This window comes from Camelus bactrianus, chromosome 13 (assembly GCF_048773025.1).
Source record: "Camelus bactrianus isolate YW-2024 breed Bactrian camel chromosome 13, ASM4877302v1, whole genome shotgun sequence".
NCBI lineage: Eukaryota > Metazoa > Chordata > Mammalia > Artiodactyla > Camelidae > Camelus > Camelus bactrianus.
Genome location: NC_133551.1, coordinates 30,753,319 through 30,869,026, shown reverse-complemented (window position 1 = coordinate 30,869,026; position 115,708 = coordinate 30,753,319). Strand labels below are relative to the sequence as shown.

Below are 115,708 nucleotides of genomic sequence, written 5' to 3'. Positions count from 1 at the left end.
GGCACATAGTAGGTCCTCAGTAAAAGTATATTACTAAATAAACAAACCAATGTGTAAACATTTTGACTGGAGAGCAAGAAAGTGCTTATTACTTTGGGGTTGGAATCAGACTGTTTAAGGACGGATTTTTTTTTTTCCTTACTATGTCAAATTCTATTGAATCCCAAGATTGAAAGAGAAGTGGTCATGTAGTTCAACCCCTCACTAGAAGCATGTGTGCACTCTTTAGGCTTCCTGACAAGCATAACTATGTTCAGCCGAAACAGTCTTGGTGACAGGAAACTCAATACCTCACTGCTTCTGGTCTTTTCCATTTCGCTCTCCTTTCCCGCTCGTCCTGGTTACTGGCGTCTTTATTGCAGCATTTCGCACACCTGATGCAGCGGAGGCTGGGAAGTCTGGAAGTGGGAGGGGCAGAGGAGCCCCAGCGCCCAGCCCAGGGTCTGAGACCCACCGGCTCAGGGTGGGCGCGCGGGAGCCGACACCTGCGTGAAGTAGCGGCGCCACCTTCCGCTGGCTTCGCCTGGACTCTCGGCCTCTCTGCGGGCAGGGGGGCCCTTCTTCCCAAACTCCTCACTTTTCCTCCCCGAGGCCGCGGCCACGCGCAGTCGCATTCTCACGGCCGTCCAAGTCACCTGCGCCGCCGCCCCCGGCGGCTCGGGGGGCCTCTTCTCCCCTCCCCGAGCGGCGGCGGAGGGCGCGGGGCGCGCGGGCGGGCAGCGGCCTCTCCCCTTCCTTCTCTCCCCGGCACCCCCTCCTCTCCCTCCTCTCCCCTCCTCTCCCCCGCGCTCCCCCTCAGCCCCTCCTCCCACACCCCGCTGCCTCCTCGCTCCGGAGAGTTGCCCGGTACCTTCGGCGACGAGTTTGGAGCCGCCCCACCGCAGAGCCCACGGCCGGCCCAGCGCGAGCGACGCAGGTGCCGGAGCCCCCGCGCCGCCGCCATCTCTGCCTCCGCCTGGGTTGGACCCCAGCCTCGAGGTGGGACCCAACTCTCTTTCCTTAAACCCGTTCTGCAGTCTCTTCCGGCTCCCGGCCGCTCGAGGAGCCGGGCGCTGGGACGCGCGTGGCCCTCCGGAGCCCGCGGGCCACCTGGGGGACCGGGAGGCCGGGGCCGATCCCGCGGTGCCACCCGACGGGCACGCGCCTGGCGGGCGGCGGGGCCCTCGCTCCCCCGGGGCAGGCGCTCGGGAGGCCCTCGGGGCGAGGAGGATCCCGGCGCGCGGCGGAGAGCCGACCGCCCAACCTGGGCGCGCACCTGCGGGCGCCCCCAAAGGTCATGCCACCCCTCCAACTCCTCCAGGTCTCCTTCCTACTTTGAAGACTGAAGGCACTGCGACAGAAACCAGTAAGCCCTGGGGTCCAGAGTAAGGATTTGTTGCTTTGGATGACAAAAGAAAAAAAAATTGTACTGTAGGGGTGGTTTAGCCCTGAGCTGCTTATCCTGCCCTCCCCAACCAAATTAATAAAACAACAAAACCCAATCCCAGTCAAAGCACTTATTGTAAGGGGCTTGTAGAGATGAGAAAAAGTGACCCAACCAGGAATCACTTTGGAAACCCCAGGTAGGATGAGGCCATCTGAGAAAGTGGTAATTTTGGGTGCTATTTCTAGGACTTGGGTTTGCAAGTGGAAGACAAGACTGGCTCTTGTAAGCCTGAGGGAGTTCCATATATTGAGGGGCTGCTTGGACGGTCCTCTGTTAACATTCATTTCCTTAAGTATTAAAGTATATTAAAAACAAATGCTCTTTCAGAGCTCTGGATTTATTCTGGAGTCAGAATATCTGGATTTTGATATGATTTGCGATTTACTGTGGCAGCTGTGGTTAGCTTAACCTTGCTGGGCCTCAGTTTCCTCATCTGTCAAGTTAGAGGGTTGGATTAAAATTCTGAGGGCCTTTTGATAATATCCAAGATGTTTCCCAACTTAAAAATTTATAATTCTTTAACTGTTTAACATGTTGCAAACATTGCTAGGTTCATACTTTCATGAAATTAAAAAAAAAAACCTATTTTGAGATCTTGGCATCTGTTTATATGTATTTATGACTTATGCTTTTAGGGTTTTCCAACCAAAAATTAAAGAGAAAAACACTTAAAAGAGCTCAGAAATATATAGCTTGTAGGTAAATATTTAGATCATCTCTCAGTCTAGCTTAAAGAATAGTGTTCAACTTGAAGTTAGTATTTGTACCACTGAAGCAAAAACATGTGGCTTTAGCATAGTACTTATTCTCTTTCTGTATTTTATATTTGGAGGAAACAGAAATTGCACCTTTCCCATCAATTACTGCTCGTGAACAGTGTTTGTTACTTTTTAGCATGAAGTTGTGTGCAGAATATTAAAAAAGTGGTTTCAGACCACTTTAGAACCTCTCTGAAATTAAGCTTAATAGCAGAGATGCCAATTTTAGTATTGCATTTTAGTTATTTTGGAATAAGTCCCAGAAAATAGCAGAGGTTAACTAAACAGATAAATCAGAAATTAGGAATTGACACACACACACAATGTTGTACAAGAAGTGTGTACTATAAAGTGTCAGTGAACCTTTTATTTCCTCTTGATAAAAAACAAACAACAAACAACTGTTGGTTTGTATTTGAGCAGAGAATGTTAGAATAGCTTCTGTTGTTCCTTGTAATCCAGAATTATTTGAGACTTAGTCATCAGTAGTTAGGATAGCTTTTAGAAGTGTCTCTGGCTCTTTTTGGCGGCTTTGATCTAAAATAAAAGAATGTGTCCCCACCCAGCATGTGCTTTGTATTCTGTTTGGGAGAATGGAATAGATCTGAAGTATTCTTTTATGGACACATTTAAATTTATTTTCATTGTTTTTCCACCTTTGTACTGGAAGTGTCATCAGTCATTCAGGCATTTGTCTCCCCTTATAATCTCTGGTGAAGCAGGTGATCATTTCCTTTGAAAGAGATGCTCAAAGAGTTAAGGAAATTGGTTGTTGAATGAACAGAGAGTAGTAGAACTCAGATACCCTGGCTTCTACTCACTTGTTGGAAAACAACTGAAAACAGTGGATGGCTCTGACTACTCCTGGGCCAACTCATTCATGACTTGGGAGAGTCATCATGGTTGGCAGAAGCTCTATTCCTCTTTGGTAATGAATTTACTAAGAAAAAACAATCTTGTCTTCACAGTTAGATCACTATTATGTAACTAAATGGTTTGTGTTTGTGAAGTGCAATATCCCAAGGGGATCTTGGAAATAAAACTTAAAAAATATCCAGAAAAAGAAAAGAATTTCCTTGGCAGATATTGTGCTGCATTTTTCACACTGAGAGCCAAACGCATACTGAAAAAAAATGCCCTGTGGAGTTAAAAATGAAGAAAGGGGCTTACGGTCTGCTCTAATTCTTAAGATTTTATGCGATTTACAAATTCCAGTTTTAATTAAATCAGAGAGGCACAGATGTTCACCTACTGACCAGACCTAGTACACATATAACCTTTTGGAGTTTCAGTTCAAATTAAGTCTACTGATAGTTTGAAATATGCCTTCTCAAATGCTTTTTAAAACTTTTACAATGCCATAGTCCTGTCACCTGTTGTCTTTTCACACACATGATCTTATTAATCGTAAACATTTTTTTAACACTTTAAACTATGACATATATAGGGAGAAGAGGTACATAACACAGATGTACTGGTTGACAAATGATACAGCTAATCATTAGAACAGATAATTTTAAGGCTAATACCCCATTATTCACCATGCAAGAAAGAGAACATGCCAATACCAAGAAACTTCTTGCCTGTTCCTTCCTAATCACATTTCATTTTGCTTTAAAAAAATGTATATGACTATAGGAAGCATTCTTTCATAAATTCTTTTGCTTAACGTTATGTTTGTGAGACTAAGCCATTTCTGCTCCATTTTCAAACATAAATTTTTAAAAAGAGTTGTCTATATCCCTACTATCAATTCATTTCTTCACATTTTCTCTTTTTTACATATATTTTTATTGAAGTATAGTCAGTTTACAATGTTGTGTCAATTTCTGGTGTACAGCACAATGCTTCAGTCATATAGGAACATACATATATTCGTTTTTATATTCCACATATGTTCTCTTAAACCCATTTCTACCACTCATTTGTTTTCAGTACTCTGTCAAAACTATTCCTGTCACAGTCACTGGTGACACCACCTTTCCTAAATCCAGTTGTCAGTTGTCACTCACATTTGATCTGACTTCACCAGTTGGTAGCAGTGTCACAGTTATCACTCTCTGCTCTTTGTAATATTTCTTTGTTGACTTCCCGGACACCATGTACTCTGGACTTTCCTCCTTCTTCACTAGCCGTTGCTTTCTGTTTCCCTTGCTAATCTCTCTTCTCTCAGAATTTTTAACCTAAATGCCTTAAGTGTTAGCCCTTGAGAGCTCTTTTTTCTCTATACTCTTTGGGGAGTTCATGCAATCTCTGAAATTGTACACTGATGACTTGAAAATGATAGCTCAGTGATTGACTTCTCCCTTTGAACTTCGTACCTCTATATCCAGCTGCCTATTCAGCATTTCCATTTGGATGACTGTACATCTCTGCCAAAATTTAGTATTATCAGAACTTTTAATTTTTGTGCAGCTGGTGGATATGTATTATTTCATTGCAGTTTATTTAATTACTGGTGAGATTGAGCTTAGTATCTGTAGAATAGGCTAGGTTATGCTGTGATAACAAATAATCCCCAAGTCTCATTGACTTAAGGCAATAAAGGCTTATTTTTCATTCACACAGTTTCCTATGGATTAAGGCAACTGTTCAGGGCAGCTATTCTCAGAAATTTAAAGGTCTAAATTCAAGGAACCCCCATCATTCTGTTGTACAATCTGGAGCACAGGACTTTCCCAGTTGGTGTAATATGGGAAAAGAAAGTGTGGATAATCATGAAATAGCTTTAAATGCCTCCATCTGGAAGCAACATGAATGATTTACACTTTAGAAGCAAAAGAAGTCATGTGATATACCTAACTTCAAGGAGATGGGGAAGGTTAATCTTTCTCTGTGCTGAAAAAAGAAATGCATCTGGGAATACTGGTGAGCAGCAGTGTATTAGTCATCTATTGCTGTGTAACAAATTACTTCCAAATTTAGTGGCTTAAAACAACAAATACTTACTATTTTCAAGTATCAAGAGTTGATATATGTGTGAGTCTGTTTCTAGGCACTGCATTTGTTCCTTTAGTCTCTGTCTGTAATTACTACAGATTCAAATTAAGTCTTGCTGTCTGGTAAGTAGGGGGAGGAATCCTCCTTTGTGCAGTTTTTTCAGCCATACTATAGCATTCCTTGGGCTTTTGCATTTTTCCATATATATTTTTTGAATCAACTTTTCAAGTTCTAAAAAATCCGTTAGGAATTTAATGGAGATTGTATTGGGATTGTTTTGAGTCTATAAACAATTATAAGGAAATTGATATCTTTTAAATATTCAATCCTAGAATCTATGACTGTCTCTTAATATATTTACATCATCTCTAATATAATAAATGTAAGCATAGTCTAAATTTTCTCTTAGGAGTTCTTGAACATCTTCTTGATAGATTTATTCACAGGAGCTGCATATTTAAAAAAATTATTATAGTCAGTTTACAATGTTATGTCAATTTCTCTTGTACAGCATAATGTTTCAGTTATATGTATGCATACATTATATTCCTTTTCATATTAGTTTTCATTATAGGTTACTGCAGATATTGTATAGTGTTCCCTGCGCTATACAGTTTACACTTACCTATTTTATATATAGTAGTTAGTATCTGCAAATCGTGAACTCCCAATTTATCCTTTCCCATCCCCTTTCCCTCCAGTCAGTATAAGTTTGTTTTCTATGTCTGTGTGTCTGTTTCTGTTTTGTAAATAAGTTCATTTGTGTCTTTTTTTTTAAGATTCCACATGTAAGTGATAGCATACGGTATTTTTCCTTCTCTTTCTGGCTTACTTCACTTAGAATGATGATTTTCAGGTCCATCCATGTTGATGCCAACAGCATCATTTTATTGTTTTTTAATGGCTGAGTAGTATTCCATTGTGTATATATGTGTGTATATGTGTGTGTATATATATATGTATATTTGCTTTATCCAATCATCTGTTGATGGACATTTAGGTTGTTTCCATGTGTTGGCTGCTGTAAATAGTGCTTCTATGAACATTGGGGTGCATGTATCTTTTCAAATTAGAGTTTTCTCTGGATATATGCTCAGGGGATTGCTGGATCATAGAGTAAGTCTATTTTTAGTTTTTTGAGGAATCTTCATACTGTTTTCCATAATGGCTGCACCAAACTACATTCCCACCAACAGTGTAGGAGAGTTCCCTTTTCTCCATACCCTCTCCAGCATTTATCATTTGTGGTCTTTTTAATGATAGCCATTCTGACTGATGTGAGGTGATACTTCATTGTAGTTTTTTTTTTTAAGAATATAACATTTTTTATTGATTTATAATCATTTTACAATGTGTCAAATTCCAGTGTAGAGAACGATTTTTCAGTTATACATGAACATATATATTCATTGTCACATTTTTTTCTCTGTGTGCTACCATAAGATCTTGTGTATATTTCCCTGTGCTATACAGTATAATCTTGTTTATCTTTAATACAATTTTGAAATCCCGTCTATCCCTTCGCACCTCCCACCCCCTTGGCAACCATAACATTGTATTCTATGTCTATGAGTCTGTTTCTGTTTTGTATTTATGCTTTTTTTTTTTTTTACTTCATTGTAGTTTTGGTGCATTTCTCTGATAATTAGCAATATTGAGCATTTTTTCATGTGCATATTGGCCATTTGTATGTCTTCATTGAATTGCTTGTTTAGGTCTTCTGCCCAGTTTTGTATTGGGTTGTTTGTTATTAAATTGTATGAAGTATTTGTATATTCTGGAAATTAAGCCCTTGTCAGTCTCATCATTTGCAAATATTTTCTCCCATTCCATAGATTGTCTGTTTGTTTTGTTTATGGTTTCCTTTGCTGTGCAAAAGCTTATAATTTTAATTAGGTCCTATTTGTTTGTTTTTGCTTTTATTTCTAATGCCTGGGTAGACTGCCCTAGGAGACCATTGCTGAGATGTACGTCAGAGAATGTTTTGCCTATGTTTTCTTCTAGAAGGTTTATAGTGTCTTGTCTTATGTTTCACTCTTTAAGCCATTTTGAGTTTATTTTTGCTTATGGTGTGAGGGAGTGTTCTAACTTCACTGATTTACAAGCAGCTGTCCAGTTTTCCCAGCACCACTTGCTGAGGAGACTGTCTTTTCTCCATTGTATATTCTTGCCTCCTTTGATTAATTGCCTGTAAGTGGGTGGGTTTATTTCTGGGCTCTCTGTTCTTTGCCATTGATCCATATGTATGTTTTTGTGCCAGTATCACAGTGTTTTGATTACTGTAGCTTCGTGGTATTGTTTGAAGTTTGGGAGGGTCATCCGTTTCCCTCAGGATTGCTTTGGCAATTCTGGGTCTTTTAAAGCCAACTTCACTCTTTTGCATGTGATTATCTGCTTGTCCTAGCACCATTTGTTGAAAAGGCCATTCTTTCCTCATGTCTATATGTCTTGTCAAAAATCAATTTGCTAAATATGTAAGGGTTTATTTCTGGAATCTCAATTCTACTCCATTGATCTATAATTCTACCTTATATAAGGTGCCACACTGTCTTGATTACTGGAGCTTTGAAGCAAGTTTTTTTCCTTTTTTACACTTTTTTATTGAGTAATAGTCATTGTACAATGTTGTGTCAAATTCTAGTGTAGAGCACAATTTTTCAGTCATACATGAACATATACACATTCATTGTCACATTTTTTTTTTCAGTATGAGCTACCAAGATCTTGTATATATTTCCCTGTGCTATAATCTTTTTTATCTATTCTGCATTTTAAAATCCCAGTCTGTCCCTTCCCACCCCCTTCCCCCTTGGCAACCACAAGTTTGTATTCTATGTCTTTGAGTCTGTTTCTATTTTGTGTTTATGTTTTTGTTTTTGTTTTTTTTTTTTTAGATTCCGCATATGAGTGATCTCATATGGTATTTTTCTTTCTCTTACTGGCTTACTTCACTTAGAGTGACATTCTCCAGGAACATCCATGTTGCTGCATATGGCATTATGTTGTCGGTTTTTGTGGCTGAATAGTATTCCATCATATAAATATACCACAGCTTCTTTATCCAGTCATCTGTTGATGGACATTTAGGCTGTTTCCATGTCTTGGCTATTGTAAATAGTGCTGCTATGAACATTGGGGTGCAGGTGTCATTTTGAAGTAGGGTTCCTTCTGGATAGATGCCCAGGAGCAGGATTCCTGGGTCATATGGTAAGTCTATTCCTAGTCTTTTGAGGAATCTCTATACTGTTTTCCACAGTGGCTTTCCTTGCTTCCCTCTCCCACTCTTAATGATTTAGATGTCTTCTCTTACAATTTTGTGTTTATGCTTTTTGTAATTCATGGCAGTTACCTCCTTTCCAGTTATGAGTTTCTCATTTTTGTAGCATCCTGCTTCTTTTCTATTTAGACTAGACCTGTCAATATTTCTTTTAGCATGAGTTTAGTGTTGCTAAACTCTTTTAGTTTTTGCTTGTCTGTGAAGTTCTTTATCTCTCCTTCTATTCTAAAGGATAGCCTTGCTGGATAGAGTATCCTAGGCTGCATCTTTTTTTCATTCAGGACTTTGAATATATCTTGCCACTCCCTTCTGGCCTGTAGTGTTTGTGTACAGAAATCAGCTGAGAGCTTTATGGGGGTTCCCTTGTAACTCACTCTTCGTTTTTCTCTTGCTGCCTTTAGAATCATTTCTTTATCCTTGTCTCTGGCCATCTTGATTATGATATGTCTTGGTGTGGGTCTGTTTGGGTTCTTCCTGTTTGGGACCCTCTAAGCCTCCTGTACTTGGATATATGATTCCTTTAGGTTTGGGAAGTTTTCAGTCATGATTTCTTCAAATACCTTTTCAATTCCCTTTGTTCTTTCTTCCCCTTCTGGAACCCCTATTATGCGTAGATTGGCACACTTTATATTATCCCATAGGTCCCTTATATTGTTTTCATTGTTTTTTATTTGGTTTTCTTTCAGCTGTTCTGATTGGGTGCTTTCTGTGGTCCTGTCTTCTAGGTCACTTATTCGTTCCTCTGCATTATCTGGCTTGCTTTGTACAGCCTTTAGGTCAGCTCTTATCTCCGCAAATGAGTTTACTAATTCTACTTGGTTCTTCTTTATAGCTTCTATTTCATTTTTGACATATTTTGTATCTCTAAACACTATTTCTTTTAGTTCCTTCAGTACTTTGATCAGTCTTTTTTTGAAATCTTGATCTAGTAGGCCATCAATGTCTATTTCCTTGATCATGGTTTCAGGGGATTTCTCTTGATCTTTTAATTTGGAGTGGTTCCTCTGCTTCTTCATATTGCTCATATCGCTCTGGCACTGTGGCTTAAGGAGTATCAGTTATCTAGTTCTCCTGGAGATGCTGTGCTCTTACTGATTTTATTGAGAGGTCTTTGTGTCTTCGCCCTGTTTCGTGAACTCAGCTTGCTGTTTCCAGAGGCCCTTTGTTGGCGCCCTCGTCTGTGCTGCTCCCAGTGGCTGTTGGCTAGCAGATCGTGCCCCCTCCCATCGCTGGGTCAGGTGCTGAGCTCTTACCTGGTGGGCGGGTGGGTCGCTCACCCTCCTGATGCTGCAGTCAGATGCTGCACTCCAGGTGAGGCAGGTGGGTGGATCACATCCCCTCCCAGCACTGTGGTCAGGTGCTGCGTTCCTGCCAGGAAGACGGTTGGCCACCCACCCTCTCCCAGCGCTGGTCACTCTGCTGCTCTGTGCAGCTGCCGGCTCTGCCTCGGTTCGGCGCTCTGAAGGCGGGCTCCGGGAAGACCAAGGAATGGCCCCGCCCCTGCTCCGTGCCAAATCTCAGCTCCTTGTTTGTCTTGGCAGTGCGAGTTCTCTGAGCTGCCAGGGCAGAAAGATTCTATCTGCCTCAGGTTGTAAATAAGTCTCAGTCCTGCCCAGAAGGTTGTGGAGCCCCTGGGTGTGGATTCAGGTCTCCGGCCCACCCGCCATCCGGGCGCTGCGCACAGGAGGAGATGGCAGCTGTGGCTGCGCCCTGCCTCTCTTCTCGAGAGAAGCACCAGTAATGGTGGCGCAGGTCTGAGGAGACAAAGCCTATGGCGCCCCTCCCCCCAGGGCACACCAGCCATGTTGCTTTGCTTTTATCGCAGTTTGCAGGGGACTGAGGTTGTTCTGCTCCGTATCCCCTCCCAGCCACAGCGCACAGCCCCCTGCAGTCCCCCAGGGCTGCCTCAGTGCAGCCGCCCCAGTCCTCCGCCCGGCTTGGGCGGCCTGTCCTGGCCCTCTGCTGCCGGCTCACGTCTCGGGCTGGGTGTCGCGGGGACCCTCTGTGCCCATTTAAGTTCTGTCAGTCAAGGGATGCTCAAGGCAGATCTGAGCCTCAGAGGCTCCCCCTCCGTCCTGCTGGCCTCTCTGTTGGAGAGGGGAGACCCAGCAAACGAGCGCTAGTCCTCCTTTGCCCCTCCCTCCCCACGGGATCGGTCCTGCGCTGTTTTGCTTTTTCTTCTTTCTTTTTTCCTTTTCTCCTACCAGATTTTTGGCGTCTGTGTCTTTCGAAGAGGGCGATGTTCTGTCGGAGTTTGGCAGGTGCTCTGGTTGGCTGAGTAGGTCCGTAGATGTGAGTTTTGGTGTATTTGTGGGAGAGGGTGAGCTATGAGCAGCCTTCTACTCCGCCATCTTGCTTCTTCCACTGAAGCAAGTTTTGAAAATCAGAAGTGACTACCCCAACTTAGTTCTTTTTCAGTATTGTTTTATCTATTCCCTTGCATATCCATATAAATTTTAGAATCAGCTTGTCAATTTCTGCACAAAATGTAGCTAGAATTTTGAAGGGTTTGCATTGAATGTGAGATTAATTTAAGAAGTATTATCATCTCAACAAAATTAAGTCTTTCAATTCATTAACATGGGATGTTTTTCCATTTATTTAGGTATTCTTTAATTTCTTTCAGTGATGTTTTATAGTGTTCAGCATACAAATAGTTGTACTTCTTTTGTTGAAAATGTCCCTAAGTGTTTTATTCTTTCTGATGTTATTGAAAATGGAATTATCTTTTAATTTTATTTCAGATTGTTCATTGCTAATGTATAGAAATATAAATGATTTTTACATTATTCTTGTATTTTGCAACCTTGCTGAACTTATTTATTAGGTGTAATGTACTTTTTGTGAATTCCTTAGCATTTTCTATGTACAAGATCATGTCATCTGAGAATAGAGATTGTTTTACTTCTCTCTTTCTAATATGGATGCCTTCTATTTCTTTTTCTTGCCCAGTTGCCCTGGTTAAAACCTCCAGTTGAATAGAAAGTGCAAGCAAGTAACTTTGTCTTATTCTTTAGCAGGGAAGCATCCAGTCTTTGACCATTAAGTATGATGTTAGCTATGGGTTTTCATATGTAGCTGTTATCAAGTTGGAGAAGTTCTCTTCTATTCCTAGTTGAATGTTTTTGTCATGAAATGGCATTGGGGTTTGTCAAATGCTTTTTCTGTTGAGATAATCATGTCTTTTATTCTGTTATTACAATTGATAGATACATTGATTTTCATATTTAAACCAAGCCTGCATTCCTGAGATAAATCTTACTGGTCACAGCGCATACATTGCTGGATTTGGCTTCCTATTGTTTTTGCACCTATATTCATAAGGGATGTTGGCCAGTAGTTTCCTTTTATTGTGATGTCTTTGGTTTTGGTATCAGAGTAATACTGGCCTCATAGACTAGGTTGGGAAGTATTTAAAATACTTGGTTTCATATAGTTAAACTTTTCATCAGCCACCTTGCTGAATTTTGTAATTCAGTTAAATAACCTACATACAGATCCTTTGGGATTTTCCACCTTTCTTGTAATTTATGAAATTCGACAGTTTTTTTCTTCTTTTATAATCCTTAAACTTTTCCCACTTCCCTTCCTACCTTGATTAGGACCTTAAATATGTTGATTTGAAGTGCTGACAGGGGAAATCATTTTATATTAAGAATGATGTTTGCTTTGGGTTTTGGTAGATACCCCTTTTCAGATTTAATACTTTCCTTCCATTTCTAGCTTGCAAACAGGTTTTTGTCATGAATGGTTTTTGACTTATCAAAGGCTTTTTAATATTTGCTTATATAATCAAATGCTTTTTCTCCTTCAATTTATTAGTGAGTGAATTATATTAATTGATTTTTAAAATATTAGATCATAGTAGTCCCCTCCCTCACTACCTTCACTGTGACAGTCCTACTCATGCTATATGAGCTTTTTATCCATTGCAGATTTCCATTCACTAATATTTTGCTAAGGATTTTAAAAAGTCTATATTCATGTATAAGATTGGGTGTAATCCTTTTTCAAATTGTTCACGTTATGTCTTTGTATGTGGTCAGGTTTTTGTAAATGCCCTATTAATGCTCAAAAGGAACATGAAATCTACAGTTTGGGAGAGCTGAGTTCAATGTATGTCAAACTTGTTAATGTTTTTGTTCCAGTGTCATTTGTTAGTGTTGTTTCAACCTCATATATCTTCATGTATTTTGTTTCTGCTGTTCTATTCATTCTTTAGGAGAGTATATTAAAATTTTCTACTGTGTATGTGGATTTCTGCTTTTTTGTTGTATTGCTCTGAACTTTCACCTTATATATTTTGAAGCTACATTATAATAAGCATATGTTATTTTGAGGTTGTACTATAATATATGTACACATTTAAAATTATTATATATTCCTGCTGAATGGTCATCAATTTGGAGTGATTCTCTTGAGTTATATTTCTGTTTCCATAGGGCTTTATTAAGGGGATATTTAAAAATACATATTTATATGTTTAGCAACCTTTTTCAATAGTTCCAACTCATGATTATCCTCATGCTTCCTATTGGCTTCAACATGAAAACCAAAAATATCCACTCTTGTAATCCTTGAATATACATTGCCGACATGCTGAGCTTAAAGATGTGATTAATGCCACTGTAATGTGTTTAAGTGAGTTTTAGTAAATGTTTATAAGAAAAACAGACACAAAAATTCTGGCTATGTAGTAAAAATCACCGTCTAATTCAAGTGCCATCAACTTGGAAGTTTAAAATCCTTTCCAGAATGTGAACACTCAATATGTTTAAGGTAGGCTATGTGAAGTTTTTGTGGATATTGATTCTCGCCGAAGGAAAGTCAGCAAGCCACTTATTCTTCTGTAAAATTGGTAGGCTAGATTCTTCCCACTTACATAATTTTGTGATACCAGTAACATGTCCCCCACAGTGAATGCAGTCCATCTTCAGTTTGTGTGGAAGAGTGTTTGCCTGGCCTGGGCATCTTTGATGATCCAGCTGGCTGAGTTATAGCTGTGGCTCTGCTTAGTGTAACATGGAGACTTGCAGAGGAGAGAATAGAGCTGCGGGATCCGTTGTCTGTGGACTGTGGGTGGTCTTCAAGGAGAGAGTCAGGCATTTGAGAACTGTTTTAACAAAGCTTTGTGGTACCCTTTATTTTTATTTATTTGTTTGTTTATCTATCTATCTATTTATTTAAATTAAAGTACAATCAGTTACAATAGATCAATTTCTCCTGTACAGCACAATGTCCCAGTCATGCATATACATACATATATTCGTTTTCATATTCCTATGGACCTCTTTAAATCAAACTAGAGTACTATGGACTAGCAAATAAAAATGACCCAACTGAAGACACTCTAAAGGGGTATTAATTGTAGCATGAATGTCAAATTTTAAAGTGTTTACCAATTAAAGGGGAAATTCCAGAAACAGTACAGACTTACAGATCTCTGTCTGCCTGCTTGTCTGTCTGTCTGTCTGTCTGTCTATCTATCTGTCTATAATAGTGAATGAGAAAGACAAGGAGAGAAGGAGGAAGGGCGGGAATGGGGGCAAAGAGGGGAGAGAGAGAGAGAAACTACTCTTGGACCAGAAATTTCTATAAAGTTTATGGGAACGTAGAAGTGTTTTATCTGTTCATACTAGATAATAGCTCAAGGTTTGAGCCAAGTAGAGATTCTCAGGAGCTTCTATAATGGTATTATAATAGGCTTTAAAAATGTGAACTCATGTTTAAGAACAGCTGTTACCAAATAGCTGTTTAGTGAAGGCGTGGGACAACTTAGTTTTTCTCAGAATTATATTTTCTCATTTTGCTTTAACTAGCAGCTGTTATCTGGGTGTCTAAACCTATGAGATAATCAAACAATTAGATTTCTGTATGCACCAACAGATTTTCTGAATCAACCTGGTCAGTGTAGGAGATGAAAGAGAAAATAAATCACACACACACACGTGTGCGTGTGTGTGTGTATGCATATATGTGCATATGCATAAACAGGGAGGGAAGACATGCTGGCACATACATAATAAGCATCTAGTAATTGTAGCTGCTGTTATATTATTAAGCTGTTATCTCTTAGAATTATGACATACTTATCATACTGGACCTACCCAGCAGGTACCCTACTATTTCTCTTAGTGATATGGATGTCTTACTATAACACTGCTGGTCACAGGTCTGATTTGGGAAAGGAAAAGGTTTTCGCACAGAACAAACAGGATGTAAAAATATCCTTTCTATAAAAAGCAGTCATCTGGCAAGTGGCTTCCTGGTCTTTTGACTAATACTGTTCTGAACTTGCAAATCAATTCTTACAGAGGAGGTCCTGTTGTCTTTTATTGATACCCCTTGATTGATCTTTGTTTTAACTGATCATAGGTTTTGCAGGAAAATCTTTTTTTATATTTATGAGATGCTTCATATTCCACCCCCTTCTTCAAGGGGCAGTTAAATGCTCACTCCTTTACCGAATCTGTTATGATTTATCCAAATTAGAGGTAACTAATTACTCTTTCCAGTAAGTTGTAGTCCTTTAAATGTAAGACATCGTGGATTTTTCAGATACACCACCATTTTTGTACTGCTAAAAAAGAAAAAAACTGCATATTTAACTATTTTACAGTGCTTTCTCATCATTTAGAATTTTTGTTTTATTTACCTACCTCTTTCAAGTGCTGCTTTAGAATTATTTAGATAAGGATTTTTGTTTAAATCATATCACTCTCATAAGGAAAGTAAAACTCAGAGAAATCTATTAAGGAATTCTTTTCATATCCAGAATCTGGTTTTCCTGAATCACTTTTCAACTTAGCACTGTTGATGGCAGTATTTTCCCAAACCATATCATACTCTGTGCTATCAAGAATATTTGTGATATAGCACTTGATAAAAGAATGGTTCACTGTCATTTCCGAGATTTTCTTTTAAGTTGGTCCATTTTGCAAAATTTATGCTCTATATTGATCTTAGCAAAAGATGTCCACAGAATATTTTTCAGACAACATTCAGGGCTCATATTTCTTCCTTAAATAGTCTTTAAACAGTTTGTTGACCGAAATATTGATGGCTTAAAATTATCCAGTCTGTCATTAGGAAAGCGCCCTTACTTGTACATATGCAGTTAATGACAGCTAAGTCACAGCTGCTACAAGGCCATCAGTAACTGTAAGATGACATCGATTTTAACAAAGATCTTGGTGTCAGAGGTGTTAAAATACTGTGAATCTTAAAATAGAAGACATACATTACTCTCTCCCTTTGTATTTCTTGAAGTTCAACTAAAATTTTACTTCTGTGAACCTTTAATTGGCTCCCACGACTTTGTTAGTATCTAATTTTTTGAAATCCCATAACACTTAATTTAATTAAAAGGATTATATAATACTTTTGCAAGAAAATAATCCACGCACATGGTTACAAAAACCTACTGTAATGAAACAAATAGTCCCTTGCCTCACTCCCTTCTCTTTTATTCTTGATCCTGAGAACAACTCACTTAAGCCATCTCTGGTTTTAGTTCTTCCATCGTCTACTCTGTAGGGCTAAAGAAGCTTATTCTGACTTTTTTCCTCTTTTTCTTTTCATTAACCACTTTGAACAGGTACCATGGTAGGAAATAGTTTAGCTTACTAATTTCACCTTCTTTCTCTCTCCCTCCTCCATGTATAATTGTATCAATTTTCCGACCTCTTTTTTTGGTTGCTTTTGTAATTCCACCACCATTTCTTGTTCCGTTCACTACAGATCGTTTCTCTTGACTCTCTGCTTCATGAGGTTGTGTTATTTCACCCTTTACCTTCCTACCATCTCTCCTTATATAATTACACCACCCAAATTTTGACAACTGTACAGTAAGAAGATTGATAATATTTTATGTTTGGTATTTGTAATCAAATCTTTCATTTTTGTCTATTGGTTAGGCCAAAAATTTGAAGTCGATAAATAGTAGCATTAATGTTATTATGACTTTGTAAATATTACTCACTGCAGAACCAAGAAGGGTTGTAGGATTACTTCATTCAGGATGACTCCTCAGCCACCCAAAGGGGAATGTTCCTAGAAATCAAGGTTAAGGTTAATTATTCCTTTTTTCAAATAGATTCTTTAATTCCAGCATTTGCTCAAGATTATGCCATATGTTATTTCAGCTCATATTTAGATCAGGACTTTCCATAAAGCTTTTTCCAGTTAACTTTATTTTTTCTTATTTGGAGAAGGTATGTGGGCCTTTATTATATCCTTAATTTCAGTTTTTTAATCATTTTATTTATTTATTTATTTAGGAATCCATTTCATTATTCTTTTTGAAGTCCATTGAACTCATATTCTTATTTGGACTACTGGCTTCAATTTTGAACCAAGACTTCTTTTTTCCCTTGTGTTATTCTGTTTTTGGTTTGTTTTGTTTTCAAGTTTTTGCAGCTTCAGAATCTTGTTATGCATGATAAATATGTAGTTGCCTTCCACCCTCACCTTCCTCCTGGCCATTTCCGTTCAGGGGTCATCTGTACTCCATCTGCTCTCTGGACAGATCTTTCTCAAGTCTGTGGAGCCATCAACTGGGTTGCAGTCAAGCTTCCCTGGATCCTGATCCCTGAATACCTCTTCCTTGGCTTACTCCTCATTTTGCTGGAATCTGTTGTAAAGTTAGTTCTGAGAAAGAGATTCAAAGGATATAAATTTTCTAAGTCACTGCATTATTGAAAATGTGTTTGTTTTGCTCTGATACTTGCTTGATTGGCTAATAGAAGTTTAAACTGTAAATGATTTTCCATCTGTCATTACAGGATTGTTTTCTAGAATTCAGTGTTTTAGATGAAACATTTGTTTTAATTCTGTTTTTCATTACCTAAATGATGTTTCTTCTTCTCTGGAAACTTCCTACCTCATTCTCTTCTTCAGTTTTCTGTAATTTCTTAATGATTAGGGATCGATTTTTTTTTCCATTCCTCCTCCTTGGAATTTGGCTTTTTTTCAGTTTAGAGACTTGGGTCTCTTACGAGCTCTGGAAAAATTTTTTGTATTATTTCACTGATCATTTTTCTCTTTATTCTTTTTTTTTTTCTGGAAATGCTATTGGTTGTGTAAGAATTACTTGACCTTGCCCTCCCCCACAAACACACTTTGGGGAGGAATAAATTATGCAAATATGTTTTCTAACCTTTCCATTGAAACTTTTTTTTTTTGTAACTATGTGTTTAAATTTTCCAAAGCTTTTTCTTCCTCTGATATTCCTTTGTTAGAACAGTCTTTGAATTTGTGGTTGCAAAGTCTTCTGACCAGTCTCTGAAAATACTCATTAACATTTGTTAAAGTTATTTTTTTTCCTCTGATTTATCTCTGTGTCCCCTGTGAAAGGCTTTCTTTTTTTTCTTTAAATCTTTCCGTTTACAAAAATTTTCCATTATGCTGAAGGCTTTCTTCATGTCTTAGCTCTTGTCTCCATTCAATGTGGCTATTAAGAGAAAAATAGGGAGAATGCGAATTCTTTGTATGTGGGCATTGTCTGTCACGGGAAGTGCTTCACTGTAGGCATTTGAATAAGGAGCTGCCATTTATGCTGAAGGCCTATGCCCTTAAGTGTCAGGATGTGTAAGGGCTCTACCATGGTGGTGCCAAGCCTATGCTAGAAGCCTGAGTTCTCCTCGAATAACTTCTATTTCCTCTAACCCCTTTATCATACAGGAGTATAAAGGAAAATGTTTAATTCTCTTTGGCCATTTGACACCTTTGAATACTTTGCTTGTGTTTGGGAAATTCCCCACATTATAAATCCATATTTTCCCAAGTTTCCTGGCTTGTCTGCATGTAGACTGTGAACTAGGTTTTACCACTTTGAGGCATTCATGCCAGATTTTAGATCAGAAGTGTGGGACATGAACGAGTAGAAGAGTTTAGAGGAACTCGGAGATGGTAGGCACTGTGGTTTCAGTTATAACAGTACAGTGTCCTGGTGTGCCGTCAGGGCTGTCTTTTTTTTTTTTTTTAATTGAAATATAGTTGGTTTACAATATGGTGTTAGTTTCAAGTATCTAGCAAAGTGATTTGATTATACATGTAAATATGTATATATCTATATTCTTTTAAAAATTCTTTTCCATTATAGTTTGTCACAAGATATTGAATATAGTTCCCTATTCTCTACAGTAAATCTTTGTTGTTTATCTATTTTGTATGTAGTAGTGCTTATCTGTTAATCCCATACTCCTAATTTATCCGTCCACAACTCTTCCCCTTTGGTAATCATAAGTTTGTTTTCTATGTCTGTGGGTCTGTTTTTGTTTTGTAAATAAATTCACTTGTATTATTTTTTTTGATTCCACATATTTGTCTTTCTCTGTCTGACTTACTTCACTTGGTATGGTAATCTCTAGCTTCATGCATGTTCCTGCAAATGGCATTATTTCGTTCTTTTTTAATGTCTGAGTAGTATCCCATTGTATATATCCCACCTCTTCTTTATCCAGTCATCTGTTGATGGACACTTAGTTTGCTTCCAGGTCTTGGCTATTGAAAGCAGTGCTGCTGTGATCATTGGGGTGCATGCATCTTTTTGAATTAGAGCTTTCATCTTTTCCAGATATATGCCCAGGAGTGGGATTGTTGGACTATATGGAAAGTCAGTTTTTAGTTTTTTTAAGGAACCTTCATAGTGTTCTCTATAGTGGCTGCACCAATTTACATTCCCACCAACAGTTAAGAGAGTTCCCTTTTCTCCACACCCTCTCCAGTATTTATTATTTGTAGACTGTTGGATGATGGCCATTCTGACTAGTGTGAGTTGATACTTCATTGTAGTTTTGATTTGCATTTCTGTAATAATTAGCAATGCTGAGCATCTTTTCACATGCCTGTTGGCCATCTGGATGTCTTTTTTGGAGAAATGTCTGTTTAGGCCTTCTGCCCATTTTCTGATTGGGTTGTTTGTTTGTTTGTTTGTTATTGAATTGTATGAGTTGTTTGTATATTCTGGAAATTAAAGCCTTGTTGTTCACATCATTTGTAAATCTTTTCTCTCATTCTGTATGTTGTCTTTTTATTTTGTTTATGGTTTCCTTTGCTGTGCAAAAGCTTATGTTTGATTAAGTCCTATTTGTTCATTTTTGCTTTCTTTCTTTTGCCTTGGGAGACTGACTTAAGAAAACATTGCTACAATTTATGTCAGAGAATGTTTCACCTATGTTCTAGGAGTTTTATGGTGTCATGTCTTTATATTTAAGTCTTTAAGCCATTTTGAGTTTATTTTTGTGTACAGAGTGAGGGAGTGCTCTAACTCCATTGATTGACATGCGGCTGTCCAGTTTGCCCAGCACCACTTGCTGAAGAGGTGGTCTTTTCTACATTGTATATTATTGCTTCCCTTATCGAAGATTATTTGACTCTAGGCGTGTGGGTTTATTTCTGGACTCTGTTCTGTTCCGTTGATCTGTATGTCTGTTTTTGTGCCAGTATCATGCTGTTTTGATTACTATAGCTCTGTAGTATTGCTTGAAGTCTGGGAGCATTATTCCTCCAGCTTAGTTCTTTTTCCTCAAGATTGCTTTGACAATTCTGGGTCTTCTGTGGTTTCATATACATTTTAGGATTATTTGTTCTGGCACTATGTAGGGCTGTCTTTTCTAGAGCAATTCTACATTGGATTTTGGGTGTGGTTCTTAGCTTTGTGCTGTATTGGCTCGATTCTCTGGTCCTCATGGAGGTTCTGTGAGGTACCCAATCATCTTTAATATATTCTGATTAATTTTTAATAAATTCATTTTCTACTTAAACTAGCCAGAGTTGGTTTTGGTTGTTTGTAAACCACAACCCTGACAGTTACAGGGAGATAGATTTGGCTGCCATGAATTGTTTATGAGGGGATAAAGAAGTCAAATATTACATATACAGACCAACCACCCAACATCCAGGGGTTCCCCAAGTAAGTTTGTTTCCTCATTGATGACTGCATCTTACCCAAATACCCTAGGTAGTTACTTCCTTCATTCTACCTTGTTAGTCTTTGCTTCATCTTCCAGAAATTTGTGCAAATCTCTTTTTTGCTGTGGGTCCCCTCATTCTCTCTGTTCTAACTTGTTTGACTTTACTATAATTCTAAAGGCATATCAGGTGGAAGAGAAGGTCAGTTTGTTCAGTTTGCCATCTTGAATCTGAAGTCCCATGGCACTTTTATTCATTCAGGTATTATAGTACTTTGACATTTTAAAAAAATCATAAAATAATGTTATTTCTTAAAGTAAATGAGGATTTCCTCTTAATTTTTTATATTTATAGCACCCTGTGTAGTAACTTACATTTTACCAAATATTCAATTATTTAAATGAGCTGATTTATGTACAGATTTTAAGTTACTTGGTATGTCAGTAAGATGCCTATTCTGATTCAACTGTGTTGACTTTGGTAACAAGGTCTATAAATCATAGCTTATTACTCTAATTTTAAGGAATTGATTTACAGCAAGAACACACAATTCGAGTCATATCAGGAATTAAAGTACTTGAAATGATCTTTTCAAAGGGACAAATGCTTATACCAGGATGATAGAAGTTTATTTTTTAATTAAAAAATAATTTAAGGCTATAACAGCTATTTGATGGAAATAATATGACCAATTTCCATCCTAAGTGAAGAAGTAAAAGTAAACATACTGAAAATGGTGAGGTTACTAGAAGTAGACCAGGCTATATTTGTTAAATTTTGACACTTTAAGAAATAGTGTTTTTCGTTTATATTTAAATAAAATACTTAAATGTTGTTGTCTAAGTGAAAGATACATGGCTGCTTCTCTAGCAGAAAGTAAAAGCAAAAATTAGTGGCAGATGGAGCTCACTGAGTTTGTTCATCAAAGCAATAGAATTGTCAGAATTGCTTTTCTTACTCGTAAACTTTTCCACAGATCTGGAGACTTTCTGAGATTATTGGAGCAAGTTGTAATTAATTTTTTTTCTGCGCAACCACTGATTCAAACACTAATTGAAACTCTTATGTCTGTATATAAGTAGAATTTGATCCATAAAAATAACTCAGAAAATTCTCTACAATAGATGTTAAACAATCTGATAACATGATAATTCTGTAGAATATGGATTTTGATTTTTCCTTTCATTTAAAGTTTAGTAACAGCTGAAGTATTATTGGCATTTTTAATATACTTACTGTGTTTGGTATATTATGCAAATTGAATTAGTGCCTGTACATCCAGATATCATGGGTGTGTCATTTAGATCCGACTATGAGTGAACCTTTGTATACTTTATTAAAGATTTCTTCAGATATTTCAGATAAGACACATTACTCCTTGTAACTATCAACATGGGATGATTACATTCCAGGAGAAACACTAGGCTATATTATCTCAAGCTCCTCAGAGCTTGTTGTCTGTAAGTGACTCAATTCATGGAGCTACAATTATAGAGGAATGTGCACTCCATTAATCTACACTAGGAATTCTTATTCTGAGTGCCTTGGATAAATTTCAGAGAGTTTAGTAACTCCTTGAAATTATAGCCCTAATTTTAGGTGTGTGTGCCTGTTCCTATCAATTGGGACGTGACTCTCACCAAATTCTCAACAAGGTGTGTGATCCAAAAATAGTTAAGAATCACCATTCTGAAGTTCTCTCTGGCATCAAGACAGATTCTCAAAGAACTGTAACTGAATGATATTAAAATGCCTCTTTTAAAGACTGCTTTTGTTCAATTTTGTCTTGCTGTGATGCCACAAGCCAATTTTGAAGAATATTTCAAGAGTCATATCTTGCCACTTATTTGCTCATTCATTTACCCACTTATTCAGTTAATATATATGGGCACCTTCTGTATGAGAGGCAGGCTTCTGTGTGGGAAGGATATATCATGATGAAAAGGAAACAGTCAAAAAATCCTTTGGTCTAGTGGAGTTTGCATTCTAACAAGAGTTAGAAAATGAACAAGAAAAATAACAAATCATATTCATGTTAGATAGTCGCAAGTAATAAGGAGAAAAAATTAAACAACAGCAGATATGACATGGCGAGGTGGGGAAGGTGTTGGAATTTTAGGTGGGCTGGTCAGGGAAGGCTTTTCTGAAAAGGTGACTTGAGCAATGGGGTGAGCAGCCGTTGATGACGTCAGAGAGGCAATAGAGACCCAGGACCTTGGAATTTTGCACAGGACTTGGACTTTCACTCTGAGTGAAAAGGTGAGCCCTGCAGTGTTTTGGAAAAGAGAGACATGATCTGACTCATACATTACCAAGACTGCTCTGGCTACTGCGTTGAGAACAGACTGAATTGGGGAGCCAGGGCTGCAACAGGAGGACCAGTTAGAAGGTTCTTCTGAAGAGATAATGGTGCTGGCGGTGGAAGGGGTGAGATATTATTGATTGCATTTTGAAATTCCCATGAGACTCTGGTACCGTTAAGATGTTTATGAGGATATTGTTATCCCGTGAAGTCACTCAGGCAAAACTTTCTATTCTTAGTGATAAGATTACTCCTACTTTCCCCCTAAGCTGTTGGTTTCATTTTATTTTAAGGACTCTGAATTTATAATTGAACAGTTTGGCCATAAAAAAGCTTAAAACAAATTAATAGCTCATCTTTAGGAAATGAATTCAAATTAATGACATTTTGTATATTACATTTATTTTGGTCACCTTACCATTAACTTTCCCTTTGCTTGCTTTTTTTTTTTTCTCATGGTTTAAAATTTCTGTCATTTTCTGTATTGCTTGTGTTTTTGTAAACCTCCTTATATTCCTTTCTGGTACAATTTAGGGAGCATATAAATATTTCTTTCTTTGTGTCTCAATAAGGTATCACCTTTCAAAGTCTCTTCAGTGTTATATCTATGCCCTCTTCACACTTGAGATTGTTTCTCTGTTACATAAGAGTGAAACCTGATTGCAAGATTTCATACCATAAGAATAGTTTGTGTTTTTCATAGAACATTAAATAAAAGAATGGTTGTCTTATGTAAGGAAAAACAATATGATTTATTTGGTAACTTAACTCAGAGGATCAGTTGGGTTAAAAGTGAGTCAAATCAATTGTTTGACTGAATTATTAGTCACTAGTCAGTTCAGTCGAAACACTTGGATATGCTGTATCTATGACACATCCTGATTATGAAATTGCCCTTGGGTTTATTTTATGAGAAAATGTTGTATCAGAAGCAGGTAGCATAAAAAGCTACCTAGAATTTGCACACATTTAAGTACCATAAGATAATGAAGATTCCAAACGGAACTGATTTCTAGAAATCCTAAAGAACCATTGTGATGTCAGGTGTGCGAGGAAATAAAATCCTGCTGGAAAAACTCATAGTTTGACAGACAAATTTACCAGACTACAAAATGGTCATACCCATCCATTTTCTTTCTAGGTGTCATGTAAGTTGTGAACTAAACAAACACATATTTTTATTTACTCATCTTGTGCTAAAAATTCTCAGGTATGACTTACGAGACATGTTTATCACTTAATATTTTATAATATTCTTTGTGGTCAAGCTGTGATTTCTGTTTTATACTAAAGTCTCTCAGCATCAAAGGCAGCTCTGAAAGGGATTGTAGAGGTCATCTCGTCCATCAGGGTGATTGGTAGGTGAGGAACCTGAGGCCGAGAGAGCTGACGTCCCAAGTCCTACAGCTGGTTAGTCAAAGTCTCGATGGGCACGCAAGACTCCTGACATCCAGTTCAGGGCTTTTTACCTCAGATTAATTTTCATGCAGAACTGAATCCCTAATATGAGATAATAAAAACGATCAGAATGTCGAAAGCCTTTAGTGTTTCATTACAATTTTAAGACCAATATATTAAAATTATACTACCATTTGATTTTATGACATAGTAGTATAAATAATCTTATTCATGATATATTTCAAATTGAGTAGAATTCATGGGAAAGCTTATCTCTGAAGTCATCCCCATCATTTGCATATATGAAGCCATCAGACTTTCCCTCAATTACTGTTAACTTTTCAATGTGAATATTACCTCATTTGCAAAAGAACAAGGGATTTCCAAAAGTGTACTGGAAAATTTTCTCCTCTTTCTTAAATAGATATGCAGTCATATCCTATGCTATAATCATTTGGCTTTATAGTAAGATAAAAAGATAAAGGCTTTAGGAAATAAGAGAAATTTAAGAACTGAGTACAAAAAAAAGAAAACTGCAATACAAATAATGTTAAATCAACTGTACATGCTTAATTAACATTCTGAGCACTTTTGTTTAGTTAAAAATTCAATCTTATCCTATCACACCTCTCCTGGGTTTTCATATCTTAAAAGAACGTTGACTTTTTTTGATTAAGCCATATATGAATATATGAACATGTGGCTTATATTTAACTAGGTAAAATAGCATGTGTATAGGAATTAATGTATAACTTACAGTTTTAGGTTCATTTGAGGCACCAATATTGATCCAAAGTATTATAGAGGATTAAAATTTAAAGAATTCTTATTTATGATCCTCTTTCTTTTATATTTTCCACAGGCAGCTTGTATGTATATCCGTTTTTGATGTATGTGTGTATTTGTTTTAGATTTACTGTTTTTCAGGTGTACGTCTCTGAAGTAAGATGATCTGTCAAAAATTCTATGTGGCTTTGTTACATTGGGGTAAGTTATTTGCTTTTTAACTGCCCATATGTAGGGGACATTTTGCTCTAGAGATGCTGTTTCCTTTAATGCCTAACTGACTGTCCCATTTCCAGTTAGGAATTTTTATGCTCATGATTAAAAATGCAAACAGAGCAAACATGTAAGTGTGAAAATGAAAACTCTTTCTAACCCTTTGGAAACAATGTGAGAAAGAAAGCCATTTCCAACCTCCTGGCAACAACCTGATGTGTATCCCTCCCGAACCATAAGACACGCACACATAGACACATACACATTCATATCTCTAGTTGCAAAAATAGAATTGATCTATACCTATTGCTCTGTGCTTTTCTTTTTTCCACTTAACAGCTTTTCAATCTATCATCACAACTTGTCAGTATTTACCAGTGTACTTATTTAATGGTTGCATGGCAATGAACTGTATGAATATATCTTAAATTATTAATTTATTTGGCCAATTCCTCGTTGATAGATACTTCTTTTTTCTGTGACAAATAATGCTGCATTGAAATTCATATACATATTTCTTTGTGTATTTGGGAGAGTATTTCTATAGATTAATTCCAAGAGGAATTTCTATATTGAGTAGTAAGCACATTTTTTAATTTGATAGATACTATGAAATCTTCTCCACAAAGCTCTTTGCAGTTTTCAGTCCCAACATGAGTATATGAGTGGTATTCCATTGCATTCCTGCTAAAGATGTATATTATCATTCTTTTACCTTTTTTGCCATTAGATAAGCAAAATATGGTATCTCATTTCAATTTATTTATTTGATTATTTGTGAGGTTGAGCACTATTTATTGATCATTTCTATTTTTGTGTGATTTTCTGATTCATATACTTTGACCATTTTATTGTTGGACTTTATTGGTCTTAGTTGATATTCAGAAATTTCTAAAATGTAGATATTTAGCTCTGTATTAGTCAGGGTTCTCCAGAGAAACAGAACCAATAGTATTTATATATATCTAGAATGAGTTTTATTATAAGGAATTGGCTCACTTGATTATGGAGGCTGAGAAGTCCCAAGATTTGCAGCTGGTACACCAAAGACCAGGAGAGCTGATGGTGTAAATTCCTATCTCAACACTGGCAGGTTTGAGACCCAAGAAGAGTGAAGTTTCAGTTTGAGTCCAAGGAAGAAAAAGACAGATGCCCCAGTTCGAGCTGATCAAACAGCAAGGGTTCCCTCTTACTCAGCCTTTTTGTTCTATTTAGGGTTTCAATTGATTGTATGGGGTCCCCCCCACCCCTGTCCCTATCGCCACATCATGGAGGGGAATCTGCTTTGCTCAGTCTACTGGTTCCAGTGTTAATCTCATCCAGGGACAGCCTCACAGACACACCTAGAATAATGTTTGACCAAATGTCTGAGCACCCTGTGGTCCCAGTGAGGTTGACACATAACATTAACCATCACAAGCCCTAAAAATTTGCTCTGTTTTGCAAATTTTTTTCTCCTTGCCCATAATTTGCTTTTTAACTTTGTTGTCTTTTATGGTACAGAAAATTTATATATACACATTAATACCCTTATACATAAAAATGAGATATAATGGCATTTAAATATTTTAATTTTATTTAACAATGTAGCATTATTAAATTCCAAATATATATAGCAGATGATATTCAAAACTTTAATTCTCTGTATCAAGGAACAGTTTACTTGGTGACAGTATTTTAAAATAAATGGCTATGGTACAGAATAACAGATTTATTCTCAAATGGAAGGAAAATGTCATTTAAATGATGTTGCCCATTATGACTCTGGTAAACAATGATGAGCATAATGTTATAAGGGGATATCATCAAGGGATGGTGTATATCTTAGAAGGTCCCACCTTGAGTACCATCAGAAGAAGGCTTTTGAAAATTAAGTGTGTACTAGTCTTACTCCTGCCTATCGCAGGAATATCTTCAAGAGAAAACTTACATTCTTTTAAAATCTTGTGCTTTTAATTTCTGTGAAGCATAGCAGGCATCTGTTTGAAAGCAGTCATGCAATGCTGTTGACCTTTAAGTATGTAGTAGACCCTTGAAGAGCTTGGGGTTGCACAGGTTCACCTATACTCAGATTTTTTTCAGTGGTAAATACTATGCACAAGGTTGGTTGAATCTGCAGATGCAGAGGAAGGGATGTAGGGAGGGCCAACTATAAATTATACGCAGATTTTCCACTGCTTAGAGAGTCAGTGCCCTTAACCCCCATATTGTACTATTCTCACTTGTTTCTTACAGTATTCTAGAGATATTCTGATTTAAAAAAAAAAAAACTCAAATCACCTAATTTAGGTTGTGTTCCAAGCTTTTGAAACTAAAGTCAAGTTATTTAACAAAGTCTGTTTTCCCTAGCAACCATACCTGTGTGTTCAACTAATTCTGAGCATCTCTTTGGCTACTCTAATCTTTAAAGGTGCTCTTGGGAGCTTTCCTATGACTCTTCCTTGTTGTGCATACTATTCTTTGTCATTGTAGCCATCTTTATATTTACAGAAAATGTTCAGGATAATTCTGCTGTTACAGATTTCAGAAAAACCATGTCACAAGGGACTATCAGAGTACTAACAGTCTCTCTTACATTCTCTAATTTTTATTAGGCTCCATGCTAATGTTTACATTGGCTTTCCAAAAGGTTTGTGATTTGGTCAAATTTTGTGAATCATAAGAGATCTGGGACCTTGATATATGACATATGATAGGATAATAACAGATATCATATGATAACATGATAACATATGTCTTTAGATGAAAATTCTGGACTTCTTGCTGTTTAGAGTTCATTTGGAGGGAAAGGTCAACAAAATACAATTCACTTTTAATTAAACTATTCAATAGTTACTATGTCTATGACACTCATTATTACATTTTAAATTTCAAATACTTCTTTGAGGATTTAGGTTAATTTCAGTTCAGCCAACTGAATCTTCCATATGCAGCTAGAAAATATAATGCTTTTAATTAGTACCAGTTCATATTCATGGTTTTGTAAAATGAAAGAAATACCCTATTCTCTTTTTAGTGAGATGTTCTGATTTCAGAAACACGTTAGAAGGATCGAAGTCCAAAGGAACACAGTTGCAATGAGGATTCACTTTTGGTGATGTTATGATACCTAACTGTTATCAGTGTGGGAAAAATAATATTAGTCATGTTAATCGTTTTTGCCTTAATTTTTACATCTGATACATATCTATATTTATTAATATTTGTAGAAAGTTCTAGAAACCAAGTTAACAGTCATTATATATTTGAATATTTTCACATGTATTACTTTTATAATTTAGAATAATAATTTTATAAATTGATTTTTAAAAATTTGTTTTCCTACATTTTTACATTTATCTTAATTCTTCAAAAGTCTCATTCCATACTAATCCATACAAAATTCTCAGAATTCTCCTCTGCATTACTTTGTATGTAAGGCAATACAGTTGTTGGATTATTAGGATAACTTGTAAAAGAAAGAAATATGGAGAGTTAATTATTATTTTATTTTCAAACAATTACTTATTAAAAAACAAGTATCACTTTTGAGGATTTTGGGAGAGCTACAGGATTATAAAGTTGTTCATAATTTTACTTGTCTAAAAAGTGATAATTATCTTTAATCAGTAGTGAAAGTTTCCAGGAAGAAATTGGTCACTGTACATGAATTCTTGGAGAATGCGTTAAGGACATGTCTTATATGATGTCATATATCTGGAGGATCCTGGGCAGATTCAGGAGTTCATCCAGCTGACCTGATATTGAGGACAAACCCTTTCTAAAACCACTCAGTGAAAGTAGTGTTAACATTTTGGTATTATTCTTATTAAAAAATATTAAAACATCGCTTTAATATTTGTTTATATAATTGCACATCCAGACAGTTATCATTTATGCTGGAAGTTAGGTAGAATAATTTATTTTTTAGAAAAGGAAGTTAAAGTATTTAGCTATAATTTCCTTTCATTAAAATGTGAATATGAGACTGTTAGATTAATGGGGAAAATGGAGTGTGAATTTCCAAAAAAGGAGTGCTAAAGAGTGAAGTTATCTCTACAAATAAATGCACCCTCTTAACTATAACACTGTACAATGGAAGCACAGAGCTATGCATTGGGCACTGATTGAGTGTTTAGAAAGTTAAGCACTACGTGATTTAATCTTAGATACTTCCTACTTCTGTTGTAGTCAAAATGATTAATTGCTTTTCTCTGTGTCCTTTAAATGTCCTAACAGAGTTTATTTATGGGATAACTGCATTTAACTTGGCATATCCAATTAGTCCCTGGAAATTTAAGTTGTCTTGCGTGCCACCGAATACAACATATGACTTCCTCTTGCCTGCTGGACTCTCAAAGAACACTTCAAATTTGAATGGACATTATGAGGCAGTTGTTGAAACTAAACTTAATTCAAGTGGTACCTACTTATCTAACTTACCATCCAAAACAACTTTTCACTGTTGCTTTTGGAGCAAGGAAGATAAAAACTGCTCTGTATGTGCAGACGACGTTGAAGGGAAAGCATTTGTTTCAACAGCAAATTCTTTAGTTTTTCAACAAATAGGTAAGTATTTTAATGTTCCAAGCATTAGCTGTTACATAACTGTATTCAAATGTTTTCATTCTCTGAAACCTGTGTGAAATAGGTGTTTTATAGATGTGATTCTGAGCACACATCATCTTTTTATATTAGCAATAAAATTAGGAAACATCATGTGGCCAAACCAAGTCCTAAATTATTTTATATCCCATAAAAATAAAATACTAATGTGATGAGAGAACGTTTTAACTTTATAATACATTTCTTGTAGTCGTCTAAATTTGCTTAAAAATAGAAAATGTAGTACCTTATTTTTGTTAAATAGATAAGATATCAAATGGCAAATAATCCTGTTGAATTAGTTACACTTTAGTGCAAGCAAGGAATCTCTAAGTAACCAATACATATATATTTTAAATCAAGGGTTTTTTTTATTGTTTAAGTATAATACATACTGAATGCAGCTTGTGTAGTTAATTATTCTGCATCTGGAAATCCAAACAACAAAATTATTTCCAAGCCTTCTGGAAAAGCTAAATAGAGTAGAGACAATTGACTTAGCACTATAAAGAGACTTATAGTATAAAATAACAGTGTACATAATATGACTCTCCTGTGGAGGGTTAATTAGAATTTCTCAACCTCAAAACTATTGACATTTTGGGCCAGATAATTCTTGGTTATGGGGACTGTTCTGTGCATTGTAGGATGTTTAGAAGCATCCCTGGCTTCTACCCACTCGATTCCTATAACACTCGCTCCCCATCTGTAACAATCGGAACGTTATCTCCAGACATTGCCAGACTATCCCTTGGAGGGCCAAATCTCCCATGGTTGAGCACCACTGATTAAAAGAAAGAAACACTCAGTTTGTTGAAAAAACAGTTTAGGAGTAAGGATAAAGTATAAATGTGCGATAAAATCAGAGTTTTAAGACAAATTAGCAGTAATGACTCCCACTGTTTCCAACTGAGTCTGTAGGCATTTAATTTAATTTTAAATGAAGCACTTTTTTAGTTTGTAAGGGAACTTAGCTATTCCAGTGATTATTAAGTATTTTAAGAATTAAGTTATTAGGGTCCTTGTGGTGAGCCTTGAAATGAACCAGAATGTTAGCACTTTCTTCAGTTATCAAGTTGAATGATTATGATTATGCTGCAGATTTTAATTTTATACATGAAGACTAATAACTAGTACTTCTAAGTGAGTTTAAATTTTTGTATCTAAAATTACTAGATTAAGCCATGGTCACTGAGGATTTCCATTTAATATTCTGCCATGTGGGCTCTTTACTTCACAGGGCTCAGCTTATGCAAAAGTCCCTACTAGCTGCAAATCCCTCAAATGGAGGGAAGTGTTAGTGTTGCTGAAAGATAGTTTTAGTGTTGTCTTAGGTTAGTCGTGATTTTCAACTGTTGCTTTCCTTGCTTTCTTAATTACAGATTACCAACAGTTTATCATTATCAGATGAGGTTTTCAGGGTGCACGGAAATTTTCTTGCATCAGTTGTATGTGGGACCCATGATATTACAGTAACAAGAATTTAAGACGTGCATCTTTGTTCTACTGTGAATCGCCTGCCTTTATTACTAGAGCAGGCACGTAAATACTGCCCTCAATTTGCTTGTACCTTGATATTTCATGTTCTCTTGTCTCTTGGAAAGTGAGGATGAACTGAGCTGGGTGAGTTTTGGGGTCTTTTGTCCTACTCAAGTGGTTCAGGGTTAAAAAAATTTGAGAAACAATAACTGAATTTAATTCTTTTACTTTATGAAAAAGGAAACTGGAGGCCGAAGGGACTAAATGACTTGGGCAAACACATACTACTGGTTAGAGCCTGTTCTTTTTCTCTCAGAATGGGCAGTGAAAGTTGTATCAGAACACTGGTAAATTTAATTTTGCTCTTCTCTTCCATTGAGTTGTTCAGAATGTTTTTTCAGATTTAATTTAATTTATTTTTAATTCAGGTGCAAACTGGAACATACAGTGCTGGATGAAAGAGGACTTGAAATTATTGATCTGTTATATGGAGCCATTATTTAAGAATCCTTTAAAGAATTATGACCTTAAGGTCCATCTTTTATATGTTCTGTAAGTACCAAATAAATAAATTTAGACATTTCCATGACATGATTCTTTTGAAATGTAAGGGCTTCCATGTACAGAGATGGATTATGAAAGCTCTCCTACCCCATTTCCTCTCATATCTGTGTACTTTTCTAGGGGGGCAGTGTACATACGTTTTGTACAACTTTCTTCTCCATTAGGTTTCCTCTTTTCCTGTCTTGTTGATTCAGGCAGCAAGACACAGTGGACATACATGGGCATATATTCTGAAAGAAGTGTGAACTCAATTCAGGGGTCTTAGATATTTGAGTGGAAGAGGGGAAAAACATATTTTTTTTTCAGGTGGATTTTCCCCTCATATTTGATATTTTTATTATCTTAAAAATATAAGTTCTTAGTATTTATTTGTGTTAGGTAGTGAGCCATAATGGTGGTTTCAAGCAGCCACACGCATAATTCTAACAGCTAATATGTCACTCAAGTATTCTAATAATTCCAGTGAGACTATATACCATTTCTGTGTGAATTTTAACTCTTTAAAATTCTTTCTCTTTTGTTCTTTCATACGATGCTTGAAGAGAATGTGACTCACTTTCTTCAGTGCTGCAGTTGTTCAGGTCATACAGTTAAAGGGTAATGTGCTAGGGACGGTCCATATAAAGAAGACCAGAGACAGAGAGTAGAATGATGGTTACCAAGGACTAGGGGCACGGGTAGTGGGGAGTTCCTGTTTTACATGTGTGCAAAATTTCAGTTTGGAAAGATGAAAAAAGTTCTGAGGTTGGATGGTGGGGACGATTACCCAACAGTGTGGATGTACTTAATGTCACTGAACTGTACATTTGAAATGGTAAATTTTATGTACATTTTACCACAATTAAAAAATTAAAGAAATTTAAAGATGTTAAAAAAAAAGAATAGTTATGATCTCTGCCCTTGAGGCACTCACAAGCTAGTGGTTGGGACAGGTATGTACACATATGTATAAAAGTAGGGTTTCAGTTTTCGTGGTTACTGATGTGTATTTAATAGGCACACAAAGGCGAGGGAGCACAAGATTGGTATAAGAGCCTTAGATGCAACTAAGTTGAGTCTCCAGGGACGTATAAGAGCTGATACCAAAAATATGTGGTCAGGTAGTATTGAAAAGCATATCAGTATCACCTGGAAACTTTTTAGAAATTTAAATTTGATATCTCCGTCCCAGAACTAAAATCAGAAATTCTATGGGTGAGGTTCCTCAGTCTTATATTTTAGCAAGCCCTTTAGGTGATTCTGATGAAGCTAGAGTTTGAAAATTTCTAATGTAAAGTAAATAAGACAAATTTTAGAGTCAGACCACCTGGCTCTACCTCTTACTAAATGTGTACACATAGTACTTCCTATGCTTAACAGCACTGCTAACTAGAAATTAACTCACTGGAACTACTCACGTAAATGCTTAAAAATTACTTTTTGAATGAATATTGCTAAAATGTTTTCTAAAATATGTTGCCAGTTAACCCTCCAGAAATGTAGTAATGAGGCCAAAAGTTATTGATAAAGAAATGATATTGTCTAAGGTGGGGCTAGTGAGCAGTCAGCTGTGTCAGATATAACAGAAAGGTATGATAAGGTCTGAATGATACCTGTTGATTGGGCAACGTGGAAGCAATGGGAATTTTAGCCAGGATGGTTTTGGGGAGTGGAAAGGGAAGTAGCCCCAACAAAGGGACACTTGGAGGAAGGACTTTGAAGAGCCAACCCCTAGGAGTTGCGACTGGTTCCTCAGGCACTTGACAGAGGGACCCTACAGAGCTGGAATGCATACCTCTGAGGAAGGGATGCCAGAAGGCTGGTGTTGAGGGGTCTCTGAAGAGGCATACTGTGGTAGGTTCTGAGAATGTGGGGAAAAAAAGAAAACCTGGTTACTGGAATCAGCTGCAATAACTCAGATGAAGAGCCTTTGCTGAGGTGATGCTTTCATAAATGGGAAGCAAAACAGGTAGGATCTCTATGACAAAGGAGGCAAGAATATACAGTGGAGAAAAGGCAGTTTCTTCAGTAAGGGGTGCTGGGAAAACTGGGCAGCTACCTGTAGAAGAATGAGATTAGAACATTTCCTCACACCATATACAAAAATAAACTCAGAGTGGATTAAAGACCTAAATGTAAGAGTGGAAACCGTAAAATGTTTAGAAGAGAACATAGGCAGGACACTTTGACATAAATCATAGCAATATTTCTTTTGATCTGTCTCCTAAGGCAAAAGAAATAAAAATAAAAATAAATGGGACTTAATTAAACTTTGAAGCTTTTGCACAGCAAAAGAAACTATCGACAAAATGAAAAGACAGCCTACTGAATGGGAGAGAATATTTGCAAATGATATGACCAATAAGGGGATAATATCCAAAATTTATAAACAGCTTATACAACAATGTCAAAAAACAAAGAACCCAACTGAAAGTAAGCAGAAGACCCGAACAGATATTTCTCTAAAGAAGACATACAAATGGTCAATGGTCACATGAAAAAATGCTCAGCGTCACTAATCATCAGAGAAATACAAATCAAGACCACAATGATGTAACACCTCATACCTGTCAAAATGGCTGTCATCAGAAAATCTACAAATAACAAATGCTGGCCAGGATATCAAGAAAAGAGAACCCTCGTACACTGTTGGTGGGATTGTAAATTGGTGTAGCCATTGTGGAAAACTAAAAATAGAACTACCATATGATCCAGCAGTTTCAATCCTGCGTATAATCCAAAGAAAATGAAGGCACTAATTCGAAAAGATCCCTGCACCCCAATGTTCATAGCAGCATTATTTATAAAAACCAAGATAAGGAAACAACCAGATGAGTAGATAAAGTATATATATATATATACACACATACACATACATACAGTGGAGTATTACTCAGCCATAAGAAAGAATGAAATCTTGCCATTTGCAACAACATGGATGGCCCTAGAGAACATTGTGCTTAGTGAAATAAGTCAGACAGAGAAAGACAAATAATCTATGTTATCACTCATATGTGGAATCTAAAAAATAAAACGAATGTACATAACAAAACAGAAACAGACTCACAGATACAGAAAACAAACTAGTGGTTATGAATGGGGAGAGGGAGGGAGGAAGGAACCAGGTAGAGGTATGGGATTAAGAGACACAAACAACTATGTGTAAAATAAATAAGCAACAAGGATATATGGTGCAGCACAGGGAGATATAGCCATTATTTTGCAATAACTTTAAATTGAGTATAATCTATAAAATATTGAATCACTTTGCTGTACACCTGAAACTAATGTAATATTGTAAATCAACTATACTTCAATTAAAAAAACAAAACAAAACAAACCCAGGATGTTATCAACACCCTTTTTTATTCATCTTCTAATCTTCTAGCACCCCCTATAGGTAGAATTTAACAAGAATCCTGGAGGTTTGCAGAATTCCAGCTCCAGCATGAGAAAACAAGAGTATAGAAGGGTGGGTTTGAAGCTGAGAGACTAGAATTTAATGATCAACATAATTCACCCTATTGGCTACTTAGCGCCCACAAACACTTTCCTACACATACTTGAAGCAAAACTTCCTATAACTTCATACTTTCACTAAATAAGATGCTACTACACTTTGAACAAAAGGAGATACTCTTACCCTCTCCCCCAAAAGGGGAGATGCTGTGTTCTAATTGTCATCGTATCCATTTCTGAGCAACGTTTACAGTACTGATCTCTGGGCAATATTAATTGCTCCTCATGTTCAGTCACAGTCCCACCTGAATGAATATTCTGTAAACTAAATACTAAATTGTAGAGTTAACCACCACCAAGGGTCCTTATGTAAAATAATAAGGGGAAGGGGGAGATTGAAAAGAAATTAGTTGATATATAGAAATATACACACACATACACAGTAACACTAGAAGGAAGAAAATATACAAGCTGCCGCCATCGTTTTTGTACTGTTTATGAGGCTGTAGTTAACATTTATAGCTTACGTTAGATTACTGGACTAATTCTTAAAGTCACCCCATGGAGTAGCAGATCGGGTGCCTCTGCTGTCACACCCGGACACTGAGTGTCTCTGTGGTCGTAATTTCTACCTCTAATACCGGTCACTAGATGCTGCCATTGATGGGTCTAGACGCCCCTGTGAGCCCTGCTTCTTTAATGAGTGCAGTTCTCATTAGGGCCAGTGTCCTGAATGTGAGTATCTGACTGGCGAGAATGTGCCTGAGCTGCCGGTGTTTCAGCCTAACCGAAGAGTAGTTTTGCAAGCAAGTGCTGGGCAGCCAGGGAGGTAAATGTTCACAACAGGAATGACTGGGTGTTAAGTCTCTAGAGGCCCGAGAAGCCTAGCTGTGGAGGTAGAGTGGGGAAGGTAAGGGAATAGCGGGCAATGTACAGCCGAAGGTGTGCATTTAAAGGATGGGAAGGAAGGAGCTTGTTTCTAGCCTATAGAAAATGACCCAGCAGGGAGAGAAGAGTGGAAGCGATGGTAGAAGGGGACCCACTGAAGATATATGACAGGGACTGAGGACTCAACTTCCGAGTACTGAGAGAAGACAGGAAGCACCATGGTGGATGAGGCTCTGTTTGAGGTCTGCACAGAAAATTTCCTGCTTTATTAAGCAAAGTAGATTTAACTCAGAGAAGAGAATTCCTGTGCAATGTAGTGCATTCTTTGGGTGGTGATCAAAATCTCACTGGGTACCTATTCTGAGAGTTTCAAATATTATCATCAGGCTAAGGCAACGTGCTCAGTTTTAAAGCTCGGTGACCATGTGTAAGGATTTATTATGTATAGGTCATAGTTATGTTTGGAGGTCTGCATTTTCTGAAAAAGACATATGTGAATATAACAGAGCATTATGAAATTGCATAGTAAATTAGCTACAGCTAAGAATTTGAACTTAACTTTAGTCAGCTAAGTAGTCATCGGTCTGTTCACCTAAATGATAGAACAGAAAAATGAGAAAATTATGATCAACTAAATAGATTTTTCAACTTGCTCCTGTGATGAACTTAGCAGATTCTTTTGACTTGCTTTTATTTTGAACTCAGGTTTCTAAAAATATTAACACGGGAAAACCTGTCATAATTGCATGCAATTTGAGAAACATTTTCTTGTTTTTTCTTACCACTTTAATTGTTCTCTCCATTGTATGATTTGGTTACTGTTTATTTTACCAATTGTCACATACCATTGCCGCCTTGAATTCTATTTTTACGTGCATCTTTGGACAGTATAGCGCCAAACAGTTTAAATAAGACTTTTCAGATCAGGAGGAAGACCTGGCCAATATAAAAAAAATGAAACCTCTGTGGAAGAGAAAAATCCATAATGGTGGTTACTAAAGAAAAGTTTTTAATCCAAATCACCTCCTCTAGACATTAGAGAATTCACAAGAGGAATATTTCAAATACTTCCATGTGAAAATAAGTACATTTTAAAAAGAAACTAAACTCTAATGTTTTAAGGGATTTAAAACCCTGTAAATATGTCCCTTAAGGGAAAGCATTGTTTGAGCTCAGATGCTAATGTTTGTCAGAGACTCCGAAGGAGAGAGAATGTACAAATATGCTACCAGAAATAGACTCACAGACATAGAAAGCAAAGTATGGTTACCAAAGGGGAAAGAGTGGGGAGGGATAAATTGGAAATTTGGGATTAACAGATACACATTACTATATATAAAAATAAACAACAAGGAACTATTATATAGCACAGGGAACTATATTCAATATCTTGTAATAGCCCATAATGGAAAAGAATCTGAAAAAGAATATATATATCTGGATCACTTTGCTGTACACCTGTAACTAACACAACATTGTAAGTCAACTATACTTCAATAAAATTTTTTAAGAAAAGAAAATACATCCTTGCTAATTTCAGTGTCCTGGATGATTTTCAATTTCTTGAAAGCTTTACTGCTGAATTCTCCATGGAAGGTCTAGGAATCTAATTTTAACCAGGCTCCAGGTTGTTCTTATGATGAGACTAGTCTGGGATACTACCTGGAATTAAAATCATTTGGGATTAGTAAAGTAGTTTTTTTTTTTGGGTAATGTTTGTATAGATTACCAGAAGCGTGAAAGTAAAGCTTTCTAGAAATTGAAAAACATCCAGGTGGATACTGAAATTAGCAAGGATGCTGGCAGGAATAATAGTGAAGAGACTAAATAAACCAGGTGTTAGCACTTACAAAAGTGCAGATTCCCTGAAGGAGCCTTACCTTATTCATCCACATTGATTTCCCATCATTCCCCGGCTTCCCAACCCAACCACACATAACTTTCAAGTCCTCAGATGTCTACATGTGACTCTGGGCCTTTGCAAACGCTGTTCACTCTATCTGGCCCATTCTTCTCTCTCCCTCGTAATCTAGGCAAATTTTTTTGGTATGTGTTTCCACTTGTCCCTGTATTTATTACACCACAGCATTTTCTTTCATTCTTATTGTTTTTTTCACCCCACCTAGTTCACCCATTCTCATGGACATACTCTAGGCCTTGTCATTACTGATAATCTTACTCTTTCTATGATCTCAGGCTCAAGGATCCCACTCTTTGACCATCTCTTCCCCTCCCCCTCATTGTGGGCTTATTCCCCCTATCACTTCAAACTCAGGAGTAAAATCTCTATGGGTCTTGGCCCTGCCCTCTGGGCACTTGGTTCTGCCCTCTGAGTCACCCTCCCTTTTTCATGAAAGGTTGCACATCTGTGCAGCTGAGTAGTGTTTTCAGCATGTTTCCATTCAGCACGAATGTTGTGAGTCCAGTGGCTTTGTTTTGTTTTGTACTTTCAGTCTAAGCTAGCAGTGTTTCTCCTACTATAATTCTCTTACAAGACCACACAGCTTCTTGGGAATCTTATTGGGGTTCACTTCATTAGGTAAAACCCCACAGACCTGATAGTCCATTCCTTTTCATTGCTGAGTAGCATTCCATTATATGGATACACCACACTTTTTTTTTTAGCCATTCATCTGTTGGTAGACATATTAATTGATTACAGTTTTTTGGCTCTTCCAAAGAAAGCTGTTACAAGTCTCTTTACTTGTTTCTGTACAGATCTTTGTGAGAACATATGCTTTCATTTCTCCTGAATGAAAACCTGGAATTGGAATGTGTAAATCATATAATAGATGTATGCTTAATAACTTAAGAAATTGCCAAACTGTTTTCCAAAGTTGTATCTTTTTTACATTCCTACCAGCAGTGCATTAGAGTTCCAGTTACTCCAAATATCTTCAGTATATGATATTTAAAATTTTTTGTTGATATATAGTTGATTTACAATGCTGTGTTAGTTTCAGTCATACAGCAAAGTGATTCAGTTATACACACACACATATATATTCTTTTTCAGATTCTTTTCCATTACAGGCTATTATAAGATGTTGAATATAGTTCCTTGTGCTATACAGTAGATCCTTATTGTTTATCCATTTTATGTATAGTAGTGTGTGTTAATCCCAAGCTTCTAGTTTATCCCTCCCTCCTCCCCCCTCCCCCTTTGGTAATCATAAGATTGTTTTCTATGTCTGTGAGTCTGTTTCTGTTTTGTAAATAAGTTCATTTGTATCATTGTTAAAGATTCCACATATAAGTGATATCATTAATATTTGTCTTTATCTGACTTACTTCACTTAATATAATAATCTCTAGGTCCATCCATGTTGCTGCAAATGTCATTATTTCATTCTTTTTATGGCTGAGTAATATTCCAAATATATATATATTTATCTATGAATATATCTCATCTTGTTTATCCATTAATCTATTGATGGACACTGAGGTTGCATCCATGTCTTGGCTGTTATGAATAGTGCTGCTATAAACATTGGGGTGCATATATATTTTCTAAAATAAAAATAGTATTTTCATCTTTTCTGGATGTATGCCCAGGAGTGGGATTGCTGGGTCATATGTTAACTCTATTTTTAGTTTTTTAAGTAACCTCCTTACTGTTTTATATAGTGGCTGAACCAATTTACATTCCCACCAACAGTACAGGAGGGTTCCCTTTTCTCCACACCCTCTCCAGCATTTATTATTTGTAGGATTTTGATCATGGCCATTCTGACTGGTGTGAGTTGATACCTCATAGTAGTTTTGATTTGCATTTCTCTAATGATTAACAATGTTGAACAGCTTTTTATGCACCTATTGGCTATCTGAGTATCTTCTTTGGAGAAATGTCTGTTTAGATCTTCTGCCCATTTTTCGATTGGATTGTTTGTTTTTTAGCTACTGAGTTCTATGAGCTGTTTGTATATTTTGGAAATTAAGCCCTTGTTGGCTGCATCATTTGCACATATTTTCTAGGTTGTCTTTTCATTTTGTTTATGATTTCCTTTGTTGTGCAAAAGCTCATAAGTTTGATTAGGTCCCATTTGTTTATTTTTGCTTTTATTTTCTATTGCCTTGGGAGACTGACCTAAGAAAATAACTATGATTTGTGTCATAGAGCATTTTACCTATGTTCTCTTCTAGGAATTTTATGGTGTTACAGCTTACATTTATGTCTTTAAGCCATTTTGAGTTTATTTTTGTATATGGTTTGAGGGAGTGTTCTAACTTCATTGATTTACATGTGGCTGTCCAGCTTTCCCAACACCACTTGCTGAAGAGATTGTCTTTTCTCCATTGTATATTCTTGCCTCCTTTGTAGAAGATTAATTGACCATAGTGTGTAAGTTTATTTCTGGGCTCTCTATTCTGTTCCATTGATCCACATGTCTGCTTCTGTGTCAATACCATGCTGTTTTGATTACTGTGGCTTTGTAGTACTGTCTGAAGTCTGGGAGGATTATGTCTGCAGCTTTGTTCTTTTTCCTCAGGATTGCGTTTGTAGTTCTGTGTAAATTTTAGGATTATTTGTTCTAGTTCTCTGAAAAATGTCATGGGTAATTTGATAGGGATTGTGTTAAATCTGTAGATTGCTTTGGGTAGTATGGCCATTTTAACAATATTAATTCTTCCAATCCAAGCGCATTGGATATCTTTCCATTTCTTTGAATTCAATACTTGATATAATGAGTCTTTTCAATTTTGACCACTCTAATATGTGGATATTAGTATCTCATTGCGGTTTTAATTTACATCCTGAATGACTAATGATGTTGAGCTTCTTTTCATTCATATGTCTTCTATAAGAAGTTCTATGGAGAAGTGACTATTGAAATTTTGGCCCATTTTTAATTGGATTTTTAAAATACTATTATTGAATTTTGAGAGTCCTTTATCAGCTGGATGATTGGCAAATATACTCTCTCAGTCTATGGCTTGTCTTTTATTATCTTTTATCTTTCATTGTTATCTTTTTATCTTTCATTTGAAGAATAGACATTTTCAATCTTGATAAAAGTCAGATTTATCAGTTTGTTCTTTTATAGATCATGCTTTTGGTGGTGCATCTAAGAAATTCTTACCAAACCCAGTGCCACAAAAATTTTTTTTCCATGTTCTCTTCTGAAAGTTTCGTAGCTTGAGGTTGGAATCTGGACTGATGATTCATTTTGAATTGACTTTTGAATCATGTGAGGTATGGATTAAAGTTGCTTTTTGAGGGAGGGGGGCATATCGATATCACATTGTTCCAGCACAGCTTACTGGAAAGATTACTCTTTCTCCACAGAACTGTTTTTGTACCTTTGTGAAAAATTGGTTGTCCATATGCGTGTTGATGTCTTCTGTTCCATTAGTCTATTTTTCTATCTTTTCACTAATACTCTATTGGCTTGATTATTGTAGCTGATTAGCTGTAACTTCTTTTATTATTTTTGTGGTGGCTTTAGGATTTAGAATATAGGTCTTTAATGTATTATAATAGAACTGATATTATACCTCTAACTGACAAATCACCATTTCACATGTAGTAGACGAATATTACAACTGTATCCTTACAAATCTCCCACTTCCCCAAATTGGTGCTAGTGTCACACATTTTATTTCTACCAATGTTATAAACCTCACACTACATGATGATTATTTTTACTCTAATCAGCCAATAAATATTTACCCTTTTAGTTAAACTTCATTTCCTTGTGTGGAACCAGATTTCAATCTACCGTCTTTTCTTTTTGCCTGAAGGACTTCCTTTAGCATTTTTTATAATGCAGATCTGATGGTGATGAATTCTTTCCATTTCAGTGTGTCTGAAAAAAGCCTTTATTGCACATTTATTTTGAAAGATATTTTTACTGGGTATAGGGGTTAGGACTACAATTTTCCTTTCCTTTCAGTACTCCTCTGTTGCCTCACTATCGTCTTGATCATATTATTTCTGATGGCGAACTTGCTTTAACCCTTATCTTTGTATCCCTGATATAATGTATCATTTTTTTTCTAGATGCTCCTTAAGCTAGGTGTCCAGAGTAGCTTACCTTTATTTGGATTTTGTGTTCTACATTTTAAGTATATCCAGTACGTTCACATCTGTGTTAACATTTAGCTCTTCTTTTTTCACATAGGCTTGAAGTGTTGGAAGAGTCACCTCGGCCCTCCCAGAAAGACAGTTTTCAGATTGTTCAGTGCAACTGCAGTGTTCACGAATGTTGTGAATGCCATGTGCCTGTGCCAACAGCCAAACTCAATTACACCCTTCTTATGTATTTGAAGATCACATCTGGTGGAGTAACTTTTCACTCACCTCCAATGTCAGTTCAGCCCATAAATGTCGGTAAGTTCTGCATAAGGAAGATAATCGATCCAAACACCAGTCTTACGAACAGGTTGAAAATTGCTTACAAAATTTTTCACTAGCTTATCTCTCTTTGACCAACACTGTAAACATGGTAAGTGTAGTTCTAGAGGATATTAAGTTATCTTCTGAAATGATTTGACAGCAGTAAGTAGATCTCTGCAATTATAACTTAGATTCTTTTTGAAAGCAGTTTGATTTCTTTAAATCCTGGATTGGTCTAATGGGATATGTACTGCTTGGTTATTACTTTTTCATATCTCAGATAACTATTTATGAAAATAATTAAAAGCTGGTTTTTACCTGAATTTATGCCCCTAATAAATATTTCTTAGAGGCTCATGTGAGTCAGCCACCCATCTAAGAGCTTGGGAAACAATGGTGAATGAGACAAAGGACCTGCGTCACGGAGCAGGGACAGACAGGAGCAGGGAGAGGGAAACAGTAAAAAAGTAAATGAACAAGGTGCTGTACAGATCTATATTAGGAGAAGAGTTCCAAGAATTGGTAAGGCCCATATTTTTAATGCAAAGATTTGCCAAAAGTTTCTTGGATCAACTCAAATATATAATTACAAATGTGAACAATCTAGGAGAATGTTAAATTAAAGGATGTAATTTATTAACTCAGTTTTGTGTATGCATGTTTAAATTATACATTACACATGATGTGTAATTTCACAGCGTTAATATTTTACATTTACATTTCTTGAAATGGTTATATGCAAACTCTTTTCATGCATCTTTGCCTCACAGTTTTTGACATCACTAGAGCCCCTTTTCACGTGTCTGACACGGTTTCCCACACCACTTCACCTTCAGTTCTTTCTAAGTTCCTGGGGGTATAGCACTTTTTGAATCTGTATATGACGTTATATTTAACATTAGGACTTTTAAATAACTTGTCTTCTGGGGATATATTTGTGACCTCCATAGTATAACTACAATGATATCCAAGCAAGTCAGTCATGACATTATACCACAGAGAAGAATTACAAGATCTATAAAATAGCATCATCTTCTCTTTTTAAAACCAGTCCAAAAGGTGGTTTTTAGAAGCATTTAGAGCCAGCATTGAATTGAATTGTTTTTAAAAATAAAGTTAAGAGAAGGTGCTATGATAGACTTTTATAAGAACCTTAAAAGGAATTTTGTCTTATTTCAGGGATAATCATAGGGAAAAGGATTTCCCTGTATTTGGTCATATATGATAATGTCTAAAAATTGTATGTGTCATGAAAAGAAATGACAGGTTGTGTGATGGAGAGTGTTAGGTGTAGGGGCTATTATTTCAGCTATGGTGGTCCATTTAAGCTGATAGCATTTAAGCTGAATAGAAAAGAGATAACTATGCAAAAATCCAGAGCAGAAGGTGCCCCAGGCAGGAAGAATAGTGCTCACAAAATTCCTGGGATGGAATGAGCTTGGAAGTTGAAAGAACCAAAGAGAAGGCCCTTGTGGTTGGAGTGAATGAGGTAGGTGCATATTCAGAGATGTGGTTAGACAGTTATCTGGGTCCAGGTCAAACCATGGGCCAGGGTTACAGAGTTTGGATTTTATTCTAATTGCAATGGAAGCTTTTAAACCAGGAGAGTGATATGATCAGGTGTGTGTGTGTGTGCACGCATGCATATTTAAAATTGGTGCTGCATGTGAAGAAGGAAATTGATGGGGAAGGGAGGAAGGATAGTTGCAAGAGTGGAAGCAGCGGAATCAGTAAGAGGCTGTTGGAGTTGTCCAGTTGGCTTAGGGTCATTGCAGTGGAGAAGTGAAGAAGTAATCAGACGTGGGATCTATCTGGGAGATGGTACTGGCTGAATGTTCTAATGATCTGGGTGTGGAGTGTGAAGGGCAGAGAGGAATCAAGGATACCACTTAGGCTTGGACCTAAGTGGTACCAGAATAGTGGCACCAGATCCTGAGAAGGGGAAATTGGAGAGGAATAGGTGTGTGACACATTACGTTTGAGATGCTTATTAGAAACCCAAGAGATACTGAGTTGGATATATGAGCCTAGAAGTCAGGGGAGACATGTTTGGGAGTCTCTAGTATATAGATGTTATGGGATTGTATGAAATCACACATTTGGAGTTCAGTGAGAGAAAGAGTGAGAGACGATCAGAGAGAAAAGAGGAGTTAAAAGCGTGGTGACCTGGAAGCCAAGTGGGAAAAGTAGTTCAGCTACTCACAGAATGAGCAGCTGTGCAGAGTGCTGCTGAGAGTTGGAGTAAAGTGAATCAGGCCATTGACATTGGTTTTGGCAAAGGGTAGTGACGTTGGTAAGAGTAGTTTCAGTGAACTGGCAAGAAGGAAGACCTGCTCAGAATAGGTTGGTTAGGAAAACGGGATGCAAAGTGGAGAAGGTGAGCAGTGCCAGCTCACCAGGAGGAATTTTGCTCTGAAAGCAGTAGGTAGATGGGATCTGGGACTGGATACATAGTGGGTCCAGGGAAAGAGTTATTTTTAGATTTCTGATATCAAGGCATATATGTATGGAAATAGGAAATGTGAAATAGTTTATAATTTTATGATTTCACTTTTGTTTGGTGTCTTTGTTTTGTGTTCTATCCTCTTGATTATAAGAACTCAGTGAATTTCACCTGTAGTTTCTGGACTTTAGTGTTTAGCTATCCCTGCCGTAAAGTAGCTAAAATTTGTCTTATGCCACATAAAGTAAAACCTTCATTAATTTTGACTCAAGGAAAAGAAAAACTGTGTCCAAATTCTTGAAAATATGGGATGTAAAAAATATGAATGTGCCATTTTATTTCTTGAAAATGGAATACAAATCAATAAATATTTCAGTGTAATGATGATTTCCATGTACACGAGTAGTTCCTGTTAATTGCAAAAATCTTGAAAATGTAGAGATGGACAAAGAAGAAAAATACATCATTTATTTTTGACTATTTTGGCTTTTTTCTATTTTAATACACATTTACACATATCCTTTCATTTGTTTATTTTAATAAATCAGGAATCCAAGGATAGATGTTTAATAAACTTTTAAAATTAACCATATTAAGCATGTTCAATATTCTTCTCCAATATGATTTTTTAATAGTTGTACAGATTTCCCTTAAAGGGATGAACCATTATTTATTCAATCAATTCTTTATTGTAAGATGTTTACATTGTTTCTACAAATAATTTAAAAGTTATGTTGTATATTTAAAACCACAGGCATACACATCTCCGCATATTTATACACACAAATGCATATGCGTGCATAAAAACACACATATACATATGAACTCAGAAATTATATACTGAGCTAAATGCCCCATTAAAATAAGACACTCCATCCCCACCCCTTTCGGGTGACAAGCCAGGGCCTGCTGATGCTATGTTCACTGCATGTAAACCATGCATGCTATGTGGATGTGTCTGGATTGTTCTATTTCAAAATTAATAAATTTACTGAATTTGCATGCACATTTACATAAAGTTCCATGCATATGTCATTGATTTTTGCATACAAAATCTGTATGCATTTTCCAAGTAGTTCTCTGCAAAATACTTTTTCTGCTTGGTACTCATGAAAACAGTGGGTGGGCTTCAAATAAGTCTGGGAAATGCTAGGTTGAATAAAGTTAAGCTGTCTTTTTTATAGCAGGAATTCATATTTATCGAAATAACATCATTTACTGATTTCTAGTTTTTACCACGTGGGGAGAAGGTGGTAATGATTCCTATGGTAAAGTACAGGAGTGGAACCAGTATTTTGCTTCTGTAATCAGCCTTTGAATAAGGACACTTTTTAGGCAGTTGAAAGAATAGGATATGCTAAAAATTCATTTTGACTTTATTTAGACTATCATGGAAGGGGGAGGATGGTATAGCTCAGTGGTAGAGTGCATGGTTAGCATGCAGGAGGTCCTGGGTTCAATCCCCAGTACTTCTATTGAAATAAGTCAATAAATAAACCTAACTACTTCTCCACAAAACAAAAATGAAAAAGCAGACAATAAATAAAGGCTATCATGAAAATCACTTGACTTAAAAGTGTTCTCTTTTTTTCTTAAGTGAAGCCTGATCCACCATCAGGTTTGCATATGGAAATCACGGACACTGGTGATTTAAAGATTTCTTGGTCCAGCCCAATATCAGTACCATTTCAACTTCGGTATCAAGTGAAATATTCAGAGAATTCTACAACAAATATGAGAAAAGTAAGTATACTTTGATAAATAAAATGAAAAGTTGAGAAGCAATTAAAGGGAAAGTGAGGACCCCCACCCCCCACCCCAGGTCCCATAGAAAATGCCCTGGGGACATCAAGTGTTCCTGCTACTTCTAGTGCTGAATCAGTCATAATTTAATATTATACCACTGGCTTTCATTTAAGATCAGCATAGGAAATGAGCATAATATAGCATTTCTGGATCTTCTGTAAAATGATTTTAGAAAAATTGTCTGATATTACTCACTGTCTCTTAAATGTGGATCCATGTTATATGTTGAGGAGCATGACAAATTCCTCCCAGAAGTTAGTGCCAGGAAAAGTTCCTCTTCCAAAGTTTATGTATATTAGGTTAAACTCTCTCTCTCTTTCTCTCTTTCTGCCTCCCTCCCTCTCTCCTTTCTCTTCCCCTCTCACTTTCAGACACACACACACACACACACACACACACCCCTAAATGGCTACTGGAAGTCCAGACACAGAATTGTGGAATTGATCATTATAAAGTTTTCACATAAAGACCTTCTCTGGTTTCTGATTTTACGTGCCATCCTTACTTTTTTCTTACTACTCAATATATTTGTTTACATGCAAGTGCATGCATTTGTACTGTATAGTGTGTCAAATCCTTTTTTCATTCTTTCAGTAAGTGCTGAGCACCTACTGGGTGCCAAGAACTCAGGATATATTGGGATAGTAGAACAGGATAAGGGGGTCCGGGAATGCGAGTGGGAGATGGTGGAATATAATATTAAATGGAGGCCGGGGAAGAGCTCATGGAGAAGGTGACATCTGAGCAAGGATTTGAAGGAGGTGGTGATGTAGATATCTGGGGGAATTGGGTTGTTAGTAGAGAAAACAGTGATTCAGAGGCCTTAAGCTGGATGAGCAGCTGGAGGCCAGGGCAGTGAGCGGTTGGTCAGAGAGGGGCGGGGGAAGGAGGCGCTCACAAAGAGCCCTGTGGGCCATGAAAAACTTTGGCACTTTAACTTGTGAAACTAACTGTTATGTAATTTAAGTGGGGAAAAAAAATAACCTGTTCTTTTGGATCTGGGCTAATTTTTGAAGACTTTATATTCGTAAAGAGCAGAATGGGAATCCGGTGTCATGTGTGGAATAAGCTGTTAAGGCTTCTCTGGGCTTCAGCTTTCTCATTGGTAAATGGAGATAGGAGGATTTGAAATCTAGGTGACCTGATAGTATATAATGCATTCCTAATGCTTTTCACTGCTTCTAGCCTATAGCGCCCCACAGTCAATGGGCCAGGAAGTTCAATAGCTTCGGGGCACATCACTGCTTGTTTTACGCAGATAGGTCTCTCAGATATCTTCCCTCTAGCTTATAAACTGTATTTTGATTCACTGTAGTTTATCATCAGACTTGGGTCCTTAAAATTATTCATGCCCTGCTTCGTGATGCTTTCCTCCAGGAACGTTTATGGTTCTCTGCACATTCTACCGTGTGTGTGATAGCTGTCAGCAGTGGCTTGAAGCTTCCCACTGACGTTGCTGTCCCTCTCAGATCCTGAAACGTCAATATTCGTTATCATTCAGTTAAAAATATTTGTTGATTATCATTGTGACTTTTTTCCTTGGACTCACAGGCAATTTAAACTTTTATTGACTGATGTCAATCAAACATTTGTCGTTGGGTTATTGAGCTCTGTGTAATTCCACGATGGGCCAGCTGGCTACTCTGTAAGATTTTAATTCTTTGTAATTAGTTGAGACCTGCTTGCGATCAATTTTGGTTAAGGTTTCACATTGATCTGATGTGCTGATGCTTTCAAATGGTATTTAACAGGCTGATGAGACTGTCTCAGCTACTTCTCTGCTAGTAGACAGTGCGCTCCCTGGGTCTTCCTATGAGGTTCAGGTGAGGGGCAAGAGACTGGATGGCCCAGGAATCTGGAGTGACTGGAGTACACCGCTTACCTTTACCACACAAGGTAGGTTTTGTAAGTCACTTCTGTTGACAGCAGAATATGGTTCCTGAATTTGCCTTTGGCACATTATAAGCATCTTAAATTTTGTGGCAGTAAACCAAAAGGAGCAACACCATATTACTTTTTAAGTGAAAGTCTGAAAACGTTAACCTGTTGGTGGCAGCCTGTGTAAGAGCGCCCACGTCTGTGTGCATCCGTGGGGGTATCACGCTGAATTATTCTTTCTTACCCAAAAGATAGAGTTAGTATAAAAGTTCCAAATTTACAAATTCAGGACACTACTTTTATTGATGGATGTTTCCTGAATTTGTACTTGAAAATCAGATATATTTATTTGGCATAGATTTTAACTATTAAAATTTATTTGAATATTACGTATTATATAATTAAACAATTCTTTTCACTCCAGTTGCTTGCTCTTGAGAGTTTTCACTTTCAGTTCTCATATTTTTAAAGTTATCTTTAAATATCAGAAAAACTGCAGTCTATTCACAACTTCCTTGTGAGCTGAGGCGCAGGGTTTTATATAGAGGCCCAGGAGTCCAGCAGTCCCATCCCTGGCACAAGCTAGGGAGGGACTGTAAGAAGACACCTCATGATCCTTTGACTAGTTGTCCGATCTGTCAAATGGGCAGAATTACTCTGCTCTGTCAAATGGGCAGACACACTCAGGTTGATTTTGGATGTATGGAGATAGCAAGTACCATGTAAAACACTAAGCAGATATGCAACACATTGAATGAAATAAATTTACTTGTTGATTACTTACTATTTAAAAAGCATTGATTATTAAAAAGTAAGTAGTAGAGTGGTTTAAGAGCATGGACTTTGGAGTCCCAGAAGTTTACAGGGATCCTGGCACCATTTGGAAAGTTGTCTTAATCTTTCTATGCCTCAATTTCCTCATCTGTAAAACAGGGGCTTTTTAATATGGGTAGAATGAAATAATGCACATAAAGGGCTTACTGCAGTGCCTGACCCTTAGTACGCACTCAGGAAATAGTAGATCATAGTTTATAACTATCATAGTTTATAAATCCACAATTTCAATATTAAAAATCTCAAAGTCTAATGAAGGCGAGAGATTGACAAGGTACGTAAATAATTGCTTAGCACAAGTAAGGTGGTGAGAAGAGCTGAACTAAGGGCTAAGCACCAGAAAGAATTAATGCTCACTGGCAAAGTCAGGGACCTTGTGTAAGCAGACTTAGAAGACAGGAATTTGTCATCTCTAGTCCTCAAATAATTAGAGTATCATGATATGTGTCGTATGATGCTGAAAATTCAAATTTTGTTCTATCTTCAATTATAGATCATTGATTAATAAGTGTTAATGACCAGCTGTGAAGTAGATAGAGAGGAATGAATTAACAGCATAAAATTTCAGTGAATGTCCTGTGAAGGTTTTTACATAGTGGGATGGGGTGAAATGGGTGGCAGAGGAGGGAAGTTTGACAAAGGGAGGAGAGGCAACAGCCCCTGCTCCCCGTCTGAGTGGCCTGTGCTTTGCACATTTATTTAACCATCTGGTGAAATGTTTCTCTTCCACACAAAAATGGCTTTATCCTTTACTGTTTTAGTTCTTAATTAGATCTGAGGCCCTACCCTCTCTGAAGAAAAAGGAAATTCTAAAGGAATCGTTGTTTTTAAGTTTGCTGACGTTCAGGTTATACATTTATACCGTTCTAGAATGTGATTCTTAGTAATGTTATATATTCATTGGATTAAGATGAAAATTTGATCCAGTATAATATAATAGCTACTTGTGTTATATAGTTCACATAAAATTTTGTTTTGGTTTGTTCAACTTAGGTTTTTAGACCTTTGGATGGACGTATTTTTAGCTCTATTCTACTTTATGCAAATCCTTTCATACTTCTATTACTTTCCTAGTTCATGTCAATATCTGTAGGATTAAATTTGCTTGGCTTCTTAATATGTTACACAAAAGTTTTATGCTTTCATGTAAAATATAATCAGACTTATTAATATATCTGATAAAGTACATATAGACATGTATATGCCCATCCATAGGCAAATATTTATTGTTTTGTGTACACAAAGTTTTAATACAGGCATGTTTTGTTGAAAAAGCTTTGCCAACTTATTTACTTGTACAATATCCAACAACGTTACCATTAACAGTTAGCCTTTTACTTGTTTGACACAGGTGTGTCTCTCTAGTGACTTGAGACATCCCAAACAGGAAAATCTGAAAATAAGTGAAAAGTAAATCCAGACAGTGAGTAAATAGCTGCCCCAAAGGGCAGAGTTTGTTCATTTAGCAATGTGTGTAAAGTTAAGCTTAGTAATTTAGCAAGCTTGGATAGCTTAGGTGCTGCTGAGTGGTACTAAGTGATTAGTAAGGGAAAGACAGAAACTTGCCAAATAGAAAGTAGACTAGGACACCAAGAGTGGGAGGAAAGCTTACACCCTTCAGTATCTCCCAGGCACGTTTCTCTATTACAGTATTGTCTGCTGTGATGGTGTAATGTGTACTGAATCACAGATAAAAGGTATAAGTAGGTTGATCATTCCCTGTTGAGTAATAATAATAATAATGACAATTATTGGGTGCTTCCTGTGTTTCAGACACTGTTCTAAGTGCTTTGCATATATTATCATTTTATCCTTTCAAAAACCCAGTGAAATAGGTACTGCTGTTCCTCTTTAATAGACAAAGAAGTGGAGAATTAGATAGGCTTAAGTAACTTGTAAAAGTTGACACAATTAGAAAGTAGCCTGATTCCAAAGTTCATGTTTGTAACCACTAATAAGGCAGTTAAGTACATAAATGTATAATTATGCAAGGTTTCTTTCTGGTGGCACTAAAAATTGGTACTCAAAGCTAGTAAGTAGTCAGCTTAATTACATAGAGCATTTTAGTGGAACACCTCATTTCCTTTATGATTTCTGGTAAATGATGTTTCAGTGTTGCTTAGATTTTTTATTTTTAGGTTTAGATTTGCTGATGTCGTTTGCGGGAACTTACACATTTTACAGTGCTTACCATACTTGAGGCTTATTCCCTGAAAGGTGTGCAACACCAAAGTGTCTCCAGACACAGGAAATTCCTATTCTTGTGTAAAGAAATTTAACTCCTTCTCCCTTAAATCTAGTTACTTAATGTTATTGGGTTCCCTTCTAGGTGCTGTAAAGGCATCCACCAAAGAGAAACATTCTGTAAGACTGAGGCATTAATTCATTTAGAATGAATTAGCATATCTGCCTTATCATTTCAAACACTTGGGGTTTTTTGTTTTGTTTTAATTTTTATTTTACATGCTTTTTTTTTTTTTCCTGGATAGATTTTGAAGAGTTTGATAGATCTCCTGATTGCAATGATTTTTTTTTTTAATTGAGGTACTGGGGATTGAACTAAGCTAAGCATGTGCTCTACCACTGAACTGTTTCCTTCCTCCCTGTTTTTTGTTTGTTTGTTTTTTTAAAAAGAGGTTACCGATATATTGCTGCAGACAGAATGCTAATTCTCAGTACCTTTGTAACTACTGCTTTTTCTTCATTAATATAATAAAGCTGTAACCTACCAAATGTACAATTAGTGGAGCATTGACTATTCCTAGTCCAGGAATTCTTATGGATTCTTTTGAAATGAATTGAATATGTTCCTTCTCTGTAGCCGTTGGGATATCCAGGACTTCTAGAGGAAAACCCAGGACCTTGCCAGAATTTATGATGTGCAAGAATATTGCAATTAGGTTATGCTACACAGTGAAAACAACTTTAGAAGTGCTGAATTCTTGTACTACCTTAGTTACCTGCATTCGTGTTGCTGGGAAAGAGGAGAAACAGATATTAGATAATTTTTACATTTCTTATACAGCTCTTTTACCAAGTTAGAGAAAATATTTTTTTCTTAAAGAAAAATCGGTAGTCTGCTTCAAGAATTAAAAAAAATATATTTTCTGGAGCTGTAATAAAGAAACATATTTAAAATTTTAGATAAAATAACTTTAAAGTGTTTTGATTTGTGATTTATGTTCTTTTGAGTAATTCACTAATATTTATCAATAGAATTTCCCTTTTAAATAAAATTCATTAATATAGATCTTGTAACGGTATTGATACTTGGTCATGAGAAGAAAATCATTGTCTTCTTATTTTACAAATTAAATATTGTGTAGTATCTCAGAATAAAAGATATATTTAGGTCAAGACTGCAAACTCGGACGGAGAAGATGGCGGAGTAGAAGGACGCTCGCAGGTCACCCTCTCCCACAAATACACCAAGACCCACATCTACAGACCCACTCAGCCGACCAGAGCACCTGTGGAACTCTGACAGAACATCACCCTCTTCAAAAGATAAAGACACCAAAAATCTGGTAGGAGAAAAGGAAAAAAGAAAGAACAGAAGGCAAAGCAGCGCGGGACGGGTCCCGCGGGGAGGGAGTGGCAAAGGAGGACTGGCGCTCGCTCTCTGGGTCTCCCCTCTCCAACTGAGAGGCCAGCGGGACGGAGGGGGAGCCTCCGAGGCTCGGATCTGTACAGAGCAGCCCTTCACTAACAGAACTAAGTTAAACGGGCACAGAGCGTCCCCCCGACACCCAGCCTGAGACGCGGGCCGGCAGCGGCGGGCAGGGCCAGGCTGCACAAGCCGGGCGGAGGACGGAAGTGGCTGCACGGAGGCAGCCCCGGGGGAACGCAAGGGGCTGCGTGCCGTGGCTGTGGGTGCACAGGGCAGAACAACCTGGACCCTCCATAAAAAGCAAGGTTGATGTGCTCTCGGGGGAAGGGTGCACACCCCCATCTCTGAAAACCCGCGGAAAGTTTTCGGGGGAAGAGAGGCGGGGCTCAGGCACAGCTGCCATATCCTCCGCGCTGAGCACTCAGGCGGGGGTGGGGGCGAAACCTGCATCTGCACCGAAGGGCTTAGCAGCCTCAAAGGCCAGACTGAGACTGGCCTGCAGCCCGGGGCAGATAGGATCCTTCCATCCTGGTCCCTCAGAGAACTTGCTCCACAAAGACAAACAAGGAGCTGGGTTCTGGCTCGGAGCAGGGACAGGGCTGTCCCTCGGTCTTCCCCGAGCCCACCTGCAGAGCGCCGACCAGGGCGGAGTGCGCAGCCGCACAGAGAGAGGAACTACCGGCGGCGCAGGTAGAGGGAGAGCGGCCCCCCCCCACCTTTCGGGCAGGAACACAGCCCCTGACCGAGGTGCTGGGAGGGGGGCACGACCCGCCCTCCTCCCCGGCCAGTCTGCAACATCTGACTGCGGCATCCGGCGGGGCAGCGACCCGCCCACCCACAGCAGAGAGCTGCACCTGACCCAGTGTTAGGAGGAGGCACGATCTGCTTGCCGACAGGTGCTGGGAGCAGCACAGAAGAGGGCGCCAACAGAGGGCCTCTGAAAACAGCAAGCTGAGCTTCCAAAACAGGACGAAGACAGAAAGACTTCACATTAAAAGCACACAGACTCCAGGAGAACACCGACAAATCCCCCCCCCCTTTTTTTTTTAAATCTGTTTTTACCTGTTCTATTTTCTATTACTCTCTTAATCTTTACTTCTTAATTCATTTCTATTTCTCTTGGGTTTTGATGTCCTGCTATTGATTAGACACAGGTTTCAAATACATCTATTCATCCCCCCCCCTTTTTTTGTAAAGTTTTTAAAAGGACGTCTCAACCCGATTAATACTCTGCTTCAACTCACTCTTCTATTATTCATTATACACTGTTTTCAAACCCTCTTTCTCCCTTCTTTTAAAATTCTTTCTCTCTCTCTCTTATTTTTTTTTCTTTTTTTCCTAAGTTCTATTCCTAAATAGGCATCAGATAGATAAAATCCTTAAGGACCAAAATAAACAACTGATACTCCATAAACCACAGTGCCAAAGAGGTATGAGCAAGATGAAGAAGCAGAAAAACCTTTCCCAATTAAAAGAACAAGAGAAATCCCCTGAAAGAAAGATCAACGAAATAGACATCGATAGCCTACTAGATCAAGATTTCAAAAAAGGAGTGATCGAATTGCTGAAGGAATTAAAAGAGATAGTGTTTAGAGATATAAAATATGTCAAAAATGAAATTTGAAGCTATAAAGAAGAGCCAAGTAGAATGGGTAAACTCATTGACAGAGATGAGGAATGATCTAATAGCTGTGCAAAGCCGACTAGATAATGCAGAGGAACGGATTAGTGATCTAGAAGACAGGGCAATAGAAAGCACCCATTCAGAAGAACTACAAGATAAGCAAATAAAAAATAATGAAAATAGCATAAGGGACCTATGGGATAATATAAAGCGTCCCAATCTTCACATAATAGGGGTCCCAGAAGGAGAAGAAAGATCAAAGGGGATTGAAAAGGTTTTTGAAGAAATCATGACCAAAAACTTCCCAAACTTAAAGAAGGAATCAGATATCCAAGTACAGGAAGCTCAGAGGGTCCCAAACAGGAAGAACCCAAATAGACCCACACCAAGACATATCATAATCAAGATGTCCAGAGTCAAGGATAAAGAAATGATTCTAAAGGCAGCAAGAGAAAAGCAAAGAGTAAGTTACAAGGGAACCCCCATAAGGCTCTCAGCTGATTTCTCTACACAAACACTACAGGCCAGAAGGGAGTGGCAAGATATATTCAAAGCCCTGAATGAAAAAAAGATGCAGCCTAGGATCCTTTATCCAGCAAGGCTATCCTTGAGGATAGAAGGAGAAATAAAGAGTTTCACAGACAAAAAAAAGCTGCAGGAGTTTAGCAACACTAAACCCATGCTAAAAGAAATATTGAAAGGGCTATTCTAAATAGAAAAGCAGCAGGATGCTACAGAAATGAGAAACACACAACTGGAAAGGTGATAACTCATGAATTACAAATAAAGTAAACATGAAATTATAAAAGAAGACATACAAATCACTGAGAGTGGGAGAGGGAGGCAGGGAAATATAGAATATTTTTTCTTTCTTTTTTAAATTTTTTTAACAGTAGGATAGGTTTGAGATCATGTTACTATCAGTTCAATAAAAACAGTTATAGTAATGGGTTGATAGATTTACAAAAAAGGGTAACCACAAGCCAAAAATTTACAAAGGAGTCACAAAAATTAAATAAAATCCATGATAATACAAAGGAAAATTACCAAACCACAAAAGGAAGAAGAAGGGAACAAAGAGGATATACCAATTCAACTGCAAAGATAAGTTCAAAATGGCAATAAACACACATCTATCATTAATTACTGTAAATGTTAATGGACTAAATGCTCCAGTCAAAAGACACAGAGTGGCAGACTGGATAATAAAGCAAGAACCTTCAATATGCTGCATACAAGAGACCCACTTTAGGGAGAAGGACACATATAGATTGAGAGTGAAAGGATGGAAAAGGATATTCCATGCAAATGGAAAAGCCAAAAAATCAGGTGTTGCAGTACTGATTTCAGACAAAATAGACTTTAAAACAAAGGCCATAAAGAAAGATAAAGAAGGACATTTTATAATGATTAAAGGAGTGATACATGATGAGGATATTACACTCGTTAATATATATGCACCCAATATAGGAGCACCTAAGTACATACAAGAATTACTAACAGAGATAAAGGGGGATATTGATGGGAATACAATCATAGTTGGAGATTTTAACACTGCATTAACATCACTAGACAGATCTTCCAGACAGAAAATAAACAAGGCAACAGAGAAATTAAATACTACAATAGAAAAACTAGATTTGGTGGATATTTTCAGAGCATTACACCCCCCAAAAATAGGATATACATTCTTTTCAAGTGCACATGGAACATTTTCCAGGATCGATCATGTACTTGGGCACAAAAGAAACCTCAACAATTTTAAGAAGATAGAAATTATCTCAAGCATCTTTACTGACCACAATGCCATGAAACTGGAAATCAACAACAGAGAAACAAAGGAGAAAAAAAGGAAAGCATGGAGATTAAACAATATGTTATTGAAAAAACAATGGATCAATGAGGAAATCAAAGCTGAAATTAAAAAATACCTTGAGACAAATGATAATGAAAGCACAACCACTCAAAACCTATGGGACACAGCAAAGGCAGTGCTAAGAGGGAAGTTTATAGCGATACAGGCCTTCCTCAAAAAAGAAGAACAATCTCAAATAAACAATTTAACCCACTACCTGAATGAATTAGAAAAAGAAGAACAAAAAGCCCCAAAAAGCAGCAGAAGGAAGGAAATAATAAAGATCAGAGAGGAATTAAATACAATAGAGATTAACAAGACCATAGAAAAAATCAACCAAACCAAAAGCTGGTTTTTTGAAAAAGTAAATAAAATCGACAAAACCTCTGGCCAAACTCACAAAGAAGAAAAAAGAGAGAGCACAAATTAGCAAAATAAGAAAGGAAAATGGAGAAACTACAACAAACAAAATAGAAATACAGAATATCATACGAGAATATTATGAAAAACTATATGGAACCAAACTGGATAACCTAGAGGAGATGGACAAGTTTCTGGAAACATATTGTCCACCAAAACTGAATCAAGAAGAATCTGAACACTTGAACAATCCGATCACTAGAAAGGAAATAGAAATAGCAATTAAAAACCTCCCTACAAATAAAAGTCCAGGACCGGACGGCTTCACCGGGGAATTCTACCAAATATACAAAGAAGAACTCATACCAGTCCTTCTCAAACTCTTCCAGACGATTGAAAAGGAGGGAATACTCCCAAACTCATTCTATGAAGCCACCATCACCCTGATACCAAAACCAGGCAAAGACACTACAAAAAAAAGAGAATTATAGGCCAATATCACTGATGAACATAGATGCCAAATTCCTCACCAAAATTTTAGCAAATAGAATCCAACAACACATAAAAAAAGATTATACATCATGACCAAGTGGGTTCATCCCAGGGACACAAGGCTGGTTCAACATATGCAAATCAATCAATGTAATACATCACATCAACAAGAGAAAGGACAAAAACCACATGATCATCTCAATCGATGCAGAAAAAGCATTTGATAAAATTCAACACCCATTTATGATAAAAACTTGCCAAAGTGGGTATAGAGGGAACATATCTCAACATAATAAAAGCTATATATGACAGACCTACAGCCAGCATAGTACTCAACGGTGAAAAACTCAAAAGCTTCCCACTAAAATCTGGGACAAGACAAGGATGCCCACTATCACCACTCCTATTCAACATAGTCCTGGAAGTCCTAGCCACAGCAGTCAGGCAAGAGAAAGAAATAAAAGGGATCCAAATTGGAAAAGAAGAGGTAAAAGTGTCATTATATGCTGATGACATGTTACCATGTATAGAAAACCCTAAAAGGTCCACACAAAAGCTACTAGAGCTGATTGAAGAATTCAGCAAGGTAGCAGGTTACAAAATTAACGTTCAAAAATCAGTTGCATTTCTTTACACTAACGATAAATCAACAGAAGAAGAAAGTAAAGAAACAATCCCCTTTAAAATAGCACCCAAAGTAATAAAATATCTGGGAATAAATCTAACCAAGGAGATGAAAGAATTATACACAGAAAACTATAAACCATTGAGGAAGGAAATTAAAGAAGACTTTAAAAAATGGAAAGATATTCCATGCTCTTGGATTGGAAAAATCAGTATTGTTAAAATGGTCACACTGCCCAAGGCAATCTACAGATTTAATGCAATCCCTATCAAATTACCCAGGACATATTTCACAGAACTGGAAAAAATCATAATAAAATTCATATGGAACCATCAAAGACCTAGAATTGCCAAAGCATTACTGAAGAGAAAAAAAGAGGCTGGAGGAATAACTCTCCCAGACTTCAGACAATACTATAGAGCTACAGTCATCAAGACAGCATGGTATTGGTACAAAAACAGACATATGGACCAATGGAACAGAACAGAGAGCCCAGAAATGAACCCACAAACTTTTGGTCAACTCATCTTCGACAAAGGAGGCAAGAATATACATTGGAATAAAGACAGTCTCTTCAGCAAATGGTGTTGGGAAAACTGGACAGCAGCATGTAAAACAATGAAGCTAGAACACTCCCTTACACCATATACAAAAATCAACTCAAAATGGATTAAAGACAAACATAAGACAAGATACAATAAACCTCCTAGAGGAAAACATAGGCAAAACATTATCTGACATACATTTAAAAAATTTTCTCCTAGAAGAAATAAAAGCAAGAATAAACAAATGGGACCTAATGAAACTTACAAGCTTCTGCACAGCAAAGGAAACCAGAAATAAAACAAGAAGAAAACCTACGGAATGGGAGAAAAGTTTTGCAAGTGAAACCGACAAGGGCTTGATCTTTAGAATATATAAGCAGCTCATACGACTCAATAAGAAAAAAATAAACAACCCAATCCAAAAATGGGCAGAAGACCTAAACAAGCAATTCTCCAAGGAAGACATACAAATGATCAAAAAGCACATGAAAAAATGCTCAATATCACTAATTATCAGAGAAATGTAAATCAAAACTACAATGAGGTACCACCTCACACCAGTCAGAATGGCCGTCATTCAAAAATCCACAAATGACAAATTCTGGAGAGGCTGTGGAGAAAGGGGAACCCTCCTACACTGCTGGTGGGAATGCAGTTTGGTGCAGCCACTATGGAAAACAGTGTGGAGATTCCTCAAAAGACTAGGAATAGACTTACCATATGACCCAGGAATCCCACTCCTGGGTTTGTATCCAGAAGGAAATCTACTTCAGGATGACACCTGCACCCCAATGTTCATAGCAGCACTATTTACAATAGCCAAGACATGGAAACAGCCTAAATGTCCATCAACAGGTGACTGGATGAAGAAGAGGTGGTATATTTATACAATGGAATACTACTCAGCCATAAAAACCGACAACATAATGCCATTTGCAGCAACATGGATGCTCCTGGAGAATGTCATTCTAAGTGAAGTAAGCCAGAAAGAGAAAGAAAAATACCATATGAGATCGCTCATATGTGGAATCTAAAAAACAAAAACAAACAAACAAAAACAAAGCGTAAATAAAGGACAGAAATAGACTCACAGACAGAGAATACAGACTTGTGGTTACCAGGGGGGTGGAGGGTGGGAAGGGATAGACTGGGATTTCAAAATTGTAGAATAGACTACACTGTATAGCACAGGGAAATATACACAAAATGTTATGATAACTCACAGAGAAAAAAATGTGACAATGAGTGTGTATATGTCCATGAATAACTGAAAAATTGTGCTGAACACTGGAATTTGACACAACATTGTAAAATGATTATAAATCAATAAAAAATGTTAAAAAAAGATATATTTATATAATTTTGAAAATTAAATATTCAAAATTTACCTCATATCTGTTTCAGTATATTTGTTCAATGTAAATTCTATAAATCATTGAACTTCTAATAATTTGTTTTCTTTTTAAGCTATTTTAGCATACAATTGTGCCAATGCACTGTAACTTTAATTCTGTTTCTCAATTAAATCTTACTTAGGCACGTAATTTTGAAGTGAAATGCTTTGAGTTTTTAAATTATCTTTCAAATTAAAAGCTTCAGCTTAATTTTTTGAAACCTCATGTATACTCTTTTTTAAAAAGTGGAATTATTCTGAGACTTTTGAGGCAGCTCACTAAGGAGCTGTGAGCATGCTGAAGGAAGGTTAACGATCTCTCGGGTCAGCGCTAGGTGCCTGTGTGCAGCGAGTAATGCACCAGTGAGGCCTGAGGGCTGCCCTGGGCCAGGGTTATAAATCTAATGGACTGGCTTCTCTCCAGTAATTTCCTGCTGTGAGGTTTTTTCCTATTTATGCTCCACTGTAGACATACAAAACGAAAATGTCTTATGTGGATTTTAAGTGTAAAGACAGTGGAGTTTAGCAGGCTGTTACAGAAAAGAGAAAACTTAAATAGTAAAAACTAATGAAGTATTTGTGGTTTTGTTTCAAAGGGAAGCCAAATGACATGTATGAATACAGATACTCATATTCTATCAGGAGAAAATAGCCTACCTTGAATTGTCCAACTGAAATACACTGTTCTTGTAATGTACTGTGGCAGAAATTCTTTCTTCCTATGTAAACATTCATTTACTTTTATTCTGTTTCTAATAAGAAATATAGGCGACTGAAAGAGTAGTAAGGAGTAGTGTATAAGCATTTAAAAATAGTATTTTAGAAAAATATTGATTCCCCTTGTCCTCAACCACAGGATACTGGCATTAAATAACTTAAAATGATATTACAGAGGGTGGGTGTAGCTCAGTGGTAGAGCATATGCTTAGCATGCACGAGGTCCTATGATCAATCCCCAGTACCTCCATTAGAAAAAAAAAATGATATTACCGAACAATATTTACAGTTTTGCCTGCTTTGCTTATCACTGTGTCATTAATTTCACATTTCCTAACTAGATTTCCTATGTAAAGCTTATGTCTCTACTTTACTTGCTTATTTGAAATTTTCATGTATCCGAACAAGACAATGGCAATCACTATTTATTCTTCAGGATTTGTTTTACAGGGATTGTTTTACAGGGATTTGTTTAAGAACTTGCCCTAAGGTTAACTGATTCCAGCAGAGTCTGATGGAAGACATATCATTGTGGAATTACTATATTTCATTTTCATTAATTTTCTGCCTATCAGCAAGTGACAACTGCTCACTAAAACATATTTTATAATGAGTAAGCCTCTGTGTTTAGAAAATACTGAAGACCTTTATGGAAGCTCAAGTCACTTGGGAATGTGAGTGCTTGGGGAACTTACTAATTGTACACGAGCAGGCAGCCACAGTTCTTCAAGTCTCTGGGCACACTCATTTTAGTTTTGTAATCCTGAATGCCTTGTGAATCTTTTTTTTTTTTAAATGATATCAATTGCTTATACGATGTTTTCTGTCTTCCTCTGATATCCTGCCTTCCTTCCCCCGTTACAGATGTCATATACTTCCCACCTAAAATTCTGACAAGTGTTGGGTCTAACGTTTCTTTTCACTGCGTCTATAAAAATGAAAACAAGATTGTTTCCTCAAAAAAGATTGTTTGGTGGATGAATTTAGCTGAGAAAATTCCTCAAAGCCAGTATGATGTTGTGGGTGACCATGTTAGCAAAGTTACTTTTCCCAATCTGAATGCAACCAGACCTCGAGGGAAGTTCACCTATGACGCAGTGTACTGCTGCAATGAGCACGAGTGCCACCATCGCTATGCTGAATTATATGTGATTGGTAAGAACCCCGAGCTTTTCTTCCTTTTGTTCCACCAGATACACTTCTATTATGGACTCTATGTTAGAGCCCCTTTGAAGATGTAAGGAAATTTTATTTTCATTAAAAATGTTTTGGTGTTTTTGCTTTATATTAATATTTTAATGTGTTTTAAATAGATGTCAATATCAATATATCATGTGAAACTGATGGGTACTTAACTAAAATGACTTGCAGATGGTCAACTAATGCAATCCAATCACTTGTGGGAAGTGCTTTGCAGCTGAGGTATCATAGGTATGTACCATTTTTGCTGTTTTATTTTTCTGTGGGTATGGTGACATAAACATTTCCTGTAAATATATCACTCTACCAGTAGTTTTGTAGATTTATTCCTCAAAGAGGAAGGTAGAATATACTTAAGGAATTTTTGAGGAATTAAATAAATCGTTGATTCTTGAAAAAAATTCACACACACAAGATTGTAGTTTGTTTTTACTTCAGATTATTTTTCCTGGTGATTAAGTTAATTCTCCACAATTGCATTTTAACTATTGAATGAAATCCCCCAAATTTTAATCTCTATGCATTTTAATTTGACCTGGAGAATTGACTAGAGGAGAATGTCTAGCCTTGTATCATTTGCTGAAGGTTAATGGTTAAGAAAAAAGTTGGAGGTTGTGGCACAGAGATTGTAGGAGATAATATGAATGGCCTTTAGAAGTAGGTAAGATTATTTAAGAAAGAAACAATAAGGAGTGAAATGTTCTAATAAAGACTAATTTATGCTTGTTTTCTTAATTCCTCCCTGTTTTAAAAAGAATTCAAGTCATTGTCTTCCTGTAGTATTCTTCTCTGCAAAGACTTTTTATCTGAAATAATAACATTCTTGGTTAGGAGAAGATGGATACGTTTTAATTTTTATAATACTCTCAGTAGTTTTCAAGGATGTGTAGTGCTCTTAAACGCCCAGTCTCAAGTTGTATTTGGACTTTTAGTTTGTATTTCTTGTGCTCATTTATTCTTAAAATCTAAAATTTCTACTTGAAAATCAGATCCCTTTCCTCAAATACTATGTTCTGAATTCTATTCCTAACGCTACCAGTCTGTTCTTACACAGTATTAGAAAAAGTGGGGCAATTTCTTCATTTTTCATGTTGGAATAATAGCTGTCTTCATCTTACTGGATAAGATTATTTTTAAATCAATAGAATGTTCATGGTGTATCATTTCACTTTTGTAATCTGTCTGTACTCTTTCCATGGTATTTTTACATTAAAAATGGTTATTTGTGGATGACTATTCCAAAAGCGCTTTGACTTATTTTAATCTTACTAGTATTTACAGAAGAACCATGAATCTAGCTGCATATATTTGGTCGAACTTTTTAATCTCTCTAAGCTTCAATTTCCTTGTCTGTAAAGTGGAGTAAATAGTAGGACTTACAGGGTTTCTGCAAGAATTAAGGACATATTTTATTTAATTATAGTAAGTGGTGTGATTTCTCCTGGTAAACATTCAGTAAATGGTTATTGCTGTTGTGATGATAATGGTGCTTTGGATTCCAAGTGCATTATTACTGTGCTTCTGTATAAGGTCATGGTTCTCATTTTTTATGCAGAGAACCCTTATCTCTCTTTCTCATTTAACTTCACTCACCACACTCATTCACACACACACACACACACACACATACATTCAATTGTAAGTTTAAGAAAACAGGAAGAAAAAGATATCACAAAAATGGAAAATGAGGGACAGAAGAATATAGATTTTCCATTTTCTTGTAACCTCCTTACTCTTGTTCCTGTGTAAACAGTAACTGCTACTTTGACCACTGAAATACCATGTTTAAAGCAAATAATGGCAGAAGGGCTATTTGAGAGAAAAGGAGAAAGGAGAAATGCTTTGTGTGCTCTGAGGTGTAGTGTTGATTGAGATGCAGTGATGAAAAAATGCTTTCTTAATTTTCTTCTCTGAGAAGATAGGTGATATACCTGATTATATGATTCATATGCAAATCAAGAATTGATATTCTTTTAATTATGTTACTTTGAACTAGAAAATATTAGAACAATGTCAGTTATGCTGTAATTTAACTATCAATTATGCTTTCAATTTGTTGTGTCATTTAATCCCTATTTAAAGTGTAAGGAATTTACCCTTTCTTTCCATCTCAGGAATGCCCCATTACTATCTATGATCTATACTTTTAAAATTCTATCACTTAGGTTTAATGTTAGGTTAGCTTTCAAAGTGTTATAAGTTCTATCTCTAGTTGGATCCTTATCTCTGTATTAGAACTATGTCATTTATTTCATTTGCATCTCTACTTAGTGTCTAATGAAGTATTTAATAAGGGTTATTATCTATTTTTATGGAAAGATTGTGATATAGCTGGAAATTCAGAAATGCCTTTCCAATAAGAACATCTTTTTTTCAGTTGGAGCAAAAACTGTCTCTTTTAAACAGCAAAGCAGAATTCTCAAATATCTTATTGCTTTCATCAATTTGTGTATTAATTTACTGTTTTTGTATCTTTTAAGGAGCAGCCTTTACTGTTCTGATGTTCCATCTATTCATCCCATATCTGAACCCAAAGACTGCCACTTGCAGAGAGATGGTTTTTATGAATGCATATTTCAGCCAATCTTTCTGTTATCCGGCTATACAATGTGGATTAGAATTAATCACCCGTTGGGTTCACTTGACTCGCCACCGACGTGTGTCGTTCCTGATTCCGTGGGTATGTCAGACTATGTTGTATGTCTTCATTTTTATTAGCAGATTTGGATTCAGATTGATTCAGGGTAACTCTTGAGTTTTACCATTTTCTGATCACATTATATTAAAAGATTTTTTTTTTCCTGTTTGTAGTGGAATAGAAAAGACAATCAGCCTTAGAAAGTGTTACAGTTTTGATTTTATTTTAAGTTATTTACAGCACAATTTTTTAGTAATAAGGATATTTTCAGCATACAATTTGATGAACTATATTAGTCACTGGGAATGAAACTTAGTAGTAGTATTCTAAATAATGAACTATTTTACGTTTTTCTCCAAATATACTTATGAAACAGTTTGATGGTTTTAATCTAAAGGTTTAATTTAGGTACTCTGACAGCTTTTGTAATCTGAGTACTCATTACCCAAGGCTTTAACTTGTAAAGCTACGTAGGAAGCAAAAGTATTCAAAACAACTAAAGTGAAATGAAGAGAAAATAGATAAGAATGATGACACCAACCATAATATTTTAGACATCTTTTTAAAAGATATTTTGATTTCAGAGGATTAATAGAGCCTTTCAAAATTTTGGCATATCCCTCTAGTGTCACTGTGAAATCTTTGACAAATGACCCAATTGTTATTGTACAGCAGCAGAGGTAAAAGTTTCTTTGATGCTATTTACTATTTTGTTGGGAAATGATACCAAAAATTAATATTTGATTTATTGTTTTTTCAAATAGTTAGTACACATCTGAATTCAAACCTACATTTTGTTAAATATAGAATAAAGTCATAATTAAAAGATTTTTTTTTCAATATAAAGTCCCGATTAATTGATCCAACACCTCACCATCCCTGCACTATTTAGTTTGGTTCCATTTTAAGGGATTTTACCATAAGCAGTACTTCTCTGGTACTTAATACCCTGGGATAGCAAAGAACCTTCCTACCGCCCCCCAAAACAGGCACAGATTCACCGTCACATGTAACGGATGACAACTGCAGCATGGATTCGGTTCTCTATCTGACAACCTTTGATGTTACTCTTTTCAGTACTGAAATAAGGAGTTTTAAAATTGGGCTTATATTGCCTACAGAGTACTAGAAAACAATGTGGAAATTCAGCTTGAGGATCCAAATGCCAGCTCCACCTGTTACGCGCTTTGTAAACTTGGCCTGGTCACACGAGCACTGTTACTGTTTTATCAATCATAAAATGCAGAAAGCTGCTCGCACCTCCCCAGTGTGGGTACTGTGGGAATCACGTAACTATTGTTACATGAGTGTCCCTTCTGCAAACTAGATATTCCTGGAATGTATCCTTGTGACATCTGTGTGATTCAGTCAAATGCAATCACAGATTTAATGGCTTAGGGTCCCTTGAACACTCATACTTCCTTTCCTGAGGAGGAGACATCTTTTTAAGGGACGAAATGTATGTCATCTTATTGGTTGGTGAAGAATGCCTTCTTGGCATATGAGCATGAGAAACTCTATAGTAATAAAAATATTTAGGTGTTTTGGTAATTAACAGTCTAAAGAATTATTGTTGATGAAGTTAGTTCCCAAATATGTTGAGTTTACATATTGTCTTTTACTCTTTTTTAAAAGCTCTTGCCATTATAGTCATCTTTGCCTTCATTTTTGCCCTTTAAAAAGCCCATTTTCCTTAGATTATGGAGAACCAAAGCTTCACTCTGCAAGACCACCTCTGACCGTGACCTAGAAATACTTAAGACGATAGAAGAGTTAGAAACTCACACATGTGAAAATGGATGCAGTGCATGTTTTTTGCCTTTAATTAAAGCTCTAATTAGAACAGAGTTTGCTATTGCTATTCATCATGTGCTCAGTATGGTATCTTTTGCATGTAGAGCCCATGGCTCAATTTCTAATCAGGTCTTACTGCTAACGTGCCGAGTGACATGGGCAATGTATTGATCTTTTTTCAGTTAACCTCTTTATTTGCGAAATAGATTTCCTTTCTTATGTATCACATAAAGTTGTGGGGAGTCGAGTAAGATAATGAATGAGAAAGTTTTGAGAAAGACTTTGCTTTATAAATAGAAGGTATGAAAGATTGTAACACAATGTTTTTAAAACAGTATTACTGTTTCAATTACTGTTACATAATACTTTTAAAAAAATTTCTAGTGAAACCACTGCCTCCATCCAGTGTGACAGCAGAAATTACTGTAAAAATTGGATTATTGAAAATATCTTGGGAAAAGCCAGTCTTTCCAGAGAATAATCTTCAGTTTCAGATTCGCTATGGTTTAAGTGGAAAAGAAGTACAATGGAAGGTACCTTTTACATGGAAATTTTTTCAGCTTGCCTCACCAAATGTTTTTTATAACTGTTTAAGAATTTCATTGCATAAGATTTATTTTGTTGGCATAAAAGTACACTCTCCTGTATTCTGTAGCTATTTTTGTTAAATAGATTGATCTAATTCTATCCCTTTTGGGTTGAAATTTCCTGCAATTTATTATTTCCCAGAATGAGTTTTGCAGAGCATTGATCCCATAACATGTTCCTTGAAAAAAAATCACATGACTAAATAAGTTTAGGAAACCTTGAATCACTGCATGTCCCTAGTGTAGAGTCACCATATATTACATAGTATAGGTTTGGAAAAGTCCTGTGTTAAAGAAACATTTGTGACTTTGTTTCATTTTATGTTTCTCAAACTCACTTTACTAACGAACCCTTTTCCTCTAACATGAATGCATCTTTAGTACATGCATGATCAGTGGGATGCGTTTTGGAAGAAGCTGCTTTTGTCAAACAACCAGAATCATACCCATGGGGGCAAGTGTACATATGATGACTTGCTGTGTCAGTTTTCTGACAGCAGCCTGCAAAGACCTAGAAATAGCAGGAACCCTAATGATGTCATTAGATCATAGTGACTGCTACTGAAATGAATGTGACAGTTTATCTGCTTATTGAGGAGACTGAACATCAGAGATTCTCTACAGCAAGCCCTAGCTAACCACTAGGCTAACATTCTTAAAAGCCTCTGTGGATAGAGGATTAGTGGACAGATGGGTAATAGGGTAAGAGTAATTGGGAAGCAAGTTTGTAAGTGAGCCGATCTAAATCTTGTCGTCGAGATGGAAATAAACGAGATGACTAAGACAATCCTTAACTTGGAGCTCATCATTCAAGCCTAGTAAGAGTATTTCTAAAGCCAGAAAACACAAAGCCAATTTTCTCTCAATTTTGGAATAGTGTTAGAATTTAAAATAAAATGCACTTCAGGGCTTTTGAGCTACATATGTGTTAATAATGATCAGTCTAATGCTTTGACTTACTTTACAGATGTATGAGGTGTATGATGCAAAATTAAAATCCGCCAGTCTCCCCGTGCCAGACATGTGTGCCATCTATGCTGTCCAGGTGCGCTGTCAGAGGCTGGATGGACTGGGGTATTGGAGTGATTGGAGCACTCCGGCCTACACCGCTGTTACAGATATACAAGGTCTGCAGGGAGTTGGTGAATGTGTCTTTTTAAATGCATACGTGTGTGCTTCAAATGTGACTGAAAAAATAATCCTTCCAAGAACACACGTATCACTTGGGCTCCTTGTCATTTTGCAGTTCCTCTCAGAGGACCGGAATTTTGGAGAATAATTAATGAAGACATCACTAAAAAAGAGAGAAATGTCACTTTGTTTTGGAAGGTATTCCTAATTTTTATGTTATTCTTAAATTTTACTTTTATCCTCTTAAAAGATTTACTTCATTGTTCATAATCCTGTCGTGTTTGGATTCTGCAATCCCACGTTTATTTCATTTTGGAGATGTGATTTCAGAGAGCCAAGATGTACAGGTGGAAGAAGCACTGGCCTGCAGTTAGGAGACTTTAATTTTGTTATCAGCTTAGCACATTGTAGTTATGTCAGTACTAGTTTGGCAAAGTCACTTAGACTCTTCAGCCTCCATTTCCTAATCTGGGTCAATGTAAGATTGGACTAGATAATGTCTAGTGTTCCTTCAAGTCCAAAAATTCTATTTACATTTAATCCTAAACAAAGGATTTTTAATGCCCACATACCTCAAGGGCATTAAAACAACAGGTTATTCTTTTTGTATGATGGAAAATACACAGTGGATATTTCCAAAAACAACAGGTATACAGCTTAGCAATTTTCAAAGCATTCTCTCCCGAATGAGCTGATTTGTATCCCAAGTGAATAGATTATTTTAGGATCAGATTTTTTGGGGAGACATTAACATTCAGTCCACTGCAAACATCATTTGTCATTAGGGAAATGCAAATTAAAAAAGCAATGCAATGTTACTACACACTTATGAGAATAGTTAAAATTCAAAAAGTGATAATAAATTGCTGGCGAAGCAACAGGGACTTTTATTCTTTGCGGGTGGGAGTGCAGAATGGTACAGGCACTTGGGAAGACGGTTTGGTAGTTTCTTACACAGTTAAACATAGTCTTACCATATGATCCAGCACTGCACTCTTAGATATTTACTTAACTGTTTTGGAGACTTGTGTCCACATTAAAACTTGCACAAGAATGCTCATATCAGCTTTATTCATAATCACCAAAAACTAGAAGCAACCAAGATATCCTTCTATAGATGAGTGGATAAATAAACCATGATACTTCCATGCAATGGGATATTATTCAGAGATAGAAAGAAACTGCTATAAAGCTACAAACAGACATGGGTGAATCTTAAATAAATGTTGCTAAGCGCTAGCAGCCTGCCTGAAAGGGCTACATTATGTTCCCCTTATATGGCATTCTGAAAAAGGCGTAATTATAGAGGTGATAAAAAAGATCAGTAGTTTCCAGGGTTTGACTGACAGGGAAAGGTTTGACTCGGTGAAGCATGGGGGATTTTTTTGTGGTGGTGAAACTATGCAGTGTAATGTTGTCCCGGTGAGCACGTAGCGCTATGCATTTGCCAAAGCCTGTAACTCTTCGTAGCACAAAGAGCAAACCTTAATGCATGCAAATTAAAGATCCACCTCTAGGAGGTTGGAGGGTCCTGGAGTGGAACCCAGGCAGCGACAAGAGACTCTAACTGTATGACGAGTGTATGAAACAGCCTCACTAAAGGAGGTGGCAGAAAAAGGTACGTACCTAAGTTAGGTAACTTGGTTAATGAGTAGATTCTTTAGACTCAAGGCAAAAGAAACTATATAACCGTGGTTCTAGTTGATAAAGTTATTTCTCTCACAAGATATGGGTTTAGAATTCCAGTGTCGTTAGACATGCAGACTGGAATTTTACAATTAAGTAATTGGATGATGGATGGTAGGAAGGGTCCGGGTTTCTAACTGTTGAACTGGTTATATATACAGACAAGCGAGGAGAAGACTAGAGTGATCCATGTGGTAATAGATGAGAGTTGGAGACGTCAGTATGAGCTCATGTTTAGCTTAATATGAACACAGATGGAATTATTTAGAAACTTGTGTAGATATGTATATATACAGGGTTTAGCATACACACATGTATTTTCTTGGTTTGTAAGCTGAGAGGGCCATCCTCTTGTAGTAAGGAGCATTCCCAAATTTGTGTCTAATACTGTTCTCCAATAATAGGAACTAGAGCTTCATGAAAAAAAAAAAATGCCTGGTTATAGGGCTGGGGCAGGAAATATACCAGATGAACCTAGAGTAACTTGTACTAGAAAGTCAGGAAGTTTATCATCACCTTTACTTGATGGTTACAAAACTAAATTATTTGTATATGAAAACTGACATGGATTTTTTAAAAAACAGCATGCAAAATTTGCATGATTTTTCAGACATTTCCTGCTTGCCGTGGCTGCTAAAATCTTACTCCCCACCTACCCAGATTATTCCAAGCCCTGCAGGGATACATTTATATGTGTTCGTATTTATTTTTCTCAATTTTTGACTTAGCAGAATCTCAAGGCAGAAAAATTGAGCAGCACTCTTGTAGAGTCAAGCTTTCTATAGGCTTACAAGGGATTGGTAGCACTTAAAATCTTACCTGAAACAGGTGAAGGTGATGGGCGAGGAAGGGTGTATTGTTATACTCTGTAGAAGGGAAGAATAGAATTAGACTAATTATGTATTTTACGCTGGAATCGTCAGTGACCTGGTATGACATTTCAAACTATAGGACAGAAATTCTTTGGTGCCATACACACTGTCCTGATGGCCTCTCTTACTTGATGTGGCAGCGTATCCAGGAAGGGAAAATGAGTGACAAATTTACTAGGATTAGTGTAAGTGATGATTAATATCTTTTCAGCTCGCTCTTGTTGTTGCTTTACAGAAACAGAGGGTTATTCATTTTTTGCTTTTTAGATGATGAAACTTTCAACTCCATGCCAGTATTTCTTTTCTCTAGAATTAGAGTGAAACTTCTGGTAGAAAAATGTCCTATTTGCATCCATACTTCATTATCTTCAAAGGAGGTATTCTCTGTGTCATAAGAAAAAAAAAAGGGGGGGTGGGATTAAGTTTCCCAGGCTCCATACCCACCCAGGCACCTTCTTGGAGACTGTGGTCAGAGCAGCTCATACCTCAGCCTTGAATTCAGTGGTGCTTGCTCCTGCCTGACTCCCGCCTGCCAATGGGGAATGTATAATAAGAGTTCCATGAGCTTGGTTGATATAAAAAGCAGACATAGAAAACAAACTTTTGGTTACCGGGGGAAGACGGGGTGGGAAGGGATAAATTGGGAATTGGAGATTTGCAGATATTAACTACTATATATGAAAAAGATAAACAAGTTTCTACTGTATAGCACGGGGAACTACATTCAATATCTTATAGTACCTATAATGAAAAAGATTATGAAAAGGAATATATGTATGTATACGTATGACTAAAACAGTATGCTGTACACCAGAAATTGACACATTATAAACTGACTACACTTCAATTTAAAAAAAAAAAAAAGCACTGTAGCTCTTAAACTAATCCATTTTTATGTTTACTTCAGCCCCTGATGAAAACTGACTCATTGTGCAGTGTGAGAAGATATGTGGTGAAACATTATACTTCCCGCATCGGAACGTGGTCAGAAGACGTGGGGAATCACACTAAATTCACTTTCCCATGGACAGAGCAAACGCATTCTGTTACAGTTCTGGCCATCAATTCAATTGGTGCTTCTTCTGCAAATTTTAACTTAACATTCTCATTGTCGATGAGTAAAGGTAAGAAAAGGTACAGGGTAGTAAACCTGTGACCCTTTTAATGTCTAATCTTTGCAAACTTCTCTCGTTCTGAAGGATCTTCCAAGAAGCCCGCAATTCTCTGAGTCGGAAAGTCTCTCCTTTACCTTTTATCTCTTCTTTGTCCAAGAAATAATAACACAGACTGTATCCTAATTATGTAATATGGTCCTTGAGTTTTCATGTGGTAGAACATTGTTGAAATTGTATAAAAATGAGAATATTGTAGTAAATCTAATACTTAAACTTTTTTGGACCCGTGGAGGTTATAGGTAAATCAATCTCTTTCTTTTTATATATATGTGTGTGTGTGTGTATGTAAAATAAGTACATGTATGTGTATGTAATATATATTACGTATATGTATGTAATAGTATGACATATTATATGGATGCAGGTTATTGCTTAGACTTAAAAATAACCTATATTTCATTTGATGAGTGATGAACCCTCTCTTGAGAACCACTTTCAATAGGGATTTCTAATGTAGATGATAAATTCCAAGTATAATTTTTAATTGAAAATTCAAACTTCCTGTACCTCTGCCAATCTCCTTCATGAAGTGTTTGCTTATTGCTTCAATTAGATATGTCCTGTCCTTTCTTTAAACTCAGAGTGCTTTCTGCTTTTCTTAAAGTATTTTATACCCCACCTTGTATTATGATTGCTTGTGATGTATACTGTAAGCTTCATGTAAATTCCACAGCACCTGCATGAAGTTTTATACTAAAAATATTTTTAAATTAGTATGTTCTAGACATATTTACTATGTTAGGTGGTGGGAATTCCAACGTGTGAAAAACTGTAGTGGCCTCAGCATTCACAGAGTCCAGGAGATGAGATAGACATTAACCAAATAATCATACAGGTTAGTGCCTGTTTACAAACTAAGGTGAGTGTTCTAAGGAAAGGAACCTAATTTTATAAAAGAAAAGAAAATTGGAACCTAACCTGGTGTTGAGGGTCCAGGAAGCTTTCTTGAGGAAGCAGTATAGGAATTAAACTTTCCCCAGAGGTCGTGGGGAGAGCTCCCTTGAGAGAGGAGCAATCTGACCAAAAGTCCTTGTGGCCCAGGAGAGGACATGCAGGAAGACCAGATTAGGTCTGGTGCAGAAAAATCAAGAAAGGCCAGCAGGTGTGCTGGCCCTCACAGCCTTGTAGGCGTGATAGGAATTTTATCCTCTTACATGGAAGTCTGCTGAAAGCCTTGCAGAGGGTGTTCAAATGATCAGACTTGTGCTTTGAAAGCATGACTCCATCAGCAGGAAAGAAGGTTGGAGGGACTTGGAGGGGTTAATTGACAGGCCTTTGCAATATTGCAGGAGAGAACACCTTTCTGACTATATCCCCAAATCCCTGTTTTGGATTTTAGGTAGAATCTTATTTCTCCTCAATATATTCCCACATCTCTCTGCTTACATGACTCATGATACAAAAACAATTGCCATGTATTATATTTATTTGTGCAAATGTCGACTTTCTTTTCTTTCTCCCTTTTTCTAATAGGATATATGTTCTTAAAGGCAATTAGGATATTTTCATTAATTTTGAATTTAAAAATAATTTTCTTTCTCTTCCTCTTAGTAAATATCGTGCAGTCACTCAGTGCTTATCCTTTAAACAGCAGTTGTGTGATTCTTTCCTGGATGCTGTCACCCAGTGATTACAATCTGACGTATTTTATTCTCGAGTGGACAATTCTTAATGAAGACAATGAAATTAAGTGGCTTAGAATCCCTTCCTCTGTTAAGAAGTATTATATCCATGGTAAGCTAAGTGTGTTTTAATAAGTTTCTCCTATCGATTACTGTGACAGCACAGATTATTAATTCAAATCATATAGTCAGTTAATGAAAGCTTCAAAAACATAGATGATAGAGCTTACTACCTATAATTCTGTTCCTTTATCACAGACACTTAATTCCATTTCATTTGACCATTTTTTACTTAAATATTTTACATAGTCGTAATCATAGTATATCATTTACCACTTTTCTTCTGATTTGTTTCTTTGATATATCAAAGGCATGTTTCTATTTTGTTCCCAATCCTTTAACTTTTTAAAAAATTATTATATAGCATTTTATTCCAATCTATGTAAACCATTTATTTGAGAACATTTATGTTGCTTCCAGCTCAACCTTTTTAAATAAAACTATTTTAAATTATTTTTGGTATCTGCTACCAAATAGTTTTCCCAAATTGTGTTCCAACTTCTAATGCTACTACCAGTGAGCAGGAGGCTGAAGGTCTGAGGACCTAGGACTTTGTGATATAAGCCAGCATAAACTCCACAGTAGACCAGTTACCCCAGAAGGTGATTTAAGTACAAAGTGTAAGTGCACAATATAGAATCTCCAAGTCTGAGTAAGGTTTAAGCAGAGAAGCTAAGGATTGCCATGCTCTTATTACACAATATCATCCCAAAGGCTCATACTTTCATTTAAATTCTGAAGACCCTGGAATTTAGCATCAGGGTAAATAGAAACACGTTATTGATAGAAAACTAAATCCAGTTCATTACTATTGTTGTCTAGGTGGTTACTCTCTGTGCTTCAAAGAGATTGTTCTCTCGTGGAACAGTATTTATACATTATTAGCATTTGTAAAAATGGTAGATCATTGATGGATCTGCTTTAAGCTTTGCTGTAGAGATGGTTGTCCCCTGTGGATCTAGACCCCTAGATATGCAAGGGGACTCCTGGTCCACCTCCATCTTCTCTGCATAGGGTTTCCTAAGACTTTAGTCTCCCAGCGGCCTTGAATGGGGAAACTAAATGAACTAAATTCTTATGAGAAAGGAATATTGTTGGCTTTGGGGATATGGGAGAGGAGGTAGAGCATATTGTCCTGGAAAGGGAAATAAAACAACTCATATACCCTGAACTTGAACAAACTGGAACATGCCTTTGAAAAATCGTGATCTTCTATTCCTGGGTAACATTATTTGGAACATTATTTGGAAAATTATTGTCATTACTAGGAGAATTTGGAGTGCTTAGGTTGTCTTTGAAATTCCCTAATCATCAATTTCAATTCATAAATCATTGACATCCATGGAAATATGGGACGGTCACTTAAACTTTTTTTTACATGGATTCCACTCATTAACATTAACTCAGTAGGAATGACCCTTTAATATATTTTTCTCCTCAGATCACTTTATCCCCATTGAGAAGTATCAGTTTAGTCTTTACCCAGTATTTATGGAAGGAGTGGGGAAACCGAAGATAATTAATAGTTTTACCCAAGGTAAAATTTTTTATTTTCAGTTTCTTTTTACACAGATGTGTAATGTAATAATGCTGCCATCTGATTATTCTCTTTCTGATGGAATTTTGGAAGCGTCCAGAGTCTTATGTAGATGTGTCATGGGTGACTACAGTAAGGGTATGTGGCTCCACTGTGGTAGTAAGAAGAATAATCAGGCGTGGTATTGTAATCTTGTATTGGTAAGTGACATTTCAGTCTCAAATTGGGCAAAAAGTTGATGGAAACAAAATAAAAGGAAATACACAGCTATATAGGAGAATATTTCACCACAAAGATGAATTGGACACATTAATTTTCTGTACAATTCGTATAAATGCACCTACCCCAAACAGTATGTTTTGATTCATATTTATGAGTCGTCAAGTTTTAATCATCTTCTAAAGGAAATTTTCTTTCTAAAGATAAAACTGGAGATGTAGTCATAGAAATAAGTTACCAGGTGTCATATTTCTCATTCATCTTACTGAACATTTTGATTTTGCTATTAACTTTTCAAATCCAAGCAACCCAATAATGAAGTTTCAAGAGAGAAACATTTTACATGATTTTAGAAGGAAAATAATTATGAAATCTAAGCACCTGGGATTGGACAGTAAACATCAGTTTCTGCCCTAGTGGAACTTAAACTCCAGTCCCCTAATAGGAGTGACAGGCAGTAAACACATCAGATAGAAACAAGTGCAGGAAGCAAAATAAAAGGAAAATGAAGAGGGGATAGAGTTGAAGTGTGGGACTTTAGTTAGGATGGCCAGCAATGACTTTTTTCTCTACAAAGGTGATATTTTGAGCAAAGTCCTGCAGGGACAAAGGAAAAGAGCATTTCAGGCAAAGGCCCTGAAGAGTGAGCGTGGGTGGTGATTCAGGAAATAGCAAGGAGATCAGTGTGTCTGGAGTGAACAAGACAGAGGTTGGCAGGTGTTGTAGGTTGCCTTCTCCAGAAGCAAATGCTGAAAGAGAGTCATAACAGTTTTCACTGGTACTTTGCTAAGTTATAACAAGAATAATTCCGAATAAAAATTATTTTAGTTATGTAATCATAACTATTATTTTCCTTCTCTGTTTTTATATCTTTAAAGGTAACTCAGATTTATGGCAAAATCAGAAAAAGTCTATTATAATTTTTGATGCAGGAAGATGTTTTATTTCCTCAAGCTTCTGAGTTGTGTGAATTGTTTTTCTTTTTTAGGTGACGAAAAACACCAGAATGATGCAGGTCTATATGTAATTGTGCCAATAATTATTTCCTCTTCCATCTTGTTGCTTGGAACATTGTTAATATCACACCAAAGGTATTGTACTGGATGTTAAAAGTCTTGAGCAGATTTAAACTTTGATTTAAAATCCCAATCAGAAACACTAAAGCAATTCTAAATATTTTTATGTACATTCAGTGTACAATAAGATGGCATAAGAAGAAAGGCCTTATTTCAGGAAGCAACATTGTGTTTTGCTAGTACAACATAAGCCTCAGGGAAGAAATTAGTTTTTTTTTAATGTATATACATTCAGGAAGTGACAAGATTATAACAGGAAATCCTAGGCAATATGTCGTTAGAGGTGGCAAGAGTGGCTTTCAGAGTTGTACGGTTAAGGTTGAAGACTTTTTGTGGTGAAGATTTATCTGGAGCAGTCAGTTCATGTATGATCAGTAGGCACTCTGCTTTTTAAACGTCAGCACTGTGTGACTGCTTTGGCAAATGGCCTTGAATTGCTTGGTTGGTTCTTTGGGTGCCCCATCATTCCAGACCATTGAGGTTATTTCACACATGCCAAATCTCTACAGAAACTTGTCTTCGAGCAATAAAGAGAGAAAAGAGACTTTTAGAATCTGAATTTCTCTCTCAGTCAGGTGAGCTGATGGGGCCATATCCAGTGGAATTTTTTCTGAAACTCACTTGATGGCCATTTCTAATATTTAATTTCTTCTGAGAAAAACCTATGCAAAATCTTTAGCACAGTGCCTGGCACACAGTTTTCAATAAGTGTTGGTTATTTTTATTATTATAGTGATCATTAACTTTGGTCTAGATGGAAAGTTGGTGGAAATCTTCATGGGATTGCATGTGGAAGTGAATCTGCTCCCACTGAGGCATTCTAGTCTGGTAGATTAATTTCTAGTTTGTGCATTCATTGACTGTTAACACTGTCAGTGTGAATGATTTTCTCTAAATTGGTATCTTATTTCTCCTTTGTAGGATGAAAAAGCTGTTTTGGGAAGATGTTCCAAACCCCAAGAACTGTTCCTGGGCACAAGGACTTAATTTTCAGAAGGTCCATTTTTCAATTTTTTTTAACCCAAAATAGATAAGATTGCATTTTAGATGCTACATGCCTTTTGGAGCTTCAAACATTTTTAGGGTTTAAAATATTTTAAGGATAAGATTTGGATCTTACTTTATTCAATCTATTTTAATATGAGTCTGTTTAATCTGTTATATATTTTCAAGAATAGCAAGATGCAGGGATTTGAGACCAGGAAGAAACAAAATTCAATAAGTAGTTTATCATATTAGTTAACAACATACATATATATATTTATTCTATGTCACAGTATATAATAAAATAAATATTAGAATATTAGGGTTAAATCTGATGGACAACAAATATTTGTGTATACTTCTTTGGTATGAATTGTCCTTAGAAAAAGACTGGAATCAATTTTTTGAATCCTTATAATCATCTCCATGATTAGTTTAATCAATTAAAAACTATATAAGTAATTCTTTAGTCAAACACTGCAATCTGAAAAATACAAGTATTATAATAAAGCTTAGATTTTATGAAGATAATTCCTTTCAAGCTACTTTATCAATTAGTCAACTCTAGTAAAATAATTACTTAATAGAAGTACTTATGTCTATGATATAATTTCTCAGAAAACTCTAGAGTTTAGCAAATGTGTTATTCTCATTAATTTCCCTTGAAACAAGGTTGGTTTTCCACTATAAAATTGGGAAAACAGAATTCAGTTTTCATGTCAGAGTATCTACACAATGTTTTAAACAATAATCTTACAGAGGTTATGAGGCAGCCTCAACGATTGTATCATTAGTGACTGTTGCGGGTCTTCAGTGGTTTCCTTTTAGCTACACGATGAAGTCCAGTCCCTTTGAGCCTGTATTCAGTGACTTCTCCCCACAATCTGTTATCACCCTGTAGGTCCCATTCTTTCTGTCCCTGGGCCTTGGTCATGCCTACACTATTCCCGTCCCCTCTACAGAGCCCTCCTCATCAAAGAAAACCTTGCTCTAGGCTCTTCTTTCCCCAAGCCTTCCATGAGCAAATATAGTTCAGAAGAACTCCCCCCTCCAAGTTCCTGGAGCACTTTATTGTGCAGAGTGCTCTCAGTTCAAGGGCTGTATTTCACCCATCACAAATATTGCTGAACTCCTCCTGCAAGTCCTAAAGTCAGGATTCATTAAAGAGTTGCTGATATTTCATAATAATGTCCATTTATTTATGTGCAAATCACTGAGGTACATGTTCTTAGATTCCTTAAGACTTTGACTTCAATTCTCCGTATCTCAGTTTCCTCCCCTTGTAAAATGAGGTTTAATAGAGCTTTCCTAATTGCATTGTTCTCAGGATTAAAGAAGATGGTACTTGTAACATGGTGAAGTCTCAATAAATACTAGCTACCATTATTTTACATGTTTACGTGTTTTATGTTACTATTCTTCCAGTGACCCTGTAAGATAAATATTATTATCTCCATTTTATAGAAAAAAACCCCAAAGCTTATAGCGGTTAGGTCACTTATTTAGCTTACCAATTTGTCTGACTTTGGATCCTGTTCTGTTAGTAACTGTTCTCGCTAATAGTGGCTTTCAAAAATTATTTTTTGACCATGAAGCACAGTGAGAAATGGACTTTGCCTTGCAACGTGGTAAATGCAATTGTAGATAATATGCAAAACTGCCACAAAAGATGCTTAAAACAGTTTTACGATTTGCAGCACCCTCTGTTTTCAAAATTTTATTTCATTAAAAAATACTGGTTACAGCCCTCTAAATTGATTTCATGTAATAATGGATATGATTTGTAGTTAGGGAAACACTGCTCTGCAGCTTACCAATGAATAATGAGTAAACAAATATCTGCTATTGTGGGCAAAACAATGCAAACAATTAAATTATAATTTTATATATATGTATATATATAAATATTTATTGAAGTATAGTCAGTTCATATATGACTGAAGCATTATACTGTACACCAGAAACTGTAATCTTTTAGCAGAAGAAATCCTGCCTTATCTTCAGACCAGGTAGCAGTGTAGTTTTACATGTGACCATTCCCTTTGTAGAAACTTCTCTTTGCCTAAATCTAACCAGCACCACACCCATACACTTCTCAACTATGCCGTTACGCACTATAAGCCAGAGTCTCCTTTCATTAAAACAGAGCTGATGATTTTTTAATTAGTCAAATGTTTATTCCTCTTTTTTCTCTTCTATGATGAATTCTTACAGTAACATTTACTGTAGTGATAGCGATATTTCAGCCACATGTATTTACTTGTCATGCATTCGTTCAGCAAACACATAATGAGTACTTATATGTAAGTCCTAGGATGTTGCTAGGCTCTGGGAAGACAAATTTTTAAGAGATTCTCCTTACCATCTAGGTAATAATAGACAGTGAGGTCATAGAGGGGTGACTGGGTTAAAAGCAGAATAGAAATAATTTGTCTTCGTTTCTGTCTCCAAAATGGTTTACTCATTAAAAAAAATTCAATTATTAACTCATTCCATTCATTCATTCAAGGGCTGTCATTGACTAGCTATCCTATGCCAGTCACCATGCTAGCTAGTAGTCTCTGGGGTTAAAATGGTCAGAAAAACAGAAACTCCTGGAGTGTACAGTCTAGTGGGGGAGATAAGCATTCATCAATGTATAACCGAAATAACAAATAATATTAAAAAACTAATAATGGTAAACTATGTGTTGTGAAAGAAGGAGACCCAGTGTGCTGAGCTCAGTTGTGGGGTGGGGGCGAATGGGTGAAGACAGGACAGCGACAGCTGACAGTGGAGCTAAGATGGGGAAGGTGAGCAGTTGTTGCCGAAGTGCTGTGGTGGAGGGGTGGAGCCCAGGCAAGGCCCCCTGCAAGTACAAAGCCCTGGTAGGAAGGCCCGTAGCACATCCACAAACTGAAAATAGGGAGATTAGAAGACAAAGAGTAAGGAGATTATTTTTCTTAAATATTAGGAGTTTTCTTCTTTTTAATATCACAGTTGCTTTGTCAAAAAAAATCTAAGTACCTATCCAAATAAAATTTTAAAACCTTTGCTGTGTAGGTATATATTAATGCAGGGGATAACCATCTTAGCGTCTCTTTAAGAGAAGCTAAGGGTGTTAAACTCTGAAATCTCCCCTATGAACCACTGTGGAAATGGTGTGTACGAGTCACCAGGACAGGGAAAAGACCAAGCCCACCTCAGCAAAAGGCAGGTTGAACCTGCACCAAATGGATTTCCCTTTTCCAGAAAATGCCGGACACAAAGGAACCACTTGGTGGATGCAGGTTGAGTCAGTGACTGTTTGTAGGATGCATGCTTCCCCGCTGCCTCCCGTAGCTCCCTGCAGAGGGGCGTGGGCCCCAGCAGGTCATCTGACAGATACAGCAGATGGAAGCATCTCCACATTTTCCCATGCTCTGGTAAACTAAAGGATTGTGAAGACTTTTTTAAGAGAAGGATGTGAATGTCTTTATTCCTAAGACTGACATTTTTTTTACCTTTGCAAATATTCAACTTTATGATCTTGTTAGATATTCTTTAAGCATAACTAGCTCTCAAGATGCTTAGTTTATTACCAAGGCTTAACAGGTACACTATTAGGAATAAATCAGTTTTTGGAATATAGCAGAAATAGTTGAAGAGTAAAGAAGAATATAATTTCAGAGGTTTTACTAATGATAAAAATCTAATCTTCTAAAATTCAGTAACTTCTTAATATCTAACTTTAATCCTCCAAATAACTAAAATATACTTTTTTAGGGAAAAATAATATAGTATAATTCACATTATATTTCTAAAGAGCACAAGGCAAATGTATCTACTCCATACTTTCATATTCATATTATTTTATGTAATTCTCTCATAAGCTGAAAAGCCTTATATTTTTCGATGACAAAACTGAGTCTCAGAGTGGTTCACAGCTTGTCTTGATCATCCAGCCTATAGGTGTAAAAACCTTGGTTAAACTCAGGTCCATCAGATTCACATTGATACCTTTGCCATCAATTCCATATTAACAGTGTATTGCTTAATGTATTTAATGCCACTAAATTGTACACTTAAAAATAGTTGAAATGGTAAATTTTATGTTACGTATATTTTAACACAAAAAAATTGGCGAAGGGCCTGAATAGACGTTTCTGCAAAGAAGACGTACAAATGGCCAATAAGCCCAGATGCGTATATGCTCCACATCATTAGCAATTAGCAAAATGCAAACCCAAAACACAAGACAGCACTTTACGCTGGGATGGCTGTAATAAAAATGGCAGATGATAAGGGCTGGTGAAAATGTGGGGAAATTGGAACTCGCATACACTACTGATGGGAATGTTAACGATGGTGCAGCCCTTTTGGAAAATAGTCTGATCATTCTCCAACAGTTAGGCATAGAATTATCATATGACACAACAGTTCCCCCGCCTGGTGTCTATCCAATATATATCCACACAGAACCTTGCACATGAAGGTTCACAGCAGCAGTGTTCATTAGTGTCAAAACATGGAAACAACCCAAATAGCCATCAAATGATGAATGGATAAGCAAAATGTGGCATTTTCAATTCTAAACCAAAAGGAAACAAATAAACCAAAACCTCACAATGTATTGCAAAGCAAATGGACAATGGGAGCCCACTGTTTTCAAAAACAATTCAAATACAATGTTGTTTAAAAGGAGATAATTTTTTGCATGAAGTCTTTCCCTTAATTTGTTCTTCAGATTCAGATTATTTTGAACATTGATTTTTATGAAAATAATCTATAGCTATAATTTCTAGACATCCAACCTGATTTCTAAAATGTTCCCTAAAATTAATTTATTTTACTTTTTAAGCTATCATTCTCCTTCCCTTTAGTTTATTGTAAATCTAAATCCATTCTAAACCTGTAAATACGCAAAGCAAAGGTGATAAAAGGCAGTATTTTGAGATATTTCCAAAAAAAGCAAAAGAAAACATTTGTTTAAAACTATGATTTGTCAGAATAGGATGATACCATTGTGATTAAAATTAATTCTTTCATGTAATTTCCCCTTGATTTTCTCCCTTTTGTAAATTCACTTCCCTTTACCCCTTAAAATTATTTTTAAGACAATATAAACACATAAAATGGAATAATATAAGAACACCTATGTACTAACACAATAGCTTAAAATTTTCTATTTGCCTCATATATTTTAATTAATAAAAATTACAGGTAAAGTTGTCCTGTGTATTGCCGTTACTAGTTTTGGTCTCTCCTCCTCTTCCTCAGGGCCCCCACCTTCAGGAATATAGTACATAGTCGGTCGTCTAGTTTGTACTTTTATACTTTCCTACACCTGCATGTATGTAGCTATGACCAATGAACCGTAATACACTTGGTTATTGTTAATGTTAATATATCATATTCAAAAATTACGTTTTCTCAGCATTGTTTTTGAGGTAGCTCCATGTTGATATAGCTCATTTAATCATTTGGATTGGTCCATGGCATTCCATCCTATGACTATCTACCATGATTCATATATCCATTCCCCTACTGATGTATTTAAGGTGTTTGAAAACTCCTTTCTATTTATTACAAGCAATGCTACAGGAAACATGGTTGTATATGTCTCTCTGTTCTCTAGGGATATATGCCTTGATATCTCTCATTATTTAAAAAATCATTTGCATTACTCGGTGACCAGTGTGTACGGTTTAATAGTGAAACAGTATGGAAGAACATTTATTGGAAAGGGCAGCCTCCTCCACCCTTCTGTATCCACTGGCTTGCTCTCCAATTGCCATTACTTTGAACTGGTTTGCTTTTAATTTTTCTGACAGGTCACTTTTATATTTCTAAAAATAATATGCTATGCCACTACAAAATGTAGACATTGTTTACTAATTTCTGGCTGTTACTCATCCACGTACTTTTTCTCCCCTTCATTCCCCATGCTCCTACCACATACTCATTCTTCAATTCCTTCAGTAATCTCTCCACAGTCTTAGAAGAATCTTAAACTCCATTTCTTGTTCCGTGAAATAGTGACTGTTTCTTGGCGCTCTTCTTCCCCTTGTTTTTTAAAATAAAATAAAGACATCAACGCTCCTACCCTCCCCTCCATTTCCAGCCTCTGTCAACTATAACTTCACACTGTTCGTTAAGTCAGGGTTGATAACATGCTATAATTTGCCTATGGGTTCATTTAAAAAAATTAAAAACCCAGTGAACTGCATTTACATTTTATGGGTATGTAAATGTTATTCCTTGCAGAACCAAGCAATATAAAGTGATTACACCTCCTGGTGGTTCTAATGTTACAGGGGAATATTTTTTAAAAAGATACTAGAAGCATGTCACCTGTTGATCTAAACTATGCCAAATTCTAGTGGCTCCATTTTTAGTTTTTATGTTTTGCTTTGTGTTAGTTTTTGTTTTGCTTTTTTCTAACTGCTTCTTTAGGAAAAAAATTTTTAACCTTCAGTGTGCAGCTCACTGGAGACCTGTTCCCAGGACTCTCTGTCCAGGAAACCCTCTGTTCTACTGCATTCTGGGTTAGATCTTCTTCTAAAATTGCTGAAAGTCATCACTATGAATTTTCCCTTAACTAGTGTCTAGTGAATACTGATTTCTAGATTTTTCTTCTTCTTTCTTGATTAACTGCACTCTTATGTGACCTGTTAGGAAATGCTGTGTGATAAATCAGAGCCTCTGCATGCCTGAAATTCTTTTTACTGTGTCTTCCTTGATTGAAAGTTTGGTGGAATATCAATTTCTAGGCTGAACAGGACTTTCCAGTAAAACTTTGAAACAATTCCGGCGTTGTCATCTGGCATCCGTTGTCGCTTCTGAGAAGTCAGGTACCATTCTGATTTTTACTCCTTATTGGTTAGTTGTAGCTTTCTCGTTTCTAAAATATTCTCCCCATTTTTGATGCTCTAAAATTTTAGTGATAGATCCAAGGAGATCCTTTTTCATTTAAGTTGGCCCTCATTTGAAGACACTCTCAATTCCATGTTTCCTGTTAATAATAAGAAATTATATTCTTTGATAATTTCCTCTCCTCTTGTTTCTTTGGTGCTCTTTCTAAAATCTGTATCTAATGAATGTTAGACCCTCTGCACAGATCTTCCATATTTCTTATCTCTTCTCTAATATGTTCCGTTTCTTTGTCTTTTTGTTTTACATTTGAGACCTTGCTATACCCTGTTCTTTCAGTGCTTCTGTTGAACTTTTATTTGCTACTACATTTAGTTTTTTTAATTGAAGTATAGTCAGTTTACAGTGTTGTGTCATTTCCTGGTGTACAGCACAATGCTTGTCATATATGAACACAAATATATTCATTTTCATATTCTTTTTCACTCTAAGTTACTACAAGATATTGAATATAGTTTTCTGTACTATACAGTATAAACTTGTTGTTTATCTATTTTATATATGTTACTACGTTTAATATATACATACATACTACATTTGTGAATTTCCAAGTATTCTTTTTTAGAATATTCTGCTCTGGTTTTACGTGTGCAATATTTTCTTAAACCTTACTAGAAATACCAATTAGAGGATCATTTCTTGTTTTAAAAATTCCCTTTTCTCATATTCCCTGAGTTCTCTATTTCTGCTAGGATCATGTTTTCCTCCTGTTTATCTTGGCCTTTCTTTTTTTATCTCACTTTCCCCCAATATCTGGTAATCCTTTGTTTTTCTTTCATGTTTAAGAATGAAACAGTTGACAGGCTGACTCGGAGCCCAGTGCATGTAGGCAGGGATCGTTGCTCTGGGTGGGTAGAGGGGGCTCTGGCTAGATAAGGAAGGATATACTCATAGACAGACACCAGTACCCCACCAATGCTAGATTTCTCCCCAGAAATTTCCTTCCTTTTGAGAACAAAACCTGAGTTAGGGTGTGGAGAGTAGTTCTAATACGAAGGGTCTTCTGTGTGCAGCAGAGGGTAGAAGAGCGCATGCCGTGGCAGAGTTCCGGGCGTTCAGCCTGAGGTCTCACGTCTTCCTGGGTTTTTACCGGCCGTTCTTCACGCCCCATCTCCGGTGTGCGCAGCGGGACAGGCTGTATTTCTCTCCGGCTCCAGCTCACTCTGGAGATGCTCTGGTCTGCAGTTCCCTTTGCTCATCTCCTTGGGTCTACACTCTTCCAGTTGTTTTCTGTCTTTTAGAAATGAATTTAAAATCTCATCCCCTGTTAACCTTCTTTGCTTATCTCCTGGGTTGTGGTATATATTTGATTTATTCATGTGCTTTCATTCTGACAGAGTCTCTACAGAGACGAGAGAGAAGCCTTTATGCTCAGTCTGCCATCCTGAACCGGAACACTCCTCTCTACCATTTCTCTTGATACTTTAAAAATCAGAATCTTTAAAAACATACTTAATAGGATAAAAATAAAACTTCTAAACAAAGGTTGAATTCTTGTAGGAAGATGTATTGCAGTGACTCAATAGCTTTGCTTTTCTTCTGATTCAAATTTCAGTGTTCAAATGACTGTAGCCAATTTGGTGGTTTTTTTTTTTTTAACCTCTTTATTCAGCATTTTTGCCTAATCTATTATTTTCTTCTTCTAAATCCTAACCATCTATAGTGGGGTGGGGGTGGGGGGGTCTAACCTGCTCCTCCTTTGTCTATATTTATGTCAGTTTCCACAAGCACATCCTCCACTTAACAACCTCCTTTAGGAGTGTTAAATCTGGAACCAAATGGATTTTTTCTTATGATTCAAAGCCTATCCTGGGTTCCTCAGCCTGCTCTAGTTCTCCAGAGAAGCTCATCAGCCCACAAACTCCCAGAACACCATCTTCATGGATCTGAGGCAGAGCGTTCCTTAAACTGCTACAGCAGCCTCGCAGAATATTGGAAGAGCTGGTGCAGCTTCGAGTCAGGAGGTCTATTGAGAAGTGCACATGGCTGGGCTTAGAAGTGTATATTCTACTCCCCTAAATAAGGCTTCAGTTTTCTCTAATTTCTTGTTCTTCTTAATGTCTATATATGTGCCCTTGGGTTATTAGGGACCAGAAGAGAAGATGGATTAATCAGCTCAAATCTATCACAAGAAGGAGAAAAAGCAAAACAAAGAACATGTTCTCCTGCCTGCTTGTGTTAGAAATATCTTTTCATCTTCCACTGTGTTATAGAAAGATTATTGGCCTAGAAAAAAGTCAGAGTCCTCCCTCTGCTATAATTAGCAGTACAACTTTAAGCCTCAATTGCTTTGTCTATAAAAAGGGGAGAGGCGTGGACCAGATGATTTCTTAGATTTTTTTCTAGATTAAAAAATAATTGCGATAATGATTCTGTGATTCTGTTCTTCACTGTTTCAGCTCTTCTTTCTTTTGATTTTTAGATTTTTGTTTTCAGAGTACTACTTTTACACTTCCTTGCTCCAAACTCTATAATATTGCTGTTGTTCCTCCACTTCCTTTTTACTTTTCCAGCTCTTTGTTCTCTCCTTCTACTTATTCTGTTATTTCTCTGTAGTTTTTCCTTTTCTAAGATATTTAAGACTGTCTGTACAGTGTGATATTAAGGCATGCATTAAGAAAATGGAAGAGGCCACCTTAGTTCAAAATTTTCTCTTTTCCCTAAAAGATGCACTTACTGTAGTGTAACACAAGAATTTATAATCCAGAACCCATGCCTGACAGAACTTGTTTTTGAAATCTTTTATCTTTTGCTTTCTGAGTGATTTTTATTTTGGTTTCTCATTTTGTTTTATTTTTATCTAAACAGAGAATGGATATTCTTTGAAGCCTAAGCATGGTCACTACGATGAACCCAATGTACCAACTTCCCAACATCCTGTAGCATATTAGAAGAGTTTTACATTTTGAAGAAGGGGAGACAATCTAAAAAAAATTTGGTTGAACTGTTGAGAACTAAAATATGGTGGATTATGTTGATTTAGAACTTATGCTAGATGGTTAAATTTGGGATCAAGCTATATAGGTCTTAGTCCAATTCAGTCTTTATGTATGATTACTTTTTGGGTCATCTAAACTTTACAAAGTCATATTTGTGATATCTGACTTTTTAGATTTGTCATTTGGTCATAAAACATTAAAAAATTGACTACCGCTCCTACCACATATCTATTAGATATCATCAAATATACAGTAGACATGCTGTCATCAGGTGAAAATGGCAACTTCTGACACGTAGCTTTGCAAATACAATGGCTCTGAATATAGAATGCAGTAAAAGTATTAAATTTTATGTCCAAATTTTTCCATTTTATATTCTATAGATCAGCCTGTAAACTGACCCATTTGGGTGCTCTTTTGAATGTCTTGTGGCTTTTATGTATATCTAACCTTGGTCAATATGGGAATTTTCATTTTCAGTAGCCTTGAAAATGACTTAAGTCCTAACTTCCATTTCAGCTCAGAGAAAGCCAGAAGTTACCATTTGTGCTGGTCAAAGGCCAGTAGAAGTTACAGTTCATATCAGGATGACCTGGTCAGAGTGACCAGATCAGAAAACACATCAGCCTCCAATTCAGCCTCCTTGTGAGATTCTTGACTAAATGTAATTTATTTACACTGAACCACCCAAAGCTTCTGGCAGGCAGGGAAGTGGGCAGTGATGCAAAAAGGGAGACTGTCTGGAGCTTTTAGAAATTGTTCATGGCAAACTCAGGGCTTTTCTCCCTGAAAAAAAAAGGCTACCTGCTATTTCTCTGAAGCAGGGCTTTTCTCCCTGAAAAAAAAAGGCTACCTGCTATTTCTCTGAAGTTGCCTTGTGTGCTGTGTTGCTCACATTCAGAATAAACCAAAGCCTCTATTTGACAAACCCAAATAATATTAAAATTTAGGCTACATATGGATTACGTACATTTAAATTTCATTCCTAGTTTGATTTTTAATGTTAAAAAAGACCGTAAAGATCAGAAAGAACGTGTCCTTTTCCCCCTTTGTTGACTTGTAATAGATGTCATTGGAATGTGAAATCTAAGTGTGAAAATATGAAAGGCTATTCTTTAATTCTTGCCAGCTGAATACATATTTAATGTACTCCCAGACTGTTCTAAAATCTTGAAAAATTAGATATATATAATGATTGAAATGATTTTTTAATTAACATACTTTTTGTGACCCACTGATAAAATATACTTTAATACTAGATGGACATGTGATTTCTTTTTCATTATTAGTGAAATTTCATCAGTTGTATTTGAGGACATGTAAATTATTTAGTGTCAATAATTAATTGCCAACTATGAAGTTTGAGAGGGCATGAAATATGCCAGACGTGTCATTGGAAGATTTGTGAGTTTGGCTGCATGCTGTGGGCTGTTTGTGTGTATTTTTTGTTTTCATGTTGATACCATGCAATTCCTTTATTTGGAGAGCTTAATTTCTTAGTTTCATTTAAACTATAAGAAATTCAATACATTTATGGTAAAAAAAAACCAAAACCTTAAGAGAAAACAAAATAAGCAAGAAAATATTTTCAGGAAATTATAAATCTAATTATAGGTTTCTGTCAGAAAGAAAATAGGCACAGGAACAGTTTTCTCTCACGTGTTATGTTTGTAGGATAACAGAAAAGCTTGTATTAATACAGGATCTGTCATTATGCAGCATTTTAACATCTGTATGTCTATTCCATTATTATATTTAGTGTCTGTTATACTTATTCCTTTATGGTTATAATCACCACTATATTTCATTTAAAAGTTCAAAACTATATTAAATGAATTGTGTTTTTATATGGAATATATTTGCCTTTATGAAGAATAGTTGGTTATATTGTTGTTTCAGGCAATAAATCTGAATTCAATTCTACTAGTTTAAGAATTGTAAAATTCAAAAGTTTAATTAATGTAAAATACACAAATGGAACACATTTTCTATAGCACTTCATTTTAGTTGTGTTAATTTTTCAATGTGATGTGTCCACAGTATTCTTTATTTTGCATTTATTTTTTCAATATGTTTACATTGTATGAGCTGAGCTTTTTGCACAGATTTTTGCTTTGTAGCTGCTTGGCAGGATTTTTTGTTGTGATGTAACCACTATTCTTATAAAAATTATGATGTGCATTTGTTTTGTGTCTTTGTCTTCATTCCATATGTCCTATAGTTTGTATTTTTATATGGAGTTATTTATAAGGAATAGTAATTTAAAAGTCTGATCATCTCACTCCCCTTTATTGTTTTAAAAAAACAGGTATTCTTAGTTGGTATTTTCTGATAGTCTTAAACAGCTTCTCAGTCTGATGTAAGGCAGGTAAGTTCTTAACAGTCAGTCACATATAGCTTACTTCCTGTTATATTTTATGTCATGGAGTAGCTGTTTTAGCTATCTCTGGACAAGTTGTTTTGCTCACTCAATTTTATATCAATTTACTCTTTTAATTTGAGATCTAAATTTTCAGTTTGTAGAAATGTAATTTGCTATACAATATTAGGAATTCTCCTGAAGATGGCACTTTCTGATTACAATAACCAATCTTTACTGAGAGCTAAGCACTTTCCGACACTGTCCAGTTTATTCCTTGCCACAATACCATGCAGTAAATATTGAACACAATTTTACAGATGAAGAAACTGAAGGGCAAAGAGGTGAATTTACTTGTCCCTGGTCATAAAAATAGAAGGACTCAAACTTAAATCTAGCTCGTCCCACATGTAAACGCTGTTTACCCTGCCTCTCCCTTATGATTTTTGGTCTGTTTCAGTCCAAAACCAGTTAATTTGTGGTTGACGTATGTCCATTGGTAATAACCTTTCACACTTCCATTTCTTCAGTGATGTCATCATGAAGCCAAAAAAAAAAAAAAAATTTAATGCTATTGAGCGTTAAAATGTGTCTTTTCTTTTAGCCAGAAACATTTGAGCATCTTTTTATCAAGCATACAGAATCAGTGACATTGGGTCCTCTTCTTTTGGAGCCTGAAACCATCTCAGAAGATATCAGTGTGGATACATCATGGAAAAGCAAAGATGGGATGGTGCCAGCAACCACAGTCTCTCTACTTTTGACGACTCGGGATCTCGAGAGGGGTTCTCTCTGTGTCAGCGACCAGCGCAGCGGCGCTCACCTCTCTGAGTCCACGAGCGCGGAGATAACCTGGGAGGACGGCAGCAGGGGACAGCCCTCGGTGAAATACGCCACCGTGCTCAGCAACCCCAAGTCCAGTGAGACGGAGGAGGAGCAAGGGCTCGTAAGTAGCTCAGTCAGCAAGTGCCTTCCTAGCAACGACTCTCTGCCTAAAGATTCGTTCTCTAATAGTTCATGGGAGGCATTTTTTATATTATCAGATCAGCATCCCAATGTAATCTCACCACACCTTCCATTCTCAGAGGGACTGAATGAACTTCTGAAACTCGAGGGAAATTTCCCTGAGGAAAATAATGACGAAAGGTCTGTCTACTACTTAGGGGTCACCTCAGTCAAAAAGAGACAGAGTGGTGTGTTTTTGACGGATGAGTCGAGAGGGCTGTACCCATTCCCGGCCCACTGTTTATTCACGGACGTCAGGATCCTCCAGGACAGTTGCTCACACCTTGTAGAAAATAACTTCAGCTTAGGAACTTCTGGTCAGAAGAGTTTTGTGTCTTACATGCCTCAATTCCAGACTTGTTCCACTCAGACTCAGAAAATAATGGAAAACAAGATGTGTGACCTAACTGTCTAATTTCATTCCAGAAACATCTCAGATTTGTGATGTAATGAGTCATATGGAGGGTAATATATTCCACTACAGTGTGGATAGGGGGCAGAAAAGGAAACAGTCAAATTTGAGAATGATTGTTCCAAAAGTAATGGTATCTGTGTGGCTTCACTCAGTGAAGTAAACAAAACAATGTGAGAAAGCCTTGAAGAGTCTAGTGATGTAGACCGACTCTGCTAATGCTTCTGTGAACAGTTACAGTGGGAAGGTCTCCCATGGCTTGCGTCCAGCTCCGGGTAAGCCCAGCAATACTATCTTTTTGAACATTTAACCCGTGTAAGAGAGCTCGTCATCTGAATTGCACCCACATCTGAAAGAAGCCTTCAAACTAACACTTGTGAAATAAATACACCTGTATTTCCAAGGGTGTGGTGGTTCTACCTTGAGTTGTCTTTGTTTTGCACTAATTTACACACGCCCCCCCCCACAGTTATACCTAATAGGCATCTTTGTGCATTCTTAAACAATGTGATGTATCTGTGTTTTGTGCTACGAGACTGTGATTTGAAGATGTTTCAATTTAACAGACCTCTTTGGAGCACTTACTCTGTGGCAGGCGCTCCACTAGGGGATATCCTTGTGAAGATATACAAGAAACCAATCTTTATGTATCAAATCTAAGATCCTTCCCACAGAATGAAACCACCCATTGGAATGACAATACCCAAAACAAGTATTTTGATGATGACACAAGCCCTTATGGAAATGTAATGTCTGCATTAATGCTTCAATATAAAACACACTGAAATGCTCAATCTCTGATACAGTGAGGTTGCCAGCTGTCACTGTGCTCCACTCTGGAGTCACTGTCTTCCCCACCCCCACTTTCATGGACACTATTTTTTTCTCACTTACTGAACATTCTATCTATAACCAACCACTGTGCTAATATTTCCCACAGTTTAGCTCAATTAATTATTGAAATAATTGTATGAGACATATACTTCTATTATATTCTTTTTTAAAATTAGATTGATTTGCCCAAGGTCACAAAGTCAGTGGAATCCAGATTTAAATCCAGATCTTTTTAATGCTTAAGTGATTGTGTTTTTAACCTATACCTTATACTCACATCCATTAAAAAACCTGACTTGTAATCAAGTAAAATGTATTAAGTAGAAATATAGTGCTAGATGAAAATTAAGTGACAATTACATAGATGTCTTTGCCTTTAAAGACTTCATTGTTTATTTCAGTTCAGTTCTTAGTATGGCAAGAAAATCCAACGATTGCATATTGAACAACAAACTAAGAAAACTTCAGAGAGAGTTGTTCAATGGCAATCAGTAAGCATTTCAAGATTACCAGTATGATCAAAATATTATTGTCCTGAAAAATATTCCTGTGAGTTGTTAAACATCACTAGTTTCATACATAGACTGAGAGAGGCTTCTGCTGATTTACTATTACCATAAATAAGATCCTACACCCCATCTGTATTCCAGTTGTAGCCTTATGACATGAGTGGCTCTAAACAGTGACAAAGATCTCAGGTATTTCTCCACATTTTATGATCATTTGCCAATGAGAAATCAGTAAAGCTGTTTCTTACCATAAGTCCTGTTGAGACATCTCAGGATCTCACATACTCAACTGGATGACCCTCTTACAAGAGAAAGGTAAGAAGGCCCATATCAACCCATTGAATAATTAGTTCTACAGAGAAAACAATTTTTGAATGATTTTTAAGTGGTTTATAGGTTCAGAAATGGAATGAGTCATCACATGTATGGACATTTTGGTAAAACTGACCATTATTTTTAATACTGCTCATTGAAAATACATAGACAGAAAATTACATTTTGCCCCATTCTGCATATAATTACAGAGATGAAACACTGAGCAAGTCCTCTGGGACAACATTCTCCCATTCTCCTGAGGTCTGGGACCCAGAACAACAAAGAAAAGAAACTGATAAATGTTCCAGTCAGCCCAGGGTTTTGCCACACTATGTACATGCTGTAATGAATTCAAAAGTCCCAGGACCACTCTCATGTTGCATGTCTGAGTTAAAGGAATTTAGTGACGGCACATTAATGTGAGGTCATTGATACCATTCTGGTGCAGATTCAGTTCCCAAAACAAACAAAAACGTTTCAGAAATTGAAATTCCCAGGGACTTCCCTTCATAGAGAGGGCTGAAGTGGTCCAGTTTGGCCTGTTGGTATATATATAGATTTAAAGTATGTTTATTGTCAGTGTGCTAGGGCTATGATTTTCACTTTCAAAAGTTCATTTCACTCTTTATGTTACTATATATTACTGGGTCATTAAGAAAGTTATCTGCTATTTAGGTTAGAGTTTAGAATGTTTTATACTTCACTATGGTCAGATATGCTCCATTTCTTTGCCCAGATTCTGTAAAAAAGGTTTTTAAAGGAGAGAGGAGCTGAAATACAAGTTTGGACTTCTAAACTTAGGATAGATCTGGAGTTTTGAGTATTTTGTTTAAAGGCCTTACATTGCAACACCAGTTGCTAATCAGTTGCTCTAAATCTAAACTTCATGAAGAGAAACTCAAAAATTAATCATTTGAGCTATGGCTTCAAATTTAAACAGATTGTTTGATGATAATGCCATTTATCACGGTTAATGAGATTATAGATTTCCTAAGTTAATATCCCAAGAACAGAGAAGAAGAGAAAAATCGAGGTGCACTTACCAGTAAAAAAAAAAGGGGGCCTCCTATTGCCGCCCTATGTTCCCATTTAGAGATGACCTGCATATTAACAAGAGGAAAGAAACAGATGAAATTCCCAAACCAGTGAGTGATCCTGCACCAAGAATAAGGTTTTATGACCCTAAGCATGACTTTCCTCTACCTCCTCTCATCCCTTTCCAATAAAACCAACTCCATCTTTCCAAATATCAAACATATGGTGATATTCCTTTAGGAATATCCGTTTTAACCGTGCAAAAGCTGAGGGAAGATAAACTTCCTCCACAGTCTGATACCAGATTCCAAAGCTACTTTGGCTGGCACAGTATAAGGATTAGGCTGTAAGAGTGGTGCCCACGGGGCTCGCGTGGGCGTGGACAACACGCCAAAGGCATCAGGACATACTGCAACTGCATGTCACCTAGACGGGGATGAAAAAAAACAAACAAAAAACGCTTCTCTCCAAATTATTTCCTGCAGTTTTTAAAAGAAATGTGTTCTATGTTTCCTCTTTCGAGGGTCATTTTGATAGTTAACAAACTCTTCTAAAGTATTTATTATTGAGAAAACACATATCTCAAATTTCAAAACACAAAATTTAACAACTGTCCACTCTATGATGATTAAATTAAGCTGCCTTTGAGAACAAATTTTAAACATAGTTACCCCAAAAATGTGAAGAATTGTTCATAAAATGAAACTAGGTAAGCCAGACGCTGGGTGAGCAGCTTAGAACAGGAAAGACTGTATTAGAACCGAAATACTGTGACATGTCTTTGTATGAGCATCAAGAAATGGTTTCTATGGGTTTTAATATGGAATGAATTATTTTTATACGAAGTTTATCAATCAGTATTTATTGTAAAAAGCTGCTGATGTCTATTTCTCAAAATTAATTATGCTTAAAATGTACAGCATTAAATTCAATTTTGTGAGGATCTTTGATGGGAAATTTTAAATAACATGTTCATTCAAAAAGCCTGAAACTGAGAAATAATATGGAAGATATTTAATTTTGTAGTCAAATACCTATATTGTAGATGTTGTACCTTTAAAACTTGTCATTAAGTATTTGGCATGCAGTTAACACTTCCTCTTTAGTCACAATTGGTATGTTAATAAATGTTACAAACACAGTGCTGAGATATGCATCCCTAATTCTTCTATAAAATTTATTTATCCTACTTCTCCTTTATGTTCCTAACGTCGTAAGGAAAGAAGTGTAAATTATGACTGAATTTCTTATTGTTATGAATCAAAAGCAACGTTGGAATTGATATGAGATCAAATATGAGAAATGGAAGATCCAAATAGAATTATTATGAATTTAAGTTATTTTAGGAGTACTTTATCGTGTGATTACTACTTTCAGCAAAGATTTGAAAATATAAATAAGTAATCCTTGTAGTTTATGTAAACAGTTAATAGAGTATTTTTACCCATGTTAGTATTTGCGTTTTTAAAATTCTTACAAACATAATACCTTGCCTTTGGAAGGATATGAAAACATTTTAGATCCAAGTATCTCTCCTCACTGTTACTCTGTCTGTGTTCTAAGTACGTCACCCCACACCAAATTCTTGCTGGCATTACAGCCACTTGCGGTGAAAAAGCACTCATTTTAAACATCAAGAGCTCTTATTTTGATTCTTTAGTTTCTTAAATCTTGCTTTACAGTAATTTGTGAATATTTATTTTGTCATTTAGGTTTCTAGCAATGTGAGTTTTGGGGCTAACATTTGGGCTAGTGTTCAGATATGTTCATTTCTTGCTTAATTTTACTTTTTAAATTTTTTTCTTGATTAATTTTAAAATGTAAATAAAACAATCACACACAAAAAGTCAAACAGTACAGGGAAATATAAAACAAAAATGTCTCCCTCCACTCCCAACCTTTAGTTCCTAATCCCCAAAATAAATTGTTATTATACTACATACCTTTTAAAATTTTATATAGTTGGGATTGTATTCTACTTGCCATTATAAAATTACCCTTTTCCCTTAATGTATCTTGGTGATATTTCCATATAAACTCAGACATACCTACTTCGTTATTTTAATGGTTGCTTATTAATATTCTATAATATCAAAGTACAATGATTTATGTAAACAGTTCACCACTGGTGAACATTTAGGTGGTTTCTAATTTTTGTTATTATGGACAGTACTGAAGTGAGCATTCTCATACATAATTGTGTCTTTGTGTCTTTGTGTCTTGGTGTACTTTTGCAAATCTGCTAGTCAGGACTCTTGGTTACAAGTGTAAGAAATCAAATGAAATTGTCTGAAGTGTCTTTTTGGTATTTTAATTTTAACTTGATGAATGAGGTTGAGCTATTCTCATGTTTATAAGCCATTTGTTTTTCTCTACCTTCAAATTCATTGCTTAATTTTCTGTTGCTTTATTATAATTTTATTGCTTTCTTGTAATTCTTTTTCATATATGTCCATCCATGTTGCTGCAAATGGCAGAGTAGTCCATTTTATATATATATACACACACACACACACAGACACATATACACATACCACAATTTCTTTATGCAATCATCTATTGATGGACATTTAGGTTGTTTCCATGTCTTGGCTATTGTAAACAGTGTTGCTATGAACATTTGGGTGCATGTGTCTTTTCAAATTAGAGTTCCCTTGATCTGTCTCTGAGGTCACTAATTATGTCATTTCTATGAACAGTTTGTAGTCAAACCTTCCCAATTAGTTCTTGTTCTTTTGATTCTTTTTTATAGATAAGAAGTGTCTGCTGTGGCTACTAAGACTATGCAATAATTCTATTTTTTTATAAATTTTTTTACTTTTTTCTCATATTTTGGAATATTTATTGCAGTTTTTTATTTATATTTTGACTTTAGAGTATTAATGCCATTCAGGCATTTTTCTTTCTTACATTATTACATTTTTCAACTTTTCCTTCATTCCTTCTGGGTTTTGCATCACACTTAGAAAAGTATTCCAATTTCTAATACTTAACTAATAATTTTTCTTGTATTTACGCTGTTATTTGGGGATTGACATTTTTAATTTATTTGAAATTAACTTTGGTATAAGAAGTGGAATAATGATCTAGCTTTTATGTTTTCCAAGTGGCTAATCAGTTGTCCCAACACAATTTGTTTCTGAGGAAAAAACCTTTACTTTTCACTCACACAAAATTTCACATTTATCTCTTACTAATTCTCAAGTACACCTGTATTTCTGGGCTCTCTATTCTTTTTTATTGATTTTTCAATCTATTTTCCTCCAGTACTGCTTATTATTACCAGCTACTCAATCTTTTAATATCTGAAAGACTAGATTCCTCAACCCTGCTCATTATACCTCATTGATATTCTTTCTAGACCAGTTGTAGTTCAACTAAATTTCTATAAAAAATTCTTTTGGTATTTCATTTGGAGCTAAGATAAAAATATTGGAAAATGTCATCATTACAGTATTTAGTTGCCCAAGATTATCTGTCAACTTTAAAACTTTGGGAGGAAAATAATACTTTTATTTTCCTAAATAATAAAACAAACAATTCATATCTGTAATCTTAAATTCTTCCCAGAATTCACCTTTGATACTAGAAAATAAAAATGGGGTAGGTGCTCTAAACTTATGCTTTAGATGTAGGGATATAAATAGGGTGATTATCCACCACACTCTGTCTGACCTCGTCCCCTTTATGCACATATATGACCTCTTTCAATCTTATAAGTGTCTCAGTTTCAACCACAAAGTATATGCTCCTCCTGTAAAGGACTAGACTTGCTGACAATAATTGTTACTGTTGCTTATAGCTCTTTTATCTTAGTGGCTTTCGTATTTGTTCAGGTGTAGAACGTCTAGAAATCATGGGACATTTTAAAGGACAATAAGCTATTGCTTTAAATTCTCTTATTGTATCGCCTGGAAACAACTGTCTAGTAGAAAATAATATCATTTCTATATGTGTATCTGCTTCTCAAAAGTAACATAAAAGTTCTAACTAGTCATCCATATGGTAAACTAGATGTTCAGAGAAATCTCTCTCAAAATAGCATAGCTTAAAAAAATGCTAGATTAAAAAATCATTTTCATGTATGGTTACACTGAAGGCAAGTAAGGGAATTCCAGAGGAGTGCGCTAACGTTGGAGCCAATGATCTCCATGACCTGGAACCTAATTCTGAGAGGACAACATATAGGGAGAAAAAGAGTGGGGAGACCTTGTCATAAGTTAAGGTTCACTCAGAAGTGAACAGGTTGAAACTGTGCTCAGCAGAGAAAAATGGTGGGGCTTATGTTCTTGTCTCAGCCACTGCTCAGGACTGAGTTGAAAAAAATAAAAGGAAAAAAAAAAAGCTGCTCTGAGAATTCCTACCTCGAGTTTCCAGCCCCTCAGATTTCTGTCCTCAGATTTTTCATTCACATGAATTTGGACCCAGAATTCATACTACTTGTGTGGACTAAAAAAAAACATAAGCAGAATATTTAGCTTTAAGAGTCACAGATTAATTGAGCCTTCAAGGTACATCACAGAAGCAAATGCAAACAGTCCCTGGGGAAATCTGCCTTCAGCCTAGACCCAGAAGACCTTAAAGTTCCTAGGAATACACAGTCATTGATAAACCACTGACACAAGGACACAGGCCCCATCCAAAAGAGAGTTAACTAGAACAAGAGATGACAGTATTAGAACCACAAAGACCAAAAACCAAGCCAACATGCTGAGTAGTCAGAGGGGAAAATGGAAACAGACTGGCCCTTCGACACAGTATGCAGCCGCTGAACCGGTCCTGCAGCTGCCTGCTTCTGAACGCCTCGGAGAGGAGAGTTTTCCCCCCATCTCTGGTTTAAGCCATTTTAATTGGTATTCCACTCAGTGCTGAAAACATCTCAGTTGATATAGAGAAAAAGAAATTGACTTGGGAGTGGGGTGACTGTGATCACAGAAGTAGCAACGCCTCCTGACCGATTCACAGAAACAGGATGGATGGTTATTCTCTGTCTGGTATCAGAGAGCTGGCAGAACCAGCCCCACTGAAGAAAGAAAGACCAATTCTCAGGTTGAAGGAAATTCACGGTCTTCAAGATGACACGCGTCCTTAATCCCAAAAGACAGAAGAATATTTTGTACATATATTTTCTTCTTTTAGAAATAATGGGTGCCACTCACACAGTTAGGAATTCCTGACAGCAGCACACCAAGCGTCAAGCAGTGACCTGAGGACAAATGAGCAGCTATTGACCCTGAAATAAGATACAGATGAAAACTTAACCTACACGAGAAGTTCCAGCCAAACTGACTGAACTCCTTGAAAATCTTAGGACATTTGATAAAAGAAGAATTTTTCTCACAAAATAGGACTCAATGCAAAAAGATAGTTGCATTGAATTCTACTAGAGGTTCTTTGGCTGAAGTGCCCCAGAAAAACTTCCCTGAAAGTCTTCTGTTTCCATGGTGACAAAGGGGTCTGTTTGGAGAATTCCTACACAGACTAGATTTGCAATCTGTTTTTGTCTTCACCTTATTTTGTGATCTTACGGGATCCTTTTGGCCTCTGGGCTTCAATTTCCTTAACTGTAAATGGGAAGCTTGCTTTGCTTAATTTCAGAAGTGTTTTTCAATTCCAAATTTCTAAAACTGTGTTTCTTTACCAATATTACTGTAAAGGCAAAATAGATGCTGACCCAGGTGGTATTTTTCACTCCCAGTTGTATTTTTGCTTTTTGACATAATGCCCTGGGTTCTTCTGTTGTGCTGATTTTAATTTCAAGAGCTTTCCGGCAGCTGCACTTAACAGGCTTTGAAGTCTAACCACATGCACCAAATGTGCTGCAGCCACGGTAAGGAGTTAAACCTCTGGGAAAGGAGTTTCATGTGGACAAAACTGATGGGAACCATCAACAGCCTGATGTACATGAAGGTGGCGCTATTGACAGGTGAAACTGCTTCCAATTTTACACAGACTATGTTGACAACACAGTGGGATATGTGTGTGGGTTTACGTGTGCTTGTGTGTGTATATGTGGAAAGAGAGAGGTTTATATGTATATGTTTTAAAGCAAAATATATATAACATGTAAAACAAGACATCAAATGAATGTTGATGGCCTATCTTTATGAAAATCTCTTTAATAAATATTTTGTCTACAGCCTCAAAGCCTGATATTTCAAGGCACTGTGACTTTACGGGAAGGCTTTCAGGGAGATTTTTTGAATCTGCAGTGGATAATACTTTTTAGTGGAACTGCACCAGACGTCTCTTAAATCCCCATGGTGGCCAGACGTCCAAGCTCTCTGCTACAGGGCCTTTGAACATTAAAGGTTTGGCAGTTGGCCAGGGAATTGGATTCCATCATCTCTTACTCATCACACCCAATTCATTACCACATCCTACTGCTTCTATCTCCCGAGCATCTCCCAAACCCATCCACACTTTTCAACTCCCTCTACTGTCATTCTGGTCCAGGCATCCATGATGTCTCGCTAGATGATGGCAATTGCCTGTCTATTTCAGGCATCGGGGTGAATGTATAACAGTATGATGGACCAATGTTTTGTATTTTTCTGATGAGAAATTAGATTAAGCATCCTTTCTTATATGTTTCTAAAAGTACTTGATTAAGTCTTTTGCCTACTTTTTCTATTTAGTTGTTTGATTTTTTTTCAATTGATTTGTAGAGTGTCTTCATATATTACGGATATTAATCCTTTGTCACGTGAATTTGCAAACCCATTTGTAATATAGTATGATTTGTCATTTTTCTAAATAGTTACCATTCTTTGAGTTCTGTTCTAGGACTTTTAACCCACCCAGAAGTAGCGATATATTCTGCTTATTCTCACAATCCACTTAGAGTTAGTTTCGTTTCTTTGTGTTTTGTATGGTATGAGTTAAGGGTCTCTGTATTCGTTTCTTTCTGTTGTGTACAAATCACCATAAATATAGTAGCTTAAGACAACACATTATCTCATGGTTTCCATGGGGCAGCAGTCCTGAAATGGTTTAGCAGGATCCTCCACTCAGGGTCCCACAAAGTTGCAATCAAGGTGTAAACTGGGCAAGGATCTCATCTGAGGTTGGAGGTCCTCTTCCAAGCTCCGACAATAGCTGCATTTATTTCCTTGCAGCTGTTGAATTCATGGCCATTTTTTCCTTCAAAGTCAGCAAGGGAGAAGGGGATGTTTTGCTTTTTTGAGTTGCTCACCCCTAGGTCCTATTGTAAAGGGCTTTCTTGATTAGGTGAGGCCCACCCAGGATAATCTGACTTTTGATTTACTTAAAGTCCACCAATTAGAGAACTTGATTACCTCTAAAAAAAAATCCCTTCACCTTTGCCATATTCTATTGATTAACACTAAGTTACAGGTCCTGCCAGCACTCAGGGGGAAGGAACTTTACAAAGGCATGTATACAAGGGGGGAGGAAGCCTGGGAGACCATCTTATTATTCTGTCTACCACAATATCTACTTTCTTCCCTTGATACGATTGATCCAGGGCCACTTATTGATAAGACTATGGTTTCTCTCACTGAATTATAGTGTCACTTTGTCCTAAACATATTATGTGTGGGCCTGTCTCTGGACACTATTCTGTTCCATTATTCCCTTTGTCTGCCCTTGCACCGATGCCCATATTGTTTAATGACTGTAGCTTTACCATAAATCTTGATACCTGATAGTTTAAGTCCTTTGGACTTATTAGGGATATATATTTTTTTCTCTATGCAGAGATGTAGGAGAGAGAGACATTTTTCCATGTTGGTTCCCTTGGACAGAAAGAGGGTTCTAGCTTTGTGTGAAGCTCTCAGGTTTAGTCCTCATTGTTCGCAAATATGAAATCTCAGCCCAGTGGCACATAAGAATTAATCATTTGGTCCTGGGACAGGGTTGTCAGATAAATACAGGTCACCTGGGCTATATTTGAATTTAGGATAAACGATGGATAATTTTGTAGTACAAGCATGTCCCAGGAAATAATTTTTTCACCTAAAATTCAAATTGAACTGAGCGCTCTATATTTTTATTTGCTAAATTTAGTACCTGAATTTTGATTTTCTTACCTTTCAGATTTTAACTCCCTGATCAATGTTTTTACCTCGAAGATTTCATTGCAGATTTCCATTAACTTTTTGTCCAGCATTAGATGTTTTTCAGTGGGATGTCTGTTTGAGAATCTCTAGTCTATCCTCCTGTCTAAAGCAGAATCCATACCTTCTGTTTATGTAATACTTTATTCAGTCTTGGACCCCATCTGGTTACTTTAAGGTGTTGTATGTTGTCTCCCAATATTCTAGGAATAACGGAGCTGCAAAAGAATCACTTTATCAGTCTTACCATTTCAGACCTCAGGTAAATCTCCCAATCTCAAGAAGTTTTTACGTGCAAGAATCTTTCCTACTTACTGCTTTAGTTGGCTCCTCCTGGGCGTAAAATCTTTCTTCTTTGCAGAACTGGTGTTATTTCACAAAATGAATGGGAATACTTCAGATTTAACTTTGGAAAATTACATTCTTAGTTACGTTAGAACTGAGGACGCAGGCTCTAAGTCTGCCCCTTTTATTTCGCAGTGATAATCCACGAGCACCCAACCTGCCCGGCCAACCACTTCCCACGAAGACGGGAGCGGGCGCTGGAACCGGAAGTCTGCCAGCGACCGAGGCAGCGCCAGAGGATGCTGATTTTGTGATCTCTGTACCAACTCCCAGGCAGGTGCCTTTCAGGCATCTCTTTTTCTGAATATGTATAGATTCAAGCTGTATTCTGTAGTCCACAGCCTGAGTAATAGAGGAAGATAGTTTGGTTTCACTCATTTCCAGCACTCCTAGAATGCAGTCCTTTATGCTGGGACGCATGGCGCCCTTAGTCATGTGCCCCTCACTGATACAGTCATAGGGTACCAGTGTCGAAATAATTACCTGCTGTCTCTTCCTTGGGGTAGGAATGGGAGGGAGCTTCAGGTAGAAGGTCACTTTGAGGTCACTTTAAACCTCTCTGTACCACCTACATATAGCACTCACATCTTTTACACTTCATATCATCAAAACATCAGAGGAAAGGATGACTGTATCTAACAAGTGAGGTCATTTAAATAGGAAAATGCTGAAAGGAAATGCAATCTTGGTGAAGTGGATGAGAGGTACACAGGAGGCGGCTATTCTTTCTGAGCCAGGAGGTGGTCAATCTGCAGTAGAGGGCACTTGAAGGGAGAAATGTTCGTTATTTTCTCCAGGGCAACTGCCCCACTAGGGTCCTTATAGCAAATTGATTGCCTTGAACTCCCTCAAGTCCTCTGTCAGTAACTTCAGCAAGACACACCCAGCACTGTCTGATACACAAGGCTACCTCCCTGCGTGCTCTGGCCACGAAGACTGAGAGACTGCTCCCAGCCAAGATTTACAGTTGGATTCAACAGCTCCGCCAGATGTGTCGGCCAAGTCCGCTGGAGAGTAAGGGGATTAAGAGGGGTGTTATGGCTGTGGGAGTATAGCATAGCAGAAGAGAGGCGTATTTAGAGAGAAAAGCCAGGCCTGGAAGGCAGAGATTCATGCCAAGTAGTACTCGGACGTGTAAGAGAGGCAGGTCAGTCATATCACCCTAGCTCTGTCAGAAATATACACACTTAAACCTAGAAAAAAGATATGATTCTAAAACATTGCATATAAGGAAATTAGTCTTCTGAAATAAAAACCCTTTGCAGCCACATAATGTTCACCCTGTTTAAAACACCGAATGTATTATGATCATTACTTTTGCAATCTTAACCAGTTAAAGACTAGCATCTTAACCACTGACAGGCATACGCCAGGGAAATTACCAAATGAAAAATGAAGCCATTTGGCTTTATAGCAATGGCAAAATTTTGGCTGGAACTAAAAGTTACCTTTGAGTGGCTTGATTTGAATCAGGCCAAGATGGAGTTTTTCTGCATTTGTGTTGTCTGCTTTATTATAGCCAGGGTGTGCATGAGTTTTCGGGACCAACTCACTGGTACCACAGTGTGGATTCCCCAGGAGCTGGCTGGCTGGGTGGGTACTCGTGAATCACGGCTGGGAAACAAAGAGGCGGACCCGGCGCCCAGGCCCTCAGTCCTAAGGTGGCTATCACTGGCAGTTTTGGGGAGCCTAAATGGAAAGTACATTTTATGTAATAATATCAATTCTGAAAAATTAAAAAGCTTACACACAGTTGTAACCAAATAAAATTCCAAGTAGGAAAGATTATAGTGTATAAAAATTTGTTGAGTTTGGGAGATTTATATTAGATCTGAAACATTAAGTTTGATAAAATGCCTCTTGCAACTTCCATACTCTCAGAATATTGGGAAATGTGGAATTTAGATTGTCTTTCTTTGTCAAGGGCTTCTGTAGTCAAACAGTGACACAACCATTCCCTTCTTCCAAAGCTTTGCCATGCTAAAAACATCCAGTATCAACCAAAGGTGTCCTCTTTATCTAAAACTGTTAACGGTGGGGGCAAAGCTATAATACGCACTTGGACATTCACAAATGGACTGAAGATTAAATGATATTTGGGAATTATCGTTTAAAGTTTTAGGTTATGTAGAAAAATGTCTTCATTCTTCGTTTTAGAGACGAAGTATCAAAAAGCCTACAATTTACTTTCAAATGATTATATAGATACACACATACATATATACATATATAATCTCCTATGCATACATATTATTTAAAAATGTAGAAAAATATAAACAATATTGAATCTAGGTGGTAGACTTGCAGGTGTTCATTATATCATTCTTTTAACTTTTCTCTGTATTTGAAATTTTCACAATAAAATGTGGAAAGAAAGAGAAACATACTTTAAAAAGGAAATGCTGGAAAAGACAGCCTTATTAGCCAGTATATTGTGGACTGTTGCCCGATGGACCTTTTCTTCCCAGTCACTTCCTGACTTCTTTATTCCATCCACAGCCACGTTCCTATTAAAACTAAGCCATGGACTGAAGGTCATTAGTCCAGGGAATGGGGAAGGTATAAACAGCCCAGACAAAGAAGTCGCTCTTCAGCTTTGATTTTCCAAATAAAATCTGTTTCAAAATGATAGTCTTTTAAGATTGTGGCCAGAATAAGTCTGAAGAGCCAGAACTTCATTTAGAAGATTCATGCTTTGTTGGCGGTGATAAGATGCTATGTTCAAAGAGCCATTGCTTATACAGTTAATATTAGAGTTATACCCTTTTTTTTTTTTTTTTTTTTTTTTGGTTGCAAAAAGCTTTATTGTTTCATTTGGTCCAAGGCTTGGGAGAGGGTTCCAGGATGGTTAAAAAGCTGCCTGGTGACTGCAGAGAGGCTTCAGGCAGGAGCCCTGACACCAGAGGGGCTTGGTAAAAGCCGCTGGGTTGCAGAGGCTTCTAGTCGTGCTTGAGGGAGAGCCTTTCGAAGAGATACCTGCCCAGCCCAGTGTGGGGACCAGAGCGCCTGCGGAGGTTAGTCAGGTGGTCGCCATCTTCTTGATGAGTTTCACCGCCTCATCCAGGAAGTGGCTGTCCCGGAAGTCACAGAGGTGTGGGTCTGGGCGGGCAGAACCCAGGGCATGCAGATCCAAAAGGGCCTGGTTCAGGTTCTTCTCTAGGACAATAGCAGCTTCCTTGGCGTACTGGATTTTACCCCACTCATCTCGAGAGGGCCCCTGCATGTCCTGGAAGAGGGCGCGGCCACCGCCCTGATTTTGCTTTTTCAAGAGACGCTCCGCGCCCTCCGGCTTCTCCTTGGCCAATTTGTGAAAAAAAAGTGGCCCATGCCCTCCAGAGCCACATCATCGCGGTCGAAATAGAAGCCCAGAGAGAGAGGTAAGTGTAGGAGGCCCGGAGAAGCATGTTGAGCAGGTGGCTGACGGAGGCCTCCACCTCGCTGGAATAATTCTGACGAATCTGGGAGCTCATGGTTGATCGGTAATAAGGAGTTAAGCTCACAAAATGGTGTTGGCTGGTCCCAGAGGCTGAGGATAGCAGAGTGGCTGGTTCTGAAGGTTGCGACTGAAAAGAAGGTTGAAGGGTGGTCGGAGGCTGGAGCAAGGGGCGTCCCTGGGTCTGTTCCGTCCAAACACTGTTGCAAAAGACAGATCCACGGGACCGCCGAATGCACTGCAATAGAGTTATATTCTAAATAATACAGAAGGAGGACTCCTCTTCCGGTGATATGGTGGGTTAAATAAGTTGACATTTTTTCTTATTAAAAAAACTAGAAATGCTCATTAATTATGGTAAATCTATTTTTAAATGCTCAGATAATCCTACAAAAATGAAGGCATATCTTCATGGGCTTAAAACAAGAGGGAACTGAAAACTAGAGCTATAAGCACCTGAACATCTGTTGCTGATTCTCTGCACTGTTTGCTGGTCTGACACAGGAACTTGTGTTTTAGGAGCATACCAGGGGCAAACGAGATCTTGGGCGTTTGGGAGACGTGGATTTAGAACTAAGATCAGATTCCTTGAAGGGCTCGACTCCCAGTGAAAATACCAGATAAAATATTGCTGTTTGCAAGAAGAAACAGCAGCAACCTTATCCATTTTGTCCTGGGATCTGAGGAGGAGAGACTCCTCCCTGAGAATTCATAACCAGAGTCTTGTCTTGGCACAAGTTTGGGAAACCATAAATGTGGTCCTGTGGTATAATATCCTTATAGCTTTTGCCAAAAGCAAATTCAAAACTACTCCAGAGGGACACGTCTCCAGCCCAGACTGCACAGGATTACACAGCTTTAAATCAGCCAAACACGAACTCAGAGTCCATAACTATGAAATACATGAGGTTGCAATGTTCCATAAACAGGAAAGAGAAGAAAAACATCAAAATCAGACCCCTCAAGAATGTAAGAAATTGGAATTATCAGATAGACCTTAACATAAATAAGAGTAATTTAATTGAAAAAGGAATGAAAAATACGATCAAAAGAGATATTAACAAAGATCAGACAGATCTGAAAAAGACACAAATATAACTTATAGAAGTAAAATATATAGTCATTGAGATTATAAACATGACTGCCAATGAGGTGCTTAGAAGGAACAATTGCTAAATCTCTCCACAAGTTCATGCCTTCAACTGAGCTACCTTGATTCCCACAGATAACCTTTCACTAAGGAGAAGCTCACAATCCAAAGAGTAAACCATGAGCTATGGCAATAAGTCATCAGATCCAATGAAAAACAGATTAGATACATGAGAAGTTTAAAACCAGTGCGTTGACAATAACTATAGAGACAAAGCAAAGAACTGAAAGTGGCACAGAAAATCATCATTGCTAACCAGACATGTGGATTTTAAAAAGGGCAAAATGTAACTTCTAGAAAATAAAACAATAGTCATTCCAATTTAAAAGTAATGGGAAACTCAGCAGCAGAATAAAGACAAAGAGATTTAGTGAACTAGAAGATAAAGCTCATCAATTTACCAGGAATGCTGCCCCTAAAGGCAAAGGAAAAGAATATGTGAAAGAGAGGTTAAAATACACGGAGGTGAAGAGAAAAGGTGTCTGATGGGGACTCTAGGAAGAGATAATGAAGAGAATGAAAGGAAGGTACTATTCAAAGAGTTGTCTGACAAACAATGACTCAGAATTAATTTTAAAAAAATATGAGGGGGAAGGTGTAGTTCAAGTGGTAGAGCGCATGCTTAGCATGCACAAGGACCTGGGTTCAATCCCCAGGGTCTCCTCTAAAAATAAATAGGCCTAATTACCTCCCCCACAAAAAACTAAAATAAAATAAAATAATTTTTAAAATGTGAATCTTAAAACCCAGGAAATCACAAACCAAATCGTGAATAAAACTAAATCCATTCCCAGACAGATGATAAAACTTCTAAACTACGAATACAAAGAAAAGGTACTAAAAGAAATCAGAGGAAAAAAATGACGAAAGAGGAACAATTAAACTCTAAGTAGATTTCTCAAAAGTAAGGGTGGGAACCAGAATAGAGTAATATTTGTAAAGTCATGAGAGAAAGGAACAAGGCACCTAGACTTTACCGCTGACAGACCTTTACCAAAAGAGATAATGATACTGTAAGAAAGAAATGGAACCTGAAAGGAAAGAGTGACGTGCAAGATGTGTTCTTCAGCAAACCAACTAGTAAGTATGTGGGTAAACCGACTTATTAAATAATAATACAAATGCTGACTAACTCACAAGGAGAAATTTCTCTGTAAATTAAAGGATTGCTTTGCAAAATTTTTATTAATATAGGCACTACAGTGTAAGCCTTGAACCTTGCCACAAGTTCACAACCTCTCCCTTGAAATCAATGAACTCAAGTGGTGGGTTTCTCTAATAATCCTCAGCTATTTCTCAGTTTCCAGACCATGACTGGGCTCACCCTCAGACCTTTAACCGAGGAACACTCTTCCTTCTTCTGTGGTGTCACACTTATTAACTTGATAGGGAACGTAAAGCTGCCAGGCTGTTTTAAGCACAGAAGGACCTCAGAGGTCCAGAGGACCCTCTCTTCACCAGGGGTGACACGAGATGACCCAACAGGTTGTCCATGCTAGATCTGTTCCAACCCACTTATTTGGCTAAGATTTTGGGCTCCCTTTTCAAAAGGATGTCAAGAAAGTCATAGCCAAAGTGTTACCACTCCTAGGTTCCAAAAGATGAGAGGATGGAGCACCACCCGAGAACATAATGAGAGAGAGTCAGCTACCTTGAGAGGAGCAGCGAGGAGCAGTTTGGTTGAGGGACACAGAAAGCTGGAGGCCTTGCAGCTCCAGTCAAGGGCAGAGCCCCAGAATAACCGCCTCACCATCTCTCTTCTCACCTTCCTCCAGTTTCCTCCCAGAGTTCCACCGAGCCCAACCCAACCAGAGGGAGACGACTTAGAGGCCTTAGTCCACACAGATCAGCCTCCTGGGGCAAAGAGGAGTGTGGACAAGAGGGGGGTGTGGGCAAGGAAAGGCAGAGAGATTTTTAGTAAAGAAAGTTAAGTGTCTTTGTAGAAATAAAAAGAAGTTCTTCCAACATGGCATAATAGATAACTGTTAAGATGCACTAGGATTTTTTGCTCTTCCTAAAAAGGGAAGGAAGCTTTAAAAGAAAAAAAAAACCACAAATAAGGAAGGCCTACCAAAATCCTTGTCAAGAGGTCAGATAAATTAACCTGGATAAAAACATTTTAGAGTCAGACTGTCAGAACACTGACAATTTCGCTTAGTACCTGTCAACTTGAAACACTTCAACATGTGCATGGGTCATTGCCCCACTGCAGGCAGGTCTCTGCTCAAACTGATTTCCTCACCTCAGAGACACCATCCGAGACCAAGAGACTTCCCAAGTCATTCTTTTTCTTTTTTAAATAAAACCACTAACTAAAGGTATATTAATATTTATTTTACTCACTTTTTGTTGCCTGTACATTTCACTAAAATATAAGCTTATAAGCTTCAGAAGGGCGTGGAATTCTGTTTTCCACTCTATATCCCTAATGCCTAGAACAGTGCGTGAAACAAAGTACAGCTGTCATTTTTTCCCCAAATAAATACACATTGAATTACTAGAAGCCTAATCACAATCTCAGCATCACTGGGCTCCTTACCACATTTCAAGCTGGGTGCTGATTTTAATCCTCATCATAATGGTTAATATCCTCACTAGAAAAAGGGGGCTTGGTAACTTTTCCAACAATTCAGAACTAGTAAGTGTTCAAGTAAGAAAAGGCGTCCAGGCCTGAAGGTACACAAAGATGGAAGCCAGCTTGTCAAATAGTGCGCTTCTCATGGGAAAGGTGTTCTAACTTGGGAGTGTGAAAACCAGAATGGTGGTGAGTGAGGACATACGATCCCTAGACTCCAAATCTCCAAAGGGTTAGGAGACAATCATGGGCTAGCCCCCTGAGGTGGGACTCATTAAGTTATCCATGAAGTGGAAAAGAAAAAAAAAAAAAGGATCAATCAATCAAAAAAAGTATGAGGGTTCCAACTTGTCTTTCCCAGGTCCTGATTTGCACTGTGCTCTGCTACCACCTGCTGGTCATCTTTGGGAAGGCAGGCGGAAGCTTCAGATGGTCCTGGCTCTGCCACCTGTACCTGCCCAGCCCTAGAGAGTGACCGCAGCGTCACCTGCAGTTGTTCTCAAGGAGCTAGTTTTGAGACCCTTGACTTGCCTCTATTTTTCAGGCATCTCTGAAAAGTTCTGAGTGAAGAACCACTCCCAAAAGCCTGACATCCCCACCTTCAAACAGGATGCAGGCAGAGGCTTCTCCCCTGGGTCCCCTGAACTTTTGATACAAGGGTGATGGATGGTTCACCCAGCAGTGCTTAACTGGCGTGTAATGGGCATTTTCCAAATGAGAGTTCTTCCTTCTTCTCTCTTCACCAGAATGCCTCCCCCCCATTCCCCACTCCCACAAAGAAATGCTTGGGCCCAGCACCCCTCCCCTTTGGAGCACACTGAGATAGTCCCAAGCATGTGGCGCCTTCTTGTTGACATTTAGGACTGCCTTGGCTAAAAAAAATCCACCCACGGACTTATGCAAGAGAGAGCGCCCTCATCTGGGGTGCGTGAAGCACTACCGAGTCGGCCGGAGGCTGACCTGGTTATGCCAGGGCTTCAGCCACGTGGGTTGTTGAGGTCAGCAGGGGATTCAGACTCCAAGTGGTGCAGTAGGACTGAACAACATCCATTAGTGACTTTGGAAGACTGCCCATTATTTTTCCCACCTAAAATCTGGGAGAAACATTAAGAAACAATATGTGAATGCATAGATTCGCACATATACAAAAATGTAAAATTTCGGATAAAAGACCAAATACCAACAGTACTCATCTGAGGGCGATGAAATTATTATTCTCCCTGACTGTATTTTCTCATTTTTTTTCCCGGCAATGAACATTTATTACTGAGGTAACAGTTTTTAACTTAAAAAAACAAGAATGTTTCTTAACCAGAGACCTGGGTGCCTGGGGCTTTTTTGTTGTGGGTTGGTTGGAGGCGGGTCTCCCAGGGAGGAGATGGGGAAGCAGAAAAGACAGGGTGGCTCTGTTTCACAACTGGGGCTCGCTCAGTGGCAGTTTGAAGATGGTGGACAGTGATTTTGCTTCTCTTAGGCCTCCGCTAGCTTGACCTGGATGGCACGCTGCTGACTCTGGAGTCCAGAGACCTGGCACCGGCCTTGCATCCCCACTTGTTTTCATTCCTGCCTCACCCACGATCTGCTGCCACCTCCTCTGTCCCCAGCCCTCCCTGCTCAGGTAACTGTCCCTTCCTCACCATGACCCCTCTTTCCACTGCCTTGGGGAAATGATTACAAGCAAGTGGTGAGAGACAGACATTGTTCATTCAGGATTAAGTCAAGGGAGAGAGGGAGGGGACCACAAGGACTTTACTTTTGGACCCTGCAGATGTTTGTGAATGTCAAAGTTTAAGGCTTATTAATGTATACAGTTTAACATGGGCCAAGAGGAGCTAAAATCTAGGCTCTCCCCATTAGCAACTGAAACACCACATGAGTGAAATCAAACTTAGCTTCTCCTTCCTCTCAAGAAACTCTTTCTTCCCCACCTCTCCTTTCTGAAAACAGGGCCGTCACCCTTCCAGAAGCCTAAGCATAAAATCCTAGTGTTACTTTTGCCTCCTCTCCCATCTAAACAAGGTTTCGGTCCTGAAGTCCCATCTCCCGGATGTCTGTATCGCCTCTGCTTCCCACTGTGGTTCTCCTGCCCCATCCCGTTTCCCCTGCTCACCCACAGCACCAACTTCCTCAGAGGCTTCACACTCCCAGTCGCTCTTGTCCAGGCCATCTGACTAAGGCGAGGGTCAGTTTCACTATGTGACCAAAAAGCATTCACAAGGTACCTAGCAGTGACCAAACGAAATATGAATTCCAAAGCTGGGCATCTAAGTCCCTCCACAGTCCAATCCCAGGCTTGTCCTCTCCTACTTCCTTCCTTGGAACTTAGCAGCCAAATTTGACTGTTATGTTCCAGGCACTGCAACTGATGCTGGGGCTACTGACGTGAGTGAGACACAGTGCACGCCCACCGGCAGCTCCAAGTCTTGTTAGAGATATAGCCGGCAGTGTAAGAAGTGCTCCAGAGGGATGCCCAAGGCTCTCGGGGAGCCCAGGCAGGAGAGTGTTGGGCTGGGGACAGATAAGGAATGGGGGTTAGCCAGCCAACTTGGGGTGGTAAAGGGGCTGGGGAATCAGTGGGCCCTTCAGGCAGAGACAACAGCCACCCAGATGCATGGAATTGCGTGAACACATGGCAGGTTTAGAATGACTACAAACAGTTTAGAACAACAGCTGCTCACCTGTTAGGTTTTGCCAACAGGAGGCACTGGAAAGAGTTGGAGAGTGAGCGAAGGAGGAAGCTGACTTTTCCCGCTGTCCATGTTTCTCACGAGTCGCGGGCAATTGGCTCCAGCTTTTCCACGCCCCACGAGTGACAATAGCAGCTGAGTGGTGACCCTCTTGACAATTAGTGAACCAACCCCACTGATCCTTCACCAGATGGACCTTAAAATTCTTTGATAATTAACCCAAGCCTCTGGTGGATTCTCCATCCTCAGTGGTCTGAGTACCAGTTTTCCAGAGCTTCCTCCAAGAAGTCTGAATTCCAGGCACTCAGAGCTCCTTCTCCAAGCTCTCCAGTTCTGGAAATACCAACTTTCCCTTAGGTTCCCCATTCCAAGGAGCTGTGGTTTGCTCCCCACAGTTCCTAGTCTCTGGATTATTGCCCGTTTCCCCTTTTGCACTTTCAGCCTTGCAGGACTCGCCCGACCAGCTCCTGGTACTAAGTGCTCTCTCTTTAAAAACCTTCTCGTGTCCTGAGCACGAGCAGACCCCAACAGCTGGGTCCTGTTCATGACTATGTCTCTGTAGGGAAAGGAGAATCTTTGAAGGCATTTAGGCGGGAAACTGACTCCTCACTGCAGATCTTATTTTATTTCATCTTTGGCAGCATTTGGCTCTGTTGATAATTTCTCTTTCCTTTAAACATCACATCATCTTGGCTTCTGTAATGTTGTACTATCCTGGTCGCCCCTGCCTCAGCCCCCAGCTCTCTGGCCACTCTTCCTCAGTCTTTGACGAAGACTCTTCTTTCTTTATCCTGGTGTTTTTAGGGCTATGAGAATAGCCCTTTTATTTCTTCCATCTACTCCTTTCCCTGGAATAGCTCGTCTGTTCCCATAACCTTAGTTGCTATCTGTCTTTTGATGGGGCATAGATTCTGGTCTCCAGCCCAGATGTTTCTCCTTGGTTTATAGACCCATCTATCCCTCTGGACACGTCTCTTTGACTGCTTCTCTGATTAGCATTTGACAGCCTGGAATGTGATGGGGGGAGAGCCGGTTTCAATCCAGAATATGGCTAGAAAGCCGGCCTGTTCTGCATTAAACCCAAGCATCCCCAACTGAAATGATCCACAACCCTTTCTCCCACCAGCCCTTGACTCCTTCTGTGCTCCTAGTGTGAGTGACTAGAGTTTGTCCAGTTTTCCAAGCCGAGAGCCTGGGTGTCTATTTTGATCCCTGCTTCTCCCTCCTGTCCTATGTGCAGATAAGTCTTATAGATTAAATCTCTTCACTCAGTTTATTTATTTCCATCATCTCTGTCACTGCTCTAGTGAGTCCTACCAGAACTTGCAATAACCTTCCTACAGGTATCTCAGCTTCTAATTGTACTATGTTAAAATTCAACTTCCATGTTGCACTTAGAGTAATATTTTTTCCCCAATAAAAATCTAATCAGAGTTTTTCTTCTACTTAAAATCCTTACGTTCCAATTTGACTGTTAGAATAAAGTACAAAGTGCCTAAACCAGTTGATCATTCCCTCATAAGGCATCTGGTAATGGAGCGCATCCAAGTGAGGGCTCTTTTTTTTTTTAGGCCAAAAAAAAAAAAAAAAAAAAAAAACTTGTCATTTAAAGGCTTCCAGTTCTAACATGCCTGGAGTCGTAGATGGAAGGTGTCCTCACGAGCGGATACTGCTTTGGGAAGGGTCACTTGGGTGGATGGCTAGTCTCACTTACGTAAATGTCAGGCAACCTTGTACCCATGGCTCTGAGGGAAGGAATAATAGGAGTCTGAAACTAGGCATGGCTCCCTCTCGGAAGGCACGTGACTGGTCTCCAGGGAGGAGGTCAATAGAGGTCACTGTGCTTTCTGGCAACACAGGGGACAAATTTGACCTCTTCCCTATTGAGTTTCAAAGTCACTAGAAACTCTTTGGTGAATTGCTGGTAGCTCCTGCAAAGACCACGCGGGAGAAGCGTAAGGGCCCTGTGCTGACGAGGAGGCAGACCGGTTTCCGAGCGGGTGTTAACTCCCAGGAGACGTGGGACAAGCCGGAGGCTGGAATGACTCCTCCTGTGGCTGTCAAGCCAGCTTCTCTCCTCAGCCACATTAGTGTGTGTGCAATGGGACCGTGCACATTTGGGCCATTTTTTTTTCAGGGATAGATGATATTCTTGGGGCCAACTGTATGGACTTCCAAGACCAGCCGTAGAACCGGCGACATAATTTGCAAGGCCAAGTACAAAAATGAAAATGTAGGGTCTCACGTTTAGAAATTATTAAGAATGTCAAGGCAGCAACAGCAGAACATCAAACCAAGTATGGGCCCTTCTGAACATGGGACTCTGTGTGACTGCCCTGGCCCTGGCCAGCCATCTGCCTGGTGAAGCCTTCACATGGGATACCTTCTAATACGGAGTGGGGAGCACTGTGTCCTTACAGCAGTTGTAAGGGCACATTTGGCTTTGTTGCCTGTGGTGTCTCTGTCAGCACTGCCATCTGAGGGCTTGCGGAAATCATGACCCATTGAAATGATATCTGACATGATACCTGACAGGGTAGTGCTTCAGATACGGGAAGAAATTACTGAAAAGAAAGTGCAACAATGGGCCAACAGGCACACAATTCCTGAGTCATGCTATTTACTCTGACACCAGGAAGCTGACGTCCCAACAGTACTGCAACAGGGTTTTGAGGGCTTAACTAACCCTGGGATAGCACCGTTCACAAGTGATACGCCGTCACCCAGGAGGAGCCAGACAAACCTGTGGCTAATGTGGTGCTGTGCCCTCAAGAGCTTGAACAGATGGACCCAGGAGGCCATAGATGGAACTGAGTCTGACATTGTTACTTCCAGTGACTCAAGTAGAGTCTGGCGCCTTTTGATCTCGCAACCTTAAGTTCTGCTGTGTGAGAGGTCCTGACGCCCGTGGGAGTGGGCGATGCCCCTTCTGACGTGTGGCTCGGCACAGTTTTCTGAATTGGAAGCTGTGACTGCCACATGGCCGCTTTGGGCTCGCCCCGCATGTAACCCACCCAGTAAATAAAGGAATTACTCTGTTGGTTGACATGGCAGATCCCAATTATTGTAAGGTGTTAGTATTGCTCCTACACAGTAGGAGACGAGGAAGGACTGTGTTTAGAAGTCAGAGAATTCATTGAATTTATTCCAACCTCTAGAGCAGGAATTGGCAAACATTTTCCTAAAGGGCCAGATAGTAAATATTTTTGGCTTTGCAGCCAGTACGGTCTCTGTCATAACTGTTTAACTCTACTGATACAGCAGTCACAGACGAGCATGGCTATGTTCCCCAAAAAAGTTATTTACAAAAACAAGCAGCTGGCCCATAGCTTTGGCCTACAGTTTGCTGACTTTTCTGCTTTAGATTTAACCGCAAATAACCAAGAATTACAGAGCACAGAGGAAGATGTCAAGTAACACATGAAATTGCAATCAGTCAAATCCAGAATGTGGGCAAGTCTACAAAACAAATGCCTTGTTTTCTTCCACAGAGACATGGTATGAAAACAAAGGAGGAAGAACTTCTACATATTAAAAAAAATCTAAGGAACATATTAATAAAATTCAACATGTGGACTTTCAATTATAAAAAAAAATTTTTAGATTATTAGGAAAAATCAGACAGGTTGGGAATTACATGACGTTGAAGATTTGAAAAAACTGTATTTGATATAATGGTATTGTGCTGATGTTAAAGTCATATATAGTGAGGTATTTATAGTGAAATGATGCAATATCTGGGATTTGCCTTAATATAATCCAGCCAAAGGAAAAAAACATAGTGTGTGGTGTGTGTGTGTGTGTGTGTGTGTGTGTGTGTGTGTACATTGTGGGGGGTAATAACAATGGCTAAATACTGATGTTGGTTGAAGCTGGTTGATGGATACCTGAGGTTTCATTATACTATACTCTCTGTTTTTGTGAATGTTTGAAAAACTCCACAATAAGGAGTTTAAAAAAACAACAAAAATAATTTAAGTTGAATGAAAATGTTGAAGGTGTTGCCATGCCAAATTTCCTATCACTTTGCTCACCTATCATTTGTGTACTCACCAAATGCAATGGGAGCACCTAA

At 37.5% G+C, this 115,708-nt stretch overlaps 1 protein-coding gene and 1 pseudogene across 6 annotated transcripts; one reads left to right on the top strand and one right to left on the bottom strand.

The window, feature by feature from the left end:
- The first annotated feature begins 443 nt into the window (after positions 1-443).
- LEPR (leptin receptor) lies at positions 444-94,506 on the top strand. Of its 6 annotated transcripts, none has more exons than XR_012511185.1 (20): positions 444-978; positions 24,942-25,001; positions 29,232-29,561; positions 31,505-31,628; positions 42,089-42,297; positions 46,344-46,489; positions 48,304-48,448; positions 61,350-61,640; positions 61,799-61,916; positions 64,166-64,365; positions 66,502-66,650; positions 67,672-67,831; positions 67,951-68,033; positions 71,301-71,517; positions 73,120-73,302; positions 74,692-74,787; positions 75,995-76,097; positions 77,004-77,079; positions 83,798-83,878; positions 86,766-89,077. XR_012511185.1 is itself a non-coding variant. In XM_074376321.1 (19 exons), exons 2-19 carry the CDS (start codon positions 24,962-24,964, stop codon positions 90,673-90,675), a joined length of 3,486 nt encoding a protein of 1,161 aa, XP_074232422.1. In that variant the 5' UTR covers positions 444-978; positions 24,926-24,961; the 3' UTR covers positions 90,676-94,506. The 6 variants fall into 6 exon arrangements, 2 of the variants coding, with proteins under 2 accessions (XP_074232422.1, XP_074232421.1); XR_012511184.1 differs by having other exon boundaries at positions 521-978; positions 24,926-25,001; XR_006722673.2 differs by lacking the exon at positions 444-978 and adding an exon at positions 1,065-1,345.
- A 10,140-nt stretch (positions 94,507-104,646) lies between these two features.
- LOC105064545 (ferritin light chain pseudogene) lies at positions 104,647-105,421 on the bottom strand (annotated as a pseudogene).
- Positions 105,422-115,708: the final 10,287 nt, after the last annotated feature.

Coding starts and splice junctions, on each gene's coding strand:
- LEPR (XM_074376321.1), top strand. CDS start 24,962: ATGATCTGTCAAAAATTCTATGTGGCTTTGTTACATTGGG. Junction 61,917..64,165: donor TTGCAGCTGAGGTATCATAG/GTATGTACCATT, acceptor GTATCTTTTAAG/GAGCAGCCTTTACTGTTCTG. Junction 67,832..67,950: donor CGCTGTTACAGATATACAAG/GTCTGCAGGGAG, acceptor GTCATTTTGCAG/TTCCTCTCAGAGGACCGGAA.